The sequence below is a fragment of the Apium graveolens genome, chromosome 7 (assembly GCF_009905375.1).
Source record: "Apium graveolens cultivar Ventura chromosome 7, ASM990537v1, whole genome shotgun sequence".
Classification (NCBI taxonomy): Eukaryota; Viridiplantae; Streptophyta; class Magnoliopsida; order Apiales; family Apiaceae; genus Apium; species Apium graveolens.
The window spans coordinates 72,669,616-72,813,794 of NC_133653.1; the positions used below are offsets into that span (position 1 = coordinate 72,669,616).

The 144,179-nt window shown below is 36.6% G+C and overlaps 5 protein-coding genes, 1 non-coding gene and 1 pseudogene across 9 annotated transcripts; 2 read left to right on the forward strand and 5 right to left on the reverse strand.

Moving 5' to 3' along the window:
• Positions 1–22,047: 22,047 nt before the first annotated feature.
• On the reverse strand, positions 22,048–23,118 carry LOC141673738 (uncharacterized). The gene has a single exon (XM_074480480.1). It carries the CDS (start codon positions 23,116–23,118, stop codon positions 22,048–22,050), a length of 1,071 nt encoding a protein of 356 aa, XP_074336581.1.
• A 959-nt stretch (positions 23,119–24,077) lies between these two features.
• Positions 24,078–36,302, reverse strand: LOC141673739 (serine carboxypeptidase-like 40; annotated as a pseudogene).
• A 23,796-nt stretch (positions 36,303–60,098) lies between these two features.
• LOC141675886 (small nucleolar RNA R71) lies at positions 60,099–60,205 on the reverse strand. The gene has a single exon (XR_012556514.1). It is a non-coding gene; the product is annotated as a small nucleolar RNA R71 (small nucleolar RNA).
• Positions 60,206–62,988: 2,783 nt separating this feature from the next.
• LOC141673740 (uncharacterized) lies at positions 62,989–64,220 on the forward strand. The gene is made up of 2 exons (XM_074480482.1): positions 62,989–63,501; positions 63,774–64,220. The coding sequence occupies exons 1-2, from the start codon at positions 62,989–62,991 to the stop codon at positions 64,218–64,220; spliced, it is 960 nt and encodes a 319-aa protein (XP_074336583.1).
• Positions 64,221–122,301: 58,081 nt separating this feature from the next.
• On the reverse strand, positions 122,302–127,729 carry LOC141671080 (KH domain-containing protein At4g18375-like). The gene is made up of 8 exons (XM_074477173.1): positions 127,610–127,729; positions 126,639–127,248; positions 125,758–126,252; positions 124,305–124,544; positions 123,945–124,217; positions 123,350–123,408; positions 123,155–123,251; positions 122,302–122,829 (listed from the first exon to the last, which is right to left on the reverse strand). Exons 1-8 carry the CDS (start codon positions 127,726–127,728, stop codon positions 122,698–122,700), a joined length of 2,025 nt encoding a protein of 674 aa, XP_074333274.1. The 5' UTR covers position 127,729; the 3' UTR covers positions 122,302–122,697.
• A 201-nt stretch (positions 127,730–127,930) lies between these two features.
• LOC141671081 (uncharacterized) lies at positions 127,931–129,755 on the forward strand. 3 transcript variants are annotated; one of them, XM_074477176.1, is made up of 3 exons: positions 127,936–127,952; positions 128,048–128,085; positions 129,026–129,755. In XM_074477176.1, exon 3 carries the CDS (start codon positions 129,131–129,133, stop codon positions 129,485–129,487), a length of 357 nt encoding a protein of 118 aa, XP_074333277.1. In that variant the 5' UTR covers positions 127,936–127,952; positions 128,048–128,085; positions 129,026–129,130; the 3' UTR covers positions 129,488–129,755. The 3 variants fall into 3 exon arrangements, with proteins under 3 accessions (XP_074333276.1, XP_074333277.1, XP_074333278.1); XM_074477175.1 differs by having other exon boundaries at positions 127,931–128,085; positions 129,001–129,755; XM_074477177.1 differs by having other exon boundaries at positions 127,948–128,073.
• A 920-nt stretch (positions 129,756–130,675) lies between these two features.
• Positions 130,676–135,732, reverse strand: LOC141672716 (protease Do-like 5, chloroplastic). 2 transcript variants are annotated; one of them, XM_074479366.1, is made up of 8 exons: positions 135,322–135,732; positions 134,135–134,281; positions 133,072–133,134; positions 132,849–132,938; positions 131,861–131,983; positions 131,501–131,588; positions 131,112–131,186; positions 130,676–130,974 (listed from the first exon to the last, which is right to left on the reverse strand). In XM_074479366.1, exons 1-8 carry the CDS (start codon positions 135,616–135,618, stop codon positions 130,946–130,948), a joined length of 912 nt encoding a protein of 303 aa, XP_074335467.1. In that variant the 5' UTR covers positions 135,619–135,732; the 3' UTR covers positions 130,676–130,945. The 2 variants fall into 2 exon arrangements, with proteins under 2 accessions (XP_074335467.1, XP_074335466.1); XM_074479365.1 differs by having other exon boundaries at positions 130,676–130,969; positions 135,322–135,727.
• Positions 135,733–144,179: the final 8,447 nt, after the last annotated feature.

Consider the following 144,179-nt stretch of genomic DNA (forward strand, 5'->3'; position numbering starts at 1 on the left):
ATTTTCCCATACATACATGATAACTCGGTGGCGGGGCCGCTCCTTCGACGTTGTGCCTGGATCCTTCGCCGCTGTGGAGGTGTAGGGGTGGTGGGGTTCCTACAAAACAAAACCGGAAGGGGGATTTTGTTCCCGCGGCGCCTCCGGTGTGAGAGTAAGAACTCGCTTTTGGGGAAGATGAAGATAGATATTAATGAAGGGTTGTTGTGTGTGTATATGAGTGTGAGAGAGTGATTAACCTTAAAACCTCACCTTCTTGGGCTATTTATAGCCCAAGGGTAGGGTTTTGGGGTTGGTACCTTTAAATCGTAGTTGTCGGTTCTGGGAGCGGAGAACATCTGGTTGGAGTGGATGCTTTACACGTGTCAGCGCGGGACTGGTCGAGGAATGTTCTGAGAATCCTCTGACACGTGCCCTGATTATTCCCATGATTGATGTTTGACAGTTATCCCCATAATGTGCTTGGGCCTGTGCCTCACGTGCTGGGATTTCTCAAGGTTGGGCTTGCGGGACTGGGCCAGTCAGGACTGGCAGTATGTGGGACTAGATTGAGTTAGGAGTCGAGGACTAGTCCTTCTAGGAGCTATATAGAGTTAGGAGTTTGGGGCTAGGCCTTGCAGGAGCTGTATGTACTATCATGTGCCCCCCACTCCCTTATGCAGATTTTCTGGATGGGGGAGTAAATTTGGGCTTGTTTGATGAACATGAGCTTTGATTGTTTTCTTTTGAAGAATTTGAGCTTTTCTTGCCCCCCAGTCCGGATTACGTTGAGTTCAGCCAATCAGGACTAAAGTTGGTTGTCTTTAGAAGAATTTGTGGTTTTCTTGCCCCCAGTCCGGATTGCATTTCAGCCAATCAGGACTAAAGTTGGTTGTCTTTAGAAGAATTTGAGCTTTTCATGCCCCCAGTCTGGATTGCGTTGAATTCATCCAATCAGGATTAAGGTTGGTTGCTATTAGAAGAATTGAGTTTTTCTTGCCCCCAGTCCGGATTGCGTTGAGTTCGGCCGATCAGGACTAAGGTTGGTTGTTCTTAGAAGAGTTTGAGCTTTTCCTGCCCCCCAGTCCTGATTGCGTTGCGTTCATCCAATCAGAACTAAATTTGTTTGTCTTTAGAAGAATTTGAGCTTTCTTTGCCCTCCAGGTCAGATTACGTTGAGTTCAGCCAATCAGGACTAATGTTGCTTGTTATTTGAAGAATTTGATCTTTTCTTGCCCCCAGTCCGGATTGCGTTGAGTTCGGCCAATCAGGACTAAGGTTGGTTGTTCTTAGAAGATTTTGAGCTTTCCTTGCCCCCAGTCCGGATTGAGTTGAGTTCGGCCAATCAGGACTAAGGTTGGTTGTTATTAGAAGAATTTGAGCTTTCCTTGCCCCCAGTTTGTATTGCGTTGAGTTCGGCCAATCAGGACTAAGGTTGGTTGTTCTTAGAAGAGTTTGAGCTTTCATTGCCCCCAGTCCGGATTACGTTGAGTTCGGGCAATCAGGACTAAGGTTGGTGGTCTTTAGGAGAATTTGAGCTTTTTTTCCCCCAGTCCGGATTGCTTTGAGATAAGGAGTCTGGACTTGGAAGTTGAAACGGTTTTGGGAATTTTCCCCCCAATGATTTGAATTATTACAGTAGTTGCTTTTTAAAGAGACGTGCCGTAATAATTGTCATCATTGATTGCTACTGCGATGTGTGGCCATAGACTATTGGGATTCACCATGCCTATAAAAGGCACTCCTCCCCCTCCCTTTTTTCTTTTACCTCTTCTCTTCTTGCTCTTTCTCTCTTCTTTCTCTTTGAAGTCGTTCAAGAAGTTTTTATCGCGATCTCTCATTGGTGTGTCACCGTTGTTCGGTCCTCTTCAGTCTCTCCGTAATCCCTTCATCTGTAAGTTCATTGTTTTTCTCTTCTTTTCCTTTTTGCTTTGTTTTCATTCCGATATTTCGTTGTTTGATTATTTTGGTTTATATATCTCATTTGTTTCGCATTGTTTCTTGTGCTCATAGGTTTGTTTGTGTTCGTGTGTATGTATGTATACATTTTTTGGGCATAATTTGGTGTTTTGATTTCGGTTAATTGTGTTTCTGGAATTAGGGTTTTTGGTTGAGTCCGGACTTGGTTGCTTAGTCCGGACTGATGTATTTTTGTTATTTGGTTTTTGCTATTTTTGTGTTGTCGTGACTTGGGTCCGGGGTAATAGACTAGCTTTAGGGTTGTGTAGTCCGGAATGGTTATTATGTTTGTGTTTTTGTGTTGGTTTTAGGCTTTGGGCCTCCGGACTGTTTGCTTTTGCGTTTAAATAAAATTGGACATAGGATAGTCTGGACCACGTAGCTTTCAAGATAAATAAACTATAGGGATTTAGACTAACCTTTATCACTCATTTTAGGTTTATGGTCCTGACTAAAGCTCGTGCAAAGGCCTACATTACTTGCTATCTGGGGTTGTCTGGTTCAGATTTAGAGTCTTCTAGTGATTCTGAGCGGATTGAAATGGGGAAGAAAGCATCGACCTCTGACTCTGGAGCTATAACTAAGCTGTCTGTAGATAGGATTTCCTCTAGGAAGGTGCCTTGCACTCCGGAGGGCTTATGGGTTGACACTCCGGGTTACTTCATCACCAGGAGTGATGAGATTGAGAACAGCTTCTATTATAGAAGTATTAGGTCCGGGTATGCGAGGAAGCCTAATACGGGTCCGGATCCTTATGATAAGAAAGAATTTGACAGAAAGTTCGCGGATAGTATCGTGGCCAAGGAACATTATGAATTAAAGGATGAATACACTGCCTTAGATCACGCGGCGCTGGACTCGTCAGTCCAGGCTGCTTTTCAGTTGGACCACCGGATTGAGTGGAGGTGGATGGAGCCAGGTGAGCGGATTTATCATAGGCCAGCTGATGGATTCGTGCCGGTGTGGTTGGAGCATCTGCGGTCCGAATGAAATCCACACTGGCATCTCTTTTTGAAGCATCTCTGCAAGTATGAATATCAGTTGTATCTTATACAGATAACTCTGAATGGGATCAAATGGATGACCTGGTTTATTGCTTCCTGCAACCAGTTCAAAGTTCAACCCACTTTTAAGTTATGGCATCATATCTTCCACCTGGTCCGGTCCAGCCAGATGCCTCTGTATGAGATTCGGTTCCGGGCTCCGGAGTGTGGTTATGGTGGCTCTTACAGGCCCGTCATTTAACAGTCCTCTTTGAAGCACTGGAATGGGGAGTTGATTATGCTGAGGAGTTTAGACTTGCATTACCTTCCCCATATTGCTTCTGAGGGAGTCCAGACTCGGTTCTGTAGGGATGTTCTCCGGGGAGACGCTATCCGGATGATTTTTGCTTTTTGTGAATGTTTGGGTTTCCAGATGACCCGTGATACTTTTATCATACACAGGATTATACATAGGATAGGGTGTAAGTTTTATGTTTTTGTGTCCGGACTGCTGTCTTTTGTTGTAGTTCTTTGTAGTGTTTGGTTTTCTTAAATATTTTGTTTTGACTTGTGTTTTTTGCTTTGTTTTCTGGGAGGTTTACCTCTTTATAATCCGGACATACAGTGATGCCTTGAAGGCTTGGGGAAAGCTTTCAAATTGCCGAAGAAGGCTGCAGTTGGAGGGTCCGGGTCTAATGCTTCTGTGGAGGAGGTATCCCAGAGCAATGTTGTGTCTAGGCCGCCGGCTGATGTGAATGACAAGGCTCCGGAGTAGAATATTGAGCCAGAAATTGGTGAAGAGTTTGAGAACCTTGAGGAATTGGAGCCTCTAGGGGAGGTTTCGGATGTTGAGTCCGGCCGGAAGAAGAAGAGGCCCCGGAGTGTTGGGACCAAGCCTCCCCGGGCTCAGAATTTTGATGTTGGTGTTGGGTCCGGACTGGACAAGGGAAAAGGCTTGGATGCTGAGAGTCCGGAGCTTGAAGTTAAGGTTGCATGTTTCATGGCTGGGATTCCTACCAAGGAAGATTGTAAGAAGATGAACCAGTCCGGATTTCAGATTTCTGGAGGCAGATTTCTGCTGTGAGACCAGAAGCTGAAGTTATTGTTGCCTTCAAAAATTCTGAGGAGTATGATAGAGCTCTTGCTAACGTTGGTACGCCGGAGATTGCTCATTGCTGGGTGGTTGCGGAGAGGCATATTAAGACGAATCCAGAGATAGATTGGGATAGTTTCGTTCAAGAATTTATCAAGGCGAAGGAAGATATAGAGCTTGGACTTGGGGAGCCGGAGCAGTTCGATGGCCCTTGACCCAGGTTCCTTCCTCCTAATGCTCCAGAGTCTTAACTTCTTCTGATTTGTATTTTTGATGTTGCCTTAAGACTTTTGATACTTTGCTGTTTGTAATATTCGTACTTGGCTCCGGGCTTATTTTAGTCCGGTTACTTTTTTAATGTTTGCTTTTGTTGCTGCTATTTTGCTTTTCTATTGTAGTTTATTTTTGCCTTAGAATAAAAAAAATATTCTAAGTAGTAGTTTTCTCTAGTCCTAGACTCATAGCTAGTCCGGACTAGTGGTTGTTTATTTAACTTAGAAAGATATTTCTAAGTAAACATGGTTATTCTCGTCCTGACTAATAGTTATGTCCGGATTGGTGGTGGCTTTTTGCTTAGAAAATTAATTCTAAGTAAAAATGGTTGCTCTAGTCCTGACTAATAGCTTGTCCGGACTAGTGGATAGCTTTTTTACTTAGAAAATTTATTTTAAGTAAAAATGGTTGCTCTTGTCCTGACTAATAGCTTGCCCGACTAGTGGTTAGCTTTTTTACTTAGAAAATTAATTCTAAGTAACAATGGTTGCTCTAGTCCTGACTAATAGATTGTCCGGACTAGTGGTTAGTTTTTTTAGTTAGAAAATTAATTCTAAGTAAAAATGGTTGCTCTAGTCCTGACTAATAGCTTTTCCGGACTAGTGGGTAGCTTTTTTACTTAGAAAATTTATTCTAAGTAAAAATGGTTGCTTTAGTCCTGACTAATAGCTTGTCCGGACTAGTGGTTAGCTTTTTTACTTAGAAAATTAATTCTGAGTAAAAATGGTTGCTCTAGTCCTGACTAATAAATTGTCTGAACTAGTGGTTAGCTTTTTTTTTAGTTAGAAAATTAATTCTAAGTAAAAATGATTGCTCTAGTCCTGACTAATAGCTTGTCCGGACTAGTGGGTAGCTTTTTTACTTAGAAAATGTATTCTAAGTAAAAATGGTTGCTCTAGTCCTGACTAATAGCTTGTCCAGACTAGTGGTTTGGTTTTTTACTTGGAAAATTAATTTCAAGTAAAAATGATTGCTCTAGTCCTGACTAATAGATTATCCGTACTAGTGGTTAGTTTTTTTTAGTTAGAAAATTAATTCTAAGTAAAAATGGTTGCTCTAGTCCTGACTAATAGCTTGTCTGGACTAGTGGTTAGCTTAGAAAATTAATTCTAAGTAAAAATGGTTGCTCTAATCCTGACTAATAGCTTGTCCGGACTAGTGGTTAGCTTCGATAAATGTAAAGAGGAAATGCTTTTTTATTAATCATTCATACAAAATATAAGGTGAAACAAATTGGTTTCTTGCCATATTGGCTACAAGATTTTGGTTGCTTTGTTTGTTCTCCTATGGTAGAATTTTCTTAGCCTTAGTCCATGCCAAGTATTTGGGACTTCTGAGCCATCCATGTTCAGAAGTTTATAGGTTCCTGGCCTCAGGACTTCTTTGACCTTGTATGGTCCTTCCCATTTAGGCATTAGCTTTCCAGTATTTGTGGGATTTGATGCTTCTGTGTCTCGAAGGACTAAGTCTCCAACTTGGAAGTTTTTGACTCTGGACTTCTTACTGAAGTGCTCTCTTGTTTTTTCCTTGTATTCCATTCTTTCTACATCTTGGTCCCGGACCTCATCAATTAGCTCCATGTTTGTTCTGAGTCCTTCTTCATTTGTTTCTTCTTCAAAATTTATTTCTCTGTGAGAAGGATATCCCACTTCAATGGAAAGCATTGCTTCTGTTCCATAAGCTACTTTGAATGGAGTTTCTCCGGTGCTTGTTCTTGGGCTTGTCCTGTAGGACCATAGTACACTTGGTAGTTCTTCTGGCCATTTGCTTTTGCTCTCTTTGAGTCTCTTTTCAATACCCCGGAGCAGGATTCTATTGGTGACTTCCACTTGGTCGTTTCCTTGGGGATATGATGCTACTGATGACTTTTTGTGCTTGATCCCACGCTCCTGAAGGTAGGACTAGAATTCTGATCCGATGAACTGTGGTCCGTTGTCTGATACTAGGACTCGCGGTATCCTGAACCTCATCAAAATGTTGTCCATAAATTTTATACAGTCTTGTTGATTAATTATGCTCATTGCTTTCGCTTCAACCCATTTGGTCATGTAATCAATCGAGACTAATAAGTACCTGAGATCTCCTTGGGTCCGGGGAAATGGTCCCATGATGTTAATAACCCAGATAGCAAAGGGGATAGGTGACATGATTGAGGATGGTAGGACTGGGCTGATCCGGGACACATTGCTGAAGAGCTGGCATTCCTTGCATTTCTTCACGAATTCTATTGTGTCTTGGTAGATAGTTGGCCAGTAGTAGCCTTATCTTATGATCTTATGAGCTAGGGCCTTTGCGGACATGACATCTCCGCATATCCCTTCATGCACTTCCACCAAATAGTACTTTGCTTCTTCTAGGCCGACACATTTTAGGATATGAGATGAAAAAGTCCCGCGGTAGAGTAGTCCTTCTTCGAGGAAGAACTTAGCTGCTTTTGCTTTCAATCTTTTGGCTTTTCCTTTGTCCTCCGGGAGCTCCCCTTTCTCCAAATAGTTGATGAAGGGAGTCATCCAGTTCTGGTTGCTTTCAATTTCCAAGATTTCTCCGAAATCAATAGATGGTTTGTGGAGTTCCTCGAAGTGAACTGAGCAGTCCAGATCTGATGAGTTCCGGACTAATTTAGATAGAATATCCGCTTCTTCATTTTCTTCTCGACATATCTAAAGGACTTGATGCTAGGGGATTGAGGCTAAGTAACTTATGTATTCTCCATTTGTTTGTAAATGATACTTGGCTAGAATAGGGTCATTTGCTATGTATTCTCCATTTGTTTGTTTGACCACTATATGGGAGTCGCTGTAGATTTTTAAGTCTTGGACCCTTAGAGTCCTGGAGATCTTTAGTCCTGTAATCAATGCCTCATATTCCGCCTGATTGTTTGTGTTAGTCCCTTAACAATGTAACAAGAATTACAGAAGGGGGGTTGAATGGAATTCTTGAAACTTTTTCTTGAATAAAAATGTTATGACTCAAATATATATATATAAGTGAATTGATTAGCAGAATGCGGAATAGTTACTTGAAATGAATCAAAACACAAGTAATTAAAAACAAGAGTCTTTAAAAACTTTATGGTGGATTTGAATGATTCCACCAGAGATATATAATATATATCGACAGAACTCTGTGTGCAAAAAGCTCACAGCTGCTTACAAAATGATACCAACTAAGAATGAGAGAAATGCTAAGAATACAGCTTACAAATGTTTCTCTCTTGGTTGCTAAGTTCCTTAGTTACTATTCTATTGCTGCTTCTTGGTTTATATATCACAAAGATTACAAAGCAATAAGACAGGATAATAAAACAAAAACTATCAAGTATAATACAATGCTACTTCATTACTCTATTCCAGCATCTTTGATTATCTTCATAATAGCATGGAAATGGCAATGCTTCTTTGTTCTCGAAAACCCAGTTGAATAGGATACCACATTCCATTTGTATACACTCGACGCATATGACCGTGTTGTCACTGTCAACAGATATTTAAATTCTTTATCCATCGGGTTTATGATCATCCGTCGAGTTAATGATCATCCGCTGGGTTGTTGATCATCCGTCGAATTCATTGTTGTTTATCGTCGAGTAGCAATCAGGCACTTGACTTCATTTCATTTATGCAGAATTACAAGACATCATATATGTATAATTAATCAACCTATTTTACATCTCTAGTTACAGTCAACATGACTTAGGTACTACTACAGATTCTAAACAATGTGTATGCAGAAATGTGCTACAGACTTATTGTTACATAAGCTACTCACTCGATGGATAATAAGTCATCATCCGTCGGGACTGAAATGAGTTATTCGTCGGGACTATAATCCTTATCCGTCGAGTGCTACATTTTCACTGAGTAAAATCTACCAAGGTGTTTTGTTCATGAAATCATCAAGTACACAAACATATTCACAACAATCTCCCCCAATTTATGCCTACTGGAATTGTAGCCATAAATTAAGAGATACTTGATGATAACAAAACACCCTAAAAATACAACTTTAAAAAGGAAGTAGATAATACTGAAAAGTGCTTCAATTAACAAAATGTATAAAGTTTTGCTCACAGTCTTTTTCAAGATGCTCCTCTAGCCTGAGAATATTTATCTAGTTCCTTGAAGGTCTGGATCTCTTTCCAAGCTTTCTGTTGTTTTCTTCAATCTGATTTTGGAGCTGCCTGTGGAATTCCAGTTCATCAGATTCTGAGAGATTTAGCTTTTCTTGCATTTCCAAGAAAGTCTCATTGCTAGAGATGCTCAATTGGTCTTCTAATCTGAAAAATCTTCTCACTCCTTTGTCATCCATGAACTTCATCATCCAGTAGGGCCTTAGATGCACTCTTCTCCCTGTGTAAAGGATGATTAAAGTCTTTGGGAGTGCATCTTTAGCTCTAACACTCCTTAGTTCTTCAATCTTCTTCAGTACCGATCTTCTTGCAGTAACATTGAACCCAAAGTTCTTCTTGAAAGATGAATACACCTTAATCAGTACAGCTTGGCTTTCTTGAAGGATCCTGTGAAGTGGCCACTGAATCTCATTTCCTCCCTTGTACTTGAACACTAACCTTTCAGGTAGGTTTCTGTATGCATCAATTCCTCTCACTTCATCTAGTTCATCTAGATAGAGGTTTAGATCAGAAAACTCCTTGATGTCACACAAGTATATATAATCTCCTTTGTTGACTTTAGATTAAGCTTTAACTAGAGATTTGGATTTGAGAGGTGACAACTTCACTTTCTTGACTGCTCTTGACTTTGTTCTCTTTGGCTTGTTAAGGATTGGCAGATTGAAGTCAGGAATTGGTATGTTCTCCCATTCTATTGGCTCATCCTTAGGCACAATAGGTTCACTATGAATGTTCCTGTAAGGATCCACTACCTTGATATCTTCAAATACCACAGAGGGTTTTGATGCTTGAGTTGTAGTTGGAGTGGATTCCTTGGGAAACTGATTCTCCAATTCCTTATCAACAATGTCCCGTTTCCTTTTGGTTCTTTTAGCCAATTCCTTGATTCTTGGAGACTTCTTCTGTTGTTCAACTTGCTTCTTTGGATCTTGAGATTCAATGATTTCAGATGGCTGAGCAGAAATTTGTTGTGATGAACTTACAGCATGTAGCTTGGCCAAGATAGCAATTTGCTCTTTCTTTTATTTAGCCTTTTTAGCATCTAGAGCAGCTTGCTTCTTTTCTTGCTTCAATCTGGCCTTTTCTTCTATCTTTGCTTCAGCAAATTGAGGGTGTCCAGCCATTACACAAATTTCTTTCCTATTCCTGAAAACTTTGGCAATTCTCTTTTTCAAAGCTGAATCAGCTGGATCTTTGTAGAAAGCAATTGACCTTGACAGAAGCTTCTTTTCATTAGGCTTAGGTGTCTCATACACAGTATCCAAAGGGTTCTTCAATGATAATTTTGGATAATTCACCCTTGGTTTCAGAATTATTTCAGCCTTTGGAGATTTGATGCAGGATGACTGTCCCCTTTCCAGATAGTTCATGCTCATCTCATTCACAGAAATTTGCTTGACTTGAGAGTGATGGATGGCTGACTTTATCGACTCCTTGACTAGTTCAAACTTCTTTTGTATAGCCTCATCGATCTTTTCCGAGTTGATTGGCTTCAACTGCTTCATGTCAGCTGCTCTAATATTGGCTGCTGCTGCATTTATCAGATCTATACTTTCTGTAACTGGTGGCTTTGAGATAGTAATTGAAGGCACAATTACTTTGTTGATTTGAATTTGAAGCCTCTCCCCCTCACTTGGTCCTTTCTCCCCCTTTTTGTTATCATCAAGTTGAGTAGAGGAGGAGGTTTGAGCAGCCACCAGTTTTTGAAGTAAATCTGTCTGTTGAGCTTGATGAAGATGAATGGCTGTTAAAGATGCTTCCATGGCTGACATTCTTGTATCCAAGGCATCTATCTTGGTTGCAAGATCAGAATTTTTCCTTAATTGCCTCTTGATGTCAAGCATTGTAGCTTCTGGAAGCTTAGAATCCATCTTGTCTAAAATGGCCTTCTTCATCTCCTCAATATCACCCTTGATGGTGTTTACATCCCTAACATGTTGGAAGCCTTGAATTTGTTGAAGTTGCAGAGAGGCTAGATGTGCCTGAAGGAGCTTCTTGGTGCTGGCATTTGAAGTGGTTTGAAGAGCAGTATTTTTCTGATTGATTAGTTGGATCAGGGTTGTCTTGAAGTAGTGCTAAACACAGTGCTTTGAAAATGCCCATGATGGCATACCTGATCTTGAACTGGAACCTACTTCTCCTCTTATATCCATTGCTTCATCTTCACTATCCCCACTTTCATCACCCAAAAAAATCAGCTGAGCCACCAGTCTCATAATCCACATCACCAGTTGTAGAGGGCAAAGCTGTGATGACATCCTTAGCTCTTATCATAGACTGTGTGGTATGCACCAGATTGAGCATCCTTTTCTGTATTGTCATTGCCCTGTTCAGCTAGAAGTTGATAAGTTGGAACAGGGTGAGTAAATGCCTCAGCATCAAGGGAGGTGGAATCTATAACAGCTTTAGGATGCTGAGATAGTCCCTCCCTGTCTGCATCCTTGACATTCATTGACTCACTAGCAATGACATCCATCCTCATAGCTCCAGTACCTGCATTTCTCTCATTTTCTCTCTTTTGTTGCATCAGGGTCTCACCCTGGCTCCCCACCCTCACACCCTCACCTTCACCTTCTAAGGTGGGACTCTTCTCACTTTCTTTTGCCAATCCTGAAGAAATGGATTGCATAATTTCACTCATTTCCTCTCCTTTTTCATGGGAGCAACCCAGACTCTCACTCAAAACACTCTTATCTCTCAATTGTAATAGTGATTGTACAACCACTAATTCTTCTGTACTTGAAATAAATGAAGTTTGAAGTTGTGCAGAGATACTCGATGGATGAGTGATATCCATCGGGTGAGTGGTTTTGCTATCCGACGAATAATTGCTGTTAAGCTTATCCGTCGGGATACAATCACTACTCGACGGATGAGCAATATCCATCGAGAGAGTAGAAATGAATGAACTGGGAATGGAAACTATTATGGACTCTGTGTTGATTGAAGATATTTTGGGCACAGATGATTCAACAGTTCCTGAAAGAATGGGCAAGTGAGCCAATAAATCATCTAAAAGATGATGCTCACTTGCACTAGATTTTGGCTTCCCCAACAAAGTTAAAGAAGGGGAATCAGGAATTGATGTGTTTATCATATCCACATCAAGTGAGTTTGTGGGTGAGTTTGGTATTTGAGGTGCTTCTATTACTAGAGATTTTGGCTGTGACTCCACATTTATTGGAGTCACATCAAACTGAATTTGTGAAGGTGCAGTGACTGTGTCTTTAGCACCAGTTTGCACAGTGTGTGTACCCTATGCATCCCCAAGGGTTTTAGATTTCTTCTTTCTGGCATAAGTTTGGGGTGAGCTTGTGTCCCTAACCCTCTTGTCCTGTGCTCTTGGTTGAGACCTTTGTTCAATAACTACATCCTTTTGGGAGGATGCAGCTAGAAATGAGCTTTTATCCTTTTTAAGCACTACAGTTTGTTGGGAAACTGCAGTGTGGCTAGGCTGGGAACCACTCAACTTTCCATCCTTATCCTTAGGGTTTCTTTTATGTTCACCCCTTCCCTCACCTGTCTTACCCACCTGCACACTCCCCTCTTTAGTTTTGGTGGATTTTGCAACTGGCATCTTTTGAGAGATATCAGAGGGGGCTTTCTTTGATTTGGATTTTGAAATATTTGCAGGTTTGGTAGTTTGGGTAGGCAACTGTTGGGTCATTGACATAGTTTCCATAGCCACACTAGAACTCAAAGAAATTGGTGAGGTTGGAATAGTGGTAGGAATAGATGAACTTACCTCACTTACCTGAGGTGCTTCCATTACAGGAAAATAGAACATTGGCACCTCTTTGTGATGATTGGCCTTGTTCAAATATGCAATGAGCCTTCTCTCTTGAACCCAACAATCTAATTTGTTGTTAGGGTTCTCAAGCACAATACCCTCAGAGAGATGGTTAGCTAATATCATAAAAAATCTAGTATAATACACATTCTTACCTCTCTTATTTAACTCTCCTAGTTTGAAACCCAACTCAAATAAAACAAGGTCACTGAAATTATAGAATTTATCTGTAACTAGCATGTAGAGCATGTTAAGCATGGAGATATTGACTGAATCAAAATTACTGACTTTACCTGAAAAGACCTTTGTCACTACATCACACATAAAACTCCATTCTTTCCTAAGGCCCAATCTCCTAATGTCACTTAACTTAGAAGTAGAAAGAGCATAGTTCATGGAATTAAGCATATTGATTATATCAGTGTCAGTGTGTGGTGAGGTCAAAGTGTTATCAGGAATCTTGAAATATGCTTTTATAACATCACTATTGATACAGACGTCTTGACCTTTAATGGTTAGAGTGATGGTCTTATCTATTGAGTTGTATGTAGCAGTGGTCCACATCTCTTCAACAACTTCACAAAAGATTGTGGGAGATTCCAGCATGGCATAGCTAAGCTTGCAATTCTTTACAAAGTCCATCATCTTGTGATAGTCACCAGATTGCTGAATACCCTTGTTTACTAGTGCAGTGAAATTGTTTTTCTCATAAATAAATCCAGTTTGCGACATAATCTTGACAACGGGCGCCATTGTTAGAGAATGAGAGCTTGAAGAGAAAGAGTAAGTGCTTTGAAAGAGAAAGAAATTTGAGCAGTTGATTTGAGAATGATAAAAGAAAAGCAATCGAAATGAAATAAGCTTTTATACTATCTCAAAAATAACTGCTAAAAATAATAAAGTAAAATAAAGTAACCAATTAAAATTGCCTAAAATAGCCGTCTAAATATAAACTGTAAAAATTCCACCCATTGTCCGTCGTGTTATGCTTACAAACTGTAAGTATACTCAATGGATAATGTTCAGGGAATTAACGGCTGAGATTAAGACAATTCGACGGATGAGGATAGACTGTTATCCGTCGAGCCATAAAATATTCCAGAAAAATAATTGATTTTTATTAGCAAATAGTATACCGACGGATGATCAAACTCGATGGATAAGGATCATCCGTCGAGATGTAAATTTTGACTTAGCCAAAATTTCATCCAAGACTGAAAAATTAATTAAGTTTCTGGCTGCATTTCAACTTGCAAATTATCTCATATAGATTTAAGAATAATTAAGCATACCTAACTCACTTACCAACCTTGAAAAGGTGGATTCATCCAGTGGCTTGGTAAAGATATATGCAAGCTGCTTCTCACTTGGAACAAAATGTAGTTCCACAGTACCATTCATTACATGTTCCCTTATGAAGTGGTACTTGATATCTATGTGCTTTGTCCTTGAATGTTGTACTGGATTTTCAGTGATGGCAATTGCACTTGTGTTATAACATAAAATAGGAATCCTCTCAACTTGCAAACCATAGTCTAGCAATTGATTTTTCATCCATAAAATATGTGCACAGCAACTGCCAGCAGCAATATATTTAACTTCAGCTGTAGAAGTAGAAACTGAATTTTACTTTTTACTAAACCAGGACACAAGCTTGTTTCCTAGAAATTAACAGGTTCCTGTTGTACTTTTCTATCAATTCTACAACCTGCATAATCTGCATCTGAATAACCAATTAGATCAAAACCAGAATCTCTAGGGTACCAAATGCCAAGTTTTGGTGCTCCCTTGAGATATCTAAAAATTCTCTTAATAGCTATTAAGTGAGATTCTCTAGGATCAGCCTGAAATCTAGCACATAAATATGTAGCAAACATTATATCTGGCCTATTAGTTGTTAAGTACAGAAGTGAGCCAACCATGCCCCTATAAATTGAAATATCCACAGCCTTTTCAGTAGTGTTTAATTCAAGCTTAGTTGCAGTAGCCATGGGAGTTTTTACAGATGTACAATCCATTAGATCAAACTTCTTTAAAAGATCAAAAATATATTTAGTTTGACTAATGATTATTCCATCACTAACTTGCTTAACTTGCAAACAAAGAAAGTAAGTTTTCTCCCATCATACTCATTTCATACTTACTTTGCATCAATTTGGCAAACTTTTTGCAAAGTTTCTCATCTGTAGAGCCAAAAATAATATCATCTACATAAATTTGGACAAGTATACTAGAGCCATTAACATTTCTAACGAAATAAAGTTTTATCTACAATACCTCTTGTGAAATGATTTTCCAAAAGGAACTTTGATAAAGCGTCATACCAGGCTCTAGGTGCTTGCTTCAATCCATAAAGTGCTTTCAAAAGATAATAGACATGTTCTGGAAAATTTGGATCTTCAAAACCAGGAGGTTGACTGACATAGACTTCCTCCTCCAAATCTCCATTCAGAAAGGCACTTTTGACATCCATTTGATAGACCTTGAAATTGGCATGGGATGCGTAGGCTAATAAGATTCTGATGGCTTCAGGTCTTGTAACAGGAGCAAATGTTTCATCAAAATCTATTCCTTCTTGTTGACAATAGCCCTTAGCAACCAATCTAGCTTTGTTCCTTACTACTATGCCATTTTCATCCATCTTGTTTCTAAATACCCATTTGGTGTCTATTGGATTCTTTCCTTTAGGCTTGGGCACCAGCTTCCAATTATTCCTTTCAAATTGGTTTAGCTCCTCCTGCATAGCTAAAATCCAATCAGGATCCAACAAAGCTTCTTCTACCTTCTTTGGTTCTTCCTTGGAAAGAAAGCTGTCGTATAGATATTCTTCTTTAGTTGCTCTCCTGGTTTGAACTCTAGAAGAAACATCACCAATTATGAGCTCAAATGGGTGATCTTTTGTCCATTTCCTTTGTTGAGGTAGATTAGCTCTAGATGAAGAGGCCTCATTGTTGTCTTGATGTGTGATTGAGTTTTGATTGTTAGAAAATCCCCCTGAGTTTGTGGATCTTTGATTTGAGAAAGGGGAACTTTCTATAGGTGATCTATCCTGACTTCCTGCTCCTTTTGATAACCCGACGGATGGTGAATTTTGAGTACCGACGGATGAAGCTGGTTGTCTCCTGACGAATAACACAGATTTTCTTCCGACGAATGAAGCATTATGCAACTCGACAGATGTTGAGTTTTGTGCTTCATTGGTAGTAGATTTTTCTGCATTATCCTTTGATACTGTTTCTTGATCACTTTCATCATCACTGTCATCACTAACCATCTCCACATTGTCGAATTTGAGGCTCTCATGGTAATCTCCATCTTGAAGTCCTTCAATCTTTTTATCATCAAATATAACATGTATTGATTCCACAACAATGTTGGTTCTTAGATTGTAGATTCTATATGATTTACCAACAGTATATCCAACAAAAATTCCTTCATCTGCTTTAGCATCAAACTTCCCATTTTGATCAGTTTGATTTCTCAGAATATAGCATTTGCATCCAAAGACATGAAGAAAATTTAGAGTTGGCTTCTTGTTCTTGAACAATTGATAGGGAGTCATGCATCTTGATTGATTAACCAGGAAAATATTCTGAGTGTAGCATGCAGTATTTACAGCTTTAGCCCAGAAATATGTCGGCAGTTTGGATTCTTCAAGCATTATCCTTGCAGCTTCAATAAGTGATATGTTCTTCCTTTCCACTACTCCATTCTGTTGTGGAGTTCTTGCTACTGAAAACTCATGCAGAATCCCATTTTCCTCACAAAATGCTCTCATGACAGAATTCTTGAACTCAGTTCCATTATCACTCCTGATTCTTCTAACCTTGAAATCAGGATGGTTATTGACTTGCCTTATGTGATTGATGATGATTTCACTAGCCTCATCTTTAGACTTTAGAAAATATGTCCAAGAGAACTTTGAGAAATCATCTATAATTACTAGGAAAAATCTTTTCCTTAAGATGGATAACACATTGACTGGTCCAAACAAATCCATGTGTAGCAGTTGCAAAGGTTCTTCAATTGTTGAATCAAGTTTCTTCCTGAATGATGCTTTAATCTACTTCCCTTTTTGACAGGCATCACACAGTCCATCCTTAGAAAACTCCACTAGAGGAATGCCTCTAACCAGTTCTTTCTTTACTAGCTCATTCATGGTCTTGAAGTTTAAATGAGATAGCTTCTTGTGCCATAGCCAACTTTCATCCTGACTTGCTTTACTGAGATGACAAGTAACATATTATGCATTAGATGAGTTAAAATCAGCTAGGTACACATTTCCTTTTCTCACACCAGTGAGAACCACTTTGTTTCTCCTTTTGTTAGTCACAACACAGGCTTCTGAGTTGAAGGTCACTGAGTTGCCTTTATCATAAAGATGGCTGATACTCAACAAGTTGTGTTTGAGACCATCCATTAAGGCAACTTTCTCAATGATGACATTGTCCTTTGATATCAAGCCATATCCCACAGTATAACCCTTGCTGTCATCTCCAAAAGTAATACTTGGGCCAGCTCTCTCCTTGAACTCTGTGAGCATGGTAGAATCACCAGTCATGTGTCTTGAACAGCCACTATCCAAGTACCAAAGATTCTTTCTGTTTCCCTGCTCACATCAAAATCAAATCAAGTTGATTTTGGTACCCAAGTTTCCTTGGGTCCTGCCTTGTTAGCTTTCTTTTTCTGTTTCTTAGGCTTTACCTCATTTGACTTGGGGATATCAGATTCATCCTTAGTCATTTGAGTTGGGCCTTTAAAACCATTCATTGCAACAGAATTATCATGCATATTATGATCAACAGGGAATGGCATGCTATTAGTGAACATGTTATTCCGGTAAGGCATGCTAAATGGCATTTGTGGCATACTAAATACAGCATAATAAGGATTAGGTGTAAATGGTATATTAGCAAACTGTGCATTCATATTCTGTGTAGACATAGCATTCATAGGCATGGGAGGCATGGCATTCATGTTAGGAAAGTGAGGTGGCACAGACATGGAAGTAGGCATGGCAGATTTGCAATTAATAGACAAATGATTTACACTACCACATTTGACACAGATTTTTCTGGGAGCATATTTATCATGTGTGTAGTTATTGTGTTTGTTAATCCCTACTTTACCATTTCTATTATTTTTCTTTTTAGCCTCTGTTTCACCTCAATCTTTTAAAGTCTGTCACTTAACTGTTTGACAATCATGTGACCAACATTAACCTTTTTCCCTTTCTTAACTTGACTCGATTCTCCTGAAACAAAGTTTTTGGAAACAGATCCATACTTTTAATTCAACTTAACAAGTTTGGCTTTACTGATAGGCTTGCTTACAGCCGACGGATGAGGATTTTCATCAGTCGACAGATAACCCTTTTTGTTATTCGACGGATGACCCTCATCATCCGTCGAGTCTACATCTGTTAGCACTCCATCCACCAAATTTGGTTCTAGTTTCTCCTTGTTCTTTTTCCAGGCTGCATCACAGAAGGACTCAATTCCTTGAACTTTGGTGATTTGAGCATGGACATCTCTAGATGCTTTTCATGCCTTAATCACCTCCTGTTCACGCTCGAGCTGCTTCTTCAAAATTTCTTATTTCTTCAAGGACTCGGTTAATTCCTCCTTGGCAATCTTACACTCAATTCGTAATTTTTCAAAATCAATGAACTGAGACTCTAGCACATTGTTTCTTTCACTCAAAAATAAATTGTTTTCTTTGATTTTAGCATTTTATTTAGTAAGAGACTTAAGTGTAACACACAAATGATATAACTCTATAGATATGTCATTTATAGCATCATTATACTCAGCTTTAGATAAATGTGCAAGGTTTGTAGTAATTACCTGATTACTTGAAGAACTTGTTTCTGTTTCATCAGACTTGGCCATTAGGGCTAGATTGACATAGCTGACATCTTCATCTTCATCCAGACCATATGTTGCCCAGTCGTTATCTTGTGTAATGAAAGCCCTTTCCTTTTTTTTGAGCAGCTCAAAGTATTTTTGCTTATAATCCACAGGCTCAAACTTTTTCTTGCTGGAATCTGACTTTCTACACTCACTGGCAAAGTGCCCTGCCAAGCCACATTTGAAATATTTGAATTTTGATTTATCCACCATGTTTCCATTTGGCTTGGCTGCTCCAAAGTTCTTTTTGAACTTGAGCTTGGTAAATCTTCTGGAAAGAAATGTTAAGTGTTCATCAATGTCTTCCATGTCATCTTGGCTCAAAGAATCTTCACTTTCTACTGCAAGCCCCTTGCCCTTGCTTTCACAGACCCTAGAAGTTGACTCAACAGCTTTCATTTTCATCTCCTTCTCTCTCTCTAACTCAGCAACTAGTGCAATGGACCCTTCTTTCTTCTTTCCTCTCTACATCCTCTCATCTTGCTCTATTTCAAGCTCATAAGTTTTCAGGATGCCATACAGTCTCTCCAAAGTAAACTCCTTATAATCTTGTAGGTTTCTCAATGAGACTGTCATTGGTTTCCATTCCTTTGGAAGAGATCTAAGAAATTTCAGATTGGAGTCTTTTGTCTGATAGACCCTTCCTTGCAACTTTAGAGCATTTAGCAGTTTTTGAAACCTACTAAAAATGTCAGTGAGAGACTCATTTTCTTCATTATGAAAATGCTCATATTGCTGATCAGTAGCTGCATCTTGTTTTCTCTAACTTGCTCAGTGCCATCACAGATGATCTGTATTGTATCCCAAACATCTTTGGCAGTTTTGCAGTTGATAATGTTGTCAAACATATCACCATCAACTCCATTAAACAGGATATTCATGGCCTTTTTATCCTTCCTGACTTGTTCAATATCAGGATCAGACCATTCATGCCTTGGCTTGGGGACAGATGACTCATTTCCAGTTGCAGCTCTCATTGGAACATGAGGTCCTCGTTCTATGCAGTCCACATAGGCCTCATCTTGAGAAAGCAAATGAAGATGCATCTTTACCTTCCAATGATGGTATTTATCTTTATCTAGAAAAGGGATCTTGACTCCAACATCCTTCTTGTTCATCTTACTGTATTGTTTTGATCTTTAAACTCTTTGTTCTTCAAGAGCTTGCTCTGATACCAATTGTTAGTCCTTTAACAATGTAACAAGAATTACAGAAGGGGGGTTGAATGGAATTCTTGAAACTTTTTCTTGAATAAAAATGTTCTAACTCAAATATATATATAAGTGAATTGATTAGCAGAATGCGGAATAGTTACTTGAAATGAATCAAAATACAAGTAATTAAAAACAAGAGTCTTTAAAAACTTTCCGGTTGATTTGAATGATTCCACCAGAGATATATAATATATATCGAGGGAACTCTGTGTGCAAAAAGCTTACAGCTGCTTACAAAATGATAACAACTAAAAATGAGAGAAATGCTAATAATACAGCTTACAAATGTTTCTCTCTTGGTTGCTAAGTTCCTTAGTTACTATTCTATTGCTGCTTCTTGATTTATATATCACCAAGATTACAAAGTAATAAAACAGGATAATAAAACAAAAACTATCAAGTCTAATACAATGTTACTTCATTACTCTATTCCAGCATCTTTGAATATCTTCATAATAGCATGGAAATGGTAATGCTTCTTTGTTCTCGAAAACCCAGTTGAATAGGCTACCACATTCCATTTGCATACACTCGACGCATGTGACTGTGTTGTCACTGTCAACGGATTTTTGAATTCTTTATCCGTCGGGTTTATGATCATCCATCTAGTTAATGATCATCCGTCGGGTTGTTGATCATCCGTCGAATTCATTGTTGTTTATTCGTCGGGTAGCAATCAGGCACTTAACTTCATTTCATTTATGCAGAATTACAAGACATCATCTATGTACAATTAATCAACCTATTCTGCATATCTAGTTACAGTCAACATGACTTAGGTACTACTATAGATTCTAAACAATGTGTATGAGCTACTCACTCGATGGATAATAAGTCATCATCCATCGGGACTGAAATGAGTTATCCGTCGGGACTATAATCCTTATCCGTCGAGTGCTACATTTTCACTGAGTAAAATCTACCAAGGTGTTTTGTTCATGAAATCATCAAGTACACAAACATACTCACAACAGTTTGTCACCGGGAATCTAAAGGATATAGTTGTTTGAATGGTGAATCCCTCAGGACTTTTCAGTATGAGTCCGGCTCCCGACCTCTCGCTTGTTGAGGAACCATCTACTTTCAAGGTTCAGGCTCCCGGACTTGCATCTTGTTCTTTCTCTGGATCTATGTTCATTGGTTCCGGTTCTTCTTCCGGGAGATTACATTCGATTATGAAATCTGCAAGTACTTGAGCTTTAATGGAAGTCATGGGAATGAAGTTTAAATTGAAATGGCTCAACTTCACAGCCCAATTGACAAGTCTTCCAGAGACATCTGGCTTATGGATTATCTTCTTTAGAGGCTGATTTGACCACTCTAATTTCTCTTCCCTGGAAATAGTGTCTGAGTTTTCTTGAAGTTGTGACTAAGGCGAAGGCAAACTTCTCCAGTCTTGGGTATATAGTTTCCGCATCTTTAAGGACTTGGCTTACGTAGTAGACTGGTTGTTGTTTTCCACTCTCGTCCCTGATTATGGCAGCTCATACTGCTTGTGTTCCTACTGATAAGTATAAGTAGATGGGCTCTCCTGGTTGAACTTTAGTTGGGACTGGTGGCTGAGAGAGGTAGGACTTGATTTCCTCATATGACTTTTGGCACTCTGGGCTCCAGTTTACTTCTTTCTTGTTGATTGCTCCTTTGAGTAAGTAAAATAATGGTAAGCGCCTCTCTGCTAGCTTTGAGACAAATCTCCTAAGTGCTGCTAGGGATCCTGCTAGCTTCTGCACATCTTTTTGGGTCCTGGGAGCCCTCATCTCCTGGATTGCTTTTATTTTCTCCGGATTGGCTTCTATGCCTCTGTTGCTGATCATGAATCCTAGGAACTTTCCTGCTCCTACTCCGAAGGTACATTTCTCCGGGTTCAGTTTGAGTTGGTTCTTTCTCAGGTTGTCAAAGCACTCCTTCAGATCTTCCACATGTGCTGGTATAGTTGTTGATTTGGAAATCATATCATCGACGTAGCACTCCAAGTTCCTCCAAATATGGGACTTAAATATCTTGTTCATGGCTCTGGTAAGTTGATCATGCGCTTGTCAGTCCGAAGGGCAGCATCACATAAGCATAGACTGCTCTGTGAGTTATGAATGCTGTCTTAGGTATGTCCTTCGGGTTCATCTTGATCTAGTTATATCCGGAGAAGGCGTCCATGAAACTTAGCATGATGTGTCCGGAGGTGGCATCTATCAATTGATCAATATTTGGGATGGGGTATTGGTCCTTCGGGCATGCATCATTCAGATCATTGTATTCCACACATATTCTCCATTTTCCATTTAACATTTTTACCATAACAACATTAGCTAGCCACTCCGGATATTTGATTTCTTTGATGATTCCTGCTTTGAGTAGCTTCTCCACTTCTTTATCTATGGCTTTTTGCCTCTCCGGGGCGAAATTCCTTCTCTTCTGTTTGACAGGTTTTCTGTTGGGATTGACATCCAAGCTATGCATTGCTATGGACTCATATAGTCCGGGCATGTCTCTTGGACTCTAGGCAAAAACATCTTTGTATTCCCGGAGCAAGGACACTAATTTTTCCTTGAAAGACTCTTCAAGTCCTGACCCAACTTTCACCTTTTTGTTAGAACTGCTTTCATCAACCTGGACTTCTTCTGTTTTGACTCCAGCTTCGATTTATGGTTGTTCTTTGTTTGAAACCATTTGATAAATTTGGACCTCAGAGTTCTTCTTCAGATAGGATTTTACTTGTTCTGATTATTTGGTTGCTTGCATGGTAGGACTAGCTTGGTCTAGGACCTGATTTGCCCTATCGACTACCATGACTTGGTTGCTTGCCGGTCCTTCCGGACTTGTTATATTTGCTTCTGGTTTTGGACTTGACTCAATGAGTTGTATTTCTTTTGTGGTTTCTTCTTTTGGCCAGGGTCGGTGCTTCTTCATGCTCTGTTGCTTGCGAAGGACTGTTGTCTTCCTTTTGTTATCCTGGTGGGTTTTTGCCATCACTAACCCCTGGCTGTAGCATGTTTCAGCAATTCCATAATCTCCTTTTATCTCCCCGACTCCTGTCGGGGTTGGGAACTTGATTTTGAGATGGAATATTGAATTTATCGCTTGCATCATTGTTAGAGTTGACCTGCCAATGATTTCATTGTATGACGAAGGAGTGTTGATAACATAGAACATTATGACATGAGTTACTTGGTTAGGAGCAGTTCCGAAAATGACAGGTAGATACAAAGTTCCCTGGATCGGGACTAAGTTGTGTCCGAACCAATAGAGTGGATCCTCCCGACAATTATTTGAGCGGACGCTCCCTAACTGCATTCGATCCACTATGTGCTTGAAGAGAATATTCACTGAAGAACCATTGTCTAAGAGCATTCTTCTTACTTCATTATAAAAGATGTCCAAAGTGCCAACCAAAGCTGCATTGTGATGAGGGTTCACTCCTTCATAGTCCTTACTGCTGAAGGATATCACCAGGTCTGGGAGTGATTGGATTGAGAGCACTTCTTCGCCGAAGTCCGGGCTCCGAGGTGGGGAGTGGGAGCCTCCTAGGACTACGTTGACTATATTCTTTCCTCTCTTATGTGCTTCCCCAATGTTGTTGTTGTCCCGGACTAAGTACTTGTTCATATTTCCTTTCTTCACTTGGTCCTCAATGAAGTACTTGAGTGATAAGCAGTTTTCAGTCTTGTGGCTATGGGTCTCATGATAATCGCACTGCCTATTATAAGGCCTGCTCTCCGGAGGAGTTTGCATTGGCTTCGGAGGATAATAGAAAGGTTTGTCTTTTAACACCTTCAAGATTTCTTCCCGGGTCATGTTGAGAGGAGTCCAGTCCAGCTCCTGCTTCGGCTCCCGGGGTTGCTTCGCGGGTCCTGGAACGCTCTTTGACTCCTGCTTAGGACTAAGTCTCCGAAAAACCGGAGTAGTTTGTCTTTCTTGGCTTTATTGGTTTTACTTGAACTTCTTATCCTGATGGTAACCCCCTTTCGGTCGGTGATCAGTATTTTTGCTCCTGGACCACCCATTCCGGGTCATCCTCATTGCCTGGAGCACATATGTTTCTTTTATGAATCTGGCAGCCATGGAGTAAGCTGCTGACAGACTTTGCGGCTCCTTATTAATCAGTTCTACGATATATCTCTCATTATGCTCTGGGTCCAAGTTTCTCCTGAAAATGCTCAAAGCTTTCCGCTCATCCAAACTCGAGACTTTGTTGATTGCTTCCTGGAACTGGCGCATATATGCAGAGAGAGATTCGTTGGCATGCTGTCGGATTGTCTCCAGGTGACACATGTGTATTTCGTGTGTTTTGTTTTCCTGAAATCTCTGAAGAAAGGAAGCGCGGAACTCCTTCCAACTATGGATGCTGTGGGAGGGGATCCTGCTGAACCATCTCTGGGCCCCTCCCTTAAGACTTGAAGCGAAGAACCTTGATTTCGTCAGGTCATTGTAGTAATATATTTATGCTATCTGCTCAAAGTAGTTCAGGTGCTCCTCCGGGTCTCCTAGACCATCAAAGGAGTCAAAGTTATAATACTTCAAGTCCCGCTGCTGGGGAATGGCCTCTAAGGAGTGGCTGAAGGAGTTAATGTTTCTCCAATTTCTACTCCTGAGTCTCTGCCCATCTTTCTTTGCAACTCGTAGATCATGTCTTTTAGGTCCTTCTACTTCTCTTCTTCTTCATCATCAGAAATCAGCTCCGGAGTGGGATCCCTCTAGGTTCTCTTGGTCCTGGACTTAGCCAGCAACTTTTCTTCTTCTAACTGCATCCTCTTCTAGATTTTTAGTTCTAGCTTTGCTTCTTCCTCTTTTTTGATTTGCTCCCGCATCTCTTCCAACCTTTTCTGCTTAGCAGCTTCTGCTTCCTTCTTATTACCTTGATCCTTCTTGCTTTTCTTTCCCTTAGCTTCAATTCGGTCAAACACAAATCTCTTAGATTGTTGGGAGTCCCCGGACTCCTCCGGTTCCTCCGCAAGTTCGGCTTCTTCCTGGAGCCGGGTTTGCTCCTGCCTGTAGAGCCTGATTGCTTCTGCCAGTTCATCACTTGTAAGGTTGGCCATGTGCTCTTCGGCCACCGGGACATTGGTGTACTTGTATTGGTTATGCTCAATAAAGCTTCTGGCGTCCCTGGTGTTTACAATTCTCTCCACGACGGGAGTGTGTTGCAATGGTTGCTCCTGGAATGCTTCGGCTCCTGGATCAGGGTCTGGGAGTGGTCCGGCTCCTGGACCTGAGTGCTAGCAGATGGTCTCCCAGAAGTATGCTTTCCTGGTCTTGCCATTTCTCAAAAATACCAACAATAACTAACAACAATATGCTACAGAAAATACCGATCTAAGGTTGCTTTTTGAAAATTACAAAAACTACCCAGAACAATAACAAACACTAATAAATAGCTTTCTATGACTAGTTTAAACAATCTTCTGGGACTACTCAACAATGCCGTAGAAAAACAAACGTGGCCTAAAATAACGAGAACACACAAACGTGGCTTAAATCAACAACATTCATGTGTATGAGAGAGTTTGGTTGTTTGGGTTCTTACAAGTTAAATAAATGGACTCTTTCAAGAGCTTGTTGATGAAGGTGAATCCAGGGGCACCGAGATCCAAGGATGGAGAGCCCCTTCTTCTAGCGCTAAATGATAACTCCTGGTGTCGGGGCCGCACCTTCGACGTCGTGTCTGGATCCTTCGCCGCTGTGGAGGTGTAGTTATGGTGGGGTTCCTACAAAACAAAATCGGAAGAGGGGTTTTGGTCCCGCGGCGCCTCCGGTGTGAGAGTAAGAACTCGTTTTTGGGGAATATGAAGATAGATATGAATGAAGGGTTGATGTGTGTGTATATGAGTGTGAGAGAGTGATTAACTTCAAAACCTCACCTTCTTGGGCTATTCATAGCCCAAGAATAGGGTTTTGGGGTTGGTACCTTTAAATCGTAGTTGTCGGTTCTGGGAGCGGAGGAAACCTGGTTGGAGTGGATGCTTTACACGTGTCAGCGCGGGACTGGTCGAGGAATGTTCTGAGGATCCTCTGACACGTGCCCTGATTATTCCCATGATTGATGTGTGACAGTTGTCCCCATAATGTGCTTAGGCCTGTGCCTCACGTGCTGGGATTTCTCAAGATTGGGCTTGCGGGACTGGGCCAGTTAGGACTGGCAGTGTGCAGGACTAGATTGAGTTAGGAGTCCAGGACTATTCCTTCTAGGAGCTATATGGAGTTAGGAGTTCGGGGTTAGGCCTTGCAGGAGCTGTATGTACTATCAATACATACGTTGAATTTCAAAAACTAATATTTTTCATTGAAATCAACTTTAATATTAACAATAATGTAAATTTTACATTATTGTATATTATGATTGCAAGTCATTATGACTTCAGTTATGCATTTTTTATCTTTTTAAATTGAGTAAGTTAATTTTAAGTTAGTAGTGAACTCAGTAATGATATAGAACAGTACATATAGTTTATTTAAATAAAATTCAAGATTTTGGTCAACTCTGTATTTAACATATATGTTAATTTGTAACTTTTTATTTGTAAACATACTAACGGCATTCTACAGATTAAATTTAATCATTTCGTTTTAAACGTACACTTACTACCATGTTTATATTCATTCATTAAATATAAATTAACAGGTAAGAATAATATAATATAATAATAGTTGAAAGGATATTCACTCCTAAAAGTGAGGAAGCATTCGAAACTCCTAATGTTACAGAGGGGGATATGGAACTTGTTGGAGAGAAATTTTATCTCCATTTCTTCAAAATTTGACTCAAAAATCTATATAAGGATATTGTTGGAATTGCTTTACAAACATTATAATTGCATGATGCATAAAAAATTATAGAAAATGACACTTGTCTCGCACGGGTTATCATGCTGGTTATTTTTTAAACATCAATCCGCGCTACTAATTTCAATTTACAAGCTTGAATTTCTTAAAATTTTCAAAAATACAAATAACGGTGTGCAGAGCCGCAGGGGCATACTAGTTGTACTAAGGGGCGTTTGGTTCATCTCGGGGAAACGGAATGGAATCGAGAAAGGGAAAAGAGGAGAAAGGAAAGTAAAGACCCAGAATTGTTTTACGTGTTTGGTTCAGATCCGGAAACGGAATGAAAATTTACATGATTACATTTATTTTTTATTTTTTAATATTAAACAATCTCAATATAGTCAAATATATTTATATTATAACAGTATAATATATTAACATTATAATAAATAAACAAATTTAATTATTTAATAGCACCATTAACTTTTTTAATAAATTAACATATAAATTTATATCAAAATTATTTTTAATTTATAAAAACTAAATTATAAATCATTTTTAATTTTTAAAATTAATTTTGCATACTGATGTATTTTTTTGGTCCAAGATTTAAATTATAATTGAAATAAGAAAATAAAAGTGGGAAAGGGTGTTGAAATACCTAGTGGGAGGTGGGGAATGAAGTTTGAGGAATAAGGGGTAAAGCTACAACTAAAAAAGAGTAAAGGGAATGATTGTTTTTACTAAACAAACATGAACAAGGGAATGACCCCAATTCTTTCCCTTTCCCTTTGTTGAATACCTTGTACCAAACGTCCCCTAAAAGAATACTAAATAAACAGAGTTGGATAGATTACTTTGGTGAGGGTAGAGGGGTTCCATTAAGGAAGTGGCTTATAAGTGCAAGAGCACTCCTTGGCTGATAGCTTGGCACTTGATGCCCTGCTCCTCTTACTGTTGCAAATGTCAAGTTCCCTTCATAAACTTCTGTGAACCCTCCCACCTATTACAGATTTAAACCAAATATTCAACAGCTATATCTGTCAATATGTCATCTGTATTAAACCTGGCATTTGAAATAAGTTAAAATAAATCCGACAAAACTGGTAATCTCAGAAAGAAAATAACCTGCTGATTGACTATCCAGGGATACCACGACGTTTTCACTTGGAGTTTCATTTTTGCTAGCGAGTACTTGGTTGAGGTAACTGGTACTACGCTATCTGTGTCGCCGCTGTATTGCCAAACACATGTAGAATCTGAGTATCATGACAAGAAATACAAACATGTATTATCTGAACTCAGGGATTAGTGGTAGCAAGATGGATACGTTAATGTTATAATCTTTATTTTTACCTGAAAATCCAAACACGAAGACCATTAGCCATAAACTCTTTGAGCAGGGGAATAACCGTAGATGTGTTGCTCATATAACTGATGATACCACTGTTATTTTTGTTGTAAACAAACCTCACTTTAGTAAAATCATTAATCATGCATGCGTGTTTGCCAGACTAGCTCATATGTATGGATAAACACTAAAAGAAGGTCTACCTGCAAAATTCCCAAGTATGATCAAGTTTTGTGACATTGGCATGGAGAGCCTCTTGAACTTCAGGTCGATTTAAATAAGCGTATGTGTAATCACCAATGCAATGATCGATTTCGTACTGCAGCAAAACACATAAATCTTGTGGGAGTCTAGCTTAATATATTTAGTACCATGTTGTGCTTTACTGTCATGCAAAAGGCAAAAAAGAGAAAAAGTTACCGATATTTTCTTTGGCTTTCTGGTTAGAAGTCCATCGCTGTTGCAAACAGGAGAATAAATACTATAGACATCAATATCTGCAACCAGGTCATGAGATGCAAACTCTGCAGTACTACACTTGGGATTTGAAGTAGCATTATGAGTAGATAAGTCACGGTATATGTATGTTTCCATAAATTTTTATGCAAAATGAGAGCATGACTTTCCAAATAATTTACACTCCCTTTTTATCTGTCTCGTCATTGATCACTGGATTTCCGACCTACAATGCGAAATTGGATTTGAAGCAAGTTTATTTAAGTACATAATAATACAAAGGGCATGTTTAAAATAGGGGAAGGAATTTAAGAGAAGCTTACAGTGATGCCCTTGAGATTAATATGAGTGTTGTTGGTGTTTTTGTTGTGATAAAGAATAGTATGAGCAAGTTCTGGTACATAAATAGCCGGCATAGCTTTCCCCGGAGATGTAAAACTCTCTGTTCTTGTACTAGGGAAATCTTTCTAGCCAATTTAGTAAGAAAGCATAGTTATCTTTAGCTGTACTCTTGTCTCCAGCCTTTGAATAGTCTGATGTCGTATTTGAGTACGAAAAGCCTACTCCAGCTGGTGATTCCAAGAACAGAACATTTGCAGCTACAATTATTTGAAACCATGTATGGGCAATTGTTAGGAAGAATGAAGAAAAATATACATGTATATAGACGTCATGCCAATAAAATATTGAGCAAAATTGGTAAAGTGATACATATAAGTATATAAGAGATTATGCATTGCAAAGCAGAGTTGTATGATTGTATATGTACCGTGATTCCATGCAAAGAGGTTCTTGTATAGGGTTTTGCCATCGCTATATACTCTGAATGGTCCAAGCTCTGTCATCGCTCCACATCCCAGTGAAGAACAACCAGGACCTGCAAAATGCGAATAATTGTGTCAACTTTTGAAAAATTAATACCAGGAACAGAACGTGACGGGAATCGGATCTAGGTACGGGCACTAACAGAACTACTAGGATCATAAAATATTTGGGCCTAAACTGATTTATACCTAATTTTTCGAGGCTGGTCAGTGCTTAAGGCAAAATTTTTACAAATTTTAAACTAAAAATCATGACTATATAAAAAAATCCTTAAAAATAGAACATGAACGTAGTTTTTAATTATCGATAAAAATAAAAAGAAACGCTGTAATTAGACCATATGATCACAACAACTATGTCATGACATATTTATTTTTGGGTTAAGAGATAAGGATTGAGTAATTATGGTTGGTTGAATATTTTTAGAAGTAGATTCAAAAGGGATATATATCATCGAGGATTCAAATACTTTAAGGGCTTTGTTTTGTAAGTATATTTAGTGCATTGTTCTGTTCATGTTTATAAAATATATTAGAAGGAATCTAGATTATTGATTTGTTATTTTTTTTTCGAGTACTTAATGTTGTTGTTATTTGATTGATCTGTGATTTGTTATCGGGTATTCGCTGTGTTTCGTATGGTTTGTGTGACTGAATTGATAAACTCGTATACAAAGTTTATCCTGAAAAATAGATAGGTAAGTATCAGACCGCTAAAATACGCTTTGATAGGCAAGTTGGGATCATATCTCGGGTTAAGAAACAACGTAAAGATTGTAAGATCGCTTAGTAGTGTGTAGTCGTGTGTGTGGATATTTGTGTCGGTTTATGTTTGTGTTGTTTGGGCATGATAATTTATGAAATGTTAATTTATTAGAGTATCTCCAAAAGACTCTTAGCTCACTCTTTAAAAATAAATAAAAAATTAGCTCCTAGCAAGATAATGTAGGTTCATTTCCAATAATAATTTTTAAACTCACTCTTTATATATAATTTTATAATTAAAAGTACATTGAAGTTATAAAAGGACAAAAGAAGAGGGAAAGAGAAAGAAAGTGGAGAGATTATTTTAATATAAAATGTAAGTTAAGAGTTGGGTAGAGGCTCTTAAAATTGAGGAGAGAGAAGAGACTCTTAACTTTTAAAGAGTCTCTAAGAGCCTCCTGAAACTCAAATTTTAACATCACTATCTATATTTAAACTTAAGAGTCCATATAAAGAGTTTGTTGGAGATGATCTTAGTTTCAACTTGAATTTATATATTATTTATGTTTTGATTGTTATCTTGTGATTTGCATATCAGGTTCTAAATATATTTAGTGGGCATATCTTTACTCATTATATTATTTCAATCCTAACAATTTTAGGTCAAGATAAGTATAACGACAAGATAGGAAAATGAAAAGAGCGGGTTGGTTAGGAAGACGTGTGTCAATGGCGGGGATATGAAGGAATTGTCTTCTTAATATATATATATATATATATATATATATATATATATATATTATAAAAGTTTATGCGATGTTTTAGTACTTTATGTTCTGAAGGATATATATATATATATATTATAAAAGTTTATGAGATGTTTTAGTACTTTATGTTCAGAAGGCTAGCTTGTATAACTATTTAAGTTTGGATTTGGTTTTGTAAACGTTAAGAAATATATGCATAATTATGTTTAGGCTACGAGTGTGTTTTGTTGTGCACACTAAGTCACATTAACAATCCTGAGATTTAGTTGACTTGTAATATTATATAGTCTGTAATGATATTTCTTGAGTCTTTAAAAATATTTATATATAATAGACTGAAGTATTTTTCAGTAAACAACCAACAAGTTAGGAATAAATTTCTGGAAAAACATCAAGATTGATCATGCCTCAGAATGAAGATAAACTGCTTGGTGAAGAATAATGTTGTGGATCGAAAAATGGTCTAAGTCAAATGTCAAGAAATCACAGATCAATTATATCAAGAAGTATATCGAGAAGTTAAATTGGCATGTAAAGAAGTCACTTTACTTGTAGAGAAGTCATCTAAATTATAGAGAAGTCACTTGTAGAGAAGTCATCTCACTTGTAGAGAATTCAAAACTGTCAATAGAGAAGTGGAGATATCGATAAGTCAAAACTGCATGTCGAGAAGTGGAGATACCGACAAGTCAAAACTGCATGTAGAGTAGTGGAGGTATCGACAAGCAAAACTGCATGTAGAGAAGTGGAGATATCGATAAGTTAAAACTGCATGTAGACAATTGAAGATATCGACAAGTCATTTACACATGTAGAAAAGTGAAGATATCGACAAGCTAGTCTACATCTCTATATGGATATCTCTATACAATATGAAGATCTCGATAATAGCTTCAAAAATTACAGAAAGCACCAACCCTGAAGATTCAAGATTATCTGTCAACAAATCATTCTATCATCAGAATGGAAAGTCTACAAATACAGTTTGAGGAGTGCAAGATCAAGGGCTACGATGAACTGAACAAAGAAGGGCCACAGACCTAAAAGATTATATGTAGATTTGTTGTACTTAAAATGGATATAGACAAAAGGACTTTAAAAAATGTGTTATTCTATTTTATTGCAAGTTCTGTAAACTATGCATGTTGATCGATAATAAGTGGATTTTATATCTACTTGGAACACTTCATTTCAGGCTTAACTTGGTGTTTTGGACTCAAGTTATTGGTATTTTTGATGTATTTTTGTGTTATTGTATTTCAGGCATCAGTTAAAGGAAGAAAGAAGCTTTTCAAAGAATTATCCTGAAAAAAGATTAGAATTGGAAGCCTAGCTATTATCAAGTTGTAGAGAATCTCGTTAGTTTCGCGTGGACTGCTTATTCATCAAATTCTGACGAGTGGAGCAAAAGTTACAGTAAAAAGAAGAAAATTCAGAATTCCAACTACAAAAGCACGGCGCGCCCGCGCTGAAGCAACAGAAGCACGGCGCGCCCGCGCTGGAATATCAAAAACTGCACGCGCCCGCGCTAGTATGCGGGGCGGCCGCACCACGTCGTTTTCATATAATCCTGATTCCGGTCTGATTTTGAGAGTCTGGAAGCCCAAAATGACCAGAAGCCTATATATACCAATAAAAATATGTTTTTAACAACAAGGAGACCTGGGAGAGCAATAAGAAGACCTAGAGAGCATGAGAAGGCTACGGAGAAGAAGACTTTTGTTTTCTTTGATTTAGACGATACTTGGATGCTCGTTTTCAATTTGTCTTTGAACCCTAGCACTCTTATATTATTTATTATCATGCTTTCATTGGAAACCATGGTGACGATGAGTTCGATTATGAACTAGTCGTTATCGTGGGGTTCTAACGGATTTATTTATGGATTTCTTTAGTTAAATTGTTTCAATATCTTGGTGTGTGGTGATTGATTGATATCCTAGTATTGGTTGTGCTTATTCGTCTTATGTGCGTAGCTAACATATAAGATAGCGTGTTAATCTCTATTGAAGCGACAGTGAATCTAGAGGTTTAGAACTTGCCATGCTAGCATAGGTTCATGTATTTGTTATGCATGATTCGTAGGTAATTTTAACCATCTTACTTTCCCTATGTAATCACGATAGATAACTTGTACATTAAACTTTATGTTGTCAAGTTCTATAGACATATAGGGTCTCAACATAATTGGTGTCTATTCAGCTTCTATCTCTTTTGTGGATGCTTGGTAGTAGGGTATTGATAATCTCATAATTTTGTATTAATTAATACCTATTTATTGCTTGCTCCCGAATTTAATAATTTAATTTGTTGCATTTATAGGTATTTTGTACAAAAAGCAGAAAAAGAAAAAAAGAAAAGAAAAATGCAAGAAGGGAAAAAGTGGAAGAAGAAAAAGAAGAAAAGAAAAGAAAGAAAAAGAAAGAGTTGATGGAAATCAAGGGTCAAGATCAACAAAACACACCTCTCACTTGAATGGCCAAGATTCACCCAGCTCTACCCTAAACCCTACTCTTTAGCTATAAATACCCCTCATTCCCCCTTGTATTCATCACCTTAGTTTTATCTTAGTTTACCCTAAATTTTGTAGTAGCCTCTTTTTTTCAATTTCTAGATCTAGTTTTCATTTTCTTGGTAGTTGCTCTCTTGTAAACACTCTCTTCAATTAATATCATTAAAGTCTTTCAATTTATTTTCACTTTCTTCTCATCTACCTTTATGTTTTTATTTATTTTGTTATCTTCATATGGGTTATTATATCTTTTAAAATCTCACAAGTTTTATACTTGGTGAAATAAAAGGAGCCCTCAAGATTAAGTTTTTATTGTTGACTTAACGTTATAAATTTGGTTTTGAGTAGTGCTTTTCTTATTTTTTCTTCCGGCTTCTTACAATTTTCGGCGATAGCTAATCTCTTCATCTACTTGTTTGGTTTTAGTGATGTTGGTTTCAATTTATTAAATTACAGTTTTTTTTAATATTTTTTTCGGCACCATCTATTCATATGTCATATCATTAACTTGTTTTTTTTCTAGAGAGCCTTGTTTCCTCCTGGCGGCCTACCCGTTTGTTTTTTACAGTAGCTTTATTTGTTTTTTTTTGTTCTTTTCTTTCTTGGTCATTTGACAAATTTCATTCCCAAATCGTTTTCTTTTCTTTAGTTTTTAATCTTCCGTAAATAACATGAGTTACTAGTATAGCTTCCATTTTTGTTTTTGTTTACTAGCTTGATTGCCATTATTTTCTTTGAGTTAAATTGTGTCATAATTAGTATAATAATTACATATGTCCTTCTTTGACCAATCCTTAAATGCTAGTAATTAAATATGTAGTTGTTATGTACGTAGCCTTATTACTATTTCAATTTGTTAGTATGATTCTTTTTTTTGGGCCATTAGTTTCCTTGTTAATTAATTTAGTGACCCATGTTTAATTGTAGCCCATGAACCACTTCCGGTCCAAACTCAGGTTCTTTTTTTTCTTCTACTTGTTGGAATATGATAGTTTTTATTATCTAGTGACCATTTAATTTTGTTTACTTTAGTTAAATATCATCTTAATTAACAAAATTTATTGAACCTGTTTTGCTTACTTAATTGCCATTAATGCTTAGTGTTAATTTTAATCATGTTTATCCGTAGCTAATTAGTGGTCAAATTTCATTCTCTAGCCCACTTGCATTTTATGGGCCTTTTTTGTTTCTTAGCCCATTTCATTTTGTTTAGTTCCACTTGTACTTTTTGCATAACTAGTTTTTACTAGTCTGTGTTCAGAATTAAATAATTCGTAGGTTTTACATTTATATTTTAATTTTAATGGTTCAATTATTTTCTTAGTTCTATTTCACTTTTTTTTTACATAAATAAAATTCTCACAAATTAAATTTCCTAGTTCGCCTAAATTAAAAAAAATTAAGGTTGTGCGAAAAATTTGTAGTCCTTGTGGTTCGAATCTAAAATATTAAAACGATGAATTGTGCGCTTGCAATTTAAAATATTTATTTTTGGCACATCAAGTTTTCGGCGCCGCTGCCGGGGACTATAATTATTTTTCGCGCCTTAATTTTTAATTTTTCGAATTAGTTGTACTTGCTCTCTTTGTTTAATTTTTTTTAGAAAATTGAAAATTTGGAAAGCTCGTTGGATCTCCGAAAATTGCCAAGCCTCGAAGGAATTTTTGGAAGCTTGCTTGGGTAAACCATATCTCTCTCTTTTCGTATTTTTCACTAGTTATAAAAATCACAAAAAAAATTGAAAATTCAAAAAAAAATTAGTTAGTTAAATACATAATTGTTGCATCATGCATTTGTTCACCTAGGAGCACATCATCTTAGATTTTATTTTCGTGTTTTTAATTTTTCGTACCTTATAAATTGTGGTGATTGCTGGAGGACACAAGGTACGTTAAATTTCTTCTTTTCTTTAGTTAAGACACGTAGTTTAGAGCATCCATAATTGTTTATCGCTTTTATATCTCATTGTGTGTTGCATCATTTAAATAAACTTTAAGGGAAAAACCACATCACAAGATAAGGGGATGGATTTCATCACTTTTTCCTTGGCCCACAGCCATAAATCCATCATTTTGCATACCATAGCCTTGTTAATAAAATTAAGTAGATGTTATCCCCTAGAAATTCGAGCTCAACTAGGAAGAAAACCTGAAACGATCAAATCTCTAAGTATTAATTCTTTGGTGTCTAGGCTAGCGAAAGCTTACCTGGCCATTTAGATTGGTGACTAGGCTGGTATTTAGCCTCTTGGCAATGCTTGCACCTACCTGACCAATCAGAAAGAATACTTTTAGTTTTGTGAATTTTAGTAATATCTGTTGAGCAAGATTGAAATAATCTATGTTTCACTGGAATCAATACAGATTGTTATTGGGTATATGTACAAAAGGTTCTGTTAGCTGCAGTGAAGAAGACGTCAACAGTGATCCGTAACCTCAAGAATTCCTAGTGAAGTTGGTTATATTTGGTAGAAGACTTAACAGTGGTTTATACGGGTATAATACGAAGGCTTGAGAGCGGAACTAGTCGTCTGTGAACCAGACCCTTGCACACCCTTGCACTAGACGTCAGTGATCCGTGAAAGGAAACGAAGTATTATTTTTAGAAACACTGTTAAGTGGTTTTTGTATTCGAGGAGTCTGAAAATATTTTGAGGTACAAATTCCCGGAGATTAAGAAGCTTGCAGGTACAGAGGAGTACAGCCCGAGGATTTACTGGATTTATTTTTAAATCAATGACTGATTTTTTATTAAATGAATAAATGAAAATCATCTCATTTATTTATTTAATTTTAGATCATAATTTGATTTTAAAATAAATAAATTAAATATTGAGTTTTATTAAATGAATAAATAAATCTCAAAAGATTTATTTATTTAATTTAATATTAATATTTAATTTTGGAAAATAAAATTAATGTTTAAATTTTATTTAAATAAATTTAAAATTTATTTATTTATTTATTTTAAATGTCAAATATTTATTTTGTTTTAATTATCCAGCCAGAAGTACTTGCATGCATGGTTCGTTCATTTGTTTGACTAAAAGAATTCGATTTTTTTTTAAGAAACCAGTTCAGTTTGATTCGACAATGGGAGAATTGGCAGGGTAATTACCTGTGATTAATGATTTGTTTTGTTGCATTAAACAAATGAAGAGACAAAAAGAAACCAAGACTTTACTTGTTCAAATGCAATTCAGAAGATTGCAGGACTGCTTTTCGCTGCTGTGGACAGGTAAGGCGCACGTCGCGCGCGTGTAAAACAACTCCATGTTGTTTCATTGATTTCAGCCGCGTGGATTGTACTCTATTCCTGTCTGACTTGGTGAACAAATAAATCAAAGGCAATGCATGTACTGTGTTTCTGTTCCAGTCGCCATAGAGAAAATAAATTGCAAAGAAAAAGTGGTTGTTCTTTTCTTTCTCTCGTGCGTGAGCGTCACGTATGGCGACACCTCTCCTGGGTAGTTGTTGTGTCAATATAATCACTCCTCTTGCCAGCCTGTTTGTTCGAATAGAAAAGAAATCTACTATGTTTATTTCTTTTGTAACACAAGTATGCTATCTACTACCTGATCGCCACAGACAGAGCATCGCCATAGGCGAATTAATCTGTCAAAGTAAAAGGCGGGATATGCTAGTCGCCACAGGATTAGTATAGTGCATTTGCTTCTACTCTATCCTTTCTGATCGCAATACAGGTTGTGCAATTCAAATGTATGGCCTAAAGTCAGCCACATACACTTCTTTATCTCTCCAACAATTCTACCACTACAAAACCAATTTACAGAAGATTGGTTTCAACACTTCTCAGCAAAACACCATTAAAGCTCTACAGAATTTTTCTTGTAGAGTGGGTTGATTTCATTTATTGAAATTAAGGAGAGAAGTGCTGCCCAATTTATTTCACACCATTAAAGCCTTACAAATTTGTAACACTCATTATTTAAAACTCTCTTGATTGTATTTAAAATCTTTTGATAGAAGCTTTGAATTTTTAGAGTGATAGATAGAACCCCTAATTGATTGCTATCATTTTGGTTCTCTCTATATTTGTTGCTTCGAATTATATATATTCGGAGTTGTAAGCAAACCTTTACGGTTTAATTTCTTAATAAAAAGAATTATTCCGTGAATCTCTTAGTGTTTGTTTATTTCATTTTCGAGGTTTATTTTCCGCTACAATTAATTAACGGAAAATAAAAAACATACATTCACCTCCCTCTGTATGTATATTTGGACCTAACAATTGGTATCAGAGTTTGTTGATCGATATACAGATCTGATCTGTTAGATTAGCAAGTTTTGTTGTTTATTTTGGTTGTACGGAGTCTGGGAGTGCTTTCGGTGTGTAGATTTGATTTGGGTTTGTTGGTTTTGACTTGACTGGTTTGGTATTGTTGACTGAGTGGGTTATTGTATTTTGAGACGGTTTATTGTAAATTTTTCTCAGATCTGAAAAGATGAGTTCTCAGAAAGTTAGTAGTATCAAGGTTCCTCAGTTTGATAAATCGAGATATAATCTATGGAAAAAGAAAATGCTATTGTATATTCGGGCGTCGAATCCAGAATACATGAGAGTATTGAGAGAAAGAAGACATGTGCCCATGAAGGATCATCCGGAGTTGCCTAATATGAGAATGTCATGTCCTGAAGCTGAATGGAGTGCACGTGATGAAGAACTGGTAGCTCTGGATGAAGGCCTGCAGCTTATTTTAGTGGATTCGATGGATGATGATATGAGTCACCAAATTATGGTATATGAGAGTGCAAAGCACATGTGGGAAACCATAGAACTGCTTATGGAAGGAACTGAAGATGTCAGGCAGAATCGATTGGATATCTTGACTTCACAATATGAGGCATTTAAGTCCTTGCCTGGAGAAAGTATTACTCAAGTCTTTGAAAGACTGAACAAGCTGTTAAATGAATTAAGTATTCATGGCAAGACTTATCCTCGGAGAGAAGTTAACAGAAAGTTTATGCTTGTCTTACCTCACCATCTAGAGAACAAGGCTTCATCTGTTCGTGAGCGTGTTGACTTCGAAACCATGACACTTGAGAAGTTGTATGGTAAGCTAAAAACCCATGAAATGGAACAGGAACAAAGGAAAATTATCTATGGTGGAGGACCAGTTGATAGCAAGAATACTGAACTACTCAAGACAACTGCTCTGGTAGCTAGTGGAATCAAAGAGCTTGACATTAATGCTGAAAAGCCTAAGTCTAAAGCTGAAAGGCTCTTTGAGGCTGAGATGGATGATGGAAACCTCTCTGGGAGTCCAAGTGATTACTACACCACTGAGGAGCTGCAAAGTATGGAAGATCCTACTATGGCCAACTTAGCTGGGATTTTCAGTAACATCAGGTTTAGAAGGAAGCAAGGCTTTAGGGGTTCTGGAAGCAGCAACCGTGGTCAGAGGTCAAATTCATCTTCCGGATCAGGTTACAAGACAGGGATGGTAGACAGAAGTAAGTTCAGGTGCTACAATTGTGATGAGGTTGGGCACTTTGCCACTAAGTGCAGAAAGTCTCAGCAAGGAAAGGATAAAGACAAAGCTTATCAGAAGAAGGACTCTGGTAGCTCAAGGAAATATCTAGTAAAATCTTACATAGCTGAGGGGAAGAGCTGGGATGACACTGATGATGAAGAAGAGCAATATGGAAATCTTACATTGATGGCAGAATCTTCATCTCAGGTAACATTTCCAACTATTCGTGCTTTACCTCCTGATAACTTGTGTGAGAATGAACACTGTGTCACCTTCAGGAAGACTGTCCTAGTGTATGGAAATGTTGTTTCTCATCACTATATTAAGGCACGATGTAATACAAAGGAATGCATTGAACAACATTATGTCGTAAAAGAAGTGTATAGAAATATTAGTACTGCACTAAGATGTACTCTGCTTGATATCGAAGACCTTAAAGTAGAACTAAAGAAAGTTAAAGATGAAAATGATAAGTTAGTTCTAGATAGGGTCAGTGTTGAGAATCTTAAGCAAACCAATAAATATTTAGAGCTTAAGATTACTAAGCACCTTGAGACATAGGAAGAGCTTATGAACAAGAATGCATAATTAGAAACTAAATTGCATGCTTTTACTGATTCTGCAAATCTTGCTAAGAAGCTCATAGCTGATCAAGTAGTAGGTTGAAAGGTTGGGATAGGTTTAGACTACGACGAACTTAGAAAAGCTTCTAAGAAACGAGTAGTTGAAAATGAGCCTGTAGAGAAAGTTGTTAATCCCCCTTGAAAGGCATATGTCATAGCCTACTCGTTTATTCGAGTATTTAACTCAACTCAAATAAGAATGTAATAAGTAAATAGTGGATCGACCGTCAGAGAGATCTCACAAAGTAACATATGTCAAAGAATAAAGAAACATTGTTCATCTGCAGACTTGGTGATTCACTGGAAGAAGTTCAAGAATTTGATCATGCCTCAGTGATATAAATCAAGATCGTGGATTTAATCAAATGACAGAGATCTCGTCAAGGTATCATTTATTACAAGGATTCAATCAGAACATCGAAGTCAAGACATGAAGAAACGTCAAGAAAGTTAGTCACTCATGAACCAGACAGTACATCGAGTGTCAGCATTGAAGTGGCGGAATTGATTCATAAGTCTCAGTGACTTTCAGAAGATTGTCAGAAGAATGGATGCTGCTCAGGGTTAGTATTAATTCTCTATTAATTAATTAAGTCATATAATTTAATTAAGAAAATAAATTATATCTGCAAGGATTAATTTATTGATTAATTGAATTAAATTGATTAATTAATTTAGAATTAATATTAAGGATTTACAGAATTTTAATTGGTTAAAATCTGTTTTAATTCTAAAAAGACAACTGATTGTACTAGTATGACAATCGGTATGACAATTGATAGTCATACCGAAAGTCATGCTAATTCAGTTGATTGTCTTGATAGAATTATTATTTAGATTAAAATCACTTATTAATTCAGTAAAACAATTTTATTTGAACTAATATGACAATCGGTATGACAATCAATAGTCATACCGAAAGTCTTGCTAGTTCATTTTAATTGTCTTGCTAGCTCTAAAAGATTGTCACACCGAAAGTATTATTGGACAAATGATTGTCATACCAGTTCATTTTGATCTCGGCTGTGTTGATTAAATAGAAGCAGAAGCATCCAATTAACTTACACATACAGAGAGCAATCAAACAGAAGCCAAGAACAAAAAGAGAACAAGCAGCCAAATATTTCATCTTATCTGCTAATTCAAGATTACAATTTCTAGCTTGTAAAGTTAAATCCAATCAACTAGAAATCACTCTCTTGTTCTTGTGTATCAATCTAGCGGATTAAAATCCCTAGAACTTAATCTCAAATCGCATTTAGCATTTGATCTTTTAATTACAAAAATAGAAAAAGTTCATGTCGAATTTATTCTAAATTTGTAATAATTGATTTGAGATTAATCCCTTGTAACCGATACCGTAGTTGTAACACCTTTCAAGTTTAATAAAAGTTTTATTTAACTTGAATTTTGTTTCACAATTTTATTCCGCATTTTATTCGACTAAACGGTATTGTTTGCATTCAACCCCCCCCCCTTCTACAAACAAATTGGGACCTAACAATTGGTATCAGAGCCTTCTGATTAACGTACAAATCTAGATCCTAGACTTTTGTGTTTCTTTCACTTCTTGAATTTTTTATTCACTCAAAAAATTCATAATGACTACACAAAAAGTTGGAACCGTTAAAATTCCACTTTTCGATAAAGAAAATTATGTTATGTGGAAGAAGAAGATGCTACTGTTTTTACAGGTTGCTAACCCCAAATATTTGCAAGTGTTGAAGAAGGGTCCAAAAATTCCTATGGTTATGGAACCAGAGGTAATAGAAAATGATGTGGTGATCACCAAAGCGAGAACTTATGTGAAGGATCCTGAGGACTTCTCTCCTGCTGAAATAGAAGAAGCTTCCCTGGATGCTAGCCTTCAATTAATCTTAGTAGATTCCCTTAATCCCCTGATGAATAGACATGTGATGAATTGTAAAGATTCCAAACATATCTGGGAAACTATTGAGATTATTAATGAAGGCACAGAGGAAGTTAGGGAGAACAAACTAGAAATCCTAACCTCTGAATATGAATATTTCAAATCAAATCCAGGAGAAGGAATCACTGAAGTGTTTGAGAGGTACAATGCATTGATCAACAACCTGAACATTAATGGTAAATACTATTCCATCAGGGAGGTCAACAAAAAGTTCCTTTTAACACTGCCAACTCATCTCGAACATAGAATCACTGCCATAAGAGAAGCAAGAGATCTGAGTGAGATTTCTTTGGAAAGGCTCTATGGTGTGTTAAAGACTTATGAGTTGGAGCAGATTCAGCAGAAGGAAGTTTACGGGAAAGGAAGAGTGGTCAGCACGTCTACTGCTCTAGTAGCTGATGAACAACAACAACAACCACAATATCAACAACAATCTCAACAGTCAGAAAGAATGGTACAGTCTTCCAAGGTTGAAGATAATGTGATAGTAGCAGAATTTGATTCTCCTACTACAAATCAATCAGGAGATGATTATTATTCCTTGGAAGAACTGGAGCAATTGGAGGATGAGTCAATGGCCCTGATTGTCAAGAGATTCTCAAATGTCAGATTCAAAAGGAATCCCAAGTTCAAGTACAAGTCCAACTACAACAGATTCCAGAAAGGTGGATCTTCATCCTCTAACACCAGCAGTGGTGGGTATAAAACAGGGATGGTTGATCGAAGCACCATTCGATGCTTCAACTGTAATGAGTTGGGACACTTTGCCACAGAATGCAGGAAGCCAAAACAAGCTAGGAAGAACTCTTACGATTCTAATCAGAAGAGTAAATCTGAAAGGGCGTACCTGGCAAAGGGAAGAAGCTGGGATGATACTGACAGTGAAGATGAAGAAGTTGGGAATCTTGCTCTCATGGCTAGTAATGCAAGCACCTCATCGTTAAGAAAAGAGGGCATTAAACAGGTACAACCGGTAGTGTGGATTCTTGACAGCGGATCGTCAAGACATATGACCGGAGATAGAGCCCTGCTATCAAATGTGGTTGAGAAAGCTGGCCCAGTGGTTACCTTTGGAGATAACAGCAAAGGTTTAACGGAGGGATATGGCTGTTTGCAAGCTGGAAATGTTATCATTGAAAATGTATATGTTGTGCAAGGACTTGAACACAATCTGCTTAGCATTAGTCAGTTCTGTGACAACGGCTACAATGTTTTATTCGACAAGCTGAAGTGTCAGATTCTGCACAAGAAAAGTGAAAAACCCTCCTTAATGGGAATCCGGAAAGGAAATCTGTTCGTAGCTGACATGAACTCTGGAAGCAATCTTGAAGTCAATTGTTTCTATGCAAAGGCATCGTCAGATGAGAGTTGGCTATGGCACAAGAGACTTTCCCATCTCAATTTCAAAACAATGAATTCTCTTGTCAAAAGAGAATTGGTAAGAGGTTTGCCTCAGCTGGAATTCTCTCCAGAAGGACTATGTGAGGCTTGCCAGAAAGGAAAGTCAAAGAAAGCAAGTCACAAAGGCACTGACACATCTTCCATAACTGGTGTTCTGCAATTATTGCACATGGATTTATTTGGTCCAGTTAATATCCTTTCTATGTCAAAGAAGTGTTACTGTCTTGTGATAGTTGATGACTATTCCAAGTATACGTGGGTTTTATTTCTTCACTCTAAGGATGAAACACCACAAGTTGTGATTGATCATATCAAGATGATTGAGTTAGATTCTAACGTCCCTGTTAGAGCAATAAGGTCAGATAATGGGACAGAATTCAAGAATACACTTCTCAATGGATTATGTACAGACAAAGGGATTACCAGACAATTTTCAGCTCCTAGAACCCCTCAGCAAAATGGAGTGGTAGAAAGGAAGAATCGTACATTGATTGAAGCTGCAAGAACGATGTTAAATGAATCAGGTCTTCCAATGTACTTTTGGGCTGAAGCTGTCAATACTGCATGTTATACTCAGAATCGAACTCTAATCAACAAAGACTTCATGAAAACTCCTTATGAGATTTTGAATGAACAGAAACCTTATATCAAATACTTTCATGTATTTGGTGCCAGATGCTTCGTGCTCAAGGATGGAGATGATCGTCGTGGTAAGTTCGAGGCAAAGGCATATGAGGGTATTTTTGTTGGATATGGAAGAAGATCATATAGAGTGTATATCATTGATCAACACAAAGTAACTGAAAGTGTCAATGTTACATTTGATGACACTAAACTCCCTAGTATCCAAACTGAAGATCCTTCTGAGAAACTGAAGTTTGATGATACGTCAGATTCAGAATCAGAACATGGTCAAGAACCTGAGGTTGTTGCTGGTGAAGAACCTGTTAATCCTGATGATACTCAAGGTAATAGTGATGGAAACTTTGGCAACAATGGAGATACCACTGCTACTGACGGAGAATCTTCAAGTCAACATGGCAACAACTCAGGGGGAGATGCTGAAGGATCATCTAGTAGGACACAACATCACAATGAATTTCAAGGCGAATCATCAAGATCACATCTTCCAAGATAGATTGTCTGGAATAAAGCTCACCCTTTTGAGTTGATTATTGGTGATCCAGATGTTGGAGTCAGAACTAGACGTGCTACTCAAAATGAGTGTCTGTTCTCAGGATTTCTTTCTGAGATGGAACCTAAGAAAATTGAAGAAGCACTGTCTGATCCAGATTGGGTGATTGCTATGCAAGATGAACTCAATCAGTTTGAAAGTCAACAAGTCTGGAAACTGGTACCTAGGCATGTACACAAGAAAGCTGTTGGTACTAGGTGGGTATTCAGGAATAAACTAGATGAAGATGGTGTGGTTACAAGAAACAAGGCAAGACTGGTAGCTAAAGGGTATTCTCAAGCTGAAGGTATTGATTATGATGAAACCTATGCTCCAGTGGCTAGACTTGAGGCCATCAGGATATTTCTGGCATTCGCAGCATTTTCAAACTTTAAAGTTTATCAAATGGATGTCAAGAGCGCCTTTCTGAATGGAAAGCTGGATGAAGAGGTATATGTAGAGCAACCTCCTGGTTTTGAAGATCCAGATCATTTGGATTTTGTCTTCTTTCTTTTCAAGGCTATCTATGGGCTAAAACAGTCTCCAAGAAAATGGTATGACACTCTCTCTGAATTTCTTATTGAAAATAGCTTTATTAGAGGTGTCATAGACAAAACTCTCTTTTCTAAAAAACATAAGAATGATACTATATTAGTCCAAGTCTATGTGGATGATATAATATTTGGGTCTACTAATGATAATCTCTGTAAGAGATTTGCTAAGTTAATGCACAGCAAGTTTGAAATGAGCATGATGGGAGAGCTGAAGTTCTTTCTTGGATTACAAGTAAATCAAAGGTTAGATGGAACATTTATTTGTCAATCCAAGTATCTCAAGGAACTCCTCAAAAAGTACAATCTAGAGGATTCTGCATCAGCAAGGACTCCATCAACTACAGCTGTCAAGCTTGGACCATGTGAAAACTCCATTAAGGTAGATGTCACAAGCTACAGAGGTATGATTGGCTCGTTACTCTATCTTACTGCAAGTAGACCAGATATTATGTATGCTACATGTTTATGTGCAAGGTTCCAAGCAGATCCTAGAGATATTCATCTCGTTGCTGTTAAACGAATCTTAAGATATCTTAAGGGAACACCAAATCTAGGTATTTGGTACCCTAAAGAATCTGGTTTTAACCTTGTCGGATATACAGATTCAGATTATGCAGGAAGTGTTGTTGATAGGAAAAGCACCTCAGGAAGTTGTCAATTCCTAGGAAGCAGGCTAGTCTCATGGTACAGCAAGAAACAGCAAACAGTTTCCAACTCAACGGCCGAGGCTGAATATATTGCTGCTGGAAGCTGCTGTGCTCAGATCTTGTGGATTAGGAACCAACTACGAGACTATGGCTCTGTATTGAACAAGATTCCTATTTTATGTGACAACACAAGTGCAATAGCCATCACCAACAACCCTGTGCAGCACTCGAGGACAAAGCACATTGACATCAGGTATCATTTTATTAGAGAGCACGTCATGAATGGTACTGTTGAACTATTTTTTGTTCCAACAGAAGAACAAATAGCAGATATTTTCACTAAACCACTTGACGAATCCACATTTACCAGATTAGTTGGTAAATTGGGCATGTTGAATAGTTTTAGTGATTAATTTAATTAATATCTGGAATCTGTTCTTGAATGAATTTACAAATGAATTTTTCATAAATGAAAAATTCATTTGCAAATTTATTTTATCATTTTATCATATTTCTTGCTTATTTCTATGTAATATATATTATCTTATCTATTTTTATTTTCCTTACTTGATTAATTTAAAATACCTCAGAATATTTTATTTCCTCTAAAAATATTTTTCTATGAATTTTATTTGCTAAAATTCAATAGAAATCTATTTTTGGAATAAAAATAATAAATTCTGATATATTGTTTTTGTTTCTGTAAAAATTATAAGTTTTTATTACAGTTTTACTATTTTTGTAATATAGTTTCAATACATATATAGAAGTCTGTTCCTTTTATTTTATTTTGTTTTCTACTGCAATGACAATCGGCAAGACAATTGAATTGTCTTGCTGAAAGTCATTTCAGTATATGTTTGCATATGTTTGTATATGTCGGTATAGGTTATACTGGCAAGACAATCGGTATGACTATCAATTGTCTTGCCAGTTTTAAACCATATATATAATTAGTTTCATTTTATTATTATACTGGTATGACAATCGGTATGACTATCAGATTGTCATACCAGTTATAATTTTAATATTTATTCTATTGTTTTTCTTTCTCCTTCTTTTGCCTGGTATGACAATCGGTATGACAATCCCGGATTGTCATACCAGCTGTAATATAAAGGCATGTGTTTGTATTGTTTTTAAACCATTTCAACAGTTCAGTTCATTTCAAAAAAAAATCGAACAGTTTTTCTCTCTTGATTTTCTCTCTTCTCTCTCTTCGAACTAAAACCATCAATCTGATTCCTTCCTTGCTCGAGTTTTTACTCAGCAAACTGATTCATCACTTTGTGATATATACATACAAGTATATATATACAGAGGTGCTGTTGGATTTTTCTTAAATAAAAACAAAAACTAATAAAAATCAGTTTGCCCCTTCAAATTCAATTTGTGTTTGTTGATTTTGAACTTTTTATTTTTATTTTCAATTTCTGATTTGTGTCTTTTGGTTTGTCAAAACTGTGTTTGTGAGTTAGGAATTTTAACGAGATACATTTCTGTCTAAATTTTTTGATTATAATTAATTTAATTCGAATTATTAAATTAATTTAATTAATTCAAATTTTCTTAATATTATTCTTAAAATTCTGAAAAGCGTGTGTCTTATTATTATTTTAAATGGCTCTCAATTTCCAAATTGTCGCGCATAATCAGGTTGGTTATTTTAATCCGGAAAAATGTGATGTTGAAAAATTTAAGCCATGGATTAGATTTTTAAATGACCATTCGATTGTTAGCTCTGCTATTAAATCAAATGTGATTTTAAACGTCGATCTACTTAGACTGATTTGCACAACTTCTACTGTGGCCGATGATTCAAAATCTTTTTCATTCACCGTCGCAAACACACAGTATGTAGTTGATGAAACAGTCGTCAATCGTGCGTTAAATTTTCCACTAGACAATTTCTGTAATTTACCCTCTGAAAATGATATCACAAATTTTTTCAATGCTATTCACTATCAGGGGGTGATCAATTTAACCAAACTTTCTAAATCAAATTTGGTGTCTGAATGGGATATTTTCTTCGATACACTTTCCAAAGTGTTTGCCAACTGCACAAAATCCAATTTTCATAACATCACTTCCACTCTGCAGTATATTGGTCTTGCGGTTGTTTTCAATCAAAGGATCAATTTTGGCAAACTACTTTTTCCCATTCTCTTGAGACGTCTAACTTCTGCTTTACGTGATCATTCTACAAATCGTAGGGTATCATGTTACTATGCTCGTTTTCTCATGCTTATAGCAGATCATCTTCTCTCACCTGAACACAAAGCCCTTTTTGCTAACTCTGCGGTAACTGAACCCCCTCCAGTTAGCAAAAAGATTTACACTCGCCAAGACACAACCTTCAAATTCATGCAAGTTCCAGTACTTGTATCTGCTTTCATGGCCAATTATATTCCCTTACCTATTTTCAATCTTCCCGGCCATGAACAGCAACCTCAACCTCCAGTGGTTCAAGCCACCCAGGCTCTTCCATTACAGGTAGTAATTCCTCACTCTCACTCTCTTCCTACTTCTGTTGAAAGACCCCCAGTGGTTGATAGGGCTGACCATGAAGTTGTAGAACCACAGCTTCAATCCCAGGTCATAGAGCCAAACACAGAGTCTCATTCTATCTCAACCTCTCCCCCACTGTCTAAAATGTTACCCAGGAGATTACTAGGAAGTAGTACATTGTTAAATATGAGTGAACCCTCAGCTCTGCCTCCTCCTAAGAAAAGAAGAACATATTCTGAGGCATCTGAAAGCCCATCCTTGTCCTCTCAACAGGACATGGACTTTGAAATGGCCAATGAACAGTTACTAGAGGCATTCTCTCAACAGGATGCATCTATTGAAATTCGCCATAGGGCCATGGCATCTTGTACTGAGTCAAGCACAATTCCATTACTCACAATGGAACCATACACTTCCCCAGATCATACTCAGGACACACAGCGAGGAGTGCACGTAGAGTCGGTTACAGTGCCTGCCATAGTTACGGCAGAAGAGCAGTCACATGCTTCAGAGGGAAAATCTGACTCTCCGCCATCTTTAATAGAGTCATTTTCTCCCCTCCCAGATCCAACACCTCTGGCTCCCTTATGGGATTCTCCACTCGCAGATTTATCTGGAGAAAGTGGAGGGCAACTCGGTCAATCTATCCCTGAAGCAATTCAGACATCTATTCCAAAAGATTTGATAGGTTTGACTGAGGATCGGGATTCGCGAATTCCCATTGCACCACCACTGACCTCTCTTGAAGAGGCTAAGGTGATTTTTAATGCAGGTACAGAAGAACAGCAACTGGAAGACTCCTCACGAGCAATTATATTGAGAGAAACACATGCACATGAGATGAGTGAACCAAACACGAGTGAAATTCAGGTGAGAGCACACACAGACACTGATACTGTAAACCTGTTAGCTCAGATTCCTGCCCTAAAAGAAGAACTTGCTAAAAGCCAAGCTGAAGCTCAAGCATTCAAAGCACAAGTGGTTGAACGGTCTTCTTCTTCCACCTCTGTCAACAATCAGCTTGCAATCATAAGGAATGACATCTCAGATCTAAAGACCACTGTAATACCAAAGCTCAATTCTATTCAGGACACTCCAAATTTATCAGCTGATGACATATCCAACTTCTGCTCTCTACATACAAGAATGACTTCTCTTGAAGACCTCGTTGAGATGAATCATTCACTGGACTCCTCAAGATTTCTAAAGATAGAGACGGGCATGGAACATCTCAATGAAGGGATGAAGCACCTATATTACATGATCAAGAATTCTCATTGCCCTAATGAAGAACAAAGAGCTTATTTTGAAGGACCGTCTGATGGAGGATCAGGCTCTGGAGGTGATGGAGGTTCCAAAGGAAAGTCAGTAGAGGATCCCTCAACTAAGGGGGAGAAGAAAGGGAGTAGTGCCAAAGGGAAGGAAAAAGATACCTCTGCTGGAAACAAAGGAAAGGCTGATGATGTCTACTACAGTGGAGAACAGGATGACTTTGACATTTTTGACATTCCCACTGAACCAGTTCAGGAAGATAAAGATGGGTTATTTGAAGCTGAAGAGGAAAGTGATTTTGAAGATTGGGAAGAGGAAGATACAGTGGATCCTAGGTTTGAGAAAGAATTTCAGAAAGAGCAGTCAGAGATGCTAAGAAAAGAAGCTGAACTCAAGAAGGTCTCTCAGATCATTGACAGGAGGAAAGACATACAAAGAACAGAAACTCTTCAAAAGCAACGTCTTCATGACATTAAGGCTCAAGAAAGGAGAAGAGATGTCAGACTAAAGATTGGTGAAAAATGGGATGAAGCTAGGAGAGTACTTGATATGCCTCAGCTAAGCACTAATAATGATAGGCAGTTCTTACATCTTCTTGACAAGCTGGAAATCTCAAATCCTAACAATGACATGTACATGAATGCTATCAAGACTGAAGTCTCAAGGATCACAGCTGCTTTTGATAGATCCCTAAATGAGATGAGCATTTTTGTATATTGTCAGAGTGAAGGATCATTCAAGGTGTCACTTCATCTATTTGAGAATCATTCTTTGTCAGAGATTTGGGTTCTTTTAAACAAAGTCAAAAGAAGCTCAGAATTGAATGAAGTTCTTCGAGAAAGGCTTAAAGAGTTTGCCAGCAGGGCTAGTCCTCAAGTGGTCAACAATCCTCATCAGGTGAGATTCTTTAAGTCTGATTGTCTTCAAATCTGTCAGCTAGATGTACAATCTCTTAAAGACTACTCAGCTAAGCATCTGGTCTGGATGGAACATCATTTGAGAACTGCTGGATATTCATCCATGTTGAAGACTCAAGCTGCTGACTTGATTCAAGCTTATTGTGAAAAGAATGTTAAAAGGTACAATCAACTCAAGAATAAGCTGAAGTCAGTTGGAGTTCAACCAGTCAGACCAGCAAGCTTCACTTCAGAAAAGGATCGTGTCTTTGACAAGGAATTGCTTCAAGATTTAGAAGAAGGTGAAGTCAGAAGAGAAGACAACTGAAGTCAATTAGCTCAAAACTCAATGTAATATGATTAGAGCTTTATGAATCAAGATAGTCTAATGTAGTTATATGTTCAGGCTAGAGGAACATCTATCTTGTATTCACTTGTAAATTTCATTTGGAATCTGGAAAATGTTAAATATAATCCAGAACTTTTCTGCTATTTACTTTACATTACTGTTTATATCTTTTTCTTATTTGTTAGTTGAGTTATCCTCTAGGTATTTGTTGTTATTGTCTAACAAGCAAATAGGGGGAGATTGAAAGGCATATGTCATAGCCTACTCGTTTATTCGAGTATTTAACTCAACTCAAATAAGAATGTAATAAGTAAATAGTGGATCGACCGTCAGAGAGATCTCACAAAGTAACATCTGTCAAAGAATAAAGAAACATTGTTCATCTGCAGACTTGGTGATTCACTGGAAGAAGTTCAAGAATTTGATCATGCCTCAGTGATATAAATCAAGATCGTGGATTTAATCAAATGACAGAGATCTCGTCAAGGTATCATTTATTACAAGGATTCAATCAGAACATCGAAGTCAAGACATGAAGAAACGTCAAGAAAGTTAGTCACTCATGAACCAGACAGTACATCGAGTGTCAGCATTGAAGTGGCGGAATTGATTCATAAGTCTCAGTGACTTTCAGAAGATTGTCAGAAGAATGGATGTTGCTCAGGGTTAGTATTAATTCTCTATTAATTAATTAAGTCATATAATTTAATTAAGAAAATAAATTATATCTGCAAGGATTAATTTATTGATTAATTGAATTAAATTGATTAATTAATTTAGAATTAATATTAAGGATTTACAGAATTTTAATTGGTTAAAATCTGTTTTAATTCTAAAAAGACAACTGATTGTACTAGTATGACAATCGGTATGACAATTGATAGTCATACCGAAAGTCATGCTAATTCAGTTGATTGTCTTGATAGAATTATTATTTAGATTAAAATCACTTATTAATTCAGTAAAACAATTTCATTTGAACTAATATGACAATCGGTATGACAATCAATAGTCATACCGAAAGTCTTGCTAGTTCATTTTAATTGTCTTGCTAGCTCTAAAAGATTGTTACACCGAAAGTATTATTGGACAAATGATTGTCATACCAGTTCATTTTGATCTCGGCTGTGTTGATTAAATAGAAGCAGAAGCATCCAATTAACTTACACATACAGAGAGCAATCAAACAGAAGCCAAGAACAAAAAGAGAACAAGCAGCCAAATATTTCATCTTATCTGCTAATTCAAGATTACAATTTCTAGCTTGTAAAGTTAAATCCAATCAACTAGAAATCACTCTCTTGTTCTTGTGTATCAATCTAGCGGATTAAAATCCCTAGAACTTAATCTCAAATCGCATTTAGCATTTGATCTTTTAATTACAAAAATAGAAAAAGTTCATGTCGAATTTATTCTAAATTTGTAATAATTGATTTGAGATTAATCCCTTGTAACTGATACCGTAGTTGTAACACCTTTCAAGTTTAATAAAAGTTTTATTTAACTTGAATTTTGTTTCACAATTTTATTCCGCATTTTATTCGACTAAACGGTATTGTTTGCATTCAACCCCCCCTTCTACAAACAAATTGGGACCTAACACCCCTAGTACACCTCATGTTCTTAAGGAAGCTAAGAAGCCTCTATTTAAGAAAGCTACTATTGAGCGCTTTGATGAAGATAATCTTTATATTCATCATGAGATGCTTGTTGAGGATCTCGAGCTCTCAAGGAGACAAAAGGCAAAGAAACCTACGTCTGTTGCTAGTGACTCTGACTTATCTTTTGCCGGACTCGGTTTTACTTCCAAGAATAAGAAGAATAGAAGAAGAAATGGTAGGATAGGAACTAATGGCCCTAGAAAGTTATGCAACAATTGTGGTTCTGCTGGTCACCTTACTCATGCTTGTAGAAAGTTTAAAGTAGACAATGTTAAGAATTCTTATGTGCATAACATGCCTAACATGCCTAAAGTTTCTATGTGTAATAAATCTGTTTGCATGCCATGTATAGTATCTTTCATGCACACTTATCTTGATTCAACACACTCACATAATACATCTCATAATCATGATAAGCATGTTAGTAAGAACACTGGTAGATCAAAGACTGTAAGCCCTCCTAAAGCTAGGAAAGTGGCACCTGTCACCAAGCCCAAGTGCAAGTCTGTTAGTGCTTCTGAAAGTGACAAGGAAATAGTCAATGAAAAAGCAAAAATTGTTAATCCTGTCAATTCTGTGAAGAGAAATGTTATATATTCAAATGCTTCTAAGTCTTCTGGACCCAGCATAGTTTGGGTACCAAAGAAAACTTAATCACTTTTGTTTTCAGGGCATAAAGCAGAAGAAGGTCATGTGGATTCTGGACAGTGGATGTTCAAGGCATATGACTGGAGATAGAGCCCTGCTATCAAAGGTGGTTGAGAAAGCTGGCCCAGTGCTTACTTTCGGAGATGACAGCAAGGGTTATACTACGGGATATGGCTGTTTGGAAATTGGCAATGTCATCATTGAAGAAATCTCTCTGGTTGAAGGTCTTATGCACAATCTTCTCAGTATCAGTCAATTCTGTGATAAAGGATGTGAAGTGATGTTCAAGAAGGAGAAGTGTTTGATCTCTAATAAGAAGAATGAGAAGCTGACTCTCAATGGAGTTAGAAAGGGTGATTTGTTCATAGCTGACTGGAATTCTGCAGATGGTGAAGTAATGTGTTTCTACAGTAAAGCCTCTCCAGATGAAAGTTAGTTATGGCATAAGAAGCTCTCCCACTTGAACTTCAAGACCATGAATTCTTTGGTTAAGAGGGAATTGGTGAGAGGATTGCCCGAGATGGAATTTAGTCCTGATGGACTTTGTGAAGCATGTGAGAAGGGAAAGTCAAAGAGGGCATCACACAAGAAGAAGACAATGACTGATATCACTGAACCACTACAACTCCTTCACATGGATTTGTTTGGTCCTGTCAACGTCATGTCTATGTCAAGAAAGAAATATGGCTTAGTGATTTTTGATGACTATTCCAGATACACGTGGGTGTTATTCTTACATTCAAAGGATGAAGCACCTGATATGATTATTGATCACATCAATAAGATTGAGTTAGAAGCTGGAGTGCCTGTGTGAACAATCAGATCAGATAATGGAACATAATTCAGAAATGCAAAGCTGAATGATTTCTGTTTCGAGAAGGGCATCTCAAGACAGTTTTCAGCACCAAGGACTCCATAACAAAATGGAGTAGTTGAGAGGAAGAATCGAACATTGGTTGAAGCTGCAAGGACTATGCATAATGAAGCCAATCTTCCTACTTGCTTTTGGGCTAAAGCAGTTAACACTGCATGCTATACTCAAAAGAGAACCCTGATCAACAAGATATATAAGAAGACCCCTTACGAGTTAATGGCCAACAAGAAACCATCAGTGAAATACTTTCACGTGTTTGGAGGAAAGTGCTGTGTGCTTAAGGACGATGAACATCTTGGAAAGTTTGATGCTAAAGCTGAAGAAGGTATCTTTCTGGGCTATTATCTGGAGTCAAAGGCTTACAGGGTGTATGTGATTAGTGATCAAAAGGTTGTGGAAAGCCTTAATGTAAAATTTGATGATGCCAAGCTCCCAAGTATTCAGAAGGAAGATGATAGTGATAATCTTGATGTTGAAGATCTTTCTGATGGAGAAGGTGAACATGAAGTTGTTCCAAACAACAATGATAATGGCAATGATCCTGATGATGATAATTCTGATGCAGATTCTGAAGGTAATGGTCATGAGACAAGTCACACTATCTCAGGGACTAGTCCTCAAGCTTCAGATTCTGTAGATCAAGATGGCAACAACTCAGGAGGAGCAGAACAAGAAGAAGAACAAGGATCCGGTAGTCAGACATAACACAATTCTAGAAATGCTGAGTCGTCAAGGGATAGTCTACCAAGACATAGAGTATGGAGTAAATACCACCCTCAAAACTTGATACTTAGTAATCCTGACAGTAGAGTCAAGACTAGAAGAGCTACAGCAAATAAATGTTTCTATTATGGGTTTCTATCTCAAATGGAGCCAAAGAAAGTAGATGAAGCTCTTGGAGATCCTGATTGGGTGATTGCTATGCAAGAGGAACTCAATCAGTTCGAACGATAGAAAGTATGGAAGCTTGTACCTAGACCTAAAGATAAATCAGTGATTGTCACTAAATGGGTTTTCGAAACAAGCTTGATGAAGATGGAATTGTAACAAAGAACAAGGCGAGATCGGTTGCTAAGGGATACTCTCAAGAAGAAGGGATTGACTATGATGAGACCTTTACACCAGTTGTTAGATTTGAAGCCATCATGATGTTTTTAGCATTTGCAGCACATTCAAACTTCAAGGTATATTAGATGGATGTGAAAAGTGCTTTCCTGAATGGTGAGCTTGAAGAAGAGGTCTATATGGAGCAACCCCCTGGTTTCATAGATCCTGAGTTTGAAGATTTTATCTATTTTCTCTTCAAGGCTTTTTATGGTCTAAAGCAAGCGCCGAGAACATGGTATGACACTCTCTCATAATTTCTTCTTGAAAATGGTTTCTCTAGAGGTGTCATAAATAAGACTCTGTTTCATATCATATTTGTGCAAGTCTATGTTGATGACATTATATTTGGGTCTACAAATGATGCACTTTGTGCAAGGTTTGATAAGCTTATGCAGAGTAGGTATAAGATGAGTATGATGGGTGAGTTGAGCTACTTTCTTGGATTACAAGTGAGTCAGAAATCAGATGGTATCTTCATTTGTCAAACGAAGTATATCAGAGACCTTTTGAAAAAATATCAGTTGAAAGACTCAACACCTGCAAAGACTTCGATGGCAACTTCCACAAAACTTGATCAAGACAAGTCTGGTAATATGGTGGACATCACTCATTATCGAGGCATGATTGGATCATTAATCTACCTGACTGCGAGTCATCCAGATATTATGTTTGTTATATGCTTGTGTGCACGATTCCAAGCTGATCCGAAGGAATCTCATATGATAGCCATTAAAAGAATTTTCAGATATATGAAGGGTACACCTAATCTAGGTATCTGGTATCCTAAAGATACGGGCTTTGATCTCATCGGCTATACAGATTCTAACTACGCTGGTTGTAAGATTGATCAGAAGAGTACTTCAGGAAGTTGTCAATTTCTTGGGAGAAGATTAATTTCTTGGTTTAGTAAGAAGCAGCATTCAGTTTCTACATCTACTACTGAAGCTGAATACATTGCTGCTGGTAGCTGTTGTTCTCAACTTCTTTGGATGAGAAACCAACTCCGAGACTATGGACTTGATTTGAAGAATATTCCTATCTACTGTGACAACACAAGTTCCATAGCAATCTCAAACAACCATGTTCAACATTCAAGGACCAAATATATTGACATAAGGTATCATTTCATTTGAGAGCATATAACGAATGGAATTGTGGAACTTCATTATGTTCCCACAACGGACCAAATTGCAGACATTTTCACGAAACCACTGGATGAATTTACCTTCAATAAGTTGGTTAGTGAACTTGGCATGTTGAATTTGTCCAATTAATTGGAAATCAACAAATGTAATTTGGTGCGGGTAAACTTTACTACCCCAATGATGATGCTTTGAGGGGAAAGTAAGTTTACATATCTATTCATTATATATATCCATGTTTGTAAACTTGTTTTGAAGCTAACTGATTACCATGTGTTACATGTTATATGCTAGTGGTAAGTTAGAGTTTTTGATGCAATATATGAGTTGTTTGAATGTTTACATGTTATATGCTTACTCTGATGCAAACACTCTTGATATTGATATTATTATGTTAGGAGTAGATTTTAAATTGGTTAAGTCTAGTGTTGTCTAATCAATTGGTGCATACTTGTTGGACACACTCCTGGCATAATTAATGGCTTATATGACTTATAGGTGGATCCTATGTGTAACTCTGATGATCTTGCTATGCCTATGTTTTGTTCTGGATATTTGATCCTTATATATTTCTTATACTCTGATTACCTTATGCATATCTTATAAGCTTCAAATAATGTTCATCTGTTTCCTCTATAGTATTGATCTGTATTGGACTAACTTTGAACTATTTTGAGTTGATGAGATTTGTTTGAGTAGTTCTGTCAAAAGAATCAGAAAGTATGATCATCTAAAATATCCTTCATGAATCCATATTATGGTAAGTAAAGGTAAAAGATCTTTGGTTCCGAAATTACTCTGTTCTTGATCATCAAATTCTCTGATATTGTACTTCGGATGTTTGTGATCTTCAACACCCTCAGTGGTTTTAGGAACTGACTAAGAGCCTATCACACTTCATAGGTTCTATCCCAAGTCAATAGAACCAAACACTTCTCAAACAGTATTCCATTACCTTACTCTGATATATTCCCCAGATTTTGTTCTGATTCACTTAATTTTCTTGAGATATCAACTCAGTGATCAGACAAAATTACCATTTGGTTTTGGAGTTGTGTTGAGGATGAGGGAGATAGTGCCATGAAGCACCATATAAGGAAGGAAAGGTTAACCCTACAACTCTGTCTCTCATAAAGAAGTGGAGTATGTATAACATGAGACATCTTTAAGCCCATATGTATTCTCTCAAAAGGATATAGAGATGAAAAAGGCATATAAACAGTTACTAGGTGCATCCTCCCAACAGAATGTCATCTATTGAAAATTCTCCTGTCAGCCAGGGCATCTGTATAAGAGTCACTACTCCTTGGTTAAAATGTTTCCAAAGCACATGTGAGATTCACACACACAAGGAAGGTATTGACGCAACAATCATTATCAAACCATATCAAGGTCAATGGCAATAGGTTGAAATCCTGGATCATGTTCTAATCTTTATCTCTGATTTTGAATAAGAACATGTGATCTTGGTTGGTTACTTTGATAAGTCCTCACAGACTTCAGAAGAAATCTTTGATCCCTAATGGTATATCGTTGATCATTGGTTATCTTCCCAGAATTCAAATCTGGATATGATTTGGACTTAGTCAAAATAGCAACTTGTAAATGAGGACTCAGATATCACTGACGAGTTTATAAGGTATACTTCTTCATGGAAGTTAAGGGATATCAGGAATTCTTCCATTTAAAAGAATCCTAATTTCCCCTCTCAGAAGGAACATTTCTGAATCTCTTGACTGAGAGTTTCCATCCTTGAAGGTGGAAGACAACTTTTCTATGAAAAGGATTTTCTCGCAGGTACATTTGGATGTTTGAAGCTTTGAGTGAGTGACACACTATGAGACTGAGTGACAAACACTTCAGTGTAGAGTGGAGTGAAACACGAGGTGAGAACACTAAACAGAAATCACACACTTGCACTGTGAGGAATGGTTACCAAATAGTCTCTTCACTTGGTTGGTTGATCCTAAGGTTTTACTCTGAATACATTTTGAAGGATTACTCAACTAAGGGGAGAGATTATAAAGAGATTATGAAATGATAGTCTTTCTGTAACTAAGAAGAGGGATTTCTAACTTTATTGTACTAAGGAAGGGATTCTTCATCTTAGGGGGAGAGATTATTGAGTTTCGGTTACAAGTTCCAAAATGTTTTCTATGTGCTTTATGGGAAGTTCTGAAGATTATTGAAGACAGTATTTGGAAGACGTATCTATCTGCAACTTTACATAAGGGAGAGAAGAATATGTTCTCTGCTGAAGTTGAATGCTTATAGAAGATGTGATAGATATAAGATAGTATTATTTCCAAGTCCAGGATTGTAAGTTGAAAGCTCATTGAAGATTTTTGGATAAGGTTAGTTGAGTTATCCTCCAAACTATTGCTTCTCCATTATTATTTGACCGTCAGGTGTAACAGTCAAATAGGGGGAGATTGTTGAGCAAGATTGAAGCTGTATGTTTATCTCAACAATACTGGTTTGGATAATTCAACATAGGACAAGGACTTTTAAATAATCTATGTTTTACTGGAATCAATACAGATTGTTTATTGGGTATATGTACAAAAGGTTCTGTTAGTTGCAGTGAAGAAGACGTCAACAGTGATCCGTCTGAAGTTCATTAATATGTTCAGGCATCGGAGGAATAAGGTTGGAGTCCTCGAAGCAGTTGTCAGAATCAGTGTGAAGACCTCAAGGATTCCTAGTGAAGTTGGTTATATTTGGTAAAAGACTTAACAGTGGTTTATACGGGTATAATTAAAGGCCTGAGAGCGGAACTAGTCGTTTGTGAACCAGACCCTTGCACACCCTTGTACTAGACGTCAGTGATCCGTGAAAGGAAATGGAGTATTATTTTTAGGAACACTGTTAAGTGGTTTTTGTACTCGAGGAGTCTGGAAATATTTTAAGGTACAAATTCCCGGAGATTAGGAGGCCTGCAGATACAGAGGAGTACAACCCGAGGATTTACTGGATTTATTTTTAAATCAATGACTGATTTTTTATTAAATAAATAAATGAAAATCATCTCATTTATTTATTTAATTTTAGATCACAATTTGATTTTAAAATAAATAAATTAAATATTGAGTTTTATTAAATGAATAAATTAATCTCAAAAGACTTATTTATTTTATTTAATATCAATATTTAATTTTGGAAAATAAAATTAATGTTTGAATTTTATTTAAATAAATAAATAAATTTAAAATTTATTTATTTATTTTAAATGTCAAATATTTATTTTGTTTTAATTATCCAGCCAGAAGTACTTGCATGCATGGTTCGTTCATTTGTTTGACTAAAAGAATTCGATTTTTTTTTAAGAAACCAGTTTAGTTTGATTCGGCAATGGGAGAATTGGTAGGGTAATTACCTGTGATTAAAATGATTTGTTTTGTTGCATTAAACAAATGCAGAGACAAAAAGAAACCAAGACTTTACTTGTTCAAATGCAATTCAGAAGATTGCAGGACTGCTTTTCCCTGTTGTGGACAGGTAAGGCGCGCGACGCGCGCGTATAAAACAACTCCATGTTGTTTCATTGATTTCAGCCGCATGGATTGTACTCTATTCCTGTCTGACTTGGTGAAAAATAAATCAAAGGCAATGCATGTACTGTGTTTATGTTCCAGTCGCCATAGAGAGAATAAATTGCAAAGAAAAAAGCGGCTGTTCTTTTCCTTCTCTCGCACGTGAGCGCCACGTCTGGCGACACCTCTCCAGGGTAGTTGCCGCGTGCAACATAATCACTCCTCTTGCCAGCCTATTTGTTCGAATAGAAAAGAATTCTACTGTGTTTATTTCTTTTGTAATACAAGTTTGCTATCTACTACCTGATCGCCACAGACAGAGCATCTCCATAGGCGAATTAATCTGTCAAAGCAAAAGGCGGGATATGTTAGTCACCACAGGATTAGTACAGTGCATTTGCTTCTACTCTCTCCTTTCTGATCGCAATAAAGGTTGTGCAATTCAAATGTATGGACTAAAGGTAGCCACGTACACTTCTTTATCTCTCCAACAATTCTACCACTACAAAACCAATTTACAACAGATTGGTTTCAACACTTCTCAGCAAAACACCATTAAAGCTCTACAGAATTTTTCTTGTAGAGTGGGTTGATTTCATTTATTGAAATTAAGGGGAGAAGTGATGCCCAATTTATTTCACACCATTAAAGCCTTAAAAATTTGTAACACTCATTATTTAAAGCTCTCTTGATTGTATTTAAAATCTTTTGATAGAAGCTTTGAATTTTTAGAGTGATAGATAGAACTCCAAATTGATTGTTATTATTTTGGTTCTCTCTATATTTGTTGCTTTGAAATATTTATATTCGGAGTTGTAAGCAAACCTTTACTGTTTAATTTCTAAATAAAAAGAATTATTCTGTGAATCTCTTAGTGTTTGTTTATTTCATTTTTGAGGTTTATCTTCCGCTACAATTAATTAACGAAAAACGAAAAACATACATTCACCCCCCTCTGTATGTATATTTGGACCTAACAATATCTTTTTGTTAGGAGCAAGTCTAGAGTTTTTTAGGGAACCATAGATTTAGAATTTTTCTTTCGATTTTTTACCCTTTCTTTTGCGTGTTTTAAATTCTTGCACCTATTTGCTACTCGATTCCTATCCTGTTTATGCGTACTACGTGGATTAGAGATAATTCATCTAGGTTAGTGAGACCAATTGAGCGTACTTCCTCATCGGAATCCGAACCCGTAGAAATTCTTGAACCCGTAGTTAACATGGCAGTTTCTCTTAAGGATCGTTGTTACCCCGCCTGTTTGGCCCAACCTTCTTGTATTACTCTTCCACCGGTTAATGGTAATAATTTTGAAATTAAAGGTCATCATATTAGCATGTTACCTAAATTTACCGGGAGTGAAGGTGAGGATCCGTATCTTTTTATTCATGAATTCGAGGAGGTTTGTGCCTTACAAAAACTCCAGCAATTGACCGAGGATTCCATTAGGCTTAGACTAATTAATTTTGCTCTTAAAGAAAATGCTAAAAAATGGTTATATAGCCTACCGGTTAATTCTATTTCAACTTGGGAGGGGTTCGTAGTCATTTTTCTAAAAAACTATTTTCCAAATCATAAGACTACGAGACTTACAAATGAGATTAATCAATTTCATCAAAAGGAAAACGAGTCTTTTTGGAAATATTTTGATAGATTTAAAAATATTTTGTCCCAATGTCCCCACCACGGAATAGAAAAGTGAAGACTTTGTAAGATTGTTTACGAGGCCTTAGATAGTTCTACAACCGCGTTGTTAGAGTCTATGTGTTAAGGCAAATTCATGGAAAAAGACGAGGATCAGGGTTGGGAGTTTTTTGAGGAACTAGCGGAAAATACCATGTTGTGGGAGTCTACTAGGGAGCCGAATAGGGAACCTAGTAAGCACAATGAAACACTCGGTTCATTTGCTAACAAAGGCTTGCATTTAGTGGGTAATTCTATAGCAACTGAAGCGAAGTTAGCTACTCTTACTAGAAGATTAGAAGCTTTAGGAACCACTAATGCCCCTTCCCAAGCGTCTATGTGTGCGAACTATAACTCTCATAGTCATGGACCTCAAAACTTTCAAGAGTTTGAGCAAGTGAATGCTATGTTTCAACCTAGACTTAGGAATGACCCTTTTGCACCCATATACAATCCCGGGTGGAAGAACCACCCGAATTTTTCATGGACCCAAGGCCAAAACTACCAATCTCCTCAACCCAATTTTCAAAAGCCTAATCCAAACTCTTACCTCACTTCTAGTCAAAATCCTTATCCAAACCCAATTCAAGCACCCTTGAATCCTCCTGGGTTTAATGATTCCAAGTGTTAAAATTCCCAACCCCATGGGGAGCCCAGGAAATAAGAGGGGATCAAAACATGGCTCGGGACTGTTACATGACATGTCCAAAACCAACTGTCCAATATCGTGGGAATGGGATGCATGTAGCTACAATTACAGGACCGGAACGCTTAGCTGAAGTAGATTTGAATATGGGAGACAAAAAGGTGTTAATAGGGGAAGACCTCTCTCCAATAATTGAATCTAACTTGGTAAATTTCCTGAATATGAGGTTGGATGCTTTTGCATGAGAACATGACGACATAACAGGAATAGATCTGACTGTCATCATACACAAGCTAAACGTTGATCCCAGTTATACACCTGTTCAACAGAAACGAAGGAAGTTTGTAGCAGAAAGAAAAAAGATAATAAACGACGAAGTGGAAAGGCTTATAAAGGCTGGGATAATTAGAGAAGTTGATTACCCTGAATGGTTAGCAAATGTCGTCATTGTACAGAAGAAGAACGGGAAATGGAGAGTTTGTGTTGATTACACGGACTTAAACAAGGCTTTTCCTAAAGACCCCTATCCACTACCTCACATTGACACCATGGTAGACTTGACGGTTGGTCATGAACTACTCACGTTCCTGGATGCATCAAGTGGCTTCAATCAAACTCAAATGGAACCATCTGACTGTGAAAAGACTACGTTCATAACGGGCAGGGGGATATATTGTTACTTAGCCATGCCTTTTGGACTAAGAAACGCTGGGGCTACGTTTCAAAGACTTGTCAACAAAATGTTCAAAGTTCAAATAGGGCAGACGATGGAAGTCTACATTGACGATATGGTTGTCAAGTTTGTTAACGCGGAAAATCATGTTCGTGATCTTCAAGAAGTATTTGATATACTAAGGTCATACAACATGAAGTTGAACCAATCCAAATATAATTTCTCCGTATCATCAGGAAATTTTTTTAGACATATGGTGACATGGAGAGGAATTGAAGCAAGTCCAGAACAAATTAAGGCGATTTTCGAATTGAAAAGCCCGTCGAATGTCAAAGACGTATAGAAACTGACGGGATGAGTTGCAGCCTTGAACAGATTCATTTCGCGTTCTTCAGATAGGTGCAAACTTTTTTATAACGTGTTGAGAAAGAACAAAGGATTCTTGTGGTCTGAAAAACACGAGGTTGCTTTGAATGACTTGAAAAGTTATCTAACTACACCACCACTTATGTCCAAACCCATTCAAGGAGAGGACATGTATGTGTATTTATCTGTAACGGATCATGCAATGAGTGGCGTCCTTGTAAAAGAAAGTGAAGATGTCCAGTCGCTTGTGTAATACGTCAGCAAGAGCTTGGTAGATGCGGAAATAAGGTACACGTCTCTGGAAAGGTTAGTACTCGCATTAGCTATGACTTCCACTAAGTTGAGACATTTGAGTCATACAAGATACATGTTATGAAGAACTTCCCTTTGAGGAATGTCTTGAGTAAACCTAATTTGACATGAAGAATGGAGAAAAGGGAAATACGCCTAAGTACTTACAACATCACGTACGACACGAGGACCGCAATAAAGTCACAAGCTTTAGCTAATTTTGTGGCTGATTTTAGTCCAAGCCAAATGACAGATGCTGAGCAGGAGTTCCAGTAAGTTCTTTCAAAAGTAGACATGAAGCCTTGGATATTGTACACATACGGGGCATCGAATGTCAATGGAACAGGGTTGGGGCTTGTCCTCAAACCGACATAAGGGGATATGGTAGCTCAATCAATATGTTGCGACTTTAAAGCCACAAACAATAAAGCTGAGTACGAAGCATTGATCATGGGACTCACAATTGCTAAAGACATGAAGATCAAAAATATTGACGTCAACTGTGATTCACTACTCATTGGTAATCACGTCAAGGGGTCTTATGAAGCCAAGGATTCCAAGATGGTTGCATACTTGGACATCACTAAAGGGTTAATCAACTATTTTGACAACTTCGACATACAACATGTTCCAAGGGAAAATAATGTGCAAGCTGATGTATTAGCCGGATTGGGAGCTGTGTTCAAAGGTTTAGATTTAAATAACATCTCAGTGGTCCACATCATGAAGCCTGCTATGGAAAGACTAGTTCTTGAATCTGGAGTAATGACCCTTGATCAACATGATGACAGTACCATTGAAGATGCAGACAGCTAGATGAAGACGTACAATGATTACTTGCAATTTGGAACAATGCCAACCAATAATAATGAAGCAAGGATTCTCAGGATGAAGGCGTCAAGGTTTACAATTATAGATGGGGAATTATTCAAAAAATCTTCCACGTGGCTGCTACAGAGATGTCTAAAAACGCATGATACAGACATGGTGCTAAGGGATGCGCACAAAGGAGAATGTGGGAATCACACTAATGGAAGAAATCTGTCGTTAAAAATTTTACACTTGGGTTATTATTGGATGACACTAAGACCGGATGCCCTAGATTATGCAAAAAGATGTGACGCCTGCCAACGACATGCACCTGACATACATCAACCGTCTGAGCATCTTAACATGTCCATTCCATCTTGGCCTTTCATGAAGTGGGGAATGGATATCGTGGGAAAAATACCACCCGCACCAGGACAGAAGGTGTTTATGCTGGCCATGACTGATTATTTCTCAAAATGGATTGAAGCAGAGGCGTTCAAGCAAGTGTTGTCAAAGAAGGTAATTTCATTCATTAAAAGAAACATTCTTTGCAAGTTTAGTGTACCATCCGAGATAGTATGTGATAATGGATCGCAGTTCATAAGCGATAAGACTGAAATGTTTTGCAAACGTTGGAACATTAGTTTGATTAAATCAACACCAAGATATCCTCAAGCCAATGGACAAGCTGAGTCAAGCAACAAAATCATAATCAAAAACTTAAAGGGACAATTGATATCATGCAAAAGAAGATGGGCTGAAGAACTGCCTTGGGTGTTGTGGTCGGATAGTGCAACTCCAAAAAATCTACAGGACAGACGCCTTACAGTGTAGTCTATGGCACTGAAGCTATGTTACCAACAGAGGTCATGATACCAACAGCAAGATATGGGCTCTTGACAAGTGACGCGAACAACATAGAATTGTCATACGACAAAGACACTGTGGACGAATTACGAGAGATGGCAAAAATTTGGTTAGCTTCTAATCAACATAGGGTGGCCAATATCTACAACAAACATGTTTATATAAGAACTTTCCATGTTGGTGACATGGTGTTGAGAAAAACATTCCAGAACACTATGGACGTGATGGAAGAGAAATTTGATGACACTTGGGAAGGCCCTTACTTCATTGATGTCGTCGTTGGACGTGGGGCTTACCAGTTGTCAAGTATGGACGGGATACAAGTACCAAGAAGCTGGAACGCTTTGCATCTAAAACTTTATCACGTGTAAAGTTTTCTATCTCATCTTTTTAAGTTTCTGTTCTTAGAAGTTGCTGATCAATAAGTCGATTAGGACATAGTTAGTTGTTGGTAGTCGTTTGTGTTTGGAATGACATTGTTTGCTACTTGTCATTATTTGCTTTTGATGAATTATCTATGAAAGATCGATTTTATGATCAACTTGCTATGAGCTACTTTACTATGTTATATGATTATGCTTAGATTTTCAAGTTATTAACTCAAGTTGCGAATTACATTAATATACACATAAGACTATGCTTGTTCACTCAATTCGATTATGCACTTTAATTCTATAAAATTTTACAATATTACTGTATGTTGGGTCACACAACACTGTAGAGGGGGTTGAATACAGCGTTATTACAATCAAATCAATTTTGAACACAAGTAACAGTAAACAAATATATTCAATATGATAAACTCTGTGGCAATGGAACTGTTCTCTCTCAGTGATGAACAAATATCACTAAGAGCTGCTAGATTACAATGTATAATCTTCTCGATAATGATAATACATATTGTGTAAACCTAAGTCTGTGTTTATATACTACACAGTTACAAGATAACTTCTAATTGATATGGAATATAATTCTGTCCCCTAAAATATATCAATAAGATATCTTCTACAAGTCTTCCAGTCTTCTAACTCTTTCCATGCATATCTTCATTTGTTTTAGTCTCGATCTTCTACTGTAAATCAGCTTCCTTCCTTAACTGTAAGTCCTCCCGCACTTAAGTTCTGATATGACCTTAAGTTCTGATATTAAGTTCTGACTTCCAGTAAGTCCTGATTTCAGTAAGTCCCGATTTGTCATGTTGTTATGTTCTGAAAACTAAACACAAATCATATTAGACATGACATCTGTTATTCCTAGTGGACTAACAATGAGATTTACAGAAGGGGGGTTGAATGTAAATCTCAAAACTTTTTCAAGTTTTGAGCAGTTTTAAAGGCTTTGTGTTCAAGATAAACAAGTGTGTGAATTGCTTTAAGCTAATACAGACATATATATATTCAAGCACTAATGTAAAGAACACAACAGACCTTAAAAACTTTTCTGGTGGATTGTTGTTCCACCAGAGATGGTATTTCAGAAAATCTGTGATTCAAGATGTTGATCACAGCTGCGTCCTAGTACAAACTAGATAATTTTTCTCTCAAGATTTTTCTAAACAGCACTGGAAAAATTCTCATCTAATTACTATCTGCTACTTGGTTTATATATCACCAAGTGTACAAGTGAAGACAAAGATAAAAATACAATAATAAAATAAGTTATCCACTTGTTTCTTCTCCATATCACTCAAGTACTTTGTTGACTATTGCCTCTTTGTACTAGAGTAGAACGGCTGCTTTTTCTGATGTTCCTGAAATTAGGCTTCCACATTTCAGTTGTCTCTGTCAACCCATGTGCCTCTGTCTGCTGTTACAACTACCACTTATCAACTGCTATTTAACAGAACATCCGTTGAAGCCTTCATCCGTTGATGGCTTTATCCGTTGATGTGTTAGCAGTTAAAGCTCTATCCGTTGAAGCTTTAGAGACATCCGTTGAAGCTTTGTTTCTCATCCGTTGAAGGTCTTTAAGATATCCGTTGATACCACTTCATTTATACAAAATTACAAGGCATGAAATATTTACAATTGGCCTTCCTATTTGCATATCTAGTAGTCAACATGACTTATATTTTCTCTCAACTTCTAAGAATTATATCTTAAATACAGAGACTGAAATGTGCTACAACACTAGACTTATTTCTAAGTAAAGCTGTACCATCAACGGATAGCCAAGATGGTCTTATCCGTTGAGGCTGCAAACACTAAACTTCTACTTAAGTGTTTTGTTAAACATATCATCAAACTAATGCACATATATTCCTAACAATCTCCCCCTATTTATGTCTATAAGAATTGTAGACATAAATTCAGGGTTAACTTGATGATAACAAAACACTTAACAAATATATGAATTGAAACTAAGTAGAAATTTAAAAGTGCTGCAAAAGTGTATGTACTAGGAGATAATTGAAGATTTACAGAATTTCCAAGGGTGCTCCTTTAGTCTGAGCAAATCACCTTTTTCTTCTTTGTTCCCTTGTTTTCTTTCCTAGCCCTTTGTCATTTTCCTCAATTTGGAGTTGGAGTTGTCTGTAGAATTCAGCTTCATCTTCATCACTGATATCCAACTTAGATTGCATTTCCTTGAGAGTTTCATTGCTGGCAATCTTGAGTTGGTCTTCAAGTCTGAAAAATCTTCTGACTCCTTTATCATCTCTGAATTCCATCAACCAATGAGGTGATTTGTGAATTGTAGTTCCCCTTTCTTGAATGAGTAAAGTTCTGGGTAAAGCATTGGGCTCCCTCCAAGTTTTCCTTATATTGGCAATCTTGTTGAGAATTTCAGTCTTGGCAGTCCTGGTAAAGCCAGAATCCTTTTGTATGGCTGAAAAGACTCTGATCAAGGTAGAGTAGCCTTCATTCAGAATCCTGTAGAGAGGCCATGTTCTTTCCCCAGCTCCTTTGTATCTGAACACCAATCTCTCTGGTAGCTGTCTAGTAGGCAGCTATTCCCCTTACATCCTCCAGCTCATCCAGATAGAGTTCAATGTCTGAAATTTCTTTTATGTCACAGATGTGAACATAATCATCTTTAGAAATGGGTGGCTTAGGCTTAGGTTTTTGTTTTTGAGTGAATTTCTTAGAGGTTAGGGGAGGTGTAGATTTGGATTTTCTTTTCTGTTTCTTTGGTAGTGGAAGAGTGGTTAAAAAGGTAGGCAATTTGATGGTGTCCCAATCAATAGGTTCCTCTTTTGGGATGATTAGTTCACCATGGATGTTTATAGTGGGATCAGCAACACAAGGTTCAGATATGGAAGGTAGTGGTTTAGATATTGATTTTGTTTCTTCAGTTTTATCTTCACTCCTTCTATGTGCCTTGGCCTTTCTTCTGTTTCCCTTCTGCCATTCCTCTCTTTCCTCCACACTCTCACCAAATATACTCCCAAAAACCTCATCTAGGTTTGCAATCTTGTCTTCACCCCTGACTTCAATTCCTTTCTCTCCTTCAACTTGACTTGACTTTAGCTGTTGTTCAAGCTTTGTTTGTGCTCTTTTGTCAGCCTTGAGTTTTTCAGCTTCTTTCTTCAACCTTTTGGTTTCTTCCCTCTTGGCCTTTGGAAATTTGGGATGTCCTTGCATCACACAGATACTTTTTCCCTCTCTAAAGATAATGGCCATTTTCATTCTTTCAACTATGTCCTTGGTCTCCTTGTGCTTTTTGATGTTAGCACCCAAAACTTTGTCTTCATCAGGCTTTGGAAGAGGAAAGTCCACTTCTTTCATCTGAGCAAAGTCTAGGGGGTTCTTTGTGGAGTCCTTGCTGGATCTAGTGTTGGGCTTGAGAACTATAGGTTTTAGATTCTTGAAAGAAGTATCTCCAACCTTATTCCTCCTTTCTGGCTTGTGCTCCATAATGATTGGTTCAACCTTTGTGCTATGTTTCACAGATATTGATTTATCTTGTGTTGAGCCAAATATTTGTTGCACCCTTTCATCAATTCTCCTCCTTTGCTCTTTCACTTGAATTTCAGCTGCTGCTAGCTGGATTAGGTCAATTCCATCAGGCTTTCCTTTGATTTGCATAATTGGAGAAGTAGTGATGGCAGGAACTAGCACTTTAGATATCTGGATTTTTGTAGATGGCTCTCCTTCCCCTTCCCTTTTTCTCTCCCCCTTTTTGTTATCATCAAGGAGAGGGGTCAAGCCTTGTGCCTTTGCCAGCTGCATAAGTAGACTTGTTTGAGATTGTTGGTTGTGAAGAATGCTGGCCACAGAATTTTCAATAACTTGGACTCTGTCTTCTAACTTAGCCAGCCTCTTTTCAGTATTTGAATCCTTTTTCAATCTCAACAATAAGTCCTTCATTGTACCATAGGGCATGACTGAATCCAATTTTTCAGAATTGTAGGATTTCAAGTCAGCAATATCCTTCTTGAGTTCATCCACACTCAGATTCTGTCTTACTTGCTGCAACTTTATGAGATGCAGTGAGTCCAGGTGAGCTGTAAGGATTGCCTTGGTACCAGCATGTGAAGTTTTCTGAATGGCCTGTTGGATAGTACTGATTTGTTTGACTAAGGAGACATTGAATTGCCCTGATGTAGACTCCTTTTTCAAGGCCCATTCAGGTAAATTTGGAATAGAACTAGGGCCTTTATCTCCCCCTAAGTTCATGCTTCCATCAAAAGAAACAGAGTCATCATCATCAGAATTTACTCCAAATTCCTCTGATGACTCACCAGCTGTAGAAGGCATCTTGTGAATAGCAGCTTTATCCCTTTGAAGAGATTCTGTTGTATGTACTAGATGTAGTGTCTTTTCTGCCCCCTCATTGCCCTGAGCAGCTAACAACTGATAGGCTGACACAGGATGAGTAAAAGTGTCAGCATCCAAGGAAATGTTATCAATTACAGCTTTGTAATGTTGCTGAAATTGTCTTTCCTTTTCAGCATCATCCACAATCATTGACTCACTAGCAATGGCTGGATCCACCCTTATATCTGCTGTACCTGCCTTTCTCTCTTTTTCTCTATATTCTTGCATCAGGGGCTCCCCCTGGCTCACACTCCTCACTTCCTCACCTTCACCTACTAAGGTGGTACTCCTCTCACTTACTTTTGCCATGCTGGAAGAAATAACATGCATATTTGAGCTCTCAATCTCTCCTTTTGCCTGGGTGCAACCCAGCCTCTCACTCAAATTGTCACTCCCTTCCCTCAGTCCTAAAAGTGATTGTACAGTAATCATGTCTTCTACACTTGGAATTGTTTCAGTTGTGTGTGTAGAGACTATCAACGGATATGGAATAGCCGTTGAAGGTGACACTGATGGTATCAACGGATAACTGCTGTTAAGCTTATCCGTTGAAGAACAACCACTTGTCAACGGATGAGTGATATCCGTTGAAGAAGGAAAAGAAGTAGAAATTGAAAGTGATATAACTGTTGAATCTGTGTGGATTGATTTGAGTTTTGGTGACACAGATCCTTCAATTACATCTGAAAGAATTTGCGGGTGATCCAACAAATCATCTAAAAGATGATGATCACCTGTATTTGAGTGAGGCTCCTCCCTGAGTTGTAAAGAGGGAGAATCGGGAATTGATGGGAATAACATATCCACATCCAGAGATGGTGATGAAGTGTGTGTTGATTGATGTGTGTTAATTGTGAGAGAATGGGGCTGTGACTCCACATTTGTTGGAGCCACATCAAACTGAGTTTGAGAAGGCATAGATACAGATGGATGTATCTGTGCAGTGTGTGCACCCTGTGTAGAAGATTGGGTTCTAGCCCTCTTTCTTCTAATAAAAGCTTTTGTTGGTGAGTGTTTGGCTTCTGTGTCCCTCCCTCGTTTGTTCTGTGTTCCTGGTTGGGAACTATTTTCAATAGTTACATCCTTTTGGGAGAATGCAGCTAGGGATGTGCTAGTAACCTTTTCAACCACCACAGCTTTTTGAGAAACTGTGGTTTGGCTAGCTTGGGAAACACTTATCTCTCCTTCCTTATCCTGGGGGTTTCTTTGATGTTCACCCCTCCCCTCACCACTCACACCCTGTTCACTCCCCTCAGGGTTAATGGTAGGTGTTATAACTATTGTCTTTTGAGAAACAACAGAGGTGGTTTTCTTTGTCTTTGATTTTGAAAGTTTAGTTTTGGTGACCTTGGTAGGAATCTGTTGGGGCAATGTCACAGATTCCATGGGCACAGTAGAAGATAAAGAAATAGAGGGGTTGGAAGAAGTAGGAGTTGTAGAGACAATTACCTCACTCACCTGAGGTGCATCCATGATTGGTAAATATACCAATGGTACACTGCTGTTGAGATCCATTCTCAATAAATCTGCAAGAACTCTTTTCTCTTGTGCCCAGCACTTGAGTTTGTTATTCTCATTGGTTATGACCAAACCTTCAGCAACATGGTTAGCCAATAACATAAAGAATCTAGCATAATAGATGTTATTAGGTCTATTAGCTTTGTTACCTAATCTAGTACCCAATTCTAGCATAACATAATTGCTAAAGTTAAAATACCTATCAGAAACAAGCATATAGAGCATATTAACAAGAGATGAAGTTATGGCATCAAAATTACTAATTTTTCCAGAGAAAACCTTGATAAAGGCATCCCCAAGAAAACTCCATTCTTTCCTAAGGCCTTTTCTTTTAATATTCCCTAAACTAGCAGAGTTAAGAGAATAACCTATGGAATCTAACATGCTGGATACATCATTATCAGTGTGTGGTGTCATGGCATTGTTCTCAGGCAATTTAAAACATGCTAGTAAATCATCACAGTTAACACAGTGATTTTTACCTTTGAGAGTGAAAGAGATGGTCATATCTATGGAGTTGAACTCAGCAGTTGTCCAAATCTCCTCAACTACTTCACAGTAAATCGTTGGGGCTTCCAGCATTGCATAGCTAAGTTTACAGTTTTTGATGAAGTCCATCATTTTGTGATAATCTGAGTGGGCTTCATTCTTTGCTACCAAAGCTATGAAATTGTTCTTCTCATAGATGAACCCAGATTGAGACATAATCTTTACTACTGGTGCCATTGTTGTAAGTAGAAATTGCAGAGAATAACTTGAAGGTTTTGCAGAGAGTAAATGGTAAAAGCTTTGAAGTTTCAAGAAAGCGTAAAGTAAAAATGAAAAATCAGAAGGACTTTTATACTTTCTCAAATTAAAAAGCATAAATAAAAGATTAAACAATAAATATTTGTAAGTGAGTTTCAGCCGTTTAAGAGTAAACTGTAAGTATTCTAAAAACTACCTTTAAAACAAATACATATAGCTGTATGTATGAGTATCAACGGTTGAGAAAATAGAATCAACGGCTGTAAGACACCTGAATCGACTGATGTGACATTTCAACGGATAAAGTAAATTGTCATCCGTTGAAAAGTACTACAGTTTTATCCGTTGACGGATAAAAATTCCAGAAATGTATATGTCTTTCAACGGATAATGAACATCCGTTGATGGAACAATTTTGACTTTCAACGGATAGGAAATACCCGTTGATGGAATAATCTGTGTTAAAAAGTCAAATTTGTTCTAGCAACTAATACATTTCAGGCTTCAATTCAAATTGCAATTAGGACATAAATTTTATGAGTAATTAAGCATACCTAGCTCACTTACCAATCTTGTGAATGTTGATTCATCAAGTGGCTTGGTAAATATGTCTGCAATTTGTTGTTCACTTGGAACAAAATGTAGTTCCACTGTACCATTCATGACATGCTCTCTGATGAAGTGGTACTTGATATCAATGTGCTTGGTCCTTGAGTGCTGCACAGGATTCTCTGTTATGGCTATGGCACTTGTGTTGTCACAAAAGATAGGAATTCCATCAACATGAAGTCCATAATCAAGGAGTTGATTCCTCATCCATAACACTTGAGAGCAGCAACTTCCAGCAGCAATGTATTCAGCCTCAGCTGTAGAAGTAGAGACTGAATTTTGCTTTTTGCTAAACCATGATACAAGCTTGTTTCCCATGAATTGGCAGGAGCCTGTTGTACTTTTCCTGTCTATTTTGCAACCTGTATAGTCTGCATCTGAATAACCAATTAGATCAAAGCCAGATTCCCTAGGATACCAAATACCTAAATTTGGTGTACCCTTGAGATATCTGAAAATCCTCTTGATAGCAATTAAGTGAGACTCCCTAGGATCAGATTGAAATCTAGCACACAGACATGTAGCAAACATTATATCTGGTCTACTGGCAGTTAAATATAAAAGTGAACCAACCATGCCTCTATAACTTGTAATGTCCACAGACCTTTCAGTCTTATTCAACTCAAGTTTGGTGGCAGTGGTCATGGGAGTTTTTGCAGATGAACATTCCATTAAGTCAAACCTTTTTAGAAGATCATGAATATATTTAGTTTGACTAATGAAAATTCCATCACTAACTTGTTTAACTTGTAAACCAAGAAAATAGGTTAGTTCTCCCATCAGGCTCATTTCATACTTACTTTGCATTAGCTTAGCAAACTTTTTGCAAAGTTTATTATCTTTAGAACCAAATATTATGTCATCTACATAAATTTGAACAAGTATACTAGAGCCATTAACATTCCTAAAGAAGAGAGTTTTATCAACAGTACCTCTAGTGAAGTGATTCTCTAAAAGGAATTTTGATAGGGTTTCATACCAGGCTCTAGGTGCTTGCTTCAGTCCATAGAGTGCTTTCAACAGATAATACACATAGTCTGGAAAATTTGGATCTTCAAACCCTGGAGGTTGACTTACATAGACTTCTTCCTCCAATTTCCCATTTAGAAATGCACTCTTGACATCCATTTGATAGACTTTGAAATTGGCATGGGCTGCATAGGCTAGAAAAATTCTGATGGCTTCAAGTCTTGCAACAGGAGCATATGTTTCATCAAAATCTATTCCCTCTTGTTGAGAATAGCCTTTAGCAACCAATCTGGCTTTATTCCTTATGACGATGCCATTTTCATCCATCTTGTTTCTGAATACCCATTTTGTGTCAATAGGACTCTTGTTCTTTGGTTTGGGTACCAGCTTCCAAACTTTATTTCTCTCAAATTGGTTCAGCTCTTCCTGCATAGCTAATATCCAATCTGGATCCAATAAAGCTTCTTCCACTTTCTTAGGTTCCTCCTGAGATAGAAAACTACTATACAGACATTCATCTTGAGTAGCTTTTCTTGTTTGCACTTTAGATGATGCATCACCAATGATCAGTTCAAAGGGATGATTCTTGGTCCATTTCCTTTGAGGTGGAAGATTTGCTCTAGATGAGGTGGCCTCAGTATTGTCATGATGTGAGACAGAGTGTTGATTAGTTGAAACTCCCCCTGAGTTGTTGGTTCTTTGCAGGGAATTTGGAGTTCTATCAACTGATGATGTAAATCGATTATCCGTTGATGAACTATGATCAACGGATGCTTCATTTTGTACTTCAACGGATGATGCACTATGTCTTTCAACGGATACTGCATTGCCTCTATCAACGGATGCAGAATTTTGTGCATTATCCAAGGGCATATATTGAATCCCTTTTGAAGTGTCATCTCCATCAATCTCCTCTTCACTATCATCACAATATATCTCAATGTTGTCAAATTTGAGTCTCTCATTGTGTCCCTCATCTGTTAGTCCATCAATCTTTTTATCATCAAACACAACATGCACAGATTCCATAACAATGTTGGTTCTTAGATTGTAGACCCTATAAGATTTTCCAGCTGAGTAACCAACAAATATCCCTTCATCAGCCTTTGCATCAAACTTCCCTTTATGGTCAGATTGATTTCTCAGTATAAAGCATTTACATCCAAAGACATGAAGAAAGTTTAGAGTTGGTTTTCTTCTCTTAAACAACTGATAAGGAGTCATGCCTTTAGTTTGATTGATCAAAGAAATATTCTGAGTGTAGCAGGCACAATTAACAGCTTCAGCCCAGAAATATGTTGGTAACTTTGATTCTTCAAGCATTGTTCTGGCAGCCTCAATCAAAGATCTGTTCTTTCTTTCAACTACCCCATTTTGCTGAGGTGTTCTTGGAGCTGAGAACTCATGCATGATTCCATTTTCTTCACAGAACAGACTTATTGACAAATTCTTGAACTCAGTTCCATTGTCACTCCTGATATTCCTAACCTTCAAGTCAGGATGATTATTGACTTGCCTGATGTGATTGATAATGATTTCACTTGCTTCATCCTTTGATCCAAGAAAATAGACCCATGAAAACTTTGAGAAATCATCTACAATCACTAAGCAATATCTTTTTCTTGCAATTGACAATACATTGACTGGTCCAAACAAATCCATATGCAGCAGCTGTAATGGTTCATCAATTGTTGTTTCAAGCTTCTTTTTGAATGATGTTTTCCTTTGTTTGCCTTTCTGACAAGCATCACACAAACCATCTCTTGAGAATTCAACAAGAGGAATTCCTCTGACTAAGTCCTTTTTGACTAGATCATTCATTGTCTTGAAATTCAAATGGGATAGCTTCTTGTGCCATAGCCAACTTTCAACTGGACTCGCTTTGCTGAAGAGATAAGTAATAGATTCTGCATCTGTAGAGTTAAAGTCAGCTAAGTACACATTCCCTTTTCTAACTTCAGTTAGAACCACTTTGTTATCTTTCTTGCTGGTGACAACACAGGCTTCTGAATTGAAGGAAATTGTATTCCCTCTATCACATAGTTGACTGATACTCAGTAAGTTGTGCTTGAGACCATCAACTAATGCAACTTCATCAATGATGACATTCCTTGTTGAAATCAAGCCATATCCCATAGTAAACCCTTTGCTGTCATCTCCAAAGGTTATGCTAGGGCCAGCTCTCTCCTTAAACTCAGTGAGCAGTGAGAAATCTCCTGTCATGTGTCTTGAACAGCCACTGTCCAAGTACCATAGATTTCTTCTTTTCCCTGCACACCATAAAATCAATCAAGTTGATTTTGGTACCCAAGTTTCCTTGGGTCCATTCTTGTTAGCCTTTCTCCTAGACTTTATTCCTCCTGCATCTTTAGACTTAGGTAACTTTGAGTCAACCTTGATCTTAGATGTAGTTGGTTGAGGTGTAGGGTTAGTCACAGAATCATTTAGCACATTTGGAATTTGATAAGACATGGTTTATGCAAGCATGTTATTCCATATTGGCATATTGTATGGCATTTGAGGCATACTAAATGCAGCAAGATAAGGATTGTTAAAATATGGCATGTTTGCAAAATGTGCATAAGGATTCTGTTGAGACATAACAGGCATAGCATGCAGAGGTGATGCAGACATATTAGGCATGGAAGAGGGCACAGGTATGGGAGTTTTCTTAATAGATTTGCAATTAGCAGATAGATGATTAACACTACTACAATGCACACAGCTTTTTCTAGGAGCATACTTATCAGGTGTGTAATTGTTATGTTTGTTAACCCCTACCTTCCCATTTCTATTAGATTTCCTTTTAGTTTCCTTTTTATCCTCAACCACTTTGAGCCTATTCTTTAACTGTTCTAAGGTCATGTGTCCTATATTCACCTTACTGAAATCTTTGGATGTGCTTGCTTCTCCTTTGACAAAGTTCTTGGAAGGTGAACCAAACTTTTTGTTGAGTTTCTTTAAATTTTCACTTTTAGAAACATCTGCCTGTTTTAATTGAGGAACCTTCAACGGATGCTCCTTTTCTTCCTTCAACGGATAACTTTCATCATCCGTTGATTCCACATCCGTTGATAGCCCATCAATTAATTCCAGTTTCTTTTTGTTTTTATCCCAGGCAGTCTCACAGAATGATTCAATTCCTTGGACCTTGGAAATTTGAGCACTAACATCCCTAGATGTCTTCCAGGCTTTAATCACCTCTTGCTCTCTCTCTCTAATTGATTGGAAAGTATTTCTACTTTCTTAACAGATTCAGCTAGTTCATTTTCAACAGATATACAATGTAGCTTAGTTTTCTCTAGGTCAATCAACTTATCTTCTAACACAGCATTTCTATTACTTAAAAACAGATTGTTCTCTTTAATCCTACTATTTTCTTTAGCAAGAGATTTAAGAGACACACGCAAATGATACAATTCAGTAGACATGTCATTAAAAGCATCATTGCACTCTTCTTTAGTAAGCTGTGTTAAATCAGTAGTGATTACCTGGTTGCTTGATGAACTAACTTCATTTTCCTCAGAATCAGCCATGAGAGCCAAGTTGACATATTCCACATCTTCATCCTCTTCTTCTCCATCAGCTGCCCAGTCTTTTTCTTGAGTAATGAAAGCCCTCTCCTTTTGCTTGAGCAGATCAAAATATTTCTTTTTGTAATCTACTTGGTCAAATTTCTTCTTTTCAGAAGTTGGCTTTCTGCACTCACTTGCAAAGTGTCCACTTATACCATAATTGAAACACTTGAACTTGGATTTGTCCACCATGTTCTTATGAGGTTTAGTGGCTCTAGTGTTTTTCCTAAATTTCATCTTTGCAAATCTCCTGGACAGAAATGCAAGATGCTCATCAATACCATCAGATTCATCTTGGCTGGAGTTGTCTTCATTCTCAGCAACTTGCTCCTTACCCTTGCTTGATTCTGATTTGCTTGTGCCATCTTTGGAGTTTGATGTAGATCTCACAGTTTCTTGTCTGCATTCTTTCTCATTTTCAGCTACCAAGGCAACTGAACCTCCTTTCTTTCTTCCCTTCTCCAATACCTCATCCTGTTCCAGCTCTAGTTCATAAGTCTTCAAGATTCCATATAATCTTTTCTAGAGTGAAGTCCTTATAATCTTGAGAGTTTCTCAAGGAGACAGTCATGGGTTTCCATTCCTTTGGCAAGGATCTTAAAAATTTAAGATTTGAATCCTTCACCTGGTACACTCTACCATACAGCTTCAGTCCATTCAACAGCTTTTGGAATCTATTGAATGTGTCATTTAAAGATTCATTTTCTTCAAAATGAAAATACTCATATTGTTGAATGAGAAGCTGCATTTTGTTTTCTTTTACTTGTTCTGTACCTTCACACAGTAGCTGAACTGTGTCCCAAACCTCTTTGGCAGTTGTGCAATTTATCACATTATCAAACATATCCTTGTCAAGACCATTAAACAAAATGTTCATAGCCTTCTTATCCTTGTGGACTTCTTCTGTGTCTTCCATTGTCCATTCTGCTCTAGGTTTTGGAATGGATTGACCAACAGCAATTGTGGTCGTAGCAACTGTGGCTACTTTATGGGGAATGTGAGGACCATTCTCAATGCAGTTTACATAACCTTCATCTTGGGAGAGTAGATGAAGGTGCATTTTCACCTTCCAATGGTGATAACTGTCTTTGTCAAGAACTGGGATTTTTACTCCAATATCCTTCTTACTCATCTTTGTTAGTTTCCAAGACCTTTATACTCTTTGTGTGTCAAGAGCTTGCTCTGATACCAATTGTTATTCCTAGTGGACTAACAATGAGATTTACAGAAGGGGGGTTGAATGTAAATCTCAAAACTTTTTCAAGTTTTGAGCAGTTTTAAAGGCTTTGTGTTCAAGATAAACAAGTGTGTGAATTGCTTTAAGCTAATACAGACAGATATATATTCAAGCACTAATGTAAAGAACACAACAGACCTTAAAAACTTTTCTGGTGGATTGTTGTTCCACCAGAGATGGTATTTCAGAAAATCTGTGATTCAAGATGTTGATCACAGCTGCGTCCTAGTACAAACTAGATAATTTTTCTCTCCAGATTTTTCTAAACACCACTGGAAAAATTCTCATCTAATTACTAGCTGCTACTTGGTTTATATATCACCAAGTGTACAAGTGAAGACAAAGATAAAAATACAATAATAAAATAAGTTCTCCACTTGTTTCTTCTCCATATCACTCAAGTACTTTGTTGACTATTGCCTCTTTGTACTAGAGTAGAACGGCTGCTTTTTCTGATGTTCCTGAAATTAGGCTTCCACATTTCAGTTATCTCTGTCAACCCATGTGCCTCTGTCTGCTGTTACAACTACCACTTATCAACTGCTATTTAACAGAACATCCGTTGAAGCCTTCATCCGTTGATGGCTTTATCCGTTGATGTGATAGCAGTTAAAGCTCTATCCGTTGAAGCTTTAGAGACATCCGTAGAAGCTTTGTTTCTCATCCGTTGAAGGTCTTTAAGATATCCATTGATACCACTTCATTTATACAAAATTACAAGGCATGAAATATTTACAATTGGCCTTCCTATTTGCATATCTTCTAGTAGTCAACATGACTTATATTTTCTCTCAACTTCTAAGAATTATATCTTAAATACAGAGACTGAAATGTGCTACAACACTAGACTTATTTCTAAGTAAAGCTGCACCATCAACGGATAGCCAAGATGGTCTTATCCGTTGAGGCTGCAAACACTAAACTTCTATTTAAGTGTTTTGTTAAACATATCATCAAACTAATGCACATATATTCCTAACAACATCTCAAATATAGCTAACAATCTCCCCCAACTTGTAAATTATGCAAAATATACAAGTTAATAGATTTGATGATGTCAAAAACATTTAAATACAAATGCAATAAGAGTTTAATTAGATAACTAACTATAACTTATAGTCCTTGTAGCTTTTACCAATCTCACTGAGTCAATCTGAATCCATAATGATTCTTGACAAAGCTTGATATCAGCTTTTCTTCTTTAATCCTCAGGACTTGAGAGAGTGTAGTCTTGACTTGCTTCATTTCTTCATTCTGACTTCCAATCTGGTAAATTACAGTCCTTAAAGCAGAGATATGGTTTCTTTCTAAACCATCATTCAATCTTATTATCCTAGGATGAGAAGAATCTTCATTGTAGCACAAACATTTCTCTTTCAGTATCTCTTCAAGCTTAACAGAATTCTTCTTCATTGGAATTTTACTTCCATCATTTTACACAATACTAGGAATGAATTATGTAACTCTTAAACCAGAAATTCTTGCTTTATCTCCGATGGTCTTCAATATGAAATTTGACCATCTCCTGGTAATATCAGACTTTACCTCTAAAAGGTAATGAAAGAATTGAAGTTCTTTCAATGATTTGTTCAGCACATCTGATTCTGACATTTGATATGTCCTTCCATCTTCAAGAAATAGAATCAGATTTTCCTTAACATTGTGCTTGTTACGAGCATCCAGTACCACTTGAACAGAAATAACTTTATCAAGATATTTTTGTGTAACATCTTCAAGAGGTCTGTCAGTCAATAGAAATGGATCTCTAGTAGCAACTTCATGTCCTGTCATGATCTTAGCTTCATCAGAACCTAGCCCAGCCCTGTCTCTTGGTTCTCTAGCATTTAACCCAATAGTCATGAAAGTAGACAGTAATTGGCTTTTCTTTGGATCTGATGGTTTGACATTTTTCTACAGAAGTTTCTTTTTATCAGCTACTTCCATTTTATTTAAATCAACTTGAGCAATATCAGAGGTTGACTTGATGACTTTATCAGAACTTGTTGTTCCTATTGTAACTTGCAGTTCTTCACTCTGAACAACTTGAGCTTTGTCAGAGGTTGTCATTGATTCTTCAGAAATCTTCTTTCTTTTCAGAGTTTGAACATATGCATCTTCAACAAGAATATCATCAGGAACTTGAACTATTTTGCACACAAGTTTTATCAGAATTTGAGGAATTTTCATCTCCTGTGGCTTGATTTGTTCATCAAATTTTCCTTTCCCTTTGTCTTTGGGATCAATCTCAATCTGTGTTCATGTTTTGGGCTTTGATGCCTCAGTTTGTGACTTCTTGATCACAATACCTTTTTCCTTAGGCCTTGGAGGTTTCTTTGCAACAGAAGCTTTTGGCTTTAGAATTTTCTTCTCAGCTTTAAATCTAGCTTCTTCCTCCTTGAGATTTTCTAAATCCATTCCTGGATTATGCTTCAAAAATAATCTTCTAGCAATTTCCTCATCAAGTGTCTCTTGGGATCCTTGTAGTAGACTGTAGTCTGCTTTCTCTTGAGCTTCAGAGTTTGCATGAACTTTTGAGAATCTTGACTTCCACCTTGTATCAGAATATCAGGCTTTGTCAGACTTTGCTCATCAGAACTTGATATCATATTTTGAGTTTGAGTACTTGCTATCAAATTTTGAGTTTGAGCAGCTTCTTCAGAACTTGTCTTCTTTTGTGTAGAAGATTTGCTTGCATCAGTACTTAGTTTCCTTGAATAAACCTTGCTGCTCTGTTCTTTTCCTTGAACTTGACCTCTACCCTTGCTAGGGTTTCCCTGGTCATCAGCTTCATCATCTTTCTTCTTCAGTAATTGATCATTTGAGCATTTGGACTTAACTATCTTCTCCCCCTTTTGGCATCATCTGATAATAGGAGTGAGAGAAGAAGTTCCACTGAAGATTGAATATCATTCAATTGAGCCTATTGAGAAGCTTGATTTTCCAGAACCTCGGTGATTTGGGCCTGTTGCTTCTCTTGAGTTTTCTCAATTGCTTCTACCTTTTAAGAAATAGGTCTGATAAACCTTTTTTTCAAGCTTGGTCTCCATATCTAGCTTTTCATCTTTTTCAAGAAGCTTATCAACCTTTTCTTGAGTAGCATAGTGTAGACCTTGAAGGTTCTTAGTAGACAGAGCTGTAATTTTGAGTTATGTCTTAAAATCAGCATTTGTGAGCAACTCATCAGCTTTACCAATATGGTCTGCCAAGACTTTGGAACTTGGAATGAAATCAGTTTCATTCCACTTCTTGGTCCACTCTACTCCTCTATGAGTTTCATCCCAAAGTACAGGAGCATCTTGTTCAACAAATTTTTTGATCAATGCTTCTTTTTCAAGTACAGGAGCTGGAGTATGTACTGAGACACTGTCTCCAGAGCTTGATGAAGACTCATTATCCTCTGATAACACAACAGTGTGTAAGGCTATAGGAGTTTCTACTTTATCTTCATCTAAATTCTGATCTTCAGGTTCTTGATCCAGAATTGGTGTAGATGGTATCTCAGCATCAGCATTTATGATTGGAGAATGAGTTAGAGATTGCTCAGTTGTTGTAGGAGCTTCCAAATACATAATAGTAAGAATGTGCGGCCTATTGATGTCAATTTCAGGACTTAAGCCTGAATCTTCAACTATAACATGTTCATGAAGAGGACAGACTGGAGGAGTAACCACTGTATCAGGAACAGTGTCTTTGTCTTTAGCTGAAGGTGGCAGTGATTCAATGATAATTGGCTCTTTTGAGATCAGAGATTCCTGATCTCCTTCCTCAGCTTCTTTAGAATCTTCTGATGGAGACTTAGTATTATACCTCTTTGCCCTCATTTTCTTTAATCTCCGTGCCAATGAAGAAGTTGCTTTTGCAGCATCAGAACTTACAGTTCTCTTTCTTTTCAAGGAATCGGAATCTTGAGCTGCAGTTTCTTCCTGAGAAGTGACATTCTCAGCTTCAACTATCACAGGTTCTGATGCATAAACCTGTGCTTCCTCTTCAATATCAGATTCAACCCTGAGAATCATTTTCCTTCTCTTTTATGGAGGCTGAGGAACAGACTTTGTTCTTTTTGGCCTGGAAGATGAAGGTCTGATGGTACTTGCTGATGGTTGAGGTTGTGATGATTGTGTTGGTTTGAAATCTGTCCTGATGGTAGGTTGTGATTTTGGTTGACAAGTGGGTTGTTGTGTAGTGGTTGGAGGTTCTGATGGAGGTTGGGATGGTTGTACATCAGGATATAGAGCAGTGTATGTAGATGGGTCAGAATTTACCAAAAACTGTTTGACAGATTGTGGAATTCGGAGGGGTCTCAAAACAGTTTTCTTATTATCAGCAGATGATAAGTCAGTAAAAGCTCTCTTAGCAAGCTTAAATGGATCAATTATGTAATAACCCCAATTTTTGGGAAATTTTTGAAACCCTTATGAATAGTGTTTTTGCTGAATGAGAAAACTTTTCATGCCACACTATGTAGGGGTTCTGATATGGATATTCTGAGATTTTATTAGTACTTTATATGGGATATAAGTGTATGTAAAGATCGTCAGAATCCAAATCCGAACACTTTGATTTTTCCCGGAAATACACTAGATACGGAAAGATTTGAGAAAAAGGTAACAGGATAAAAAGGATTTAAATTAAAGGATTATAGGAGAGGATCATAAAAGGAATATAATATATTGAGAAAGGTTAAGGGAACCTAAGTAATAAGATCCCGGGTATGATCCTTCAAACGATAAACGAAAACGAAAGTTAAGCGAACCGTATAACAGATCAGCGGTCATTAGGCAAACAATTAGGAAGTTAATCAAAGGGATTAGAGAGGATGATGTCACCCAACCAATGAGAAGAGGACAAGGAGGGGAGGATGACATCATGAGGATGACACAAGCATGACATGGGAAGGAAGGAGATGTGGTGGCTTTTTAACCACACAAAATCAAGGGCAACTAGGTAATTTACTAAAACAAACACAAAAATCAAACCAACCAAGCCAAGCAAATCATTTTTCATCAAAATCAAAAAGAAACCAAGGCATTGTTCTTCATGCTCTCGGCCAAAACAGAACCAGAACACTAAAACTGCTGTATCTCCTTCATTTCTCACTCAAATATTGTGTTCTATAGCTCATTGGAAAGGTATTGAGATGGCCTACAACTCTTGTTCACAAGTCTCGTCCAAATAATCATGGTAAGACCCTCATTTTTACAGTTCTTTAAATCGGACTTTTAGAAACTTCAAAGCCTAACTTTGTGTTCTTGATTTCTTTGGAAAGATCAAGCTTGTAGGAGGCTCCCTAAGGCTTCCTAGAAACTTAACACCTCCCAAGGAAGGTATAAAATTCAAACCCTAGCCTTTACTTTATTTGTTAGTAAGTTTAATGGTTGGTGTTGTGAAATGAGAAGCATGGATTGTGATTATTAGTAGTTTGGTTTGATTTGGAAGTGTTTTTGGTAATTGAAGCTTGATTATAGTTCATAGGTCGTGATTGTGGTTGTTTGAGTTGAAAACCTTGGAGATTATGGACTGATGTGGTATGGTTTAGGTGAAGTTTTGTTGTATTGATGGTTATGAGTTGGTTGGTGGTTAATTGGAGTAGTTTAAACATTGGTAATCGCGTAAACATAGCCGTCGTAACGTCCGATTTTCTTTGGACTGTTTTTGTGCATAACATTAGGACTCGAGAACCCCCTGGTAGATTATGACCACTGCCATGTTTAGATAGCTCATGTTACGAGCTTCATTTTGATATGTAGTTCGTTCGATTCCGATGCACGGTTTAGGAGAAACGACCGTTTCAAGTAACGGCGTTTCGCGAACGAAACTTTTCCCCTCGCCTTACTTTGAAACATAGGTTAAAGACCAAAAAGGGTTAATTAATGCATGAAACATTTATGGTAAGTGTGTTAGGCAGTTGGTAAGACACTCGCGAAGGAATCGCCTTAAAACTCGTAAAGGTTAAATTATTAAAAATGGTGGAGCCGAGGGTACTCGAGTGACTTAAGAGAATCAGTAAGCGCAAAATGAGCGTTAGAGTCTGAGTTGGTTAGAGTATAGATTTACAAGTGACTTTGGTTTAATTCCAACTTACTTGTTGTTTATAGGTTACCAGACTCGTCCCGAGCCATTCGTAACCCCCAGTCGCTCAGGCAAGTTTTCTACCCGATATACTGTTGTTGTGATGTAAATATATGTATATGCATTATCTTGTGATAGTGCATGATTGTTATTAGCAAATTTTGCGATATATTGGAGCATGCTGATATGGTATATATGCATGTCTGTTTCGTAATCTGGTTATCTATCTGTTGATTTCAATGCTTATAGTTGCATAATACCTATGCTAGAAATAAGCAAGTAGTTGCGTATACCCTTAGTATAGGGGATAAAAGATGAACATATTTCTAAACCGGGAGTCGATGTTCCCGAGTAAATTATATATATATATTTATATATATATGGATATAGTTTTTAAAACTATGGATCGAATAAGGTTTATTCGATACCTTTATTTTACTTAATTGAATTTTAATTTGAGTATTCATTCGAGGGCTTATGACTCAGTTTATTTTATTATTTGAATATTCATTCGAGGGCTTATGACTCAGTTTATATTATTATTGAATATTACTTGGATATTCATTTGAGGATGTATGACTCCTTTATTTTATGAATATTATTTATAGTATTCATTCGAGGTATTATGACTCCGCTTATTACTTAATAATATTCTTTATTGTATTAAAGAATAAGGTGTCGATAATCAAACTTACTTTTGATTATTCAAATAAATATATTACTTTCGTATAAGTATATCTTTGATTATTTGCTATTCATTTCAAGTATAAGTTTTAATACTTCTACTTCAATTATTTTATAAAGATTATTCTTTATGGGAATATTATTTAAATAATAATATTCAGACATTTTCTAAATATTCTGGGGACTGATTTACTTCATTAAATCAGCTTCACTACAAACATTCTTAAAAATGTTTTGCGAGTCTTCAAAATGATTTTTTTAAAAGTTAGAGCGGATCCCAAAACTCATTTTTTTTAAGATCCTCCTTTCGAAGGGGATTTAAATACTCGCTCAAAATCTGAGGGATCCGGCTCTGTGGTGTGTTTTATATTCGCAACAAGGTTGCTGTTTTGATAAATGAATTGATTACTTACCCAACACTCGGGAAGTAAAATTCTTGGAACAAGTTAATCCATTAACAGGCATCGCCTGGGAAATATCGGTGAGTTCTCCTTTCCAAATAGATACGACTTCTTGGTGGAGCCGTATCAACAAGTTTCTACTTGGGGAAAGTGGGGACAAGCTTTACGTTTCAGAGTCATGGATTTCATCTGAACTAGGAGTGGCGTAAGTGGCCGAGTAGCGCCGGCCCAGCCTTATTATATTGGCCCAAATGGCCTGGAAGTTCCGCTAAGGCGGTCCATTCCTTAGGAGTTCAGTGTTCGGTTGACAAGTAAATCCGACAGGTTCTCCTCTACATATAGAAAATGGTGGGGTTGTACTACTACGACTGATCATCGTAAGTGGTCTTCCTGGCGCGGCAAACTCCCGTAATGAGTTCATCATCCAATTGGATAATTTCTGCAACACTACCCAGAGCACTTCGATAGAAAGCCTACGGTTGGGCGATTGTTGAGTGTTGGCAGGGTCAAGTTTTCAAAATGATGTTTACATCAAATGAAGTATCTCGTAACTTCATTTTATTTTGATAATATTTTAAAGATTTAATCTATTCAAATCTTGCCTTATAGTCTCATCTATGTGATGAACTTTTGAAGCTAATTATAACTTGAACGGTGGTAGTTCAAGTAGTATTTGGGAAAGATATAAGTATATTGGGGTATCTTGTAACTTCATCTTTTAAACTTATATCTAATTAATAATTGTCTTATGAATGACAAAGATTTTCAGAAAAACGTTGAGACAAGGTTAGATATATGAGAGCACCTTGCAATGATATTTTTTTTATACAGTTATACACTGGGACTTTGTGTATATTGTGCATGGAAGAGGACTTCCAATATTTTGAAAAGTATATATGTATATATATATACTGAGTATTTTGCGACTTCATCGCATTAAGATATCAACTTGGTTCATTTCTTTTGACCAAGACTTTCATGAGTACTATGAGAAGGCTCATATATTGTTAATCATTATACATATTATTTTGGTGGGCTTGCTGCTCACCCTTGCTTTCTTCTTTCATCACACAACATCAGATAGACAAGATGAACCGGACCAAGCTCCCGATTCGCAAGAGGTTAGGAGATGTTCCGCAGTTTTCTAGAAGCACTGATGCCGCCATAGCTGAGGTAGGAACTACCAATAGGCTAGGCTTTCAACTTTTGATGTATCAGATTATGTATATTTATGAATTGTAATAATGGCAAAGAAATGTAAATTTATTCAGAAACCTGTTTAAGGTGTATTGGCATATAATTATGGAATAAAATGACTTGTGATTATTTTTGGATATTCATCTCTGAGACTATAACTTGTGGTGTGTGTGTTTATTGTGGGGTTACAGTACAGAGTAGTTGATTATTTATTAAGATTGGGTGTTGTTAAGGGAAATGGAACTCGTGACAACCCGGATCCCCGACCCCGGATTTGGGGGTGTTACAGAAATGGTATCAGAGCCAAGCATTATAAACCTCAGAGATGATGGGACGTTAAGATAATAAGTTCACTAAGATAATAAGAACTCTTGCCAAGTTCATAGTCGGACTACCTAACGTAGTACTGACAGTTAAAACCCTTATGGGAACCCTTATAAATGTAGCGATAGAAGCGTAGTTCATTATCGTATATGGTAGCGGGACTCCGAACCCTGAAGTTGAGGAACATCAACGCGATGATGTTTTATTACTAATTGGAGATCAGATTGTGGATCCAATAGAGCGTCCTAACGCAGGACCGGATGATGTTGATATTGAGGATGTAACGGTTGAGGATGTTGTCCTAGAAGGGATAGTTGCTGAGGAGGATCCCATGGAGGATCCTGACGAGATTGGATAAAGGACCACTGATGAATTGATGACCCTGGTTGGGTCGACTACCAGAGGTAGGATTGGCCGGTCACTACCGGAGGTTCGTTCAAGTTTGTAAAGATAGTAGCCCCTTTAACGCGGCTTACTCATAAGACTGAGAAGTTCGAATGGACAGAGAAATGCGAGAACAACTTTTAAGAACCGAAGCAAAGGTTGGTGACGTTCCCTATGTTGGCGTTGCCGGATGGAAAATGAGATTTTGTGATTTGTAAGTGACGCTTCGCATAAGGAATTAGGGTGCTTCTTATATAGCACAGCAAGATAATCGTGTCTGCGTCAAGACAATTAAGGGAATTTAAAATTCGATATCCTCACCCATGAGCTTGGGCTCGTGGCAATAGTTTTTCCCTAAAGATTTGAGGCACTACTTGTATGGAGAGAAGTGTGAGATTCACAAACCATAGGAGCTCTAGTACATTCTTACGTAGAAAGAGCTCAACATACGCCAGAGGAGGCGGTTAGAGCTAATCAAGAATTATGATTGGGAGATTCTTTATCATTCGGGGAAAGCCAATATGGTGGCTGATGCCCTTAGTAAAAAGGAGAGACTCAAGATGATAATGTCTTTTGGAGAGTTTATAAGTGATTTTGAGAAAATGGAAATAGTAGTGAAGGTAACCGGAGCCGGTACCGAAAAGCTGTTTGAGATAGCAATACAGCCCGAAGTATTGGAAAAGAACATATTGTGCCAGTAAAAGTGATGAATGAAGGCAGAGAGCCAACAAATAGGTATGAGATTAATACCGAGAGTGATGATAAGGGAATAATGAGGTATTCTTATAGAATTTGGGTTCCAAAGGTTTAAGAGCTTAAAGATGAAATCTTAGATGAAAGCTAGTTTGAGGAATAAGAGTTAGAGCAAACCCTGAACGTGATAGTCAGGGAGGTTGCCACCAAGACAAAAGGAACCCATAACATGATGAAGTGGAAAATGAGGATTTAAATTATGTAAGATGACCCCAATTATGGGGAGTAGGAAGAAATATTTAGACTGAGGAAACAAAAGTCGAGTAAGGACAGGAGACCCGAGATGGTACCCCTATACGGCAATTCATGGACCTGTCTAAAGAGAACTTAGACTATTATCCCCAACCACCACCCTGAGGAGACAGTGCGGTGGGAAATTCTTTCATGACCTTTAAGTCGCTAAGCTCTCAGAGTTCCAAGGAACAAGCTGACCCAGTCGAGGCAAGAGCCTGGCTAAAGGAAATAGATGAATCATTTGAGATTCTAAATGATTGACGAACCACAAAAGACTGTTTTGTCACTTACCCTCCTAAGAGAGAGACCACCCGCTGGTGAAAGGCCAAGGAAGGCACGAAGCAAGAGATTATAATAAACTGATTTAAGTTCAGTCAATTGTTTTCAGGAAAGTACTTCCCAAGGTTATGGAGATAGTGTAAAAGCTTAAGAGCCAGAACAAAGGCAGACGAGTATGATGAATTATGAATCTAAGTTGTAAAAGTTATCAAGATTCGTTCTGAAGACACGAATCCAGCATGACGGGATGTTTGAAATCAATGCTTATGTTGTGTTGGTTCATGAAATAACGATAAGATAAAGGAATATAAAGGCAAGAGAGTTTGAGGAATGATAAGGGAGTTGGGTATGAGGAAACCCTAAAGACTCGTAGAAATAGAAATAGAAAAGTAGGTAATCGTCCGGATGAGAGTGATTCACCATGAGTTAAATTGATGGTTGAAGGTATAAGAGATACATATATTTTATCCCCTGTAAGTTGGGAAGATTCGAGGAAACCTTGAGATAATTCGAAGGATAAATAATGAGACGCGGATAGACTGGGGAGACAAGAAAGTAAGAAATTAAGAAATTTGGGTGAAGGAAGTGACCTTCAAGAAGGTAAAGTGTAAGACCGGTGGCATGATACCCAGAAAGGGAGACGCCAGATATGAAAGATATCCCAACATTGAGATGACTGTTGAGATAAACAACAAAAGTAAATAAGGAATTATTAAGAAGAAGTTCACGTTGAACATGACCAATATCTTCCAGAACATCCATGTTATCATTACCAAATCAAGAAAGAAAAGTGGATGACCATTGTTATCTTTTGGAGGCCATATGGATTGACCTCAATTTGAATAAGGATGCTATTATGAAGTTAGGTATAGACTATCGAGGTGGGAATGATTGAATAAGACACCCTTATCAGGGATATATGACTTGATTTATCCATGGAAGGATGCAGGTACCTTTTAAAGGTGGAATTAAGGATAGAACATCGGTAACTTAAAATGAATCCTAGGGGAATGCATAAAGGTTGGAATTTCACCCTTAATATGGACAGTATGAGTTTTGACAGTATGATTTGGAATGGGTTAATGTAGCAACAACCTTTAAGAATCAGTGGAGAAATTTTTCAGAAGTATTTAGACAATGGTTCTAGTAATAGTAAATGGTATTTTAATATGCCCTGTATCTAGGGAATACAGGAGGAACGATTGAAGGATAACCTTAGAGGTTTTACAAGGAGAAAGGTAATATTCAAAATTTTCAAGAATAGAAATGTTGATAAAGGAAATATGACGTAATTATAATGTTGCGGCACGTGTTAAACCACGAGAAAGTATGGTTCGAACCAGTAATGGTCGAAATTATTCAGGGCAATTAGGACTTAAGATAAAAGATGTTCTAATTATGATTGAGAGTCAGTCATGACAGTGATTAACCTCTAAAGACTGAGGCAATAACTTATGGAAAAATGGTGATTTTTTTTTACTCATCAGATTTTAAGGAAAGCATTTTCACATAAGCTGTGATTGAAATAAGGTAGAAAATTTATTTGGAGATGGTTAAAGTGACATTGACTGTAAGGAAATTTTACTATCAGGAAAGGCCAAAGAGGTGGCCGACACTTTAAAGGTAAGAGGATAATTATAGGCGCTTGTGCCAAAAGAATACAGTGATGATGGTTAAAACTGTGAAGGTTGTATTATGGTTTGGAAGATTGACATTCCTTCTGATGACTGTGCAATACCCAGCCGTAATAGTAGTTGGTAAAGGTTTAATTCATGTAATCGCCATGAGCGGGCTATCTATCTTAGAAGGTACTATCTTGAGAATGAGCCTGGACCATGTTTCAAAAGGACTAAATGAACCTTTGAGATCAGGAGTGTTCTTCATGAATCAGAAATGGTGATTATGTTACCTCCTTAGAAGGATTTGATACGACATGTATGGACTCCGTATGGTTAGCTATTAAGATTTCATGGAAAGTGAATGATGACAGTGGGTCAGTGGTGGACCATAGTAAGGCAGCAATGATTCTGCGAGTAACGAGCTGATTACAACCGTGAGAGTTGTATTGGAATGGATGTTGAGATTGAGTACCACTAAACGGGTCGTGGTAGTGTATAAGTTATCATTGATAGACTAATTAAGTAGAGTATCTACCTATTGAATATTTATTCCCTCTTATGAAAAGAGAGTCGTATTACTATATGAGGAAGGTTGCGGTGCAAGCATAGAACTCTAGTAACGGTGATGTCTAAAATGAGATCCCAGGTTCGATTTTCGAAATCGAGGGAGTTTCAAAGGTGATTGTGTATAAGCTCGAGGAAGAGCGTGGGTCCATAGAATGATGGACAGAATAGAAATATTTAGGCATGGGAAATACGATGCTATAATACTTGATGCTGATATAAATACGTATATGTTTTGTTCTCCTATGACAAACCTCTATAGTTCAGAGGTAGGTTCCAAGCCAGATATTTTGTGGCAGTATATTTTTTTTATATATACAATTCTCTTCAGTTCGTTCTTTTCTCTTCTTTTCATTTCATGTAAGTTGAGAAGAACAACCCTTCCAGAAGGGGAGGTATTGCCGAATGACTGTCTATCTGTGTGATAGAAGCCTAGTAGGATACCAACTATTGTTTAATTGCTTGTCAAGTACTAAAGGCTGGCCACCTTCTGTACTAACTATGCGAGATAACAAGTGTTCATGATCATAGTGATCTCTCAATAAATTCTTTTACTTCTATATGAAGGATTAAGCTTTCGAAAATAGAAACAGCTGAAAAAGGAGTAGTAAAGTTATGGTGGTATTCAGAATGGGAACACATTCGTAATACTAAGGTTGACGTGGTTATTAAAAGGTTATAGAACGCTAACGAGCAAAAGTATAACCAGTATAATATTAGGAACGGAAGGTAGTAGCGATTACGAACTCGAAAAGAATGGGTATTGAGAAGCAAAAGCTCTAATGCTAAACGCTATAATGAGAGTCTGTGCAATAGACTTGAAAAAATTTGGAATGATCACTTAACGCGGATTTAGTTATATCACGACAATAGATCATATGTCATTATCGAGGTGTCACCTTATGAGATCCTTGAGGGAAGATAATGTCGATCCCCCTTATGTTAGGATGAAGTTGTAGAGCGCAAGATGCTCGGACCCGCAGTAGTCCAAAGGACCAGGGATATAATAGATCTAATCAGAGGACGGCTGGTAGTAACCCAAGATGGACATAAGAGGTATGCTGATTTGACTCAAAAAGGACAAAGAGTATGAAATAGGGGGCCTAGTAATGTTATAGGTATCCCCTTGGAAACCCTTGAAAAAGGATTGATGAGGTTCGGAAAGAAAGGAAAGCTAAGTCTACAATTTGTTGGACCCTTGGATATATTAAGACGTTTGGGAAGTTAGCATATGAGCTAGCCCTACCCCCGAACCTGTAGCAAGTTCATAACGTGTTCCACGTATCAATGTTAAGGAAGTGTAATTCGGATGCCAGACAAATAGGGGCATATGAGCGCATAGACATGCAACCAGACGTAACCTATATGGAGCAACCAGGAAGGGTATAGAGTAAAAAGGAACGAGTGCTTAGGAGAAGGGTTATCAAACTAGTAAGAGTTTGATGGTAGAACCACAATGTGGGAAAATTTACTCGAGACTTAGAAAGTGCAATGCTAAGAGAGTATCCCTATTCATTTTCTATCTGATTCCGGGACGGAATCCTTTTAAGGAGGGGAGACTGTAATAACCCCAATTTTTGGGAAATTTTTGAAACCCTTATGAATAGTGTTTTTGCTGAATGAGAAAACTTTTCATGTCACACTATGTAGGGGTTCTGATATGGATATTCTGAGATTTTATTAGTACTTTATATGGGATATAAGTGTATGTAAAGATCGTCAGAATCCAAATCCGAACACTTTGATTTTTCCCAGAAATACACTAGATACGGAAAGATTTGAGAAAAAGGTAACAGGATAAAAAGGATTTAAATTAAAGGATTATAGGAGAGGATCATAAAAGGAATATAATATATTGAGAAAGGTTAAGGGAACCTAAGTAATAAGATCCCGGGTATGATCCTTCAAACGATAAACGAAAACGAAAGTTAAGCGAACCGTATAACAGATCAGCGGTCATTAGGCAAACAATTAGGAAGTTAATCAAAGGGATTAGAGAGGATGATGTCACCCAACCAATGAGAAGAGGACAAGGAGGGGAGGATGACATCATGAGGATGACACAAGCATGACATGGGAAGGAAGGAGATGTGGTGGCTTTTTAACCACACAAAATCAAGGGCAACTAGGTAATTTACTAAAACAAACACAAAAATCAAACCAACCAAGCCAAGCAAATCATTTTTCATCAAAATCAAAAAGAAACCAAGGCATTGTTCTTCATGCTCTCGGCCAAAACAGAACCAGAACACTAAAACTGCTGTATCTCCTTCATTTCTCACTCAAATATTGTGTTCTATAGCTCATTGGAAAGGTATTGAGATGGCCTACAACTCTTGTTCACAAGTCTCGTCCAAATAATCATGGTAAGACCCTCATTTTTACAGTTCTTTAAATCGGACTTTTAGAAACTTCAAAGCCTAACTTTGTGTTCTTGATTTCTTTGGAAAGATCAAGCTTGTAGGAGGCTCCCTAAGGCTTCCTAGAAACTTAACACCTCCCAAGGAAGGTATAAACTTCAAACCCTAGCCTTTACTTTATTTGTTAGTAAGTTTAATGGTTGGTGTTGTGAAATGAGAAGCATGGATTGTGATTATTAGTAGTTTGGTTTGATTTGGAAGTGTTTTTGGTAATTGAAGCTTGATTATAGTTCATAGGTCGTGATTGTGGTTGTTTGAGTTGAAAACCTTGGAGATTATGGACTGATGTGGTATGGTTTAGGTGAAGTTTTGTTGTATTGATGGTTATGAGTTGGTTGGTGGTTAATTGGAGTAGTTTAAACATTGGTAATCGCGTAAACATAGCCGTCGTAACGTCCGATTTTCTTTGGACTGTTTTTGTGCATAACATTAGGACCCGAGAACCCCCTGGTTGATTATGACCACTGCCATGTTTAGATAGCTCATGTTACGAGCTTCATTTTGATATGTAGTTCGTTCGATTCCGATGCACGGTTTAGGAGAAACGACCGTTTCAAGTAACGGCGTTTCGCGAACGAAACTTTTCCCCTCGCCTTACTTTGAAACATAGGTTAAAGACCAAAAAGGGTTAATTAATGCATGAAACATTTATGGTAAGTGTGTTAGGCAGTTGGTAAGACACTCGCGAAGGAATCGCCTTAAAACTCGTAAAGGTTAAATTATTAAAAATGGTGGAGCCGAGGATACTCGAGTGACTTAAGAGAATCAGTAAGCGCAAAACGAGCGTTAGAGTCTGAGTTGGTTAGAGTATAGATTTACAAGTGACTTTGGTTTAATTCCAACTTACTTGTTGTTTATAGGTTACCAGACTCGTCCCGAGCCATTCGTAACCCCCAGTCGCTCAGGCAAGTTTTCTACCCGATATACTGTTGTTGTGATGTAAATATATGTATATGCATTATCTTGTGATAGTGCATGATTGTTATTAGCAAATTTTGCGATATATTGGAGCATGCTGATATGGTATATATGCATGTCTGTTTCGTAATCTGGTTATCTATCTGTTGATTTCAATGCTTATAGTTGCATAATACCTATGCTAGAAATAAGCAAGTAGTTGCGTATACCCTTAGTATAGGGGATAAAAGATGAACATATTTCTAAACCGGGAGTCGATGTTCCCGAGTAAATTATATATATATATTTATATATATATGGATATAGTTTTTAAAACTATGGATCGAATAAGGTTTATTCGATACCTTTATTTTACTTAATTGAATTTTAATTTGAGTATTCATTCGAGGGCTTATGACTCAGTTTATTTTATTATTTGAATATTCATTCGAGGGCTTATGACTCAGTTTATATTATTATTGAATATTACTTGGATATTCATTTGAGGATGTATGACTCCTTTATTTTATGAATATTATTTATAGTATTCATTCGAGGTATTATGACTCCGCTTATTACTTAATAATATTCTTTATTGTATTAAAGAATAAGGTGTCGATAATCAAACTTACTTTTGATTATTCAAATAAATATATTACTTTCGTATAAGTATATCTTTGATTATTTGCTATTCATTTCAAGTATAAGTTTTAATACTTCTACTTCAATTATTTTATAAAGATTATTCTTTATGGGAATATTATTTAAATAATAATATTCAGACATTTTCTAAATATTCTGGGGACTGATTTACTTCATTAAATCAGCTTCACTACAAACATTCTTAAAAATGTTTTGCGAGTCTTCAAAATGATTTTTTTAAAAGTTAGAGCGGATCCCAAAACTCATTTTTTTTAAGATCCTCCTTTCGAAGGGGATTTAAATACTCGCTCAAAATCTGAGGGATCCGGCTCTGTGGTGTGTTTTATATTCGCAACAAGGTTGCTGTTTTGATAAATGAATTGATTACTTACCCAACACTCGGGAAGTAAAATTCTTGGAACAAGTTAATCCATTAACAGGCATCGCCTGGGAAATATCGGTGAGTTCTCCTTTCCAAATAGATACGACTTCTTGGTGGAGCCGTATCAACAAGTTTCTACTTGGGGAAAGTGGGGACAAGCTTTACGTTTCAGAGTCATGGATTTCATCTGAACTAGGAGTGGCGTAAGTGGCCGAGTAGCGCCGGCCCAGCCTTATTATATTGGCCCAAATGGCCTGGAAGTTCCGCTAAGGCGGTCCATTCCTTAGGAGTTCAGTGTTCGGTTGACAAGTAAATCCGACAGGTTCTCCTCTACATGTAGAAAATGGTGGGGTTGTACTACTACGACTGATCATCGTAAGTGGTCTTCCTGGCGCGGCAAACTCCCGTAATGAGTTCATCATCCAATTGGATAATTTCTGCAACACTACCCAGAGCACTTCGATAGAAAGGCTACGGTTGGGCGATTGTTGAGTGTTGGCAGGGTCAAGTTTTCAAAATGATGTTTACATCAAATGAAGTATCTCGTAACTTCATTTTATTTTGATAATATTTTAAAGATTTAATCTATTCAAATCTTGCCTTATAGTCTCATCTATGTGATGAACTTTTGAAGCTAATTATAACTTGAACGGTGGTAGTTCAAGTAGTATTTGGGAAAGATATAAGTATATTGGGGTATCTTGTAACTTCATCTTTTAAACTTATATCTAATTAATAATTGTCTTATGAATGACAAAGATTTTCAGAAAAACGTTGAGACAAGGTTAGATATATGAGAGCACCTTGCAATGATATTTTTTTTATACAATTATACACTGGGACTTTGTGTATATTGTGCATGGAAGAGGACTTCCAATATTTTGAAAAGTATATATGTATATATATATATACTGAGTATTTTGCGACTTCATCGCATTAAGATATCAACTTGGTTCATTTCTTTTGACCAAGACTTTCATGAGTACTATGAGAAGGCTCATATATTGTTAATCATTATACATATTATTTTGGTGGGCTTGCTGCTCACCCTTGCTTTCTTCTTTCATCACACAACATCAGATAGACAAGATGAACCGGACCAAGCTCCCGATTCGCAAGAGGTTAGGAGACGTTCCGCAGTTTTCTAGAAGCACTGATGCCGCCATAGCTGAGGTAGGAACTACCAATAGGCTAGGCTTTCAACTTTTGATGTATCAGATTATGTATATTTATGAATTGTAATAATGGCAAAGAAATGTAAATTTATTCAGAAACCTGTTTAAGGTGTATTGGCATATAATTGTGGAATAAAACGACTTGTGATTATTTTTGGATATTCATCTCTGAGACTATAACTTGTGGTGTGTGTGTTTATTGTGGGGTTACAGTACAGAGTAGTTGATTATTTATTAAGATTGGGTGTTGTTAAGGGAAATGGAACTCGTGACAACCCGGATCCCCGACCCCGGATTTGGGGGTGTTACAAATTAACTCACTTTCTAATTGGGGTGCATTTGAACAACAAGAACTATAAATAAGCTGACAGAATCTAGCAAAATATACAGTATTTATATCTTCTGTCATCCTATCCCCAATAAAGCCTAAAACATCATTTGCATAATCAAAATGAGTTTGATTTATGAGAGTATACCCGATTTGTTGACTGAGAATTGGGATTGCATCAAAATTTAAACACTTATTTGCAAAAGTCCTGGTGATGCAGTCGAAGAAGAAACTTCATTCCCTCATGTGAGGTCTCTTCAACTGTCCCAGCTTCGCCAGAGTCTTCTCATAGCCCAGATTGGCCATTAGCTGTTGAAGAACTGGCTCTTCAACTATTGAGTATGTGCAATTTTCTGGCAGATGGAGTGCTTATCGAACTGTGGCCAAAGTCACCACATGGGCATCCTCCCCTATAGTAAAGACAATACTTGGGGACCCATTGGCACCACCATCATCATACACGCCTAACCTCCAGAACTCCAGCACTTGAGTTCCTGAGATTGTGTCTGGTTGGGTCAGTGCATAACCTATCTCAGAGTTAGCGAGAAAGTCCTGAACGAAATGAAGATCTGATGGGGCTTCACTCTTTCTAAGAATAGCCAAGTAATTATTGGGGACAAACTTCGCTCCATTGAAAATAATATCTTTTGGTGCCATTTCTGTAAGAAATAAGTGAGAAAATATATTGTGCACAAGGTGTTTGATAAAAGTCCTGTATGAAAAAGCTTCAGAGAATATTAGAGAGAGGGAATAAGAGAGATTAAGAATAGAAAAGTAGATAAAAGATTAGAAAATCTTTTAACTTTCATATATATACTCTCTCCACTCAACAGTCCTTTTAAGAAGTAAAACTGAGTACACCTGTCATCCAGTAAATAGTTAAAGCAGAGTTAGTGGGCACGAGAAATAAGCAATAATTAACGTGCATATGCAGTTTTTCAAGACAAACACGTTTACCCCACTAACCCAAATGATTATGGTTGTTTTTATCTCACCTAAATATATTCTGATTAAATATGACCGTTTCAGTATTTACCACAAATAAGTCAAGTAGAGAATAATGCCACGTAAGTATCAGAGATTCCATCAGGATTTAATATCAGAACTTGACTATTATCATATTTAACGGTCATTAGAACATGGCTTCTGTACTCAAAAAGTGAATATTTGTATTTGTGATTCTTCATACAAATACTGATTTGCTTCTTCAGAGTTTAATCATAGAACTTCCATCAGAACTTGTCCTCGAAATTTATGCAAATGACACTTAACTGTTTGTCAAAAACAACTTAATCACCACAGTAATTTTCATCATTCATATGGAGTGAGAGTGTGTGCATCTAGTAAAGTATCAGATAAAGATTAAAGTCTGATAAACTTCAGTACATCTTAAAAATAAGGCATAACTGAGAAAAATGCTTAAAAGCTGTCATTAATTTTAAAGTCTACTATAGGATAAATTTGTGCATGAGTCCACCTCAACTGTTTATGCTCATTTTATGCATATTTTAGAATTCTTTTTCACAGTGGCTTCTCAGTGTAAGTGAGTCACAACTGCTTATCAGAATTTATGCTATTATTAGAGTATTCCTCCAGTAATCAGAGAATGTGAAAAGTCACCAAGAAAAATTTATTTGCTTTTCTAATGCATATTACTTAATACCAGCAATGCACTTGGGTCTTCCCTTCCACATATTTACTCTAGATCTTAAAGGAGTACCTGACTTTAATTTTTTTTTCTTTTCTTCAGATAAGTGAGGCTTATCAGCATTTAGTTCATCCTTAAGATTTACTGACATCAGAATTTGACAGATAAGAAGCAAGAATCTATTTTGTGACTTAGTAATAAGATACACAAAGTAAATTTGACTAAGCTCAAAATCAGAATTTGCTTGTGTTAATGAGTTTCCACATAAACAACTAATTCAAACATGGGATTTCTAGTATGTTAAAGACTACTAGGTCAACATCTAACACAGTAATCCTCATTGGATTGAATAGTCACAGAACATTCAAATCACTATCAGAGTATATAGATCCACATCAGATAACAATCAGTATTTAATGAATTATAATTCAAGCACATATTTCATGAAGACAAGATAATCGGTAAATACTGATCGTAAAGTCTGATGCATGAGAATAAAACTAAGCAGATTTAGAGAAAGAACCTGAAACCATTCCAAGTTCATTTACCAATCTTGTAAAAGTAGCTTCACATAATGGTTTTGTGAAGATATCTGCTAGTTGTTGATCTGTTGGAACAAAATACAATTTCAATATACCTTCCATCACATGTTCCCTTATGAAATGGTACCTAATGCTAATGTGCTTTCTCATTGAGTGTTGAACTGGATTACTTGTCACAGCAATAGCACTTTGTTTATCACAGTAAATAGGTATTTTAGAAAAATTTAACCCATAATCCAGTAACTGATTCTTCATCCAAAGAATCTGTGCACAACAGCTTCCTGCAGTAATATATTCTGCTTCTGCAGTTGATGTGGAAATTGATTTTTGTTTATTGCTAAACCAAGAAACTAATCTGCCTCCAAGAAATTGGCAGCTTTCACTTTTGTTTTTCCTGTCTATTTTGCATCCTGCAAAATCTGCATCTGAGTAATCTATTAGCTTAAAATCTGATTCTCTAGGATACCATAATTCTAGATCAGTTGTACTCTTGAGGTACTTGAAAATTCTTTTTACAGCTATGAGATGAGGTTCTCTTGGATCAACCTGAAATCTTGCACAAAGACAGGTAGCATACATGATATCAGGTCTACTAGTAGTTAATTAGAGTAAAGATCCAATCATACCTCTGTAGTTAGTAATATCTACTGATGAACCAGTATCTTTATCTAACTTAGTTGCAGTGGCCATGGGAGTGGATGCAGTTGAACAGTCTTGCATTCCAAATTTCTTCAGTAAATTTCTGGTGTACTTAGATTGACAGATAAAAGTAGCTTCTTCATTTTGCTTGACTTGAAGTCCCAGAAAATAACTAAGTTCTCCCATCATTACTCATTTGATATCTTGACTGCATTAGCTTTACAAACCTTTTACAGAGTTTGGCATTAGTAGAACCAAATATGATATCATCAACATATATCTGTACCAAAAGTAAGTCCTTTCCATGGTTGAGGTAGAACATTGTTTTATCAATTGTACCTCTGTGAAATCCACTTTCCAGAAGGAATTGAGCTAAAGTCTCATACCATGCTCTTGGAGCTTGCTTAAGGCCATAAAGTGCTTTATCAAGCCTGTAGACATGATTTGGAAATTTTGAATCTACAAAGCCTGGAGGTTGTTCAACATACACCTCTTCTTCCAATTCTCAATTTAGAAAAGCACTTTTTACATCCATTTGAAAGACTTTAAACTTTTTGTGAGCAGCATAAGCCAAAAAGATTCTTATGGTTTCCAATCTAGCAACTGGTGCAAATGTTTCATCATAATCAATACCCTCATGTTGAGAGTAACCCTTAGCAACCACCCTTGCTTTGTTCCTTGTAATTATGCCATCACTGTCAGTTTTGTTTCTGAATACCCATTTTGTGCCAACAATAGATCTGTTGTTTGGTCTTGGCACTAGGGTCCAGACTTTATTTATTTCAAATTCATTCAACTCTTTCTGCATTGCTTGCACCCAATCAGCATCTTGAAGAGCTTCTTCCACTTTCTTTGGTTTAGTATGAGATAGAAAAGAATGATAGAGACATTAATTTGATGTTGTAGTTCTAGTTCTGACACCTGCTTTAGGATCTCCAACTATTAAGTCAGGTGTATGTGATTTGGTCCACTTTCTTACAGATGGAAGTTAATTTATAGAACTGGATCCTCCCCCATGATCCATGCTATCTCCATCAGCATTTTTTGATGCTCCCCCTGTAGTTATGCTCTCTGAAACTTCAGAATTTGAGTTGGATCCTTCAGGATTCGAAGTATCAGAGTTTCCAGAATTATCAGAATTTGGCTCATCAGAACTTGATGAATCAGAACTTGAAGAGCCATGTACAGGTTCTGATGCTTCTTGTGAGTCTTGAGTTGTGGTAGGATCTTCAGCTTGCTCCCCCTGGATAGGTGCATTTTCCCTTGGAGTAGTTACCACAGTTTCAATGACATCAGAATTTAACCCATCAGAACTTACAGGATCAGAGTTTAAGTCATCGGAATTTAAATCTTCATTTTCAAATCTCAGCTGATCATGATCATTGAAATCTTCGAGTCCAGTAATCTTCTTATCATCAAAAGATACATTGATAGATTCCATGACAACCCTTGTTCTTAAATTGTAGACTCTGAAGGCTTTTATGGAAAGTGGATATCCAACAAAAATTCCTTCATCAGCTTTTAGATCAAATTTTGACAGTTGTTCGAGATGGGTCTTAAGAACAAAACACTTACATCCAAATACATGAAAGTATTTTAGATTTGGCTTCTTTTTCTTCACCCAAAAGTAGGTTGGTAACTTTGTTTCATCAAGCATAGTTCGTGCAGCTTCAGTGAGAGTCCTATTCTTTTGTTCTACAACTCCATTTTGCTATGAAGTTCCAGGTGCAGAAATATTCTTGTTTGATTCTATGCTCTTTGCAGGACTCTTTCATGATTGAATTCTTGAACTCAGTGCCATTATCACTTCTTATAATCTTGAAAGAATCTTTGACCAATTTATCCAGCTGTTTGACATGATCAGTTAGAGTAGATGCAGTTTCATTCTTCTTGTGCAAGAAATACACCCAAGTGTACCTGGTGAACTCATCCACTATAACCATAGCATATTTCTTCTTTGCAATTGACATGACATTGACTGGAACAAAAAGATCAACATGCAGTAGGTGATAAGGCTCAAGAATTGAGGATTCAGTTTTGCTCTTGAAAGAAGATTTTCTTTGTTTTGCCTTTTGACATGAATCACAAAGGCCATCAGGAGCAAACGCTGATTTTGGCAGTCCTCTCACAAGATCTTTCTTTACTAGCTCATTTATGTTGTTGAAATTTAAATGAGAGAGTCTTTTGTTCCGATTTCAGCTTTCTTCAATTGATGCTTTACTCAACAGATAGATTGCAGAACCATCAGAACTTGTTGAAAGTCTGGCTTCATAAATGTTACCATGCCTGGAACCTTTCAGAACCACTTTTGTAATATCCGGGATACATCCTGTAATTATTTTTGCTATTAAATAATTATTATCTGTATTCAGTATCTATTCTGTGAATTAATTGTTAAGTGTTATCTGTGTTTGGATATTTAAAAATAATATTAATTGAGTATTTCAATTTTTATATGTCTAAAATAAAATATAGATAATTGTCATATCTTCCTAATCATTTTTATGTTGATTTATGAATTTATAAGAATCATATAAAATTTATAAAATCTTTTTCCGAGTATTTAAAATCTATTTTATAAAAACGGGAACCAACCGAAGTTATCCGTTGTTACGTGTTTGGAACCCGAAACTCCTCCGAGAACTCCTTCCTAACCTAATTATAATATTCCGAGCATATTCCATGTTTCGACTTTTTCGATCCAGCGTACGGTTTGTTCTGCGCGGGTCCCGGCGCAACATTTTCGATACAATATTCATTTCGGTAAATCAATAAAACTCGTATTTTCGATAAACGGGAGCTTTTTATTAAACTATCCCAATTATCACCTCGTAGTACGTGTAACCAGGCGCTGAGACCAAGACCGCAGTACAAATTGTACTGGTTTGGATAATTATCCCAAAAACCGATACCGTTTGGATCAGTTCTTATAAATAAACGTACCATTTTATATCCGGAATGATCCAACGGGATACTAATTTTCTGTAATTATAAATAGCCTTTTCCCGTATTTTATTTCGTATCAAAATCATTTGCAGATAGTAATTATAAAATTTTCCAGAGAAAAACCCTAATTACATAAAATGTTCTAAGAATCAAACCGCAAAACGAAGGCGTTACCGATCTCTGTTTTCAAAGCTTGAGTACTCAATCCAAAGGTTTTGAAGTGTTCTACCAGATTCTGATCTTCGTTTAACTGCAGAAATCAAGGGTATTTTTCTATATTTTTATTTATTTTCGAATTGATTTTATTAAAAATATGAATTTTTGTTCGGATGATTGTTTGTATGATTTGATGATTGCATATTGTAGAGCTTGTTTTCCTAATGATTTTGATATATTATACGTCTGATTTGGAGTTCAATAACATGTTCAAATTTGAGTTTGATTTTCGAATTTTAAAATTAGGGTTTATAACCCGTATAAATGTTCTTAATTGAAATTTGGGGGTTTCTTATTTTGGAATAGATTGATGTTGTGGTATAGTGGGTTGTGTTCTCTGTGAAATTTGCAATCCAGTCGTACAAGTTTCATGAATCAACGATGTCTGTAGAGAAGGGAGTTGTGATTTTAAAGTTACGTCGAGTTCGCCGGAAACCGGCGAACTTCCCTGCCATTTTCCGGCCAACTCAGGGATTGTTAGGATGAATTGATTGCATGGTTGTGTTCCTGGTGTTGTGTAGATGTGATCTGGAGGTGGTGGTGGCCTGAGCATCCCTGGATCGTGTTCTCCGGCGAGACAGGGTGTTTTCCGGCGACCCCCCTGAAAAATTACAGTTTGGTACCTGAACTTTTGGGGACGATGCAGTTTGGTCCCTGAAGTTTCCAGAGTTTGCAAATTTAGGATTCCTGTTTACAAATTATTTAAAAATCATATTTCCTATTTATTTTTATTATAAAAATTCGTTTTTAATTTCTGAAAATTCCAAAAATTATTATTTTAATTCCGAAAATTATTTTTAATTCAAAAATAAATCTGAATTAATTAGTTAATTAATTTCAGTTAATTTTTAATTGATTAATTGGTCAATTAATTCGAAAATTAATTGATTAATTGATTTAATTAATTATTAATTGATTTTAATTAATTATTTAATTAGATTTAAGTATTTAAAAATGATTTAAAAATTCCGAAAATAGTTTCGAGCTTTAAAATATTATTCTAAATTATTTCCAAGGCTCGATAATTATTATAAAAATGTTTCGGAGCCAGAATTGGCCAACCGAACTCTGTTTATTACCCCGAAATTGATCCAACGACCCGTTTTAATTCCGAAAAATGTTTTAAAAATTATTTTAAATACCTGAAAGCCTGTTTATGACCCGAGACTTATTTATAAATGATATATCATTGATTATGTGACGTGTTATGTGTTATATGTGACTTGTTGGTTGACTGTCGGTCTGTATATTCGATGTTTACTGGTTTATTGCGTAACTTTCAATCCGATAATCGGATTTGGGTGAAACGAAGGGTAGATAGAAGTATGTGTTGAATAGAATCCTATGAGTTAAATATTGATAGATGCTTATGATATGTGAGCAGAAGAAGCAAGACGTAGGAAAGGGAAATAGGTAGTTGAGGAGTAAGACGATTGTGATTGGAAGCGAGTGCAGTGTAGTAAGCTAATACCAGGCAAGTGTTCTGAACATTCTCGAGATATTGTCGTGATTGATATTCCTGTTTTATATTCCAAGTGCTTTGAAGCACTGAACCCTAACCATGAATCCAGCTATTGATCTTGAGCCGTAAACCTGATTCTTTCAAGACCATTGATTGTTGTATACCCAGATATGAACCACAGATATACGATACTACTTCACAAATACATACAAACTAAATACCATACACTGAATCGAGTTACCTACATACTCAAACCATTGTATTTTATACTTTGAAAGACCAAATCCTTGAAACCCTAAAACATTGATTCATTGTTATCCAATTCTTTCATTACCTAGCATCCAAACTTTGAAAATGCTCTTTTGATCCTTATGCAGATTAAAACCATTTCATTATGGAACGTCAAATGTTGTTAATGATTCTGGTTATTGTTAATTATTGCTTATTCTGTTATTATGTTAGAATTGGGTTGTTTTTATAAAATTGTGGACCAGATTCGTGGTCAGACCATATAATGGTCAAGTTAGGCCAATTTGTGCCTTGGATCCAGTAGTTAGAGCAGTGTTGTGTGCTTTGCTCGGGGTTAGTGCGTGACTGATCAGCAGCCTAACCTAGGTTTTTAACAAGAAAATATAATATCCAATTCTAAATCATAATCCATTGTTCACTTGATATCATAACCATGTTCACCTTATGATCATTATTCTCAGTTCTGTCATTGTGACTTGCTGAGCTAGTTAGCTCATTTGTGCGATATTATTTCTGTTCTTTTCCAGTTAAGAAGGAACCGGTTGGTACCGAGGATCCCCAGTCCAGCGCGAGAGCTAGGGGTTCAGGTTGATTGAGCTGATCTAGTAGGCTTCTTTTGGGATAATTTGAGTTTATAAAAGTTTGTAATAATGTTTAGTACTCAGTTTTGAGTTGGAATATTTAGGATTTGAACGTTTTGTAATATAATAGAGTGTTTGGCTTGTGTGCATACTTTAACCAGTTGCGGTCCGTGGTGGTTGCTAAGTAGGGTCACTGCATATTATTATTTTTATTATTATTGTTATAAGCAGGTTTTAAATAAGGTGTGTGTGTGGTCCCCAAACTTCTAACCCGGGTTTGGAGGACGCCACAGGTTTGGTATCAGAGCTACAGGTTATAAGTCACCGACACAAGCCTAGGTTAACGGGAATGGGTAGAGGGTTAGGATTAGAAGTAAGGAACAGAAAGATAGAACGTCGAGAGGTTGAGTGTTTTGGTATAACATGTATTAGTATAATTCGTGTTATGGTTCAAGATTCTTATATCACGATATGATTTCAGATAGCAGCGATGGCCGACTCTTTCATTCCCATATCAGCTGATCACTCAGAGCCTTCAGTTGGAGTGTCGTCTTCGGATCCACGTCCTGTTGTTCCACCAGTGTTGGTTATACTACCTCCACCTATGTTGCAGCCCGTACCACTGCAGGCTATTCCACCCCCAGGCATGAGGCCACCTGTCAGAGGACCCCCACAAGCTGACTCAGATTCCACTGGGCATTCAGTTGCGAGTGCCCCATTCCAGTCTATATTGCCCCCGGTTCCTTACTACCGGTATGAGGCTCTTCTATTGGAGCGTTATTCCTTGTTGGCCCAGATCAGAGAGCTACAACATATCATTAGGACTACTGATGTTGATCGTGGTGTGAGGGAGCTTCGAGAGGAGATTCATGTGACACGGAAAGTTCTTGAGGCTAGGCTACATGGAGCTACACTACCTGGTAGAGGCCCTGATACACTGATGGGCTGGGCTACTGAGGTGATGGAGGACTTTGAGAGGCTGGCAGGACCAGAGTTTCCTCGGAGTTGAGTCAGAGATCCAGAAATAGAGATACTGAGCAGTATTGTGATGGTTGTGTAGTATGTGCAGTAGTGTGTAGTGTGTATCAGTAGACTTTTGAGTTGTATTTATAGACTAGCTATGCTGACTAGTGAGTAGGTTGTTGTACCCTTTTGCTTTTACTTCCGAAGCGTCTTTACGCTTGTACTACCTAAAACTTTTGATCTATATATATCAGTACCTTTTTCCTTTCCAGCACTATCATTTACTTTATTGCACCTGTTTTACTTTACCTTATTTATTGCACCAGTTATACCCCTGTGATACCATGTACCCTGTTTTTCATAACTGTTTATATTATGTAAAGAAGCATGCAATTTACTTAGTTATAACTGTTTTCAAAAAGGAGATATTTTTGTTTTACAAAACTTTTCTTTTCTACAAAAAATTTGGTTTAAAAGCTAAATAAGTTGTTTGATTCTTTACAGAAAAATGCCTCCTAGAAGAAATACCCGCACCAACACCCAGAATGAAGAAACCAACAACAATAACAACCAAGATGATACAAATCTAAATGTGAACCTATGGACCCAGCAATAGCCCAGATTCTTCAAATCTTGGCCCAACAAACAGTTCACCTGGCACAACAACAACAAAGACAGACCAATCCCTAGGTAACTTTCAAAACTTTTCAGGCAATAAACCCACCAGAATTCAAGGGGTCCCTAGAGCCGATTAAAACAAATGTTTAGTTAAAGGAAATAGAGAAGGCATTTGCCTTAGTGAAAGTAAAGGAAGAACAGAAGGTTGAGTTTGTAAGTTACTATCTGAAGAACGAGGCCACCTATTAGTGGGAGATGGTGAAGACATTGGAAGGTACAGATGTTATTACTTGGGAGAGGTTTAAGGAATTGTTTTTAGAAAAGTATTTTCCTCAGTTTGTCCAAGATCAAATGGAGCTGAATTTTTTAGAATTAAAACAATGGAACATATCGGTAACAGATTATGAGGGTAAGTTTGAGGAATTGTCAAGGTATGTGCCGTCGTATGTGGATACTGACAGGAAGAAGGCTAAAAGATTCCAGCAAGGTTTGAAACCATAGATTAGAGGGAAGGTAGCCATTTTTGAATTGGATACCTATGCAGGAGTGGTACAGAAGGCTATGATCGCAGAGACAGAGAGTGAGATGTTCCAGAAGAAAAAGGAAGGCAAGAAAAGGAAATTTGAAGGGAATGTGGGCCAGTCACAACCAGGGAAGTTTCCAAATTTTAAGAAGGGCAAGTTTCAGCCAGGGAGGAATTTTAATTTCAGGAGACAAATTGCAAGCGACGGAGGCCAGGGCAACCGTCCAGTTAATGCGAATCAGCCGAATCAGTTGAGATTAACTTTTCCAGATTGTCAAGTATGTGGGAAGAAGCATGGGGGAGTTTGTAATAAGTTGAATGTAGTTTGTTTCAAGTGCAACCAGAAAGGGCACTATTCAAGGGAGTGCCGAAATCAGCCAGCAAGAGAACCAGCAAATAAGGATCAGCCTATCCGGAATCCAGCAGTGAAGGTTCCAGCCATTGGATTTACGTGCTTTAAATGTAGGAAACCAGGACATATAGCCAGGGATTGCAAGACACCAGCCCCAGTCAGTAATGCATTGAGGATTATGGGATCTACCCCAGCAGTGAATGAGACTTCAAGGGCTAAAGTTTTTGACATGTCTGTGAAGGATGCTATCCAGGATACGGATGTCGTGGCAGGTACGCTTAATGTGAATTATTTATATGCCAAAGTGTTAATAGATTCGGGAGCAACTCGATCGTTTGTTTCACAAAATTTTGTTAGTAAGTTAAATTGTCCAGTTGAGTATTTAAATGAAATAATGACTGTGGAATTAGCAAATCAAGAACGAATATCTGTTAATCAAGTTTGTGGGAGTTGTGAGATTGAGATTTCTGGTAGTAAATTTTGCGTAGATTTGATACCATTTAAGTTAGGGGAGTTTGACGTTATATTAGGGATGGATTGGTTATCTAAGCACGATGCCCAGATAGATTGTCGAAATAAGAACGTAATGGTGAAGACGCAAGATGAAAGAATAGTAACGTTCAAGGGCCAGAAGCAAGTAAAGAAGTTCTTAACAATGATTCAAGCCAAGAAGTTATTACGGCAAGGATGCGAGCATTTCATAGCATATGTGATCGACAGAAGTCAGTAGCCAGCAAAACTTGAAGATATTCCAGTAGTGAATGAATTTCCAGACGTGTTTCTCGATGAGTTACCAGGACTTCCTCCAGATAGAGAAATTGAATTTGTAATCGACTTAGCACTTGGAACAGAACCAGTATCCAAGGCCCCATACAAAATGGCACCTGTTGAGATGAAAGAGCTAGCGAAGCAATTGCAGGAGTTGTTAGAGAAAGGAGTAATCAGACCCAGTATATCCCCGTGGGGAGCCCCGGTATTATTTGTCAAGAAGAAAGATGGAAGTATGAGACTGTGCATCGACTATAGAGAACTCAATAAGCTTACAATCAAGAACAAGTATCCGTTACCTAGGATTGACGATTTGTTTGACCAATTGAAGGGAGCCAAGTACTTCTCCAAAATTGATTTAAGATCAGGATATCATCAACTAAAGATCACGCCAGAAGATATATCAAAGACAGCTTTCAGAAGGAGGTATGGACATTATGAATTTCTAGTAATGTCTTTTGGATTGACTAATGCCCCGACAGCATTTATGGATTTAATGAACAGAATTATCAAGGAGTATTTGGACAAGTTCGTTATTGTGTTTATAGACGATATTTTAATTTATTCAAAGATGGAAGAGGATCATGCGGAACATTTAAGGACAACTTTGGAGATTTTAAGGAAAAAGAAGTTATATGCTAAATTCCCGAAGTGTGAGTTTTGGTTACAGGAGGTTCAGTTCTTAGGACACATAGTCAGTAACGAAGGGATCAAAGTGGACCCGGCAAAGATCGAAGCAATTACGAATTGGGAGAGACCGAGAACACCCACCGAGGTAAGAAGTTTCTTGGGATTGGCGGGATATTATCGTCGATTCGTCCAGAATTTCTCAAGGATTGCAACACCACTGACAAAGCTTACACGAAAGAATGAAAAGTTTATATGGAACGATAAGTGTGAAGGAAGTTTTCAGGAATTGAAGCAAAGATTAATCACGGCACCTGTTTTGTCACTTCCAGACGATGAAGGGAATTTCATAATTTATAGTGATGCTTCTCACAAAGAACTAGGATGTGTTTTAATGCAGCACGAAAAGGTGATTGCATATGCGTTAAGGCAATTGAAACCACACGAACAAAAGTATCCTACTCATGATTTGGAACTAGCAGCTATAGTTTTCGCTTTGAAGATTTGGAGACATTATCTATATGGAGAAAAGTGCGAGATTTTCACGGATCACAAAAGCTTAAAGTACATATTCACACAGAAGTAACTTAATATGAGGCAAAGGAGATGGTTAAAATTGATCAAGGATTACGACTGCTCGATTAATTATCATACCGGTAAAGCGAACATTGTAGCAGACACGTTAAGTCGGAAGGAAAGGTTAAATGAGTTATCAGTACCTGAAGAGATATATAAGGAATTTCAGAAATTGGAATTGGAGATTAGAGTTTGCAAGCCTGAGGAAGTGAAAGTGTACAGTATGACTTTCCAACCGGAGTTATTGGAGAAAATAAAGAAGTGTCAGGAAGATGTAATGGATCAAGATCTAAATCGTTTGGTAGGTGAAGAATTATGTACGCAAAAGGATGATCAAGGTATTCTGAGGTTTTCATCCAGAATTTAGATTCCACCGGTGACGGAGTTAAAGAATAAAATTTTACAAGAGGCACATAGTTCAAGATATTCCATCCACCCAGGGAGTACCAAAATGTACATGGATTTAAAGGAGAATTATTAGTGGCCAGATATGAAGAGGGAAATTGCGGAATGGGTTAGCAAATGTTATACCTGTCAAAGAGTTAAAGCAGAACATCAGAGACCAAGTGGATTGTTACAGCCATTGGAGATTCCAGAGTAGAAGTGGGAATATATTACCATGGATTTCATAGTTGGATTACCAAGGACAAGGGCTAATCATGATGCCATTTGGGTTATAGTGGATAGACTTACCAAGTCAACTCATTTTCTGCCTATAAATGAAAGATTTTCGCTCGACAAGTTAGTCCATATGTACCTGAAGGAAATCGTAGTTCGTCATGGAGTTCTAGTGTCTATTGTATCTGATCGAGATCCAAGGTTTAATTCAAGATTTTGGAAGAGTTTTCAAGAATATTTGGGAACAAGACTGAATATGAGTACGGCCTATCACCCCCAGACGGATGGCCAAAGTGAAAGAACGATCCAGATAATCGAGGACATGTTGCATGTTTGCGCTATTGATTTTAAAGGAAGTTGGGACGAGCATTTACCTCTGGTAGAGTTTGCTTATAACAACAGTTATCATGCCAGTATTGGGATGCCACCCTATGAAGCCCTTTATGGACGTAAATGTAGATCTCCAGTGCATTGGGACGAAGTAGGAGAACGCAAAATACTTGGACCTGAATCGGTGCAGCAGACAAAAGAAGTTTTTGAAGTAATCCAGAAAAGATTGATAGCAACACAAGATCGTCAAAGGAAATATGCAGACCAGTCAAGGAAAGACATGGAATTTGAAGAAGGAAACTTGGTACTACTGAAAGTATCACCATGGAAAGGACTAACGAGATTTGGAAAGAAAGGAAAGCTGAGCCCAAGATATGTCGGACCTTTTGAGATTCTAAAGCGAGTTCGCAAAGTAGCTTACAAGTTGGCGTTACCTCCACACATGGAGCACATTCACAATGTTTTTCACGTATCAATGCTTAAGAAGTATAATCCAGACTCCAGGCATGTAATAGAATATGAGCCAATAGAGCTTCAGGCAGATTTGTCATATGTAGAGAGTCCGATAGAAATTCTAGAGGAAAGAGAGAAAGTATTGAGGAATAAAGTGGTAAAGCTAGTATGAGTATTGTGGAGAAACCCAAAGGTTGAAGAGTCAACCTGGGAGTTAGAAAGTGATATGAGAGAAAAGTATCCTCATTTGTTTTCTTAAGAGATTCTGAGGACGGAATCCTTTTAAGGCGGAAGGATGTAATATCCGGGATAAATCGTGTAATTATTTTTGCTATTAAATAATTATTATCTGTGTTCAGTATCTATGCTGTGAATGAATTGTTAAGTGTTATCTGTGTTTGGATATTTAAAAATAATATTAATTGAGTATTTCAATTTTTATATGTCTAAAATAAAATATAGATAATTGTCATATCTTCCTAATCATTTTTATGTTGATTTATGAATTTATAAGAATCATATGAAATTTATAAAATCTTTTTCCGAGTATTTAAAATCTATTTTATAAAAACGGGAACCAACCGAAGTTATCCGTTGTTACGTGTTTGGAACCCGAAACTCTTCCGAGAACTCCTTCCTAACCTAATTGTAATATTCCGAGCATATTCCATGTTTCGACTTTTTCGATCCGGCGTACGGTTTGTTCTGCGCGGGTCCCGGCGTAACATTTTCAATACAATATTCGTTTCGGTAAATCAATAAAACTCGTATTTTCGATAAACGGGAGCTTTTTATTAAACTATCCCAATTATCACCTCGTAGTACGTGTAACCAGGCGCTGAGACCAAGACCGCAGTACAAATTGTACTGGTTTGGATAATTATCCCGAAAACCGATACCGTTTGGATCAGTTCTTATAAATAAACGTACCGTTTTATATCCGGAATGATCCAACGGGATACTAATTTTCCGTAATTATAAATAGTCTTTTCCCGTATTTTATTTCGTATCAAAATCATTTGCAGATAGTAATTATAAAATTTTCCAGAGAAAAACCCTAATTACATAAACTGTTCTAAGAATCAAACCGCAAAACGAAGGCGTTACCGATCTCTGTTTTCAAAGCTTGAGTACTCAATCCAAAGGTTTTGAAGTGTTCTACCAGATTCTGAGCTTCGTTTTACTACAGAAATCAAGGGTATTTTTCTATATTTTTATTTATTTTCGAATTGATTTTATTAAAAATATGAATTTTTGTTCGGATGATTGTTTGTATGATTTGATGATTGCATATTGTAGAGCTTGTTTTCCTGATGATTTTGATATATTATACGTCTGATTTGGAGTTCAATAACATGTTCAAATTTGAGTTTGATTTTCGAATTTTAAAATTAGGGTTTATAACCCGTATGAATGTTCTTAATTGAAATTTGGGGGTTTCTTATTTTGGAATAGATTGATGTTGTGGTATAGTGGGTTGTGTTCTCTGTGAAATTTGCAATCCAGTCGTACAAGTTTCATGAATCAACGATGTCTGTAGAGAAGGGAGTTGTGATTTTAAAGTTACATCGAGTTCGCCGGAAACCGGCGAACTTCCCGGCCATTTTCCGGCCAACTCAGGGATTGTTAGGATAAATTGATTGCATGGTTGTGTTCCTGGTGTTGTGTAGATGTGATCTGGAGGTGGTGGTGGCCTGAGCATCCCTGGATCGTGTTCTCCAGCGAGACAGGGTGTTTTCCGGCGACCCCCCTGGAAAATTACAGTTTGGTACCTGAACTTTTGGAGACGATGCAGTTTGGTCCCTGTAGTTTCCAGAGTTTGCAAATTTAGGATTCCAGTTTACAAATTATTTAAAAATCATATTTCCTATTTATTTTTATTATAAAAATTCATTTTTAATTTCTGAAAATTCCAAAAATTATTATTTTAATTCCGAAAATTGTTTTTAATTCAAAAATAAATCTGAATTAATTAGTTAATTAATTAATTTTTAATTGATTAATTGGTCAATTAATTTGAAAATTAATTGATTTAATTAATTATTAATTGATTTTAATTAATTATTTAATTAGATTTAAGTATTTAAAAATGATTTAAAAATTACAAAAAAATAGTTTCGAGCTTTAAAATATTATTCTAAATTATTTCCAAGGCTCGATAATTATTATAAAATTGTTTCGGAGCCAGAATTGGCCAACCGAACTCTGTTTATTACCCCGAAATTGATCCAACGACCCGTTTTAATTCCGAAAAATGTTTTAAAAATCATTTTAAATACCTGAAAGCCTGTTTATGACCCGAGACTTATTTATAAAGGATATATCATTGATTATGTGACGTGTTATGTGTTATATGTGACTTGTTGGTTGATTGTCGGTCTGTATATTCGATGTTTACTGGTTTATTGCGTAACTTTCAATCCGATAATCGGATTTGGGTGAAACGAAGGGTAGATAGAAGTATGTGTTGAATAGAATCCTATGAGTTAAATATTGATAGATGTTTATGATATGTGAGCAGAAGAAGCAAGACGTAGGAAAGGGAAACAGGTAGTTGAGGAGTAAGACGATTGTGATTGGAAGCGAGTGCAGTGTAGTAAGCTAATATCAGGCAAGTGTTCTGAACTTTCTCGAGATATTGTCGTGATTGATATTCCTGTTTTATATTGCAAGTGCTTTGAAGCACTGAACCCTAACCATGAATCCAACTATTGATCTTGAGCCGTAAACCTGATTCTTTCTAGACCATTGATTGTTGTATACCCAGATATGAACCACAGATATACGATACTACTCCACAAATATATACAAACTAAATACCATACACTGAATCGAGTTACCTACATACTCAAACCATTGTATTTTATGCTTTGAAAGACCAAATCCTTGAAACCCTGAAACATTGATTCATTGTTATCCAATTCTTTCATTACCTAGCATCCAAACTTTGAAAATGCTCTTTTGATCCTTATGCAGATTAAAACCATTTCATTATGGAACGTCAAATGTTGTTAATGATTCTGGTTATTGTTTATTATTGCTTATTCTGTTATTATGTTAGAATTGGATTGTTTTTATAAAATTGTGGACCAGATTCGTGGTCAGACCATATAATGGTCAAGTTAGGCCAATGTGTGCCTTGGATCCAGTAGTTAGAGCAGTGCTGTGTGCTTTGCTCGGGGTTAGTGCGTGACTGATCAACAGCCTAACCTTGGTTTTTAACATGAAAATATAATATCCAATTCTAAATCATAATCCATTGTTCACTTGATATCATAACCATGTTCACCTGATGATCATTATTCTCAGTTCTGTCATTGTGACTTGCTGAGCTAGTTAGCTCATTTGTGCGATATTGTTTCTGTTCTTTTCCAGTTAAGAAGGAACTGGTTGGTACCGAGGATCCCCAGTCCAGCGCGAGAGCTAGGGGTTCGGGTTGATTGAGCTGATCTAGTAGGCTTCTTTTGGGATAATTTGAGTTTGTAAAAGTTTGTAATAATGTTTAGTACTCAGTTTTGAGTTGGAATATTTGGGATTTGAACGTTTTGTAATATAATAGAGTGTTTGGCTTGTGTGCATACTTTAACCTGTTGCGGTCCGTGGTGGTTGGTAAGTAGGGTCACTGCATATTATTATTTTTATTATTATTGTTATAAGCAGGTTTTAAATAAGTTGTGTGTGTGGACCCCAAACTTCTGACCCGGGTTTGGAGGGCGCCACAACTTTGCTTGTAGAATTACTTACAACTTCACATTGTTCTTCAAAGAAATCCACATGATAACCTCTGTCACATATTTGACTCATACTTAGCAGATTGTGTAAGTTCTGAGACAAGAGCCACTGATTCAATGATGACATTCCCAAGATTGATATTGTCATATCCCAGAGTTTTTCCCATGTTGCCGTCTCCATAAGAAACTCCTGGATCAGCTTTCTCCATAAAGTCTGATAGCAGGGCTTTATTTCCTGTCATATGTCCAGAACATCACTATCCAATACTAGGATATTTTTCCTGTTGCCCTTCAATTCAGCAGTTTCAGGGCTGCTTTTAGCATTTGCCATCAAGGCATAGTTCACCTCACTTTCAGAATCTGAAGTGTCTGTCCAGATTTTCTTCTTTGTGACAAGTGCCTTTCCTTTGTCACTTTTTCCTTTCTTGCAGTCAGGAGTTATGTGGCCTCTTTCACCATAATTGTAGCATTTGACATTTGAGTTGTCTCCTCTGTCAGACTTTGCACCTTTGCCTTCAGAATTTCTGAACCCTTTCTTATCAGAACTTACACCTTTCCTGGAAAACTTCTTGCCCTTTCTGAATTTCCTGTAGGCTATCTTTGTGATACCCTTCACCATTAGAGCACACAATTTCATCATCTCTTCATCAGCATCCATTTCAGGTAAACTTTCAGTTTCTGAATCATCATCATCAGAATATGATGACTCCGAATCAGACTTTATGATGAGAGCCTTTCCCTTGCCCCTCTTTAAGGCAACAACTTTAGGAGATTCCTCCTCATCCTTAAGAGCAACTGTCCTTGACTTTCTTCCATGCCTCTTGCTCCTTTGATCCATCTCAAGTTCATAAGTCTCGAGCATACCATAAATTTCATCAAGAGTAGTTTCAATAAGGTCATAGTTGTCTCTTATGGTAGTAGACCTCAAATCCTAATTTTCAGGAAGAGCTAAACGGAATATTAGATTTGAATCTTCAAGATCATATTCCTTGTCCACCAGTGACAGATCATTCAAGAGTTTGACAAACCTGTCATATAAGTCAGTGAAAGACTCATCAGCTTTTGAGTCAAAGTGCTCATACTCTTGAGTGAGTATTGTCCTCCTGTTCTTCTTGATTGCATCAGTTCCCTGACATCTTATCTCCAAAACTTCTCATATCTCCTTTGCAGTCTTGCAATGAATTACCCTGTTTGACATGACATTATCAATGGCACGATGCAGCAAATGCTTTACCTTTGTATCCTTGGAAATAGATGAGATGTCTTCAGTTGTGTACTCACCATTCTCCTTTGGTATGGTCTGTGCTGGTTGATTAGCAACTACAACAGAGAGCTTGGTAGGCTTATGTGGTCCTTCATTAATTCTGTCAAGGTATTCTGGATCTATAGCTTCCAGAAATATAGCCATCTTCACTTTCCATATGGGATACTCATAAGGTCTCAGTATGGGAACCCTAATAGTCTCATATCGACTGTGGGTTTGAGTCTTTCGAGTTTCTTCAGTTTTGGTGGGCTTGGTTGGAGTTTGTACTTCTTCAGACATGATTGTTTGGATCTTTACTGTATGTGTGTTAACAGACAAGCTCTGATACCACTTTTTAGGTCACACAACACTGTAGAAGGGGGTTGAATACGGTGTTATTATAATCAAATCGATTTTGAACACAAGTAACAGTAAACAGATATATTCAATATGATAAACTCGGTTACAATGGGATTGTTCTCTCTCAGTGATGAACAAATATCACTAAGAGCTGCTAGGTTACAATATATAATATTCTCGATAATGATAACACATATAGTGTAAACCTAAATTTGTGTTTATATACTACACAGTTACAAGATAACTTCTAATTGATATGGAATATAATTTTATCTCCTAAAATATATCAATCAGATATCTTCTACAAGTCTTCCAGTCTTCTAACTCTTTTCATGCATATCTTCATTTATTTTAGTCTCGATCTTCTACTGTAAATCAGCTTCCTTCCTTAACTGTAAGTCCTCCATCACTTAAGTTTTGATATGACCTTAAGTTCTGATATTAAGTTCTAACTTCCAGTAAGTCCTGATTTCAGTAAGTCCTGATTTGTCATGTTGTTAAGTTCTGAAAACTAAACACAAATCATATTAGACATGACATCTCAAATATATGTAACACTGTACAATTGTGTATAATGATTAAACTCACTAAGGGCTGATCACCCGATTATAAATTTTGCTAATTCGTAAGTGCTATATGCACTTGACGAATATAGTTGACAATAAAAGTACTATGACGTTTATTACAAAAACTATGATATTTACATACCTAGATGGCGGAATATATGTAAAACAACTTGGTGTGTTTCAAGAGGGAATAAGGCCTTTTAACCACCCTACGAGTGCATGCACCTGCGTAAGAATGACGAATCAAACAACAGAATGACAATAAACTATGTTACAATAAAATAAATTATTATAACAACACAATGATAATTACAATAATGTTCTCACCTTGTGAGAGATGCTAACTGAAAAATGCTTCAATTTACAAAGTCATGTGACTGCATAACAATCAACGTTATAACGAATACATACAATACATCTTACGCAAGTAGTTATCACAGTTGATAATAAACGACAAGTGAAAAATATGTTCGAAATCCGAGGACAAAAATACATAATAAGATAACGATGAAGATCGAATTCATAAACGATATACATGAAGCCATGTCAAAAGTCCGGAAACCAAAACAAAACCACAAGTCCCCCGCAACAATGCGAAACAGGGACAAAATTCCAACAAAGTACTTAAATCAACAAACTACCAGCAACATGGAACAAGTTCATAATAGTAAAACAAAAACAAATGATCATTCATTATCAGGATCCTCATCTTTAGGAGACTTCATCTCTTCATCACCGTTGCCCTGATTGTTGAATTCATCTAAAGGGAAAGCATCATCTGAGAAGGCCTTATTATAGATCTTCACAGTCTCAAGGACATCCCAGGAGCTCCATTCTCCTCTATGATACTCAAGCATCATGTCAACACATGACCTCATGATCTGCTGGTGAACCACCTTCCCGGCTTCAGAGCGCATGTCTTGCTCCATAGATTGCACCTTGTTGGCAAAATCGTCAAACTCCTTTTGAGAATTCTCCAGGGCAACCAACCTTTCCTTAGCCAGTGTTTCTACAGCCTTCAACTTCTTGGCACAATTCTTGTGTTCAGACTCAAGTTCTTTGTTCATTTGCATCTTGTGGTTAAAAACTTCACGGGCCACCAGAACACTTTATAAAGCCTGTGTCATGACAGAAGATATGTTAAGGCGAAATTATGATAAGCGACAAATGTGATAAGAGTATGAGTGAAACTTGGGTACGAATGACTTACGTGGAATGTATAACCACCATTGTTATCAAGAATATCTTCAAGTTCCTTGGCGGACAGATCTTCCATAGATTATGGAAGGATCATGTCATCAAGCAAATGGGCAAAGGTAGAGGGGTTGGCCTGAGTGGCATAACTTTGAACCATGAGTGGTGAAGGAGTGTCAGATGCAATGGTGGTAACAGACGGGTTCACTCTAACCTTTTTGGCCATCGGGCTCGCACTAGGGCTTAGTAAAGGACTTGACAGTGTTGGGGCCTTGGAAGATTCAGTCTCAGATGGTTTGTCCTCACTGGATCTTTTAAACAGGTCTTTACTACAAATCATTAGAGGCTTGATAACGGGGGATTTGAATTATAGAATTAGAAAACAGGGTTCAAGGCGTGTTAACAATATCAAAAACGAACAAAAAAAAGATAAGACACGATAAAAAGAAGAACATCCAACATATGCCTCTAGCGTATTTCAGCCCTGAGCTCATCTCATTCTTTTTTTTCAGTATTGGGACTTTCCATAGATTCTGAAGAAATACTGTGAACAGATATGGAAGGCTTAGGAATAGGGGTAGACAACTTACTTCTAGTTCTGGCAGCAGCTCATTTGCTCCCAGGAATCTCAGAGGTGCATCCCTCAATTTTATCCAAATTCTTCTTCAACTTTGTAGCATATTCCTCAACATTCACCCTACTAGCATTGCGAATGGGGCGATCCAGACAATTGGGCCATAATCTGTCAGCAACAAGAAGGGCACGAATCTTTGCCACAACTGCCTTTGCAACACTGTTCTCTTCATCTGCTTCAAACTCACAATCTACTTGAGAAAAAGATAAAAAATATATATATTACGAGAAAGACGAGCCATAAAGCACTAAGAATAATGGACACCGTAATGAACTTGATTGACAAAGGAGAGACGGGAAGGTATAACATGACATATAAAAATAACGACGACAAACTACGACGAAGGAGTAAAATCTAGATTAAGCATGTGGTATTATAAAAAAAGTGAAGTTGAACAACAAAATAACATAAAAACAGGGATAAGGTTTATAGGTGTTGCTCTAATGTTCCAACAGATAATTGTCTGCTTCTCCAAGTGACTTTTTGTCTCCGAAAAAGTAGTCCTTTTTCCGATTCTTGTCGTTGATGGTGTCATGATTCAAAATTAGTGGGTCATCAGTATTCCTATTCGAGAAGCCGAAACGACAATTGCTGAACTTCTTCAAACTGTATGCCTGTTTGATTACTTCGACATCAATCTGGAGATGGTTTGCTTTCAATCGCATCCAAACAAACAAGGGTCCTCCATGAAAATGGCATAAGTTGCCCAAGGGAGATGTTTAGGGTCTTCAACACATCCACAACTAGATTGGGAAAAGGGAAAGTGAAACCTATATTAAAGGGGTAATAATAAAAGCATACCCAATTGGCTTTATGAAAGTCTGCACGCACGTCGACGTCAGGGACAAACGCTAGGGCTCCCGACGGGAAGAGCAATTGGGCTTCGTCAAGTTTCTCAGGCTTCATCGAGCTGAGTTGGCTATAGCTGATGGTGATAAGGGTTTGGTAATAACAAGTTTTGGAGGAGAGATAACAAAATTTGAGGAAGATAACAATTAAGAGTATATAACGAAGAGTAAAGTGATAAGATTTGGAGAGTCTCTTGGAAGTTGGACAGCCAATGCATATATATCGAGGGAGCAGATTCACATGAACTTAGGGAAGTCTAAGGACACACACTACTGATTCACGCATGCGGAATAGTAATGATTATTTGATAGATTTTGTTAATTATTTTTAATTAGACAAAATCTTGGGCTATTGTTATACCCTGATTTTTACTATGACATGATCAACAGAGGACGACAGTTCGGTTGGCGACATGACAAGACGGGAAGAAGTGGATCTTGTTCGTGACGGGATAAGACAAGAAGATGGCAAGCAACGCGGAGTGGTGGACCAAGTCAGTAACAAACCGAATTTGTAGGCGAGTGAGCTACAGAATTGGATGAGGTTTGCAACCACAATCATGTACGTTAGAGAAAGAAGGGATAAGAGAGGAGGTTCAAAGGAGGAGAAAAACAAGGGGAAGTTGGAGAAAAAGAAGGCACGACCAAAGAGATAAATGGAGGAGAGAGGAAGGAGAAGGACAACTCGAACAACACAAGACATAACAGCAACATTCGTTCTTTTATAACTACATCAGCTCGAGCTCTGGGAAGAAAATAACAAGCACACAAACACCCGAAACCTAAACCTACGAACACATGTATAAACACCTTAACCAACAACCTTATTTGATCATGTATTTTAGCTTAAACACTTTGTAAACATAATCATTCTTCTAGTGAATTACATTTTAGGTTGGGTACACAATCCCACCCGCGATTTTTTCCCGTTCTCGGATTTTTCACGTCAACAATTTCTTGTATTTTATTTATTTTCACTGCGTTTATTAAGTCACATTACAATAGACATACTCTACCCTAACCTTAGCAATTAACCTTACAAAATTTGGTAAAAACACATCACGAACTAGGTTACTCAATAAACATGAGTAGCACTCAATGAAAAACCATCACGAAACAAGTTATAATCTCCGCACGTCTCATGTCAAGTTAGTCTCGTTAAGAATAAGCATCTACCTGTCTGAGTCAACCTGCAAAGGAAGTGTTAAATGAATTTGATTTTTCTACCCGGAAATGAATTTGCAAGGAAGTTTTAAATAATTTATATGATAAAACCTCCTTTAACAATTTAAGTTTTTTTCAACATAATTAAATAACTCGAGTAGTTATTGAGTTTATCCTCTGTCGTCAGGTCCGGGTACGACCCTCGCTCACTCCGATGATTTCTCATAACAGATACTCGTTTGTATGTCTACAAGTGATATTTGTTCAAAAAAAAAATTAAGCTTTTTAGCATATTTGTCATATTTCAGTATAATCTTTATTTTTTTAAAAAAAAATAGTTGAGATAAATGCAACCAGTGTGGGTTCTCACTTCTCAGCTCTCTTTACAGAACCTAATAGTAACTGTACAATATCAGTATATGACCTGTTGGCTGAAAATCTTAACCCGACACAGCTACACCTTAATGTATGGGATTGATACTCTTTTTTGATCCATTTAATCCCTGTATTTGGATACCATCAATTTAATGTCTGACATTTTATTGTCAAAACGATATCCGTGATGGTGAGTTATAAAAACAGGCCGAGTTTAGGGGTAACCAATCAAACCTGCACCCGACTAAACCTACCAATAGTCACCAGAATCAAATACTAACCAGACCACCCTACGATGACCAAACAAACTGCCTGGAAGGACCGCTTACCTAGGAAATCTGACCATCCTACATATCAAGAACCATCCGCACTGGTGATAAAACTGATATTTTAAAGAGTAAAAGGCTTTCATTACCTACCATGAAAGCAAGAATGTAATAGCAACTTGAAGACAAAGGAACAGTACAAAGTGATCATCAAGATCTCTCGTCATTTCCCTATGCAGAATCTATGAGAATGGAAAATTAAATATCACTCCCCAATAATATGATGATGTTAGCAGCTCAGATTACATCTTTAAACCCTTAAGCACCAAGTTCTCTCCAGTTTAGTTACAAGACATTAACCTTCATAATCTCATTCACCATAAAGTGCTTGATTGTAAAAAAAAGAAGAAGCTATTTTCATTTTTCACTTCAACCAAAAACCGGTCAAATTATATACTGTTTTCACCAGTCAGGTTATCAAAAATGCTCTTATCTTAAGTACATCATAATTGATTCACTAATTTTGAACCCTAAAACTATTATCGAAGGACAGTTTGCCCTGCTTAGTCAAGCATATACAAAAGAACTAGCAGATTCCCCACAAAAGATAATCATGGTTTATATTGCCTTGTGGCCTTAGAAATAGATTGTTAGAAATTGGGGTACAATAGTCCACAAATTAAGGAACCGCTGATGAATGAGATAAGAGAGTTATTATATGGAGTAATACTACCCCTCCACTTAAACCAGCCTATGATAAAAACAAGTACATTTCACCACAAGTGAATCGTTGTTTATATTGGCTTGTAGCCTTAGAAGTTGGGGTACAATAATCCACATGTGATGCACCCTCTAATGACTGAAATAAGAGTGGCAACATGGAGAATGTTGAGCCCACATATATCACCTACAGAAGTCGAGGTTAAAAAAATTGGATATTTTTATTTCAGAATACGGTTATCAAATGGACTAGTAGCTGATTAATCTGACCTACATAAAGTCGGTCTCACACCCTAAAAGTCTAAATCCGAACCTAACAGCTGTTTAATTTCCTCGGTGAAAGAGGAAAGTCATAGCCACAGGTAGACAACACCCCTTAAAGTTTCATTAACATTGCTCTCAATAAAGAAGAGAAATATTCAAAAATAAAAAATAAGATGGTGTGCCGGATTCATTTTTGATATGAGAGACAAGTTTGGACTGTTCACATACAGATCTAATATACTCATCCAGAATCCGGCAAAAAATCAACAGTGCAAAGCAAACAAAATCCTACAACTTCATAATGGTACGAGTATTGATGTACTAGTTTAGTATACAGGAACGTTGATTGGAAAGTGAAAATATTGAAAGGTAGATATTAACAGCACACCCCAAATTAACCACTATCCAAGACGAAAGGAGAAAGCCTAAGAGGTGTCAACTTTTTTCGCAATAGTGATTTACTTCACGATTTAAAAAACTTTTTTCTCTACTTAGATTTTGGTATGGTGATACCCAGAAGACTTCATAAGTCTTGGCACAAATAGGAGAGAGAATACATGAAGGAAGGAAAAAAGAGTACAAATGTTATTCCTTCCAGAATTTCTTTATGTAAATAGCGAACCAGGAGGGAAAGGTACTAGACAAAAAAACAACAACAGAAGAATGGTGCTTTGCAACTCCTAACACTATCATGAACCACCTAGTGTGGATGTTTGAAGTGTATTTAGGCCTTCAACATACATAATATACCAAAAATCTCAAAAAAAATCTGATAAAGTGAGTATAATTGTGCTGAATTAGACTTTGGGATTCAAATAAATTATGTAAGGCAGAAGTAAAACCACTCTAATCGGTCTTACTAAAATGTGTGCGCTGAAAATCAGAAGGGGTATACAACCGAAGAATGTAGCAGAGAAGGTAACAAGGAAAACCCGAGAAAGGCAACCAAAACAATTAGAATAACATAAAAAACACATTCATTTCAGAAAGTTATCTTAAAAGAAGAAATAGCAATGAATGCTTCAAATGCTCGAATTAAGAGAGCAACTTTAAACCACAAAAAGAGGTTTCTCGATGTTTTGAAATGCTCCCCGTCAGAAGATCGTACTTCCTTCTTGTGTAACTACTCTGTAACCTTGAAAAAGTCAGAGTATGAAAATGCTAGAGCAGCTATAATCCTGTATTATCCTGGGAAGGAAAGTGGAAGAAGAATAGTGAAGCAACCAATACATCCATATATATGAGTTAAAAGTTAATTGGTACTAAAAGTACTTGGACATCAATTTATTGAGCATAGCGGTGTCGGACTTCAGAAGAAAGAACTGATAGTCAGGAATGAAAAGATCCTATTAAAATTCTAAGACACGGCAGATTGACGATATTCCAAAGCAAACAGAGAGAACCTAAATCCACTTCATAAATCTTCCTGCAAAGGCTTCCTAGGTTGTGCTAGGAAAAAAACAGGTTTCCAGAAGAAGAAATCTAGAAATTTAAGCCCTTCCACTGCAAAACTGGGACCTAATGGAACTAAGAAGAAAACATGATTTGAAGCCCCCGGCATTTATGCTAAGATTCACCTCCAAAGCAGAAGTTTTCATGAAAGAGAACTTAAGTGGACAGTATAAATGCCTCTATCAAGTTTTCAGCAGCACGCTTCTGCTCAGGTGTTCCAGAAATTAGAGCAACACAATCACCTCGTGAAGATTTTGAATGGGAGATATCTATATCAGCTCCAGAAATCTGAACAAGAAGCTAGTTTAATTAAAATATTATCAACATTTATGTGCTGAACCATAACATTAATATCAATGTAAACAACTCAAATAAAAACCTCTAGATGTGCGCTTACTCAAAATGAAAATTCCAAGGCTTTTCCAGTTGAAGGGAAAAAATTCATTGGTATTCAGTGTAATTCAAATAGACACGGTAGAAAAATAATGCATGCTTGCTCATTTCTTCTGAAGAATATTTTTTCCATTTAAAAGTGCAGATGGAAACCAGTGGAAACTAACAATGAAACAAATGTAGAAGCAAAATAAAGATTTAAGCATAAAAAGTAACCCACCTTCCGAATGTTATCTAAATTTGCCCCTCCCTTTCCCATTACTTTGCCTAGTGCATGAGCAGGAACCATCATCTCAAGAACCGTTGCACGAGGCAATCTGCATATATAACATGATACCAAAATATATTATATATGGCACACAATGAAGTATAAAAATAGTTTTCACTTACAAAAATCCAGAGACAAATTTCTTACCCGTTATACAGCTTTGATGAATATGGAGATGGCAAAGATCCATAGCCACTGTCGCCCATCTTCAAAAAAGAAATGGAAAAGGAAAAAAATGAGAAAACATTTTTAAACATGTATGTGTGTGTGTGTGTGTATTAGTATATGTGGATGCCTAAAAAATTGAACATCTTCATATTTCCGAACATTTTTAAGAAGCTTTATAACTTTCAACATAGTCCAAAACTTTCCACAAAAAATTCAATAAAGCTTAGCGTTTCCGTGAAAACAGCCTCTTACTTTCTATGCGTGACATAACTGAACCTTGCACAACACACCAGCCTTATATACAAGAGTGATGCCAATGCTTTAATCAGACTGATTCTTAAATGGTAAAATTGTAAAGATTAGATTCAATTCTATAAATTAGCCCTTGTCATTGATTATTACCATAAACAGGAAATATAATTCGTGCAAATTGAGGAATTAGGTAAGCTGCCCAAAATTCTTTTCAACGAAATTAAATTTAAAAATTTGTACCTAAAAATTAGATATGTGAGTAAGGGTCAATAAAAATGGTAAACATAGCTACAATTTAATTAATTATCAGATAATGTCATACCGGAAATGATCCATATCCATAAAGGCTATCTGTAGAAGCCATGTTTAAGCCACTCCCAGTATCACCCCTCTGCTCATAACCTGAATGACCAACTGGAGGAACGCCAGGCAAATCTGCAGGCACTGAAAATTCTGTGGTACCAAGGTATAGAGAGCGAAGTCCAACACCATCTAGAGGATTTTGATTTACTTCCCTATCCTTTAAAACATCATCTCGAAGCCTAAGAACAATCTGGACAAGCGCATCCCTCACACAACCAACTTCACCAAGAACCTGGATTTTTTATACAAGGTAGGTTAAAAAAGGGATGATTTTATAGAACCACAATCAGAGCAAAACTTCAGACACAGTGAACTAAACCTCCACGAGTTCATCATCATCATCTGCACATTTAGGCTTGTCTCCTTTAGAGATACGAACATCAGCCTTAGCTCTCTTCCTGATTTCATTAATAATTGAACCATTTTTTCCAATGATACAACCAATAACTTTAGATGGGATGAGCAGTCTGATAGATACAGTATCAGCATCCTCATCGTTTATTTTTTCTTGTAGCAATAAAACAGCTTCACTTGCCATGGATTTCACATCGTCCGATTTCTGTATAAAAGAACACTATTGTGATCAGGATACATCCAAAGAATAAACATTATATATCAGTTACATTATCTCCGGAAACTAACTCAAGCTAATTCGTATTATTAGTTAAATACACTTAATGTAGATATTAAAATTCTATTTATTATTCAACTTCTAGCATGTCTATGATCTCCTAATAATCAAGCTTGTTAAGTCGACAAGTCGAGCCTAGGTGTCCAAGTACCTTCAAATTGATTAGTCGACAAGTCGCCCGACTAGTCGTAAAAAGTCGAAAAATAGTCGACATACATATATTTAGAGTAATTATAATATTTAACATTAGTTAACACATATCAATTCCAGAATTCAAATAAAACTAATAGATAGTAAGTTCAAGTACCCAAAGTCATACAGTAAAAACAACTAAAAAACACAATAATGCATCAAAGAGTCAAATACACTAAACAAACACAATCATGCATCAATGAGATCGGAGATGGAGATGAAGGCAGTTGGAGATGATGACTTTAGGTTTCAATTAAAAATCACGTAAGTTTTATTAAAATACCCTAATTTTTAAGTTTGGTCAAGTAATTAGCCGGGTTCTGGGTCGGATCCAGGTAAAACCCATGGACGCCAAACTGAACAAGTCGTGGGTCGACTTTCTCAGCTATGTCGACTTGTCGACTAGTCGCCGACTAGTCGGCATCGGCAACTTGACAACCATGCTAATAATGGAAACAATTTTCATATTACCATTAAACAAACTTTCCATAGAACATGATACAAACGCCATTAATCATTTATCATCTTACTTGCAAAGAGATACTTTAAACCTCATTGTACTTAGTAGCTTGCTATAACCAAAAGGTCTTCAACATGAATGTATGGAAAGAACAATGAACTACACTTGTAATGAGTAGTGCCCAGTATGATTTATCTTCTCATCATTAGGTACCATCTTTCTATATGAAGAAAACAAGTTGTGTCCACTTACATAAGCTGTACATAAAGTTCTTTTCTTTTACAATAATTTAATAAGATCAGCAATAACACTGCAGAATGTGTGCACATGCTCGTAAGTGAAATAAGTGGAAATCAGTGCCATAAAATAAAGAAAAAAAGAAAAGAAACAATTGCAAAAGAAGATTTAACTGCTTCTCCCATAGATCAAGTACAATATTTATTACTAACTGACTGCACAGGTTTTAGAATGTAGATATAATCCATATACCTCTGTTGCGGTGACAGTGATAGTACATTCATTATGATCAGTCTTCTTATCATCAACGTTAACTCTTGCACCGGTAGCCTTCCTCACACTTTTGATTGATGATCCTCCCTTTCCAATAACACGACCAATCTTGCTAAAGGAGCACAAAACTCTAATAATTAACTCCTCCGATCGAGATGCACTGCCATATTGGGAAACCATGGGAACAGAAGATGGATATGCTGGCCATGACTTCCCTGTATCAGCATAACCTGCATGTTCAGCTAAATGTGTGGCACCAAGAATGGACGCAATTGATCTCGGATTAACGACAGAATCTACACTTGGATACATTTCTGCAGCAGGAAACACAGGTACATCTGAAGGGATAATAATGGTTGGAGGGACTTCGAGTACAGAAGTATCAAGAGAAATATTTTCCTTCGGACCAAACTTGTACATAATGGCAGAAATTGCAAATAATGCCTTTTTAACTGCATTCGGTTCACCAGTTATCTGTTTGACAGTAAATAGACGTTTCAAAATCAATTAATACTGACAAAGACAAAAATAACTAAATGTATATATAAGCGGATACACAGACAAAGTTACGTCATTGTAAATGGTAATAATGCGAATTTTAATACTCATGGATATCAGTAGCACATCACAAAGATTGACTTCTCATCCAAATAAAATATTTTTAGGGTTCAGTAGAAGACTTGATAAGTGTTAAACCAAATACTTGAATGGCAAACCTATTTATGGAGCAAATACTGTACACCCAATTTCAGATTATATGTTCCAAAGTATCTTGAAACTTATTATTTAAGATCTTTTTTTATCCTAAAATAGACTATACATTAAACAGATGAATACTGACATTTCCGAAAAGAACTGACCTGAATAAAGTTGTCAAAGTGCATGGCACAGGAATGCTTGGGATCGCTTGCATCTTTCGATGTAACCCTGATGTTTGTCCTTGTCTTGCTTCTCATTTTTTTAATAGTAGACCCAGATTTACCAATTATATTTGCCGACTGGCTGGCTGGCACCAAAATTTGGCACTCATCATCTCTCTGCTTCTTGTCAGAATCACCAATTGACGCCACTGCATCAGAAATTGCAGTATGCACCATCAAGAGAGCCTTCTGAGCCGCACAAAGAGTCTCCGTATCATCAAACTCATCATCAACTTCCACTTTGACCTTCTCATTAACATAGCAATAAACCGTCAACACCCTATCATTGGCACCTGGAAATGGATCAACAACTTTAACCTTTGCTCTCGATTCTTGCCTAATAGAGTTTATAACTTTCCCACTCTTCCCTATCACACTCCCAATGACCCTGTCCGGGCACAATATCCGATACACAATCAATTCACCATCACCCCTCTCATCTCTATCATTTACCCGCCTTTTCTGATTTCTACTATCCCCATCATAGTCCTGGTGAGAACGAGATTGCAATCGCTTGCCTTTTCTAACCATTACGCTAACACAACCCAACCTTAATGCAATGAAAAAAGAATCACAAACCAAATTCACCAATTCTGCAGTAAATAGTTACTCATGTTTCTTTCATGATTCAAGAACATAATACCATAAAGTTGCAAACTTTACTTTGCAGAATATTACATATTCAGGCACATGTGTATTACTTCATTTATTCTTGATTCTTTCTTGATAATCACATAAACCCATGTAATAGAATTAGCAATTGCACAACAATTTGTCTAATTGAATGAAGCTTGTAGAGAGGCAATTGAGATAACAATTAACAGAAATATTACAAATACAAAAAAAAATATAAAATCATATCAAACACTCACAAATAGAGATGAATTCAGCAAAGAATCAAAAAATTGTACCTGGGGTTGAGAAATCGCAAGAAAACTAAGGAAATAGTGAGGCAGATGAAAATTAAGTGAGTTCCTTGTAACTTGTAAGGTTTTTGTTTTACTGCATGTTTATTTACAAACAAACACATTATAAACACACTTTCTTTAAAAAAAAAATTAAAAATATAATTTATATTTATTTTAAAAAAACACAATTTATACAAATAAAATAGATTTTAGTTATTTCAGTTATTAAAATTTGCCAATTAGGCTTAGCTGACATCCTCAAAAAAAAGATTTATTTAACCGAAAAAAATCAAAGAATAAAATCTGTATTGCTTTTAGGTCGGTTTCAGCAGTTCTGAACTCATGGGTCGGATCTAAATTTGACCCGCTTAACCTGATTAATTACCCAAAAATCGTATCTTTAAAGTTCAAAGCTTTGATCTTTTTCTTTTTGTTTTGCAGGGTTTCTTGAAGACTTATCACAATAGGTATCTTTTGGAGTAAGTGATTCTCTTTTATTTTCTTTTTTCACTTTAATGTTATGATAACGTAATGTGCTGTTTTTTAATTAATCTTGATTTGGGTATGCAAAGATTCTATCTTTTTTACATTTTGTTGCAGCTAATTTCTTGTTTTTACTATAATTTTTATCTCAAGATTGTCGGGTTTTGCTCAAAGTTCATAACTTTGTGACACATATGAGGCCATTTGTAGCTAAGAATTGTATATGCTTGTGTGTGTGTGTGTGTTTCGATCGTCTATGTGCAAGTATCTTTTAATTTTAACTGTTAATAGTTATCGGAATCTTTGGTGGAGCACTGGAGCTTAATTAATACATTGGCTTTTCTATGCATACTAAACTGAATTCGCGTATTCTGTTGTTATAGAACTCTTTGGCTCTTAGGATGTGTTCGAACTACGAAGTAATTTGTGAATAAGATTTAAGTAAAAGAGATGGGAGAATTGACTACGGTGAAAAACATGATTATGTGACTATATTAGATTTATGATATATACGAGTTCAAGGATGGATTGAACATTTAATTGTAAATTGATGGGATAAACTAGAAACTAGTTTACATTTGTTGAATGGATGTAAACAAATGAATGTTCAAATTTCATTTCTCCCCGCACCCACACCCTGTTATATTTAATTCTACCGAACACGACACTGATATCTGACTTTAATCCAATTTCTTGCTCATCGTTGATTGAAATGGTGATTGCACTAGTTTGTTTATTGCGCTTTGTTATTTGAAATGGGAGCTTTATATTATGTTGGTTACAAGGTCTGTGAGAAAAATGTCGTTTTGATGTTACTTTCTTATAAAAAATGTTTATAGAATTGCATATCCTGCTGTGTATATCCTCAATTAATTGCTCTTTGTGTACTTAAATGTATCGCTGATCTGCAGGTTTATATGTTTGTGTTTTTCCCAGACTAATTTGAAGGGATTGGATTTGTCTGTCTGAAATTGCAAAAGAATTAAGAGTTGCATTTATTAGGTCTATCAAATTTTGACTGGGTTGTCATATCATAAGCTTATGGAAGCCCGAAGCCAGGTGGAAACATCGGTAACCAAGCCGGGAGGGTCAGATATGCCCAAAGCAAACCACTCAGCTCATGTAGATGAGGTAAAGAAGCTTCTGTTTCGTCGAATGCTTATAGGGGTAAATGATGGGAGGTTTTTCATGGGCAGCTTTTACTGCCTTGATAAGCAAGGGAACATCATTCTGCAAGATACAGTGGAATATCGTAGTATGCGTCATAATTCTCCTACTCCATTGGAGCAGCGTTGCCTAGGCCTCATTCTCATCCCGTCCTCTTGCAGAACATCTTGTCACGTGGACTCGTCTATTGAGGAACAACTGGCACTATTATCGCTTCAGAGACAGAAGTAATCTCATCCCTGCTAGTTAATTTATTTGTTATGAAAACATGAGACCTAAAAGTATCTGTACCCAAAAAATTATTGCATCTTGCTGTTTTTTAGTAGATGAAAAATCTGAGATATTTAAGTAATATTTCCTGCTTAAAATATCCCGTGTAAGGTTATTCAAATTGATTTCATTCTCCAGGTAAAAATCAGCAATGTCTTCTTTAGTTGCAGTATACTATGAACCTCTATGTTGTAAATAATTCATTTGCAATTTAAATTTCTGTTGTCCATGGGGTAGCTACCATAATCCGCCGCTCTTAATGCGTTTAAGATTTTCAATATGTAGTATAGGGGTTAATTACTTAATTCAGCCCGACTGGTTATAATCATCAAGTGCCAATAACTTAGTTATAGTGGAGATTCTTTTATTTGTATAGGTGCTTTAAGAACTGAGTGGTCGAGTCTGACATCATTCCTCTATTAGGTCTGTTTCGTATATATTGCCCCTCCAAGTTCCGCTTCTAGACTTCCTTCAACTCTTGATGATTTTTCAATTCCCTGGAATTTGGATTATTACACGGTTTCTAATCTTCCATCCATTAGGTCATAAGCTATTCTTAACCATTGCTCCCGTTAAAAAAAATAAAAAAAATTATGACATGCTATTTAGATGAATTAGAATATTGATTTATTACAAAACAACACAAGATTTTGACACCCATTATTTCAAGAAACCTTTGCCTCTGAAAATAATGTTGTGATTAGCACAATGTAGGTTGACTTGGTACAAGGACATATTACTCCAGAAGTATCAGTATTTACAATATCCGGTGCTGTTTCATCCATCAACATAGAAGAATAAAGATGCCTACAAAATGCACAGCCCAATAATCTATTTAGGGTAATTTTAGAAATCTTCCAAAAAGAGGAGATCAAGATTGCAATAACCTCTTTTCTTATGTAGTATATGGCATACGGAGCCTTAATATCAATTCTGAGCAATCGAATTCATGATATAAAAAAATCATCTATATGCAACCAGGATATATAATTTTGAGACACTGGTTGTCATTACATTAGATGTATGGTTATTCTCCCAATTCTCAACATTGGATGGTGTGCAGAATGCGGCATGCTGTCCAATGGGCAACAACTTGAGCAACAATTACACACGAAATCACTCAGCTATTAGGTTCACAGAGCCCGAATGTCGTGGATTTTAATTTTCATTGCATTGAAACTTTTCTATCAGCTATACAACAAATACCAGTTTGTACAGGTTTGATAAGGGACTGGTGCTTAGCTTAGCACTTCTGACTTGATACAGCTCTGATACTAATAGTTTACGTGGGAAAACCATCAGGACCAACTAAATTATTAGTAGAACTACATGATCCTCAATACCTATCCCTATAAGCTGTTCCATATACAATTAGGGCAGGTATAGTTCGCACAACAGTATCTATAGGTATTGCAAAGTTCACACCAGAGGATATCCCACTACCTGCACTTCAGAAAAGAGATGGTATACTTTTTAAAAAGCTAATGTACAAAGCTTCTGTGGGAAAGCTAAAAAGATGGTATACGAGGAACAGAACTGCATTTCTTGTTCAATGGAAATATAAATTTAGAAAATGTCTGTTTACCTTTGCGAGTGAAAGTAGCCGTGTTAACACCAATAACATGACCATATGAATCAATCAAGGGCCCGCCTGAATTTCCTGCGCAAACCAACTCCCCTTCAATAAAAATCTTCATTTTATAGAGAAATGTAGAGGCACCAAGTTCAAAAGCAGATAGGGCACTATTACAGTTCGAACTCTTAAAACTGGACTAGTAAAACCGCACTTAACCTTCTCATGAATTTATTACACAATCACTTAGCTAACGTACAGAAAAGGGGGAAGGGACATTGCTAAGCAATTTTAGAAAGTTGTTTGCACAATTGATTTTGAGATTAAACCCTTCCCGCTATAAAAACTAAGGTATCTTCTTCACAGAAGTTCCATGGACATTATATGAACTGAACTTATACCTGAATTGATAGCAGCATCTGTTTGGATAGCCCCTCTGATTGGGCTGCCATTTGGTGAAGGTATCTCCCTGCCTAACCCACTGACTACCTGATACATCATTGCAACTAGTCAGTAAACTTCCAATTTGATTTGATTGGAGGGGCTTGTAATAAACAATTTTCAAATAACATACTAATCATTAGTTATAAAAAAATCTTTATGTAACTTAAATATTTAGATAAACCTCCTAGTGGTGGAAATCACACTCACTCACGACAACAACAAAATTTAGTACTGATACTAGTGGTAGAAAAACACAAGTAGTTGATAAGAGCTTTTGCCCATGTGATAATGAAGAAAAGAAATCCAGATGGATTTACCCCTGTTGTTAGAGTATTCTCGTATCCATAAGGATTCCCGATGGCAAAGCAGCTCTGACCCACTCGTAAATTGTCGGAGGTTCCGAGAGTGACTGGCTTTGGTTCATTTCCTTCAACGTCAACCTGAAATAGTATAATATGTCAACATTACTTACAAAGGTAGGCCTATCAAGGTGAAATTAGGACCAAAGATAGATTAGAGACAGAACTCAGAGTTCTGTCGAGATAAGCCAATCAGAGAATATTAAAGTATTTCTACGTGACTTTATAGGACCATTTTTTAAAAACCAAGACATTCACTACTATATATTAATCTAAGAACATATTTTTAATGGAAAAATCAATGAAGAACAAGCTTTTGTGTGTTCATTTGGCATAGGCATGTTGTTCTTGGTGGTTGCTTTGAGGGTGGAAGATCTTGTCAATTCTCCTGTTAAAACCAGTCCACCACTTTGTACTGGCAACCACAAGAATGACATTTTATGTGAGCAGACTCTTCCCAAGCAGCATATAGTTGAATGGTATGATCTATTCTAAAACGGCACTTATAAAATTCTACAAATCAACTATCTCATTTGCGAGACTTGTATCAACTACTCCTTTTTTACTTCAACACATTCTTAACATGATTCACAGAATAACCAAATCTGTTTGTTCTCCTCCCTGCTCGACCACTTCCCTTCTGCTCAGGATATCACTACAGAGTGTACTTTCACGTAATCGCAAACTCAACTAGGAGCATTTTTCTTGACTCTAGCGCATCAAACTACCAAAGAAAAACATTACCATTTTCAAAAATATTAACGCTTTCCGACATAAAATAATTGATGTTTTGCATGTATGTATGTGACTTTGTCGTAGCTTCATGTGTACTATATATGCATTATCTTATAAAAGATTAAGAAATAATTTGATTGAGATTAAGAACTAATTTGATTGGAAAACTAATACCACATTTAGTATAATAGTAGGACTTCCATTCTTTTACCTTTAGAACAGCCAAATCATATGCTGGATCGACACCAATAATCTTAGCTTCCCTAGAAAAGCTGTTGCCCTTTTTATCAACTAAATATACCTGTTCCAGACACAGATGCACCATATCGAGGCTTAAGACAGGTTTATATCCATAACAAAGATCTAGAATTACCACTTCTTGCAATGAAAGAAGCAAATAGATAGGAAATGTAGAGGGAATTTTAAACAAAAACCTTACAGCGCTGTAGTCCTGCACTATCCATAGCCAGTTTAGCAACGACATGATAATTAGTCACCTGTCAATAATTTGCCTCGAGAATATGAAATAGTTCACTTTCTTGTCTAAAGAAGAGTCTAAAATATTGTGCCGTGAATACATAATAAATCAATGGCACATACACCTCAATCAATTAGTCTCTACTTGCACACAAAGACTCAAAACAATAAACACATTCATCATTCAGCAATAACAAAATAAGTTTCTTTTAATTATAATACTAGGGCAGACATATTTCCTCACAACTTATAGATACTGCCAGAGAGAGGTTCAGTAATTGCAAGAAATAATTATATCATTCTGACTTGATGCAGAAGATGTCAAGCACATATGAACTATACTTGACTTTCAAAATTCTTAGGTTGTTACATGTGAAAGAAGATAATTCATTGAAAAAAACTATATTAACTGTGGAGGCTTACTATTGGTTCAAGTGTAGAACCTTTGAACCAACCACAGGGTTATGCTACAAAAACAGCCAATTCTTGACATCAACTTTAAATAAGTAATAGACAAAAAAAAAGGAATTGATAAAAAAAAATTGTGCATTACTAATGAAACTCCAATTGACACGTATAATGCAAAATTATCCATGATACAAACAAAGTCAATTAACTCCATTATTGAGATACGACGGATAGCCAAGTAGATTATCTATGAAATAAAAGTTGGAGTCTAAATTTTAAACACAGGAGCTTTTAATTATCAATTGCCAAAAGAATTCGGAGGATGGCATGGTTCCAAAACAACATGCATTGCAACGGAATCTTAAGTACAAAAAGAAATAATAAAAGATAATAACGCACATAACAACCTTTTTGACTTTAAAAAGGAGAGGAGAGATTTGGGATACAAGCTACAAAAATAAAATTTAAGAGCATATCGAACTGGTAAATAACTATTTAAACATAAAATTGATGATGAGAAACAAATGCAAATCCATTGATAAACGTCTGATGATCAATATATGATTATGCAAGGTGACTATATATATGTACAATAGAGAATTAAAATCTTACAATGTGACCAAACTTATCCCAGATGAAGCCTGAACCCGTCCCTTCGACCTTTGCAAGTTCATCATCTATCATTACAATCTCGTCAGAGCTCTTGGGTTTTTTCACGATTTCAAGATCTTTGATGAAAACAACAGATGGTGAAGTTTTCTACAGATATACCAAGAAGCTTTGTTATAATAAACCAAAATGACATTCAGCTTGGCTCTGCAATATTGCTTCTGCTTTGTGGTGCGAAAAAAAAAGGATTGGTATTCAAACATAAATTATGTTAGTGTTGTTTATTGTTAGAAATCATAATTTTAGGATCATTATGCATTAAAGAATTCAAGCAAAATGTGTCACTGCCAATCCTCACAACATAGCATCCTTAGATATAAGATGTTTTCATTCCACAACACATTTTTCAAAATTGTGGCAGACTCTGCAGCTAGTAAACAATGCACAATTGCATTATAAAAGTACATCACCTTATTAGGATGCACGAGTCTTGGCAATCAAAGAGATACAGGAAGACTGACATTCTATTTCACTTCAAGACCCCTAACGAGTTTTTAAATATATTCCAAATTATAATGGTTTGCACAAATGAAGACCACCATAAGATGCCTTCCTTTTTCTTGGTAACGTGGGAGGAGCGATTGTTAGGTTGTTCCACATCGGTTAGGGGATCTGGAAAGGAATTTTAGGTACTACTTTACAAGAGTGAAAGTAATCCTTCAATTAGTTAACTGTATGAGAAAGATTTTCAGTTGAGATAGGCATAATAGCACCTAGCACTGTAGGCCACCATCTTCAAATCAAGATTTTGTGCCTCGTTATTGCACGCAAATATGACAATCCTTTTCCACTTGAGCTATTATGCAATGCTACATGAACCACACCTTAGCTACGATCTATTTGTTTCCTTAGATACCATGTCGAAATGGCCAAAAGCATAGCTTCAAAAAAAGATTAAAAAGGAAAGGCAGTTGTGGCAATAAGACATGAGAAGTGTGAGTTCCTGCCATTCACACACTATATTTATGCATGATTTAATGCATAGTTCCTCTAGTTTGGAAACCAACAGCTAAGTCATTTATGATAAACAAAGTTGTCAAATTTCAATACAAACAACAATTTGACCAGATGTTTAAAAAATTAAACAGATGCATCATTTCACACTTGTTAGAGAGAGAGAGAGAGATGACCTCAAAAAGGTGAACAACTCTATCTTCTTCTTGTTCAAGTGCATCTTCTACATCTTGTTGAGCATTTGCCAGTAGCTGAAATGAAAAGGGTGTAGATACTAAAGAAGTAGTAGTAAAGATTAAAGCTTTTCTCCTTGTGACAACAATGTTGCTCTTCTTCTTCTTTTGATTATTGCTTTCAGAACACAAACATAAACAACAACTAGTAGTAGAACAACAAGTTAAAGATTGCTTGGGGTTATTACGTTGAACTAGTTGAGGGATGGATTGCAATTTCAAACAACCCAACACCACCATCACTTCAATTTTATGCCCTTTCCTTCTCTTGTGCAAAACTTTATTGCAAGAAGATTTTTCTTTGTTTTTATTCACTGGGATAAATGTCAAGTTAATCTTGTTCAGTTTTGTGGCTCCACTCAGTTCACATTTTACAAGGAGTTGCTGAATATTTTTGCAAACCTGAAAACCGTGTTTAAAATATTTCGGAAATAGAAAGTACTGGACTAGTTTTAAAAAATTGAATAATTTATTTAATCAATTCTGAAATAATTTATCGATAATTTTTAAAAAATCGGCAGATTTTTAAAAATTATACAAAAGCGCACAATTTTTTTTGATAAATTATGAAAACACATTGTGTATTCTTACAATGATGTATATCTATATCTACAGTGAAGTACAAAATATATTATAGGTGTACACGGTTCGGATCTGATCGGTTTTGGGTAAAAGTCGAACCAAACCGCGAAAAGCGGTTTTAAAAAATTGTCATCCGCCACCGCATTAACCGCGTCATTTGCGGTTGCGAATTTGCGGTTATTGCGGATCGGTTTGCGGTTCAACCACTTATTTTAAAATAATTAATAATTTGCAAAAAAATAAATTCGGAATATTAATAAATTGAAGTTTAAGTTACGTGATAAATTACATTAAAAAATAAAATATAAACTAATTCTCTGTGTGGAGTAGAGATGCACAAAAGGGCCACCGGGTCGGGTTTTGACCGGGCCTTAAAAAGCCCGGGCTTTAACCGGGCCTTAAAAAGTCCGGGCTTTGACCGGGCCGCGCTTTTCAGGCTTTGACCGGGCCGGGCCGGGTCGGGCTTACCGAAAATGTCAGAGCCCGTTTGGGCCCTCGAGGCGGGCCTAATCGGACTTTTTTTCGGATCGGATCGGCACGAACATTTTTTCTAATTTAAATCAGATCGAGTATTATTAAAGATTCCGCATAATACATATGTTAGTAACTAGATTATCGTAAAAATGTATTAGTTAAACTAATTTAGTTTACATGGAATATTTTATGAAAACTTTACTTCTTTGAAAATATTTAAGTTCAGCAACAAATAAACATGTTTATAGAATAATATGTTTTATCATTGTTATGATAACAATGATATACAAATATATAGTGTACTTATTATATCTTCTTTCATTATTGATGCAACGAAGTATATATATAAATAATATTATTAATCACAAATATGTAAATATATATATGTGTTTAAAGTATTATTTATATTTATAGTAAATGTGAATTTATAAATATATAAGAAAATATATTAGAATAATCAGATTATAATCGGGCTTTTTCGGGCTTTTAATCGGGCCGGGCCGGGCTTTTAACCGGGTCGGGCCGGGCTTTGCCTAAAAATATAGGGCCCGTCGAGACCCGAAGCCCGGGCCGGGACCGGGCCGGGCTTTGATCGGGTCGGGCTTGACCGGGCTTTGACCGGATTGGGCCGGACCAGATTTTCGGACCCGGATTTTTTGTGCATCTCTAGTGTGGAGTAAGGATATTAAAAATATTCAAAAATGTGGAGGCGAGAGAAAATAAAAAAAAAGGATAAAAAAAATTAAATGTTGATTATATTTTTCATTTGTTTGGTTATATATTTTATAATGATCGTGAATTTTACAATGAAGTCTTAACATTAACTTAAGATTAGTTGATAAATGTGTATACTTATTAATTTATATTATATCAACTACATTTTTGGAAATATATTTTATTATAAATATATGTTGCGAGTTGCGATTGCGGTTACGATTTTGTAATTTTCAGAAATTTAAAACCACATCCAAACCGTGAATGAGCGGTTTTTAAAATTTAAATTCACAACCAACCCGCGTTTAGCGATTATCCGCAAATGCGGTTCGGTTGCGAGCGGTTGAATAGAGTTGAGCAGTTTGTTTGTACACCCCTAAAATATATGTATATTCTTGTACCAACAATATGTTGTTTATTCTATCAATTTAAGTTTCAGTAACACTTTGTGCTTCTCAACAGTCCAGAATCATAAAAATGTTTTTGTAAAATTTGAATTTTTTTGAATTAATCTGAATCGGTAATTTCCTAAATATATTACTCATGTTCCTCGTATTTCTAAACCCCGATTCCAGTCCTGTTTGAGTGCATGTTTTTGTCTATATTTACAAATTACAATGCAAAAGATCGACTTCTACGTAAATGTCATATGTTTCCAAAGCATAAATGTTTTTTTTTCTGCCCAAGCTGTGTATTTTATTTTTGTTGAATCAGTAGCATGCAATTTTGAAGTACGTTACAATGAAGAATTCGATAAGAACTTCTCAGTGCACACAGCGAGTGAGCGAGGTAAAAACAACCAACCCAAAAATCTTTACCTCAAAGAGGAAATTTGTGTTTTAGTTCAGGGATGTTTTTTTATAAATGAAATATATAACCTTACTCTATCTGTATTTATATGTTCATATCAAACTATGACCAAAATTTATACCTATTATATAATTGACAAAAATAATAAAAGTTATATAATTTGAAAATATATTTAGTTTATTTTAAACGCAACTTTGAGAGTTGAACATTTTATTAAGTTAAAAATTGAAAATTTTGACTACTATAAAAATAAAATGGACATGTAAATTATATTATATCCTATATATAATTGGATTAAAGAAGATAAAATGGTATACTTTGATGGTCGCTAATATTGTAATTAGAGATGGGTGATTACTTAGAAAATATAAAAAGCCCAAAGCCTGGAAATATGTGTGATGTGCCTAGGATACATGTGTTAATAAATCTAAACTTAATATCAAAATAATAATAATAATAATAATTTTAAGTCTTTTTAAATGTATAATTAGTTATTATTCTTTTTATTTGTATCAAATATAGTTCAAAAATATTCTTAATTTGAGAGTAAATTTGCAAAATCATTAATCTACATACTATAGAAAAATATTATTAATAATAAAACTATTATAATTAAAAATTAAAATAAAAATTTAATAAAATACTAAATATTATATTTGTTTCATTTATTTTAATATTTTATTATAATACTAAATAAGATGTATAACAAACACAATAGGTAATTAATCAAGAAATTAAAATATAATTACACATACTTAAATGATATAAAATAATATTAGAAATACTATATATATAATACAAGTAATATTTATCTTAATAAAAATAAAACTAATTAAGATTTAACAAACCATTTGTTAATCGTGTTAAAGTAGATCATTTTTTTTAAAAAAAAATGTGTAAGTTTGATTAAAAATATCTATAAATGGATTAGTTTTATTTCTATTTTATAAAATAAGAAACACATTTAGATTATATTTAGATATAAATATTACAAACGTTTTGTTTCATTTAAGGATTTTCTTTTAAAAAATTTAGAGTATATGAATTTTATACAAACATAAAAATTAGAAAAAAAATATAATAATAATCATAAAAAACTATTAAAATTCATAATTGAAAAAATAAACTAATAAAATAAATTTGAAATTACTATCATAAAAAATGTAAAGTATTTTTTTTCAAAATCATTACCAAAACCGATAATTCTAAAATAATGTAACAAACCACAAAGAAAATCCCAAACATAGCTTTGAATCTTATACAACTTAAAACAAGGAAGAAATATGATAATAAAAAACTATTACAATTCAAAATTTAAATTTAAATCTAATAAAATATATTGTAGATAATATCTAATAAAATACATTATAGATAATATTTAATTTATTTATTCAATTATTGTATTACATAATAAGTAATTAATTAAAAAATTGAATTACAATTATATATACTTAAATGCTATAAATAATATTAAAAGTGTTATATATATATAATACAAGTTACAATTATCTTAATAAAAATAAATATAAGTAACAATTAACAAATCATTTTTAATGGGGTTAAGGTAGTATCATTTTCTTAAAAAAATTAATATAGGTAAGTTTGATTAAAAAAAATTGAATAGATAATTTTACACATTTATATTGTTTTAAGGATTAAATATTATACGTGTTTTGCTTCATTTGATAAAATGGAAAATTACGTACTTTTAAAAAAATTAGCGCACATGAATCCTATAAAACATAAAAACTAGGAAGAAATATAATAATAATGATAATAATAATAATAATAATAGTAATAGTTATAAACTATTAAAATTCAAAATTTAAATAAAAATCTTATAAAATATATTTGAAAGTACTATGAAAATTAAGTGTAAAGTATTTTTTTTTAAAATTATTACTAGAACCGAAAAATTATAAAATATTATTACAAACGCAATAAAATACAAATCCCAAAAAAATTCCAATTCATGATTAAACTTCATAAGATTAAGAAAAGAAAATATACAAATAAAAGAAAATATACAAATAAAAGAAAAAAAGATTACATAACCATATTATGTGATATGATTAAAATATTCTCTTTACAAATTTATAATATGAAAAAAATCAAACAATTAAAAAGATAAACTAAACTATAATACATATGTTATATTTTACGTTATTAATGTCAAATATAAAACTACAATGACATGATCATCATGTAAATAAAATTATTTGAATAATAAAAATAATAGTATTTTTGTTAAAAAAAAATATTGATATTAAAAAGTAAATAAACCAACTCATTTTGTCAAAAAAAATTCTGTTAGGTCACACACACTGTAGAGGGGGTGAATACAGTGTATAATACAATCAAATCGAACTTTAATATATTAAGTAACAGAAAACAAACTTTATTGAAACAATAAACTCTGTTACAGTATGGAACTGTTAGCTCTTAGTGATGAACAAATATCACGAGAGCTGCTAGGGTTACAATAAGTAATCTTCTCGAATATGATAACACTTATAGTGTAAAACCTATGTCTGTGTTTATATACTACACCGTTAAAAGATAATCGCTAATTGATATGGAATATAATTCTGCTTCCTAAAATATATCAATCAGATATCTTTTCTTCCAAGTATTCCATTCTTCACGGAACTCCTTCTTCATGCATATCTCTTCTTATGTTTATCTTGATCTTCTTTCCTTTAATCAGCTACTGTCCTTATCTGATCGTCCTTCAGCACTTAAGTTCTGATATCTAACTTCTGATGATTATCTCCTGATAATATAAGTACTGATATCCTTAAGTCCTGACTTCCAGTATAAGTACTGATCAACGGTTAAGTACTGATTTGTCCTGTTAAGTAAGATCTGAAATCTAAACATAAATTATATTAGCCATGACATTATCAAATATATCTAACAATCTCCCCCAACTTGTAAATTAGCATAATATACAAGTTTAACAGATATTTGATGATGTCAAAAATATTAAGTACAAATGCATGAGAATTAGACTAGATAACTACAACTTACAGTCCTTAAAGCTTTACCAATATTCAACTTCTGATAACAACTTCAGTCTGTACAAATATCAGAATTTAAGCAGTTGTAGATCTTCGACTTGGCTTCATCATCTGATCTCTCTGATGTCAGGAGTTGTTCTGAGATAATTCTTCAACAAACATCTCTCAGCATATCTGAGTTCATCAATTATTCTCCTTTTGGCATCTTTAAGCTCTGCAGTATCTTCAACAATTTGAAAGATTGCAGCTCTGAGATCATTGATCTTTGCTTTTCTTATATCCTGATCCAGTCTGATCAAATAAGCTTTATCAGACTCAAGATTGAATTCAACAACCCTGTACCCCAGAAAGGTAGTTATAATCTTAGCAGTGTTGGGCTTCATTTCAACTATATCACCATTGTGATCTCTGTACTTTGGAACATATGTGCTGTCAGACTTAACAGAATAAAGCCTTTTCTGTCTCTGAATCTGTTCTTTTAAATAGTTTGCAGCAGTTCCTATTATTCTGTCATCCACTTGAAGTAAGAATAGTACATGCTCCAATTCTTCAAAATACTTCAATGGAATGGCATTTTGTCTTATATGATAAACCCTACCATCTGTCATGAAATACAACAAGATGTATTCGTTCAAGTAGGTATGGTAAACCATCTGTACAGATTCCAGTTGATTCAATCTCTTAGGAGTTGCTCCGATACCTTGTTCACTCAAGGAAGTTGGATCATTGGTAGTGTTATGTATTCTCCTTTCATCAGCACTTCCCAATCCAGTTTTATCTCTTACTTCCTTTCCAGTAACTACTCTTGCTTCAAAACCACTTACAGTGGTCTTCAAAGGTTGAGTCTGTTTTGCTTTAGTGAATACTGGTAGGAGTGTCTTTGGTCTATCTTCTGATATCAAGTTAACTTGAGCTATGTCAGAGGTTACTTGCTTCTTCTGAATATCAGAACTTACAATTTCTTGACTCTGAACAACTTGAGCCATGTCAGAGGTTGTTTTAAGAATTTTTCTTGAAGTCAGAGCAAGATTATCCTTTTCATCAGTAATTTCTTCATCCTCAGGAGGCACATAAACCTTGATAGGTTCACCAACCTTTTCTTTACCCTTGGATCTTGGATCTATCTGCGGTTGTGATCTAGCCAATGTTGCTTCAGTATGTGTCCTTTCTTTGATCATAATGCCTTTGAGTTTTGGAAGTGGCTTTTTACCAGAAGCTTCAGATTTAGATGTGACTTTCTCTGATTTAAGCCTGGCTTCTTCTTTCATTAAACTCTCCAAGTCCATTCCTGGATTTTCCTGAAGAAATAACTGTCTTGACATTTCCTCATCAAGATCTAAAAGTTCATCAGAACTTATCATTTTACCAGTAGCAGAACTTATTCTTTTCCCAGTATCAGAACTTGTCCTGTGACTAGCTTGTCTTGATGTGAATCCTCTACCTTGACTATGACCTCTACCCATTTCAGGGTTTCCTTGATCATCTTTTTCATCATCCTTTCCTGTCAGTGTCTTGTCAGTCTTGCATTTGGACTTAATTACTTTCTCCCCCTTTTTGGCATCAGCAGGTAGTAGAAGAGAGATAAGCAATTCCACTGAGGATTGGATTTCAGTCAGTTGTGATTGCTGAGAAGCTTGATTTTTCAGAATATCATCAATCTGAGCTTGTTGATGATCTTGAGTCTTCTCAATATAAGCAATCCTGTCAATGGTAGGTTGGAAGAACTTTTTCTTATCAATTTTCCAAACTTGTTCCTGTTTGATAAAGTTTTCCTGAATCTTGTGTAGCTCTGCATGAGTAGTTGAGTGAAGACCTTGTAGATGTTTAGTACTCAATGCAGTGACTCTAAGCTGGGTTTTGAAATCATCAGAATTTAACATTTCATCAGCTTTAGTCAAGTGCTCAGCAAGATGCTTTTCAGTTGGAACACATGAAACTGAGTTCCATTCCTTAGTCCACTCCTGACCTGCAGGAGTTTCACTCCAAGGTACTGGTGCTTCTCTGGTAACAAACTTCTTAACCAGTTCAGACTTTAGAATAGTCTGTTGAGGAGCATGTCCTGAAGGACCTGCTGCATCAGTATCTGTAGTTGGAGCAGCATCACCAGTATCTCCAGCATTTACAGCATCAGAACTTAAAGAATCAGTATCTTCTGATAAGACAACAGTGTGAGTAGCAATGGAGGTTTCAGCATCCTCTAATTGCTGATCTGGTTCTAAGTTCTGATCAACAGCCAAATCCTGATGCTCACCTAAAGGCTGATCATCAGCATCATGATGCAGAGAAGGTGTTGTTGATAACTCTGGAGTTTGAACAGCATCAGTAATAGGTGTTGTAGAAGGATTAGTTGCTGTTGGAGCTTCTAAGAGAATTACTTCAGGCACAACCAAGTTTTGAACATCAATATCAGCACTTGTGCCTGGATCAACAGGAGACACAGATGGTGTGTTAGCCTTTTCAGAAACAGCTTTCTGAGATGGAGTTGATGGAGAAGAAGTGACTGGAGCAAATTCCTTGTCTTGTGAGATCAGAGATTCCTGATCCCCTTCCTTAGCTGCTTCCTCTTCATCATCTGAAACTGGCCTTTTTGCCCTCTGTTTCTTGTATCTCTTTGTTGATTTGGATTCCTTGAGAGTTTCAGGAACTGTCATTCTTCTAAGCCTTTTGAGAAGCCTAGATCCCCCAATTCCAGAATCCTTCTGAGAAGTCTCTTTCTCAGCTTCACTTACAACAGGTTCTGAAGAAGGAACCTGTTCCTCAGTATCAGATTCATCTCGCAAGGCAATCCTCCTTCTCTTTTGAGGTGTTTGAGGAACAGTCTTTGTCCTCTTTGGCTTGGAGGATGAAGGCTTCACAGTAGGTGCTGAGGATGAGGGTTGAACAGTCTGTGAAGTGGAGAGATAGGATTTGAGATATGTCCTGAGGGTAGGTTGAGTAGAATGAGTGGTAGGTGCTGAGGATGATGGTTTTTGGGTGTTTTTGTTGGTTGGACATCAGAGTAAACATATCTATAAGTATCAGGATCAGCATTTACTAGGATCTGTTTTACAGACTGAGGAATCTGTAATGGTCTAACCACTGATTTCTTAGTGTCAGCATTTACCAGGTCATTAAAGTAGCGTTTTGCAACTTTAAAAGGTGGGGTTGAGGAACTGACTAATTGAGGTTCATCAGTACAAAAAGTATAAATAAGTTGACAGA

What these genes read in the sequence shown, in the direction of transcription:
- LOC141673738 (XM_074480480.1), bottom strand. Translation starts at nt 23,118, where the DNA reads ATGACCCGGGAAGAAATCTTGAAGGTGTTAAAAGACAAACCTTTCTAT.
- LOC141673740 (XM_074480482.1), top strand. Translation starts at nt 62,989, where the DNA reads ATGAAGACGTACAATGATTACTTGCAATTTGGAACAATGCCAACCAAT. An exon ending in AGCAAGTGTTGTCAAAGAAG is followed by an intron (nt 63,502 to 63,773) that starts GTAATTTCATTC and finishes GTGGTCGGATAG; the next exon opens with TGCAACTCCAAAAAATCTAC.
- LOC141671080 (XM_074477173.1), bottom strand. Translation starts at nt 127,728, where the DNA reads ATGTGTTTGTTTGTAAATAAACATGCAGTAAAACAAAAACCTTACAAG. An exon ending in ACTTTGACAACTTTATTCAG is followed by an intron (nt 126,253 to 126,638) that starts GTCAGTTCTTTT and finishes ACTGTCAAACAG; the next exon opens with ATAACTGGTGAACCGAATGC. An exon ending in ATGGATATGGATCATTTCCG is followed by an intron (nt 123,409 to 123,944) that starts GTATGACATTAT and finishes TCTTTTTTGAAG; the next exon opens with ATGGGCGACAGTGGCTATGG.
- LOC141671081 (XM_074477175.1), top strand. Translation starts at nt 129,131, where the DNA reads ATGGAAGCCCGAAGCCAGGTGGAAACATCGGTAACCAAGCCGGGAGGG.
- LOC141672716 (XM_074479365.1), bottom strand. Translation starts at nt 135,618, where the DNA reads ATGGTGGTGTTGGGTTGTTTGAAATTGCAATCCATCCCTCAACTAGTT. An exon ending in GGGATAAGTTTGGTCACATT is followed by an intron (nt 133,135 to 134,134) that starts GTAAGATTTTAA and finishes AATTATTGACAG; the next exon opens with GTGACTAATTATCATGTCGT. An exon ending in AGAATACTCTAACAACAGGG is followed by an intron (nt 131,589 to 131,860) that starts GTAAATCCATCT and finishes ATGATGTATCAG; the next exon opens with GTAGTCAGTGGGTTAGGCAG.